The sequence below is a fragment of the Rhipicephalus sanguineus genome, chromosome 4 (assembly GCF_013339695.2).
Source record: "Rhipicephalus sanguineus isolate Rsan-2018 chromosome 4, BIME_Rsan_1.4, whole genome shotgun sequence".
NCBI lineage: Eukaryota > Metazoa > Arthropoda > Arachnida > Ixodida > Ixodidae > Rhipicephalus > Rhipicephalus sanguineus.
Window position 1 is genome coordinate 136125691 of NC_051179.1, and position 144179 is coordinate 136269869.

At 47.5% G+C, this 144179-nt stretch overlaps 1 protein-coding gene across 1 annotated transcript; it reads left to right on the forward strand.

The window, feature by feature from the left end:
* Window positions 1-44658: 44658 nt before the first annotated feature.
* LOC119390730 (monocarboxylate transporter 2) lies at window positions 44659-111484 on the forward strand. The gene is made up of 5 exons (XM_049415348.1): window positions 44659-44760; window positions 74683-74932; window positions 76449-76592; window positions 98790-99641; window positions 110961-111484. Exons 1-5 carry the CDS (start codon window positions 44659-44661, stop codon window positions 111449-111451), a joined length of 1839 nt encoding a protein of 612 aa, XP_049271305.1. The 3' UTR covers window positions 111452-111484.
* Window positions 111485-144179: the final 32695 nt, after the last annotated feature.

Consider the following 144179-nt stretch of genomic DNA (forward strand, 5'->3'; position numbering starts at 1 on the left):
ACAATGCCCATTTACAATCATCATTCATCGCCGCTATCATTGCTTTGTCACGAGTGCCTTGGCCACGTCGAGACGGTCAACACCACACGAATCATCTCCGTCCCCGATGAGGTGCCTTCGACGGCCGTCTGTGAACTGGGTGTCCTCTCCACGCCTGACCCAGCATCTACAGACGTATTCCGACCGTTCATCGCTGAAGATTTGACACCTGCGCAGCGATCAGAGCTCCTTACCATCCTTCAGCACTACCGCCCTTCTTTCGACGTTGCACGAACATCGCTAGGTCGTGCCTTAGCAGTCGAACACCACATCGACACGGGTTCTCACTCACCGCTGCGGCAACGTCCATATCGCGTGTCTGCTACAGAACGCCGTGTCATCGCCGACCAGGTGGACGACATGCTCCGCCGAGGTGTCACTCGACCTTCCCAGAGCCCATGGGCGTCTCCGGTGGTACTTGTCACAAAGAAAGACGGTTCCATCCGATTCTGTGTCGATTTCCGGCGATTGAACAAGATCACGCTGAAGGATGTCTATCCACTGCCGCGCATTGACGATGCTCTGGACTCTTTACAGGGCGCTGAGTTCTTTTCCTCGCTAGACTTGCGGTCAGGCTACTGGCAGGTGCCGATGGCGGAGGCCGATCGCCCCAAAACCGCTTTTGTCACGCCAGACGGCTTGTATGAATTCACCGTCATGCCTTTCGGACTTTGCAACGCACCTGCTACGTTCGAAAGAATGATGGACAATGTTCTCCGTGGCCTTAAATGGAAGATCTGCCTACGCTACCTCGATGACATCGTGGTCTTCGCCCCTGACTTCGCAACACACTTGCGCCGCCTTCAGCACGTCCTTAGTTGCTTGACCAACGCGTGTTTGCAATTAAACCTTAAAAAATGCCGATTTGCCATGCGTCAACTGACCATTCTAGGCCACGTTGTGTCCAAGGACGGCATCCTCCCGGATCCCGAGAAATTGCGCGCTGTTACTGCGTTTCCTAAACCTACTAGCATCAAAGAACTTCGCAGTTTCATTGGCCTATGTTCTTATTTCCGGCGATTTGTTCGAAACTTTGCGTCAAATATATCGCCTCTCACACAACTCCTTGGCGACACTAAAGATCTTTCATCGTGGTCTCCTGCCTGCGACGAGGCTTTCACCACCTTGCGACGGCTTCTCACGACGCCACCCATTCTTCGCCATTTTGACCCTCAAGCTCCAACTGAGGTCCATACCGACGCCAGCGGTGTAGGCCTGGGTGCTGTGCTTGCACAGCGCCAACCTGGCCACACAGAATACGTCGTGGCATACGCAAGTCGCACGCTCACCAAGGCAGAGAGTAACTACAGCGTCACAGAAAAGGAGTGTTTGGCCATTGTGTGGGCGCTTGGCAAGTTTCGCCCATATTTATATGGCCGTTCTTTTGACGTCGTGACTGACCACCACGCGCTGTGCAGGCTTTCGACGTTAAAAGACCCATCCGGCCGCCTTGCTCGCTGGGCGTTGAAAATTCAAGATTACGATATACGCGTGGTTTATCGCTCAGGACGGAAGCACGCTGACGCTGACGCGCTTTCCCGATCCCCTCTCTCTCTGGAAGCCACTGCTGATTCCACGTGTGAGAGCACATTATCATCTCTCGACTTTGACAGCATTGCTGCCGAACAGCGCAATGACCCGTGGACTGCGTCTCTGCTAGACCTCCTCTCCGACCCTTCTCAAGTGCCAGCGTCGCGAATGCTCCGGCGCCAAGTCCCGCACTTTGCGATTCGTGACAAGCTCCTCTATCGACGCAACTATGCACCAGAGGGACGCACGTGGTTGCTCGTCGTACCGCGAGCCTTGAGGTCGGAGATCTGTTCCTCTTTCCACGCTGACCCACAGTGTGGCCACGCAGGAGTTTTCAAAACGTACGAAAGACTTCGACACCGTTACTACTGGCGTGGCATGTATACTTTCGTCCGCAACTTCGTCCGCTCTTGCCGTGAATGTCAGCGCCGAAAATCTCCACCGCACATCTCCGCCGGTGAACTACTACCTTTGCCATGCCCTTCCCGACCCTTCGATAAGTTCGGTATAGATCTCTATGGGCCGCTTCCATTGACTCCTACCGGCAACAGGTGGATAATCGTTGCAGTCGACCACTTAACACGCTATACCGAGACTGCTGCTCTTCAAACTGCCACAGCACAAGAGGTCGCCTCTTTCATACTACACCGTTTTGTGCTGCGTCATGGAGGTCCTCAAGAACTTCTCAGCGACCGTGGCCGCGTCTTCTTATCAGAGGTCGTTGAAAAATTGCTCGCTGAATGTGCTATTGTACACCGCACATGTACTGCTTACCATCCGCAGACCAATGGCACTACAGAGCGCTTTAATCGCACTCTTGGTGACATGCTCGCTATGTACGTCACACCTGATCACTCGAATTGGGACCTAGTTCTTCCGTTCGTAACCTACGCCTACAATACCTCGACGCAAGCTACCACTGGTTTCTCTCCCTTTTACCTCGTTTATGGCCGTCACCCTTCCCACACCATTGACACCATTCTGCCCTATCGACCGGACGCGTCCGAGTGCCCGCCGATCTTGGAATCCGCCAGGCACGCAGAAGAATGTCGCCAGCTGGCCCGCCACTTTACCTCCGATGACCAGAACCGCCAAAAAGCCATCCACGATGCCCAGAACTCGACTCCCGTCTTTCTCCCGGGTGCCCTTGTGTGGCTGTCAGTGCCGCATCGCACACCAGGGCTCTCTTCTAAATTTCTCCCCAAGTACGATGGGCCATACCGCGTTCTCGAACAGACTTCTCCAGTCAACTACCTTATTGAACCTCTCACGCCACCGTCTGACCTGCGGCGTCGTAAACGCGAGGTTGTACACGTCCAGAGACTGAAACCCTATCATGATTCTACGGTACCAGCAGACGACTAAGTCGCCAGGATGGCTCCTTTTTTTCGCCGGGGCCATTGTAACGAAGACGAAGTACTCCGGCGCAGAAGCAGCAGCATCGAGGGTGCAGCAGAGCGTCGCGCTAGCGGACTCTGCTCGGTGCATTACGCGACCAACGATAAGCTCGACGCCCAATAAATCTCCTTTATAATATATATATATATATATATATATATATATATATATATATATATATATATATATATATAAAAGAAATATCAGAACGTAGATGTTTTTGTAAGCAATTAATATCCTAAGATGTCGATTTCCAGGTGAAAGAAATTAATGTGACTAATACGAAAAGGCAGATCGAAATAAATAGGCAGGGGAAGGGGGGTGGCGCAGGAAAATGTCTTGATACCTCAGTGCGTATAAACAAAGACTACACTCTAATAAAATGTGGAGTAGTAAGGGCGCCTTTTAGCCCCACAGCCACGTTCGTCGTCTGGCTTGCTTGCGTTTCCTTGCTTGAAAACACGTCGCTTGCCAATTCCTGTCAAGAATCCTGCGTCACGCTGATAACGCGCGTGCCGTTCATGACCCGGAAGTGCCAGGCGAGCGGCGATAATTCAATGAAAAACAGGCAGTAAGGATGATAATTATTGCTCTGGGACGAGAAGACATGACACCTTTTTAGGCATTCAGTTTTTCAGAGTTTCAACTCTCTGACATGTTTACTGAACGCAAGCTCCGTCACTAATGTACCTAAAATGATAAACAAGCATGTATAATATCGCATACCGCAAATGGTCAGCCGCTCGCTGTTCTGAGTTTGCTGTTGGTCACACCAGCGTGGCTCCGATATGGCAGGGATCACGCGCAAAATTTGTTTGCTTTGCTATGGGTTGCTATGCAAGATGGCCCGAGCTTCTCGGAAACACGAGTTTGCTCCGAGGTCGCAATACGGCGGTCGTGACAGGAAGACAATGCGGAGCATGCGAAATCAGCGCTGTTAGGAACGGCCACAAGACCCCGCATGGCGTCACATGCGTATTTGCGGCATTTGCGGCGGTTTTTAAAGAAACACCGCGTTGGAACGTGTAAGCGCCGCCATTTAGTCAACATTTCAGCAGTCCAGCGACATTAGCGTTATCCCTTTCAGTCACGAATTATGATGCACTGTCTGCAAATGCATCAAATTTGCATGGCATGCTTTCAGGGCACTCAGTATTACATTCCAAGAAATAAAATGAAGGAATGTGTTGTTTTGTGTGAGCTTCAGTAGTTAGTGTTAATTAGCGTGTAATTAAATATCTCATTATTCTGCAATATGTCAGCTTCAATCTTTGGAGAAAAGGAATCAACTATTAGGCCCAAAATGTATGCACAGTTTGTTTTTTGGTTGTATACTTCTCGAGCGAAGAAAAAATATACTCTTGATATTGGTCCTGGAACGTCGCACGTCCAACGATCGTCGAACATGGTAGTGTCTATAGCAAAGTGATCATCTACAGCAATAAGCAGCATAATGAAGTTAAGTAACCGCTAGTTGTCCACTCAGGAAGCCTGCACGAATGTGCAAGCTAAGTTTCAGGCCATTTGAAGAAACACACGGTGCGTGATGCGACTCCGAAGTTGATGTGTACAATTGTACACACCGTGACTGAAAGGGGTTATTTTCGAGCTCTTTGCCAAGAGAACTTCGCGCCTCCCACAGGCGTGTTCATCGGCGTTTCTCTCCTTTCGGGCAAGTTCTTTCGTTCCACACTCAAAATGGAAATTTCCAGATATGGAACTTTCCATATGTGCAAAATCCACACTAGAAGGCACAATGAGCGCGCATGCAGCACTCTCGCGCAGGTCGCTTCACTTATGTCGAATGTTACACGTAAATAAATTGACAGGTTACTTACATTACACGTCCGAAGATTTCTCCGCAGTAACGAATCGGTAGAAACAATGTCTCCACAAACAAGTATATAGTAACATTTCTCGCCGCGAATGTCACTGGAGGCGCTTGCTACATGGCAGCAACATGGCTGTAAGTGGTACGTCGTGAGCGCGGTGAAACTGAATGTGAGACATCGTAGCCGCGTGATGAAATAACCTTTAGTTCTTCGTGCGTGTGTACATGGTATGTGCGATCCAGCTCATTGCTGAATTGTGCCGCTCGCGGGCGTTGCGGTGTGAGCACTGCTCGTCGGCAAGAGCGAACTCGGTAGGCGGACCGGATCCTTGCCGTGGGCATCTGTCAACCAAACTGATCGACGCGAAAACTTGGATACAAAGTCGTACAATCCTGAGAAGTCGCCAGTTCAACTCTTTACTGTCATAGTGCCGGTGTGACTGTCAAGCGTTTCATGCAGTGGACGCTAGGTAGTAACTTCTTTGCATATAAAAGAGATTGGTCAGCTTGCACTAGTTGTGCAAGACTGCAGTCTGCAGCGGAGGTTGTGATTACCTACCTTCTTCAAGCTTTTCGCGTGGCTTATCATCTACCCAGTGTGCTCGTCTGCTCGGTCTGCTTTGGAGTGAAGACCGCGTCAGCTCGGTCTCAGTGTTGGTGGTAATAATGAGCTTTAGCTTAACTAGTGAGATTTAGTTGAAATAATATTATTTTTATCTTAATCGGCATGCTTTAACTGAACACGGCCTTAACTAACTCATGTTTATTTACTAAGGCCCTATGTAGCGTGAAGCTAATTAGCATAGTCTTAACCAGCATGGTCATCATAAACGTGATCTTCTTAGCGAGGATCTAATGAGATTGTGTTTAGCTAGTTTGCTCGTAATCAGCCTCGTTTCACTTAGCACGGTCTTAATGAGCCCGGTCTTAGCATGACCTGGGCTAGTTAACCTGCGCATATCGTGTCTTGACTTAATTAGTCAAGTTTACCACCCAACTAATTAGCTAATCAGCCTGGCACACGTTCTCGAGGAGCGAGCAGACAAAGACGAACAACGCGCTAGAAGGTTAGAATAACAGAGAGCTGAGCTAGTTGGTAGGTATTCAGTTTAAAAAGACAGGGCGTGCAAACACGGATACAAGAAAGAAGTCAGGACTCCGCAAACGCCGACTAACAACTGAAGATACGCACAACGGCTGAAAAGAAAGAAGGCGCGAAAACTTATCTGCGCATGCCCATGCAACAGGCGAACCTATCAATCCGGCACGCGTGGCGGTCTACGTGGAAGATAACTGTTAAGGCATTTGATTTCATCTTTATGCAAGTTAGTCGACGGTTGGCTCACGCATGCGCTACCACTATTCTCGATATGCCATGCTTCAATCATCAGGCGCGTTTCTTCATTTCTATGCCGGTACAACACTGCGCATTCATCGAATTGTGGCGTGCACTTACAATATCGACAATGTAACGAGAGATTAGAAGGTGATCCTCCTGTTAGCAATCTCTTATGTTCCAACAATCTCTGGTTGATGCATCGGACCGTCTGTCCTACGTAGAAGCGGCCGCAGCTGAAAGGGACCTTATAAACCACACTCGTACGGCAATCAGTGAAATTGTTGGTGTGTTTTACGAAACAAATATCGGTCCGCTTCTTGTCTTTTACTCGCTCATTCTTCATCTGCACAGCGGCACAAATCTTACTCAGCTTAATGGCAGCTGTGAAAACAACATTAACGCCGTACCTAGTTCCTACTTTCTTTAGCCTGTGAGATACGCGATGAATGTACGGTATACCTACGACACGTTTCTTCCTATCGCTTTCTGCAATCATGCTCGGACTTAACACAATAGACTTCTTTAAACGTTGCGCTAGAAGGTACAGTCAGACCACGATGGTTATACACATGGCTCCAGCGATTAGCTCCGGCCTCCAGCTCATGAAAGGCGCTCAGCCGGAGCTAGTCTTGGAGGCCACAGTAATAATTATTCTAATGAATTAATTAGGGCAGGCATTCAAAGCTTGAAAATGAATTTAAATAGCCCGTGCCTCTAAACAATAACATGTGCATGGGTATATCTTGCATGGGTGTACTTTTGCACTCAGTGGAACGACAAACATTTGAAAGAAGATGCCGCTGTTTTGACGACACCACCAAATTTTGTCGACCGTCCTTGACCTGACGCCACGCTCCATCGTAACCAATAGAACGCAGCGCGCGCTGTGGACTGGATTTGACCTTTTTGTACTGTTACTTTGTTAAGAAGGGGGTGTCGCCATAGCTGTAGAGGTTCCGAATTTTGCCAACCTCGGGCCGTCCTGCATTGCACCCATGTTATGGTGTTATTTTATATCACTCAGAAGTGGCTTACATTCAGTAGGGCACAAACGACCCGCGGTCGCTGTACCTGCCAGCACAGCGACATCGCAACGTATTTCATCAGAAGCTCCGAGGCCACCAAGTACTTTTCTTTTTCTTGGTCTGTGTACTTCGCAAAAAAAAAAAAGGCGCACCGCTCTTCGACTGCTTTTGTGAACCCGATTGGGCATTACTGTACTCGAGTTCGCTTCGTTCAAGCAGCAAACGAAAATGGCATGGACGCTAAATCCGGCTGCGATACCTTCGGTAGCACTCTGACGTCACCCCTCGCGGCGGGGTCTGAGGCGGAAGTGATCACGCGCCCAACTGACTGTCCTATTATTTTTATAACGAGGTCACCGCCTGTTCACCCGAATAAATGTCAAAGGCCTGTAACGTCCCGCAATGCGAATGCAATTATTGGCTGCTGGCCGACACAACAGCTCTGACAGTTCGACGATATTAGTCACAGCTTCTAAGATATGACTCTGTACTAGAGCTGTGCACGGGCCGTATTTCCGAGCCCGAGCCCGGCCCGGGCCCGCTCACTTTTTCGAAGGCCCGCCCGAGCCCGACGGTAAAGGGCTGCGAGCCCGCCCGGCCCGGCCCGACGTACGAAAACACAATCCCGGGCCCGGCCCGGCCCGGCCCGGCTTTTTAAACGACATTTGAACGAGGAGGTAATGCATTTCTATATCGAGCGATTTTTTCACAGAATGGAGGCAATTTTTTTATTGTCCTTTTTACCGGGCTTGGCTGGCAGAGGAAAAACGGAACGCGAGACAGCCGGCGAGTCACATCCACTCTTCTTGCGTGCTGCCAGAGTTCGCGTAGAGTAGTTACGAGTAAAGGCCAAACACCATATGCGCCAAAATGCACGCGACAGCGACGAGCGACGAAACGGGCCGTTCGCGCGATGTATCGCGTGGTCGAAATCGCGCGATCGCTCGGTTTTTTCACATTTGGAAACCATCGCTCATAACCCGGAAGTCACAAAACACCCGAACCGGATGTACATCAGCGTCGTACTAAGCACATCAGCTGTACACCAACAAGTAACGTAATAATTATGCACGTGCATATAAAAAATACTGCGAGACAACGGTAAACGTTCTACGTACCAACATGCAACAAATATTTTATTTGCATTGCGTACCTGCGACAACGCGGCACTTTTGCTATACAAGTAGACGGCCTCATGCCAGCTACAATGGAGTTCGCTCGCCAAAGCCGTCACGTGTACGGTGTATGCCCATGCAAGCGTCAGCTTGCACGAAGGCGATCTACATCGGGTCGCTCGTCGCTGTCGCGTGCATTTTCACTCATATCGGATTTGGCCTTAAATCAAACGCGAACAGTCGGGTGGCGCCGTCACTAGCTCAGGTGGTGTTAATTCTCTGTTCGTAGGAGTGCAACAGAGGCAGTGCTTTACCTGCTCCCCTTTTATTTAAAGTGGCGAATGGAAAGGAAAAGCGGTAATGGGCGGTCGCGGAAAAGGCGCTGTATGCGTGCTGGAAAACAATTCCCGCTCATTCTCTATATTTCGGGCTTGAGTCGGGCTTTGCGCCGGGCCCGAGCCCGGCCCGATAAAACTCCAAGTGGCCCGAGCCCGACCCGGGCCCGAGGCGAATATACGTCGGCCCGCCCAAGCCCGGCCCGCGGGCCGGGTCGGGCTCGGGCTTACGGGCTACCCGGAGCCCGTGCACACCTCTACTCTGTACACAGAGTGTCAGAAAAAGCGGTAGTGGCAACAGGGATATGAACAGTTTCAACACCTGGTAGCAACTACACTCGCTTCTAGCAGCCAATGCTTGTCCAATTCGTTGACAAAACAGTTGCGCCTGTTTCGCAGCTCCGAAGGTATGGTTCCATGACAAGAACGGACACAAAACGTCAGCTTCTGCCAGGTCTTCTGGTTCTTGCCTAATTAACAGCCAGGGGACGACTGCCTGGCTGGTTACTCAGGCTCGTTTGGTGTCTAAACACTGAGACACGGAAATAGAACACCGTTCGACTATCCCTGAAACGTGGCCAACGTCTTCTCCTATGCCGCACGCTTTCCTCTTGCACCAGTCCGCTTGGCGCTATTTTTTTTTTTCAGTCTTGCCTGTTTTTTTTTTGTTTTTTGGCCATTACTCTTTCCGCAGCTTGGTAGTGTTCTCGAATAGGTCGTTTTGGAATTTCGTAAAATACCTGGATTAGTAGATCGTTCTTTATGTGCTGTTTCTTCCCCACGGTCTCATGCCACTTTTGCTGTTGTGGAAGAAGAAACAGACGTTGCGAAGCCGAGCGACCTTCCTGCAGGAGACCTCCAATAAAGAAAGACTTCAGTAAGAATGCAGTAAGTTTCGAGAACGATTTTCCCCTCCCACCTGTAGAGCTATTGAGCGCGAAGCAATATTTTGATGTGCTTGTTTCCCGATGCATGTTGAAGAGCGTTGTGGATGAAAGCAACACGTACTACATTCGAAAACAGCGCTCAAGAATGTCCCTCACGACGGCAGAACAAAAAGCAAGAAACACTGGTCCATTTGTAATGTCCGGCGGCACCACTGCATGGCATGCCCAGCTAGCCCCACACAGGTCTTTTAGATGCGAAGCAGCTTTTGCGCTGGGCTTTGCCCGTAGTTCCATTGGCGACCGTCCGCTTTCTAAAACCTACCATAGCCATCTGTAACATATTGAGCGCGCGCTCGCGCCAACGAGAAGTCTTCGCCTGGTTCTTCGACCGCCTTGATGATGATACGTGCAGAGTGCGCGCTCGCCCCAAGGAGAAGTCTTCTTCGTCTTGTTCTTCGACCGCCTTGATGATGATACGTGCAGAGCGCGCGCTCGCGCCAAGGAGAGCTCTTCTTCGTCTTGTTCTTGGACCACCTTGATGATGATACGTGCAGAGCACTTTAGGGGCCCGGGCTGCGTATGCTGTCCAAGCTTGGCGTAACGCAGAAAAAACCACGTGTGCTGGCACGCGCTAGCACATTCGGGCCTGTGTAAGGGACTGCGTGGCCTCTCCCCCTTACACTCTCTCAGCAATCATGTGATGGCGTCGGCGAACGAGATTCTGCAGACGCGCGATGAACCAACGCGTTGTATCCCATACTCCGTTTCACAAGCTGCTGGCAGCGTTGCGGAAGGTACGGGCGCTCTCAGCCAATCATGACAGAGCGCACATCAGAAGTGTGTTCCTACGCGGATGTCGCGTCCGTTAATTAGACCGGTGGCCCCGTCTGTATGGAAGTAGGTGTAATATATTAACTATCTTTCAATTTTTGTATGATATGGCGCTTGGTACCTTTTTGAACTGTTTTGATCTGTTTTGCTTATTTATGGACGGGATGACCAGCGTTGTAATGCAAGTGGCCCGACCTTCTCTATTTATCGTCACCCGCTTCTTATGAGTTCTTGGGGCGTTAGCGTTTTTTAATTGTTTATGCACCGTGTATAAGAATATTTACTTCAGTGAATGAATCACTTAACGAACGAATGATTGAATCAATCAATATGAAGCTTTATTTTCACTTCTGAGTGAGACTTGCTTGATTGCTTGTCACAATAGCAGACAGTTCTGTGTTTTCATTGTGGCTACTCTCACTACAATAGTACTAAATGATCATGACCACTGCGCACACATGTAATGATAGACGTGAGCTTGTTACAAGAGCTCACATGTCATGGTCCTCATCACAACTTAAATCTGAACTGCTCATTGTTTCGTCCTCCAGGGAGATTACGATAGCTGCAATAGTGTCAACAACATCATCGATGAAGTGGTCCAGTTTTCTCATTACATCTTCCTGAGCGATAACGTGCTCCACATATCTCTTCCACTTCTCAGTGGTTACTTGCTCAATTCCTTGCCATAGTAGAGTGTGAACGTCTTGAAGCTTAAACGTATTGTTTGCCGCTGCTACGAAGCCCTTCTGCCACTCATAACAAGCTCTATGGGGTTAAGCTGACAGTGGTAGGGAGGCAGGCGCACAACGAGGTGCCCAGCAGCCTCAGCGATGCAGTACACACGGTATCGGTCCCCGCCTGCGTGTACGTTGTCGACAAGCTTCATGACCTCCGCCTTCACCACGCCGCTGCTCCACGGAACACCTTTTTCGGAAATCCAGGCCTGTATGTCCTTTTTTAGGCTAGTAATACGCGGCACTTTTCCTTCTTCACAGAATGATAAGGTGCTTTATCCATGACTATAACACTGCCAGGTGGTAGTAGTGGAAGCAGCTTCTGGGAGTACCACTTTTCGTAGTGCTCCCCGTTCATTTCCTCGTGGTAGTCGCCTGAGTTTTTTTTTAGCTTGGAAGACTTCCGCTGCGCCTTCAACGAAACCATGTTCGCTACCGCATACGTGACAATCAGTCTACCTCCTTTGCCACTGGGGTTTCGAAGACCAGTCGACAAACCAGATCGACGGGCTTCGTACGTAGACTGGACAGGTCCAGCTTTTTTTTTTCGATCACTGCCTTTCCCACAAGAATGCTTATTCGGTGGTAGGGCTTCTCCGGCGTCTTCCATCTCCCTTTCCCATCGATACAGCGTTCGCTCGCTCACCTGAGTAAGTTTCGCGGTCCTCTTGATAAGTGCATCCACACTTGCACTGTCCCCACACTCGACACGAAGCCCTTCAATAACATTTAAAGCTATCTGCTTCGCCAGCTTCGGAAAACCGCGCACATTCGAAGGATGGCTCACTGGTCGCACAGCTTGAGATGCATCTTGCACAGACAGAACCAAATCGGGCGACACCATGATTCCTAAAGGCGGCGCATCACCACTTCACAACAAGCCTCCGCAGAGATGCGTCCATGCGGGCTTTCTCATTTAATTCCACTAATGATAAAAACACTCTGCACGCTTTGAAAAAGTGAATCCTAACAGTATTTTCAATTTGTGTGGGTGTAGCTTGCGAAATAGAACTGGATTGATAAAATATTTCAGGTAATAATTCCTGTGCCTCTACAGCCCTGATTGGACGAGAGAGCTCTACCTTTAGCTGCACTGCCAACAGCTTGTGAAACAGAGTATAGTTCGAACGCGCTGGCACGTGCTAGCGCGTTCGCGCCTGTGTAAGGGGCTGGGTAAGACGCTTTGGCCTCTCCCCCTTACAATCTCTCAGAAATCACGCGATGGAGACGGGGAACAAGATTCTGCAGACGCGCGATGAACCTGCGTGGCGTCATCCGAGAGTTCGGGACAAGTAACGACAATAGCAACTACAAAGAATTCATGGCGTGTTCCACATGCCAGTTACTCCAAAGCAGCCATATATAATTTCGGAGCGGGCAGGGTGTCTAAGCCAGCCCTTACCCTGCTTTTGGCCCATCCCCTCGATCAAATTGTAGCACTAATCTGGACTCCCTCGCATGGGGGCCTTGCCGAAAACGAGGCGGCTCATGCCAGTGCCCGATGATTTACAGTCCGGGCAAAAGCATCCGACGTGTCGCAACTCGCTACGGAGTAGGCACCGTTTAAAGCGCGGGATCGGCTTATTTCATTCCACGACATGTGCAGACACTACCGATTAGAACGTTTACCCTTTCCGGCATTCATTCGCAAATCCCCGTGCAAGTATGAAATTCAGTGGCGAGAGCTACAGACTCGCACCTTTCCTTCCCCTTACCTCCTACACCGCATTTATCGCTCAAGTTACCCTTCTCCCTCTCGTAAATTCTGCGCCACTTCTACAGCAGACTTAAACCACATCCTGTGGCGCTGCCCTAAGAACCCTCTTCCCCCTTTCATGGCACGCCTAATTTCTAGTGAGGAGCAGTGGGAGGCTGCCTTGCGCAGCTCGAGGCCCGGTATTCAGGAGGCCATCATGGAGTGGGCTGAGAGTGTTGAGGAGGCCTCCTTCAAGTAGGTCCTCTCCCCACCCTCTGTCCGATTGCCCCTTCCCGTTAACTAGGGAAAAGTAAAGTTGTTCATTCACATGCCAGGACACGTTAACTTCGGGCAAGGTGCTCGTGATGAACGAAACTTCAAGTCGACGTACGCGCTCCTTCGCATTCCTACATAGTTCCCTTTAGCGGGAGATGGTGAAACTTTTTTTTTTGTAGCGCCAAGTTATGCTTTGTTTGAACAAGTATTTCAACTGTTTGTCGGTGAGCGCCAGTAGACCCCTAGCCTGCATATTTATTTTTCCACTAGTTTTCTTCTCATACATTTTCCAAAGGAGATGTCGCAAATAAAAAGGTTTGTTCGCTTGACTCGTCTATATTGCGCATTAGGGTCCAGTTTTGCATGCATGCCAAATTTCACAATTATTTCACACACGGTATCTTCGATTCTTTTATTTGATAGCGATGCTCCCAGTGACGATAACAACAAGAGGAAGAAAATATTTAAAAATTTGGATTGGTGCTTCATAGGTTGGGAACTAACGGCTCAAATCCATGCCCCAGCAAGATACTTTTTTAAAGGCCCATGAATATATATTTTGACCTGCTCTGCGATGCGCCTACATCGCTTGATGCCCACGCGAAGCAGTAGTTTTAGATCAAATTGAACAAATACAAAAGTGGGTTGCTGGACTTCTATCAAACAGCTTTGATTGTCAATGACCTTCAACCCCAATGTGCGAATTTATAAATTTTAAGTGATTCTCAGAGCATATATATAAAAGGATTCCTAGGTTAAAGTCTGTAAGTCTGTCGAGTTGCAAAATTCGTATGTTCATTGGATGAATCCTATAATGCGCTCCCCAACAACGCTGTTCCATCATGAAGGCGCTGTGATTGTTAAGCCGGTGTTCGCGCGAACAAACATGTGCAAATTGTAATTTTTTACTCAGTTTACAGCCGATTGCAATTCCTTGTCACACAATTCGCCATTAATCAGTCCTGCTCCTTAAGTTGGGTCGCCTAAGTTTATTCGTTTTATTGTGCATCACTTGGGATCCCTGAACCATTACATTTGTTTCATACGTCCCTCTCGCTGGATCTAATACGATGAATCGTTTCTATGTTATATTGTATTTCTGAATTCTGCAATGATTTGTATTTCCTCTCGGTCGGACCTTCGATGTTCGTAGAAATGAATGTATTGTTACTGATGCAATGGATTTGTTCACAATGAGAAGGAAACGCTAGAAAAGAGAGAAGGGATGGCCAGTAGCTCCACATCACTAATACCTCGTGCCCGTTCTTCCTCTTCCCTCTTTCGCGCAATTCCAGAGCCGCGTTACATTTTCCTCCGGGCAAGACGAAGCCCATCGAGCGAGTCAGAGTAATCGGCGGTTGTGGGGCTTCAATCGTGCAATGGGCGCAAATTTTATCTTTCTGGAACGGAGCTGAACAGACGTCATTGTTGCAACTACGTAAGTGACGTCACTCAAGGACTTCGTAACTGCGAATGGACCGGGGTACTTGGAAAGAAGTTTCTGGAAACATCTGTTGTTTCGAACAGGTGTTTGCAGCCAGAGAAAACCACCTCTGGCTCATGTGACTGGCAGCTGCTTTGCGTCGTAATGGTCCTTAGCACAAGCATGACACAAGAGAGCTTCAAGCCGAGCAAGTAGAGTGTTTTCTCGGCGCGACACCAGCGCTGTTGTTGGTGACAAAAGAAGTATGGTGTCAGTGAACATTTCAGGATATGGAGCACAGAGGAGAAAGAAAAGCGTGTAGCCAATGAGGTCGTGTTTAGCAGTGTTGAAGGCGTGAGTAACCGAAGGTAGTTCGACATCCCAGTTCTTGTGGTGCGCTGAGACGAAGACTAGAAGCATGTATATGATGGTTGTAATGCTGTACTGGAACAGCGCGAGAGAAGAAAGAAGAATGGGCTCGAGGTGCTCGGCAGATTCTAACCGTTATTTGTCTTTCGTCTACCGATTACTTCCAATTGCACATTAACAGCCTTGGTGTAGCTGCTGGGTACTCGACACCTTAGAAGGCCTTCGAAGAAGCAGGCGCGTTGCCGATCTACAACCGGTAAACATAAGCACGACCGAAGCTGAACCTGGCTCGTTGACGGGCAACAGCGCAGCATCAACCGGTACGACGGTCATGGGACGAGGTGGCCAAAGATCAAGTCAGTGCAGCTACTGGGCACCTGAGCCACGTATGTTGTGAGGTGAAACAGATGAACACTATGGATGATTGGTCAAGACGTTACGAAAGTGTGTGCCGCTTTCACGAATGGCGTCCATCGGCGAAGTTCGTGGCGGTCGTCTTCTTCCTTATCGGGACCACTCTGATTTGATTCGAGAATCATGAACACGATCTAACTACTTAGGGAATTTTCGATAAGGAATTGAAGATATGCTTTGGGGATACGAGTGCCAAGAACATGAAAGCTGAACGAATGCTCTCGCGTTGATGTCAGTTTCGAGGCGAAACGTGTGCTACATACAGTGAACAAATATTGAAGTTCTACGGGATTGTAAGCCCGAGCATGTCTGGCGAACGCAAAGTTGGATATCTGTTAAACTGCATGACCGCGGGAACTCATAATTTCCTCATTACGAAGGAAAACGTGGGTACTCCTATCGAATTCAGGCAGCGCTGTCACACATTCGAAGCCCTCATTCAAGACCCGATTAATTTTTCCGGAGTTCGGCCGCTTGGACAACATCCCCACTGTTGCAAGTATGGACGTATCCGCCTGCAAGGACATTACCTTGATCGTGCGTACAGTGGCTAGCACGGCTCCCGGGAATAGACGCTGACTACAAATGCGCATTCGGCGAGTGCCACGAACCACCACCATACTGGGTGCGAGAGCGTCGCATGGACAGCCGACCGTAATCTGACGAGGCATATTTGAGCCCGACCTTCCAGTCCCTCCGGACAGGTCACGGCCGCCGCCAATCGTCATCACCTCGAAATGTCGCTGCGGAATACCACCAAAAACAAAGGCGTATTCCTATCAGACGACATGACATCTTTCTACAGGACACCAGCATACTGCGAGTACGCCTGGGCTCACTAAAGCAAGCTTTTACTACACGTGCGGCCTCCGAGGGAATATTTCGCGCATTTGGCGCCGTCAGCCTCGATTGCCACGTTTTTCGTCATACCCGGCTCTTTTGCACCAAGCCGTGACTTCTCAATCTTCCCTCCACCTTCTACGATAGCAGCGCCCGAGTGGATTACGCTTTAAGTCTCGCCGCCACCGAGCGAAACGTTACGCCGCCTCAGACAAGAGCGCGCCGTTCGCCGTCACCTCGTCGCCGGTCACCTTAAAGGGGTACTGACACAAAATTTCGCGGCCGAGATAGCCTGCTGGATCGATTCCCGTGTACGTGCGTGTACCATCTGCAAAATATCGGCAGCGAATAAAGCTTGGAAGGTATTTTATATGAATTTTGAAGTTCGTGAGCACGATCCAGCATTATAGGCCGCACCTAGTGCATTGACACCCTCGGAGGTGACCCGAGGTGACCCCCCTACTTCCCCTACGTAACCGTTGTAGCCGGTGCAGGTTACGATGACGTCGTAGCCGCCATTTCTGTTTTGACGCGCTTCCCGACGAATCGCTCCTCGCCAGCGGGTCAAACATGAAATGATTCGCCACGTCGAAAATTCCTTCGACCCCGCCGCAAGAAAATCGTCGCCATCAGACGACGATGAGCCCGACGACGACAGACCGCGCGGAAATGCGTCACTGTTCTGTGTGCTCACGTGACCGAGCGTTTCACTCGCTAGGTGGTGATAGTTGCACCCGGCGGCTTGCCGTTTTTGGAGCTCTGTCAAACCGAAACTGTGGCTGTGTCGGTAATGAGGAGCTTGTAATTAATTATCTGTCGCGCGCTGCAGCAAACGATGTGCCGTGTTATGACTAAGAGGCCCCCAGCAACACATTGCAGCAAAAAAACGCGGGGCGAAAATTTTTGTGCCAGGACTCCTTTAAGCTGGGAAACCATCTGGTGAGACGGATGGAGTTGTGGTAGCGGGAAGGTCAGATTTGCGAATTCCTCCTTCTTTCGTGATGCAAAAAACGGAGTTAGTGTAGAGACGGCTCTTGCAGACACTGGAACCTCTATTTCTAGGCCATAAAGTTATGTTCGCGTGGGACCGCAAAGAAACTTTCCGTTGAGTTGAAGGAGAAACGTTGCGCCCTTTTGGTGCTGTTCTATTGCATATACTTGCGATTGGAGGACATTGTTCTAGAGCCAAATTGGCTGTATTTGCTCCTACGACTTAGGATGTCATTTTAGCTAAAAAATGCGGCGCTGCGCTTGACTGCGCAACTAGGGAAATTTTTCTACAAAGCCAGTTGCCAACCGCCGCAAATGAATACGTTAAGACTCGCCCAGCCAACGTGCTTTCGTCGTCTGAAGATTTGCTGATCCCTGATCGAACAGAAACATTTGTGCCTCTATGGTCTTTTCGCATTCTGTTGGCATCTTGCAGCGTCCTTGTCGACCCAAGTCACAATAACGCGATAAAGAAGAATGCGCTGTTCCCTCGGTCTGCTGTTCAAGGCATTGACGGACACTGTTTCTGATGGAAGTGAAACGCTTTGACAGAGTCTGTTGTTCTGCCAGCCAGACTTAACTTGGGAACATTTGAAGAGCAGACCACAAGTGACGTCCGAATGGCTGTACAATCCTTAGTCATCAATCGAACTACGCCTAGCTACTAGGCCGAATTGCGACGTACGATTGACGAGTCCCTGTCTCCTCAGCAGGATGTATTCCAAGAAGTACTTGCAGGCTACACGGCAGTCTTTCAATTTCCTGAAAGTGAGCTTTGTCCCACGTTGCCCAATTCTGTATGCACCACCTTATCAACGAGGAACATGCTACACCGATACGCCAAAAACCACCTCGTCGTTTCGCATCGGAAAGGAAGTGATCGTCGAGCAGGCCAATGACATACTGCTGCTGCTGCTGCTGCTGCTGCTGCTGCTGCTGGTTGTGAAAACATTTATTGGGCTATAGCAGGGAAAGGTGGTGTGCTAGAACCAACCCGTCATACTCCTGTCCCTCCTAGAGCCTAGTATCTAGCTTCACCCCAACCGTTAGCATGTGGTTGACCTGCTCGCCGATTACTTTCCTTTCCGAAGCGGACCTGCGATAGTGTTTTTGGCGTATCGGTGCAGCATCTTCTATGATAATAAACAACTGTGCGCGCGCAACGCGACCGAACCGCGCCTCCCGTCCCCTGGTTATGCAAAAATTAGTTTAAACAGCTGGCCTTGGGGTTTACTGACTGCGAACTCCAGTGTAAGCGTGCCAGTGCTAGAACGCAAGCGGCCTTGCTTCCGTTTTCTGAGTGCCATAGATGTCATCAATGCGGGACCAGATATGGAACAAGGATGTGCGTGAAAAACAGGAACATTAAAAACATTAAATATCTACACTTAACATCTCCCTCCTCCCGCCCCGCTCTCAGTATGTCACCCCTAAACTATTTCAGGGGAGAACATTGATAGATAGATAGATAGATAGATAGATAGATAGATAGATAGATAGATAGATAGATAGATAGATAGATAGATAGATAGATAGATAGACAGACAGACAGACAGACAGACAGACAGATAGATAGATAGATAGATAGATAGATAGATAGATAGATAGATAGATAGATAGATAGATAGACAGACAGACAGACAGACAGACAGACAGACAGACAGACAGACAGACAGATAGATAGATAGACAGATAGATAGATAGATAGATAGATAGATAGATAGATAGATAGATAGATAGATAGATAGATAGACAGACAGACAGACAGACAGATAGATAGATAGATAGATAGATAGATAGATAGATAGACAGACAGACAGACAGACAGACAGACAGACAGACAGACAGACAGACAGACAGACAGACAGACAGATAGACAGATAGATAGATAGATAGATAGATAGATAGATAGATAGATAGATAGATAGATAGATAGACAGACAGACAGACAGACAGACAGACAGACAGACAGACAGACAGAGAGACAGACAGATAGATAGATAGATAGATAGATAGATAGATAGATAGATAGATAGATAGATAGATAGATAGATAGATAGATAGGGAGATAGATAGATAGATAGATCAAAATTGTCTTTGGTTTCACAAGAACTCCTTCTGATTTAATAGTGCAATTATTTTCTTTATTCCTACAAGGTGATGAATCTATCGCGGACAAGTAAAGTTCAAAACGAAATTCAAGTTTTTGTGTGGACCTTGGACCACCGATGGACTATTTGTGAGCGCGACGAAAAAAAAACGTTAATAGGACAACTAAAAACAGCTTTTTCAACATAGATTTAACATCATGCCATGAGAGATATCTTTAAGAGAACTTGCGTTTGGCCTAGTTGGTGCTTACTGTTTGACATTTCTATCTATTTCAATCGGAAATGTCTTTCTTGGACAGGTGGCTGCCCCACTAGACTGATGAGCGGACGTAACTGTGTCTGCGCATGTTAAAACTCGCTATATTTTGCTACGTCTTTCACTGAATAAAATGAGTTGAAAGTTTACCGCCCGTGTCGTCGTACCTCCCTCTGTCCTCGTCTTTTTTGTGCGGTCAAAATGTCAAACAATGAGAGATATCGCTACATTGTGAGCAGTTTACTACTAAATAATTCAAACAGGCAATGTTAAGGAAAGGAATTCGTGAATAATGAGTTTCAACCCAGAATACGATGCCAACTTCCCATCGAGTTCGCACTTGGCAGTTCCATCGAAAAAATTATATTACCCTAATGTGATTTACCCGAAGGTCTGCGACTCACCTAGCGTTGCTCGCGTGTTCAGCAATCAGATGTTAATTTGCGATAAGAAACTGCGTACATTGCGTGGATTGTTTTCTGATGAACTACTGGGCAATTTCATCAGAGGTCGAAGATGCACGTCCATCTGATATTTTTGTTTTGTCTGCTTTGTTGTAAGTTAGCTAGGCATATCTGAAGTGCACGTAAACAAAAAAGTGAGTACCGGGAAGCGTTTCCTGCACGCCGATATATATTGCCACGGGGTCGTGACGGGGACGAAGGCAACAGTAGGCGTGTCCAAGAAGAAACTCTTTATTTGGCCTAACTTATGGCCAGGAAACGTAAAGTCAAACTAACCAAAAAACACACGGTACACAGATAGTGGGGTCGGCCTTAGAAAAAAAACTGATGATCGCTGGGACGAGTCGTCTTTTATACATCATGAATCGAACTTTCCAGCCTAATCACTGGTGGTCGTGCAAGCTCTGGAATTATCTTGACCATTCGGGTCATGTGTGCAGCATTAACAAAATGATCTACTACAATCGCGAAGATTCTCGAACACTGCGGCGTGGTCAGCGTCGAGCGTTGCTAACTATCCTTGGCGGTCAAACCCGAAGACAAAAAGTGTGCGTGGCAATATATATATATTGTGAGGAACAGAGACATAGACAACACCCGATCCTGGGCTAGCTGTTCTATTCTCCCCTCGTCTTTCTCTTCCTCCCGCATGCTGCCCTCGCGCCCGAAACCCAGCGTCGTTCTCGGTCATCACAATATATATATATATATATATATATATATATATATATATATATATATATATATATATATATATATATATATATATATATATATATATATATATATATATATACATGGCGGCAAGGACCAACTGGTTACCATAGGGGTCTCAACCATGCGGCCCGCGGACGTCTCGTTCGCGGCTTGACAAGGAATAAAATGTTTCTGACATTGATAAACGATGCTCGCATTTCTTAGCGAACCTTTGGCACTTTGAGCGTTTCTATCTATCTATCTATCTATCTATCTATCTATCTATCTATCTATCTATCTATCTATCTATCTATCTATCTATCTATCTATCTATCTATCTAGCCGCCTACGTCTGGGCGCTCTCATTACCACCTTCTTAACTTTAAGTAGACGACACTTTGCATGGGAGGGTAAGAGGATTTGACGAATATGACTGTCGGGTCACGAAATGAATAACGTGAAAATCCTGTCGCGTACGTCGTCAAATCCTTTCCACCAGACACGGGTGGCACATACCCGTTTACCACGGGCCGCTGTGCATGGGTATGCGCCACAGGTGATTGACAGTTTATGTCTACCCGGGAACAGCGAGAACAGACTTTTTATTTTTTTTATTTATTTGAAATACTGTCAACCCTCTCCTGAGGGTCATTACAGCGAGGTACAACACTTGGTACAAATAAGTAGGTACATAATTATACAACTTACAATAAAATTTTTAAACTGAGCTACATTTATACAACATTAGAAGTACTCTCTTACAACCAACAAAAAACAAAGACATTTCAAATCACAACAATAAAGATCAATTGGGATCATTTTTATGACAAATCACAAAAATGTAGATCAAGTGAGTGCATAAATTTGTGAACATCATTGTATGTACTACGTCACCCGGTAATACATTCCACGCCTCAATCGTTTCAGGGAAGAATGAATGCTGGTACATTTTCGTTCGTGCAAAGTATGGCTGCAGCACTCGCCCATGATTTGCCCTCTCGCTTCGTTTCCCAGGTAGCTGTATGTAGTCATTTCTGTTAATTTTAAAATCACCCTCCAATATTTGAAAAAGAAACTTTAATCTATGTTTAAGTCTGCGTTTTTCAAGTATCTCTAGATTACAAAATTTTATCATTTCTGTGACTGAATCAGTCTTCCTATATTTTGAGCTTATAAAGCGAGCCGCAAGGCGTTGTATTCTTTCTAGTTTATTTACCAAGACTTTCTGGTGGGGACTCCAGACAATACTAGCATATTCAAGTATTGGTCGTATAAATGTTTTAAAAGCAAGAAGTTTCACGTCCATACTAGCGCCCTGCGGTTTTTTTCTGAGAAAGTATAACTTCTGTGAAGCTTTAGAACAAACAGTATCAATATGTGTATGCCACTTTAAGTTTTGCGTAATTGTGAGACCGAGATACTTAAATGCGCCCACTCTCTACAAGCTGTGATTACCGATGTAATATTCGAATGGAATAGTCGCTTCCCTCCGAGAAATATGGGTAACGGTTGATTTGGTGTAATTTATTTCCATTCCCGAACTTTGACACCACAAGTGTAATTTCTGCAGGCATTGGGCAATGTTCAACTGGTCATTCCTACTAATCACTCGCGCGTATATTAAACAATCATCAGCAAACAGCTTGAGCTTTACAGGAGGTTGTACAATGTCTGCGATGTCGTTGACATATATCAAAAATAGCAAGGGCCCGAGGACCGAGCCCTGTGGTACACCAGAAAACACTTCCAATGGACTAGACACAGAGGCGTCAATTTTCACAATTTGATGCCTGCCATTTAAGTACGCTTTAATCCAGCTAAGTACAAGTTGACTGAGTCCCGCACAGCCGAGCCTATTTAGTAATCTATCGTGAGGCACTTTATCGAAGGCCTTAGCGAAATCTATGCAGATGACATCAATTTGTTCATGCAAGTCTAACGCTGTCGCAGTCTTGGATTGTTTCAATAAGCTGTGTTGTAGTTGAGACTTTACTCCTAAAGCCATGCTGATAAGGATAAAAGAAGTTTTTATTTTCCAGAAACGTGACGATATGCTTGACTATAACGTGTTCTAATATTTTGCAGCAAACTGACGTAAGTGAAACCGGGCGGTAATGATTAGCGGATAACCGATCGCCACCCTTAAACACAGGGACAACTACAGCTCTACGCCAGTCACATGGGACTGAACTAGTACTAAGGGACTTATGAAAAATAATTTGTAAGTAGTAAGACATGCATTCCGCATAACGCTGCAAGAAGGGAGTGGGTATTTCATCAGGTCCGCATGCTTTTACAGCGAAAGCTGTTATGAGATCATTTCACCGGCCGTTTTTGGCGCCGTAGTTGTCCGCCGCCGCCGCCGCCGCCGCCGCCGCCGCCGCCGCCGCCGGTGTCCGTAACCAGTATCGATCGAAATAAGAAAAAAAAAACGAAATAAGAAAAAAATTCCAGGTTGGAACGAGGCTCGAACCTGGGCCCTCTGAGTGGGAGCCCAGTATTCAACCTCTGAGCCATGCCGGTGCTTGAAACTGCTTTGGAAAAAGGTCCTATACAGGCTTCATGTCGGGAAGGAACCACATTAGCATATGCAATATAGCGTGGTAGAAGAGTAAAATAAGCACCAAGCGTCGCACAACGCGAATTCTGTAACGAGGCGTCACACAATGCGAATTGCGCAACGAGTAGGTTGTGAAATGCTTCCAACCCATTACAAAGATGTCTGCCATAATTCTTTGTCGTCGTCAGGCACAGCATCAACAAAGTGCGCATAATGACTTACATGCGTTTAGCAGGTACCACGGATATCCGTAAAATGAAAAGTGGCACAGTGCCGGCTGCCCTATATCTCAAAAATTAGAATGATTTAGAGCGTAGTGGGTTCCTCGCAAGTGCACTTGTATTGGTTGCCAAGGAAGCCTATAAGCGCAGATCCATTTCCTCGGGGTCTCAGTAAAATTACAATGCTTTATAGCGTAGTGGGTTCCTCGCAAGTGCACTTGGATTGGTTGGCAAGGAAGCCCATGAGCGCATGATCCATTTCCTCGGGGTCTCAGTAAAGTTATTCGCCCCCCCCCCCGTCTCTCTCCCACGTCAACGTATGTTATACAGCATGACGGGAGAGGGAAATAGCGAGCGGGCGTCACCCAATGCAAATTACATAACTGGTGGGCCGTTTAAAGCTTCCAACCCATTACAAATGGCTGAGCCATAATTCTTCATCGTCATCAGTCGTCGCGTCAACAAAGTGCACATAATGCCTTACAGACGTGTAGCTGGTGCCTCGCTTCTCCGCAGAATGACGAATAATGGCTTAGTAGGTGCTTCCCAACTTCACAAAAATTGTGATTTATGGCGTAGTGGGTACCTTTCTAGTCTAGTTGTATTGTAGCCCCAAGAGAGCTTACAACGGGCTCTAGAAACGCCGCTCTTCCAGCTTTCGCTGTGACTGTGCTGCGGTTTCAGCGCAGGCCTGGCGTTTTATTTTTTTAGAATCAAGAGACAATAAGCTTTTTTAATAATCCTTCTCGACAAATAATAATATCTCCCATCGGTCCAGAAAAGTGACATACTGCACCCTCGGTTTCAGTTCCGCATACGCGTCTTGTAAATACTGACTGAAAAAAAAGTATTGATACAATCTGCAATATCAGCATTCTGCGTCACAATTTCATTTCCCCGTTTCAGCTGCTCAATTTTATCGCGCCTATCAGACATATAAAGCCAAAACTTGCTGGGCGAATGTTTAATAAATGTACTCAGCTTGTGACTAAAAAAAGCCCGCTTAGATTCTATCAGGTCTTTCTTCAGCTCTCTTCGTACACGCGCTATTTCCTCGACGTCACGGTTTCTTCTTCTACACAGTGTTTTTAGCTTTCGCTTTTTATGAATAATGCCTCGCGTTATCCACAGACATTACATTACATTACATTACATTAAATGGGAGACGTTAAGAAAAACCGACATCAGCAGCGTTGACCCGACGAATGGAAAGAATGAAAACTAGGATCCCAACAGGAATCGAACCCAAGCATTCTGCGTGGCAATCAGGTATTTTACCACAGAGCCTATGCAGAGCCTGCATAGGCTGCAAAAAACAGCCTATGCAGGCGTAATGTCGGGGCACAGTCAATTGTGGTTGCTTTCCTTGCTATCTAATTTTGCAAGACAGCAATAAACACAACATGATACCCCTACGATGTGTATACTCCTACGATACAGGCGTCCTATCGGATTAACGTCTGTGGTTCCAGTGTTGGCTCCGCTTTTATAGCGGTCTAATAAACATTACATTTGTATTCCCATGATTCATAAAGCTACATTGAAACATTGCTAGACCCCGGAAAAATACATTAACAAAATTTGCGTATGATATTCACATCGCACCGTAAAGTGCACTTAGTCCGCCACAACGACGCAGTGTCCTCTTCATTTCTTACGAGGCTGGGCGATGGCCTCATGCCGACTGAGAATGATGCCACATTGATTGACAGCCACTTTGTAAACTAGGCTACGTAGGCCACATACGCCCAGGTAGTCTACGAATACGACAAGCGCCATCCACTGATGTTGGTCTACGTAGCACTATCCAGGCCTACCAGCCTCGACGGCCCACACCACACCAACGCGAAGGGTGACTTTAGATTCCGACATGTCGCCTGCTCTATGACAGGCAATTTGTCGACGAAATGACCGAGGCATCCACGATTTCCAACAGCTGTACTATACCGCATACTTCTCTACACATGGACCCCACGTCACCGCGATCACGACCTGATCCGATAACAAGGCATCACCAGCTGCTGGTGCTCACTGATCACGGGGATGATGACCTTGTTCAAGAACTGTCAAGAACGTCTACCATACATGCACACGGATTAGTGAAACGTGCGTGCGTTCTCCATCATAAGGGACACATATAAGCACTGCATATCAGCTTACCGCTTCTCGTGTTGGTATAATACCCACGTTGCCGTGGGCAACGTTACCCAACTGTAAACAACTGGTTATACAACATATATGCGGCTCTTCAACATATATGTGTGCGTATAAAATTTATACAGATCTTTAGCGTCATTTCGTAACGTTTCGCTCAGTAAAAAAAATATACGCCACAGTCACCTTACCGCTGCGCGCTTCGCATATTGTCACGTGGTCGTGACGTCGACGAAGACAGCAGTCAGCACGTCCGAGATGAAACGGAAGGTCAAACTACAGCAATACACTGATAGCGTCGAACAGAGCTTCGACCGTCGGTCAACTGACAAGCGGTCAAGCGCGTCGGCTTTTACACAAGCACTATGGAACTTTCCAGCAATATCGCTGGTGGTGGCGTTATCTCTCGACAAAGTTGGAACATTCGCGTACGGCGCGCAATCTTAACAAAACGATCTACTAAAATCGTGAAGCTTCTCGAACACTGCTTCGCGGCCAGCGTCGAGCGTTGATAACCGTCCTTGCTGGTCATACTCGAACACATCAAAATATAAGAAGGTAGCGGGCGTCGCATTGCCCCCCTCTGAAAAAGCATCGTCCCGATGCTTGCAACAGAACATGGAAAGGAAAAAAAACAAGTGCATACACAAATAAATTACAATGACAAAGGAAAGAGTAGAGTCCCCATGTTCGCTAACGCGCAAAAAACGCCTTAAGGCGCACGACATGGACGACTTCAGGTCGTGCGTGGCGTCGCTGGGTGTTCGTAATGCCGTCCGGGACGACCTCGTAGTCAAGAGCGCCGTGACGTCGAAGCACCTTGTATGGCCTGAAGTATCACCGAAGAAGTTTTTCACTGAGCCCACGTCGGCGTGTCGGCGTCCAGACCCACACACGGTCACCGGGTTGGTACTCCATGTGGCGTCGTCGAAGATTATAGTGACGGCTGTCGACCCTCTGCTGGTTCTTGATGCGCAGGCGGGCGAGCTGTCGAGCTTCTTCGGCGCGTTGCAAATAGGCGGCAACGTCGAGGTCGTCTTCGTCGGTGGCGATTTGTAGCATTGCGTCGAGCGTCGTTGCCGGGCTCCTTCCGTAGACCAGCTTGCACGGCGTCATTTGCGTCGTTTCTTGCATGGCCGTGTTGTATGCGAAGGTCACATACGGAAGGATGGCATCCCACGTCTTGTGTTCGACGTCGACATACATGGCCAGCATGTCGGCGATGTTCTTGTTTAACCTCTCGGTGAGGCCATTTGTCTGTGGGTGGTACGCTGTGGTCCGGCGGTGGCTTGTTTGGCTGTATCTGAGTATTGCCTGAGTTAGGTCGGCAGTAAACGCCGTACCTCTGTCAGTTATGAGGACCTCTGGGGCGCCATGACGCAGGACGACGTTCTCAACGAAGAACATCGCTACCTCGGCGGCACTGCCTCTGGGTAGGGCCCTTGTCTCGGCGTAGCGGGTGAGGTAGTCGATAGCTACGACGATTCATTTGTTTCTGCGAAAAGTACTACTGGCGCGGCCAGTAGTACTTTTCCTGTATTCTTGCGAGCGTGCGAGAGAAACACCTACGTGTCCAGACGTCGGGTCGTTATGCAGAGCCTGGAGGACCTCCTGTCGCAATGTCGAGGGCACTACGAGAAGGGAATCTGTTCGAAGCGGCGAGAAGTTCTTCTTAAGGAGAACACCGTTGCGCAGGAAAAACGACGTCACTCCTCGTGTGAATACCTTGGGAACAACGGTGGTCCTGCCCTCGAGGTGTACCACAAGGCCCCTGAGTTCTGGGTCCGCTCGCTATCGTTCGGCGAAGTCTTCGGCACTTATGGTTCCCAAGAAGCAGTCATCCTCCATGTCGTCCTGCGGCGGTGGGTCGACGGGGGCGCGGGACAGGCAGTCAGCGCCGTAGTGTTTTCTTCCGGACTTGTAAACGACGGTTATGTCAAATTCTTGAAGTCGTAGGCTCCACCGTGCGAGGCGACCTGAAGGCTCCTTCAAGTTAGCTAGCCGACACAAGGCGTGGTGGTCGATGACAACTTTGAAGGGCCGGCCGTAGAGGTAGGGGTGAAACTTCAGATGTAGCCCAGATGATGGCCAGGCACTCCTTTTCTGTTGTGGAGTAGTTGATTTTCGCCTTTGATAACGACCGGCTAGCATAACTGATGACCCTTTCGAATCTGTCAGTCTTCTGCACAAGGACGGCGCCGAGTCCTACGCTGCTTGCGTCGGTTTGGATTTCCGTATCGGCGTATTCGTCGAAATGCGCAAGTATCGGAGGCGTCTGCAAGCGTCGTTTCAATTCTTGAAATGCTTGAACTTGCGACGTTTCCCACCTGAATTCGACGTCAGCCTTCTTGAGTTGCGTCAGTGGCTCGGCGATCCGTGCAAATTCCTTGACGAAACGTCTGTAATAGGCGCACAGGCCGAGAAAACGGCGTACGACCTTCTTGTCGGTGGGCGGCGGGAAGGCAGCGATGGCAGCTGTTTTCCGCGGGTCCGCGGCGAACACCATCCTTCCTGATCACGCTGACCCAAGAACAAGAGCTCCTCGTACGCGAAGCGGCACTTTTCAGGCTTCAAGGTGAGTCCGGAGGTCTTGATTGCTTCAAGTACAACTTCACGGCGCCGAAGGTGTTCGTCGAAGTGTGAGGAAAACACAACGACGTCGTCCAAGTACACGAGGCACGTCTGCCACTTCAAGCCGGCCAGTACTGTATCCATAACCCGTTGAAAAGTCGCAGGTGCCGAGCAAAGACCAAAGGGCATGACCTTGAACTCGAACAGGCCGTCTGGTGTTATAAAAGCAGTCTTTTCTCGGTCTCTCTCGTCGACTTCTATTTGCCAGTAACCGGTCTTGAGGTCCGTTGACGAAAAGTACTTTGCGTTGTGTAATCGATCCAGGGTGTCGTCTATCCGGCGATGGGGATACACGTCCCCCTTCGTGACTTTGTTCAGGCGACGATAATCGACGCAAAAACGTAGAGTCCCATCCTTCTTCACTAGCACCACCGGGGATGCGCACGGACTCTTCGACGGCTGGATGATGTCGTCGCGTAGCATTTCGTCGACCTGTTTCTTCACGGCCTCGCGTTCTCGCGTCGAAACTCTGTACGGGCTCTGACGGAGTGGTCTGACGCTTTCCTCTGTTATGATGCGATGTTTTACCACGGGAGTCTGCCGAAATCTTGACGACGACGAAAAGCAGTCCTTGTATTGCAAGAGCAGGGTTTTGAGCTGTTCTTGTTTGTGCTTCTGAAGGCTGGGATTGGTGTCGAAAGCTGGTTGCGGCGCTTTATTCGTCGGAGTAGGCTCGGGAGAATAGGTGAGGCCGAAAGAATGGCTGGCTTCTACGATTTCTTCGATGTAGGCGACAGTCGCGCCTTTGCTCACGTGCTTGTACTCGTTGCTGAAATTCGTAAGCATAACTGTTGCTTTCCCTGGCCGCAGCTCTGCTACTCCTCTTGCGACGCAAATCTTGCGGTTAATCAAGTGGTGCTGGTCGCCTTCAACAACGCCTTCCAGGTCTGCTGATTTCTGAGTGCCGACAGAAATGATGACGCTGGAGCGAGGGGGAATGGTGACCTGGTCTTGTAGCACATTCAAGGCGTGCTTTCTTGGTGGAGAGTGCGGCGGTAGTGCCTTTTCCGTGGAAAGTGTTATCGACTTAGGCCTCAGGTCGATGACTGCACCATGAAGGCCTAAGAAGTCCATACGAAGGATGACATCTCTCGCGCAACGCTGCAGGACTACGAAGTTCGCGGGATTAATCCGGTTGTTAATGGCGAGTCTCGCTGTGCAGATTCCCTCCGGCGTTACGAGGTGACCTCCAGCTGTCCGGATTTCGGGGCCTTCCCAGGCTGTCCCAACTTTCTTCAGCTTCGTGGCGAACGGTCCACTGATGACAGAATAGTCGGCTCCGGTGTCGACGAGGTCTGTGACGCTGTGGCCGTCGATAAGAACGTCGAGGTCGCTAGTTGGTCGTCTTGCGTTGCAGTTAGGTCGTGGCGTCGGGTCACGGCTACGTCGGTTTGTTCCGCTGCTTCCACGTTGCGTCGTCAGGTCTACTTCGGTCCGCGAGGTTTCGTCGTCAGGGGTTCGCGTCGTGTCCTGAAGCATTCGTCGTGGCGGCGGCGTCGGCGGCGAAGGGTCTTCGGTATTTCGTCGTACAGCAACCGCACCTCCATTGGTTGCTGCCCTTAGTTTTCCGGATGCGGGCTAGGAGACCGGCCGCGGGTTGGGCCAGTGTATGGTCGGCGTTGGGGAGAGGCGTAGCGGCCTGGCAACGGCGATCGGGAAGGTCCTCGGGGGGTCCACTGCGTTTCTGCCAGATAGTCGGCGATGTCATGTGGTCGTTCACCCTGCTGTGGACGCGGCGCGTCGACGGCGAACCCACGCAATCCCATCTGTCGATAATGGCAGCGGCGGTAGGTGTGGCCGGCTTTTCCGCAGTGGTAGCAGAGTGGACGATAGTCGGGGGCGCGTCAAACGTCGGTCTTCCTCGGCGCGTATCGCTAACCGGCTGGCGGGCGGTATGACGTCGGTGGTGGCGGCGGTGGTGCCTGGCGGCGGAACTGTTGGGGCGGCGCGGCGTCTTGACGTGGGCGAGGAGGGGGGGCGTTGCGTCGGGCTGCAGCAGCATAGCTCATTGCTTGCAGCTGCGGCGGTGCCGGCTGAGGAACACCCAGTGACTGTTCGATTTCCTCGCGTACAATGTCCGCAATCGACGTCACTTCGGGCTGTGCAAAAGGTAGCTTTCGCAGCTCCTCTCGCAAGATGGCTCGGATCGTTTCGCGCAAGTCGTCGGAGCCGAGGGCATGAACTGCTGCGCTGCCTTGGAATGCGCGGCGATTGTACTGCCTAGTGCGCATATCGAGCGTCTTCTCGATGGTGGTCGCCTACGAGAGGAATTCTTGGACGGCTTGGGTGGGTTCCGCATCAATCCTGCAAAAAGGTCTTGTTTCACTCCCCGCATAAGGAAGCGGACCTTTTTTTCCTCAGGCATGGCAGCATCGGCCAGGCGGAAAAGTCGTGTCATCTCTTCCGTGTAGATAGTGACCGTCTCATTCGGTAGCTGTGCTCTTGTCTCCAGCAAAGCAGCGGCCTTTTCCTTGCGGACGATGCTCGCAAAGGTATTCAGGAACGTCGGCCGAAAGAGGTTCCAGGATTGAAGGCTCGATTCATGGTTTTCGAACCACGTCTTCGTGGCACCTTCTAAATAGAAGTAGACGTGGCGCAGCTTCTCTTCAGTGTCCCAGTGGTTGAAGGCGACGACTCGCTCGTACGTCTCCAGCCAGCTCTGCGGGTCTTGAAACGACGATCCACAGAAAGTTGGTGGCTCCCTTGGCTGTTGCATCACTACCGTTGTAGGTGGCAGCGGGTCTGTCATCGTCTCGGCGGTCGATGTGACGGTCTTCGGCTGCCTGGCGTTTTCGGGAAGGAGCCCGTACTCTGGTTGTAGTCCCTTCTGCCGGCGGATGGTTCGAGGATCCAGGTTGACCTTAGAGTCGTCTTCTTCGCGGCTTGGGCTTGGGTCAGCGCTCCGCGGTGGCGTCCGGATCATGAAGCAGCACCTCCACCAGATGTCACGTGGTCGTGACGTCGACGAAGACAGCAGTCAGCACGTCCGAGATGAAACTGTTTATTTGGCCGAGCTTGTGGCCGAGAAACTGAAGGTCGAACTACAGCAATACACTGATAGCGTCGAACAGAGCGTCGACCGTCGATCAACTGACAAGCGGTCAAGTGCGTCGGCTTTTATACAAGCGCTATGGAACTTTCCTGCAATATCGCCGGTGGTGGCGTTATCTCTCGACAAAGCTGGAACATTCGCGTGCGGCGCGTAATCTTAACAAAACGATCTACTAAAATCGTGAAGCTTCTCGAACACTGCTTCGCGGCCAGCGATGAGCGTTGATAACCGTCCTTGCTGGTCATACTCGAACACATCAAAATAAAAGAAGAAGCGGGCGTGGCTAAATCATCGACTCCCATGGTACGTGGGATCTGCCGAATTTTTTTTTACTCTGCTATTCTGATTAATAACGTTGTTTTCAGGTAAGCGACAGAGACGCGACGGGTCTGACGCATAATTTTTCGTGAGGCACCACACTCGGGCAACGTGTGTTGAAACATAAGCGCAAAACCAAAAATCTATATTTCACAATCGGCGTCCGCATTGGAGTCACTCTGGTGATCAGTATCGATACGTTACTCGAATCCTGACGCCAAACCAAATGCCCTTCAGAAATAATCAGTCAAATAAACGAAATCGATCAAGAGTTTGTTTCACCAGAAAAATTCTGGGTGGTATTCAGGACTAAAAGCTGCCTGGTGCCTGAAGGCCCTTGCATTTGCAGCATACGACGTTCACAGTACAAGTAGGCATACGGGATAATAATTATAACATACGTAATATTGTAAGGTTTTCAGAAGAAATTATATAAAACAATAAACGCAGTATAGAGAGAGTTATACTAGGAATGACATTGCAGATTTAGTACAGCATAAACAACTTGATAATATAAAAATAAAAAAATGCAATTGCAAAAGAAAACAAGAACAGCATTCTGTAAACGTTAAGTGATGTACAGTTCAACACAACCCCCTTATAGCTTCTTCACTGCCCCTCGGCTCTTGCGGGACTAAATGTCGTTACTGCTGCCCGCTAGCTAAGTCGAGTTTAATACCCCTGGCTTACCATGACATTTTTCGATTTGACGGCCAATTGTAAGATAAAGTGAAACAGTTCCTTACAAAGTGTTTGCTGCTGATGATCGCTATGAATCACTTCCATGCGCGTTTGTGCTGTTTACAATAAAACAAAACTACTAGAAAACTCCGAACACGACCTAAATCGGGACAGTTTGCTAACTTTGATGCGTCTGGAGCGTTTTCTGTTTCGCACCAAAGCATTTGAAAAATGCCACATATGGAAGAAAACCTTTGCGAAGTTCCTAAGCTTGTCTTCCTACCAGGAACACTAACCATGAAAACTATATTTAAAAACTATATATTTAAAGGTACATTTATTCACATATAAAACTATATTTAGAGTTAAAGGCTATACCTAAACAAAGGAAGCTTCTTCAAGAAAACTTATATCCAAACATAAGATAAAAACAGCGGTGACACTTTTAACGCTAATTTTGGATGGAAGTTCGCCTATTTCAGTCAAAACATTGGTGCGATTTTAAGTTGCTTGGTTTGATTACTGACAGTGCCATCATCATCATCATCAACAAGCTGACTACGCCCAATGCAAGGCCAAGGCCTTTCCCATATTTTTTTTAATAACCCGGTTCTGAGCTCGACGAGGCCAGATGAAATACAGAGGAAAATGCCTAGCTGAGACTGCGAGACTTCATCTATGAGCTACGCAGAAAACGCGTGATAGCGGGAAGCGCCATAAAGGGCTAGATAAATAACTGAGATGGAAGTAACTTACAGTGACGAATGGTAATCTCCGTAGATAACATTTTCGACACAATCATTTCAGTTCGCCTTAGATTCGGTCGTGAAATTGAAAAAAAATATTTCTGTAAGTATTAGGTGGCCGCCGGCGCCGAAACTTTGGAATATCTTCTGGCTCACTTGGTACGTTTGGTTGAAACGGTTGGTGCACTTAGAATATGCCTGCATGACCGATAAAAGAGACAAAACAAAAATATCGAGCGGACCTAAATGTTCTTTCCCCCCATAATTACAATTATACTTCGCTTTCATTTGCAGCAATATCAGTTATGATATTGTTTTAGGGATTTTGCTTATGGCTTTCGTATTTCCCCTATTTAGCACGTCTGAAATCTGGTTATTTGCATTTCAAGTAGAGCTAATTTTTCGTCTAATGCTTTGTTACAACTATGTACAACCAGATTTTTCTTCTTACGGATTCGTTCGCCTGAAATTTTTGGCGTTAGTTTGCAATGTTCCAGCTTAATAATTTGTCTACAACATTCTTAGCTCTGAACAACTTGATAATCCTAGTAAGACAGAGTTTGAAACAAAGGGTTACTGTTGTTACGTTGATGTCACACTAATTGTACAAAGACGGCAACGTCGTTTTCCCAACATAATCTTTAGAACGTCCTACCATATGCCGTTAAATTGGCCTCTACCTTGTAGTTATTTATCAACTAAACAATTAGTTACTTTCTCATAAAATTTCTAATGACGTCGCTAAGTTGCGTCTGTAACTTTGTCTGTGCCTGTAAAATTTCTCAGATTTTTTTCGGCGCCTTCTGGCTTAGTTGTAGTTATTGTTGTGTTTTTATGATAAATGCATTTTTGCTATCGATATGTAACAATTTATCAAATGTCCCGTTGCAGTCTCTGGCTATGCGACCCTTGCGTACATCATAATTGTCGTAATAATATGTACTGCCAACGAATCATAAAAAGACACTGCGTATACGTTTATTTTTCAATTTGCGATCTACGTAATGAATCACGCTGAAAATAATTGCAGCCGAATAGTTGTGGCTACTCAACGGAACATCATTAGACTGGTATGGATGTCATAAAATTTCTGTGGCCTCCTAGTTGTCAAGGGTTCGGAAAAAAAACTAACGTAAGCATGTGAAAGGTCGACGGGGAAGCTTGTCGAGACACAATAGTTTTATGGGCGAGAATCCCAGGCACATGGGAGCGGTTGTAATATATAATGCCGGAATATGAAAATGTATGTTGTGTATAAAAGCCACGGCTTCGCGTGATAAATTACATACTTAGTCAACTTGGGTTGTTTTGTTGAACTTCTTGTTATAAAGGATGTGCCAGCTGGAACGCAAAGTTTCACACACAGGCGCATTTTACATTGCTGGCGCAAATACATGCATTGCTTTTACATACATTGCATTCACACAGGCGCAAATACATACATTGCTGCTGTCTAGAAATAGCAGATGCCTTTTGGATCCCGAAACGAATAAATTCCCTAAAAGTAAATGACCAACTGCTATTTTTTATTCTATTTTTATTATGTCAATGTAGATGAAGTCGAAAGCCGTACGAGGCATCAATGAGAAATGTTTAAGCTAATTATACCAGGCGTTTTTGTGTGCGTGAGTTTTTGCTTCGGGAATGAAGCTGCCAAAAAAAAGAGTACCTGGAAAGTATGAATATATAGCCCAAAACGGGCATCTACACTTAGGAATAAAAGAGTAGATCAATCACTCCCAAAAGAAAGCTGTTAATTTAACATTTGGATGAACGACGACACATCACCTGTCGCACCGTCTGCTCCCGCCAATTAATATTGCGGAGAAATACAAAGCAAATGCACTCCCCTGAGCGACAGGCTGATAGGGATGCCATTCGGTGCATCCGGTCACACAACAAACCTGACTTTCTTCACATTTAGAGAGTTTAATTTTTTTCACATCATATGCGCGGTGCTGGAAAATACCTATCACGTCGTCTACATGTGCCTGTAAACCACAAATTCGATGTAGTGGCAATTGCGACAGCTTCAGTACTTAATTATATTCATTACTTAAATTGCAGGATTAAATAATTACTGCTGCCATCATAACATCAAATAATTTTACTTTAATGTCGTCTGACTTCAGTAGAAAAAAACATTTTCTTTAATTGCTGGCCACTCATTGGAAATCCTGTGTGTGCATTGCACTTTGCTACCATTTAAACTGGATAACGTTAAAGAGCTCTTTACACATAAATTCCGGTGTCGGCAAGTTGTCGGTGTCGTTTCTTGTGAGGGAAAAATCAGCGTTGTAGTGACCGAAATATCGAGAAGGATGTAACTAAAATAAATAATAAAAATATTTGGTTCGAGTGAGAATCACACTCAGGCCTGCAGCGTGGCAGGCAGGTGCATTTAGGCACAAGCCCCAATAATCGGCACTTATAGGCACTATAAAAAAACTACAAAATCCCTTCTTGACCTCTAATTATAGCTGCTACATCAAAGTGACGTGATAGGAACGCAAGGAACAAACTAGGCATTTGCCTAAAATCTGGTCTCTAATGATAATACTTCAGTTCATACATAACAGAGGCCTTACAGCAGACATATAGTACACGTGCACACGCCAAGCTTATAGCTTAAAGGGAAATCTTCATCGAAATGAAATCAAGTGTCACGAAATTTTATTTAGCCAGCCTGCCCAAAGTACGAAAGAAGAACTTGAAAATCGTAGTACCACACTGACATTCGGGTTCTGGAGTTTAGCGCAAGATTCAATATTGGAATTTTCAGCATCATAAGCTGTACTGGTATCGATCGCGGTATTAATGACAGCAGAGTTGCGAATGAATGATTTATTTGTGGAATTTTAGTAGGTGTCTCCCTTTAGTGCTCCTTCCGAGAAAGAAACAACATACTTTAGGTTATTCCTTTTTGATGGTCCTTAATGTGGCTGGGTCTCGTGTACAGCCGTGAGTCAAGATTTGGCCAGTAGCACTAGCACAAAATAAATTTCGGCGTATTTTTTTTTTTTTCTACAAGGGCGAAATCCAGAAACAGAAACTGGGCCAAATTTCATGGAAATGTAAAGCACGCCTAAGCGTCGTCCACCTTTAAAACATTTGTAATCAAAATGGTGCAACTCCTGATTGTAACGTGGAATCAAAAAAGCTGTTTCGGATCGAAAATGAGTCAAATCTTTACCTGCTTCAATCAAACAGAGACAGATCCATGAAACCTGCGCTGCGACAAGAATAGTGACCAAAACAACCAACGTGGCCGCATCCAATCTCTTTCATTTGTGACCTATAGTTGCTTTATCATTGCGCTTTGGCCTGGCAACTGCCTTTTTTTTGGGCGAGTTGGTCATAATATTGTTGAAGGTCATAATACTGACGGTCAAAATATCGTTGGAGAAAGCTCGACTGGAAAGAGTAAGATTATTACTCTTGCTTGTCTTTTAATGTTTTTCGGTACAATTATATCCTTCTTTTGCTCCAAGACAGTATATTTGAAATGAAAGACAACGGAAATCAAGTCATTGGTCACCGATCCATTCCTTGAAGATGAAGTGATCCTAAACGGCACGGCATAATACCACCTAAGAACTAAGTAGAAGAAGAAGAAGGGCTCACGCATTTGTGAATGCCTTCAATAGATACCGGAGGCAAGAAAACGCTGCTAATATTTCCGGGCAGAGCGCCTGTTTACAGGAAGGACCACTCGCTCTTTAAGTCTAGTCATCGCCATTACTGCCATGAAGCAATGAAGCACAAGTACAATGAAGCTACGAAAGCACAAGGTGGCGATAATTTTGCCGAAAAACATTGCTATATCGTTTATCCGCAGCCGTTTAAACTACTTTTGCATGCCCAATGCAAGCCCGTATGAAATGTGCTAATTTATAAGAGCCCAATTCAAATTTTACACTTGAATACCGACGATAGTGAGCTCCGTAGATTGTAGCCACAAAAAAAGTTTGAAGTATTTCTGGGACAGGGGCAAACCGGCAAATAATCGTTGGAGCAGGTCCGACCGTACTGTCAGTAGCAAACCACTACGTTTTTCTCAGTTTCACCTATTGCGTACTTGTCTCTTCTAGGCGAAAAAAATGCACAATTCTAGAACAGCGCCGTAGCGTAGAAATGATTCAGTGCACTGCGCTGGTCGAACATGCCTACTTAAAGCATGTCGTTCGATTTTAATCATCATTCTCGTACAGCAAAGGAAAATTTGTTTTTGCGGCACTAATACTGTCAGCCTTGAAGAGAGTGTTGACAGTAATAATAAATAAATAAATAAATAAATAATTGGTCTACGTGCTTTTGCTCGTGAATGTACTCATAGTTCGTGCCTTTTATCAGTCATGCAAGGCTGTTTTCCTCACTACCGCTGGTTACTCGGCGCGCTGAAAGTGCAGGCATTTTTATTTACTTCATCGTGCATAGATCCTTTCCAGCAGTACCGTTACTAAGGTAAGCGGCACAGCTGCTGCGCTTCTCTTTCCCACCATGCAGAGGTTCTGATCTACAAGGCTTATGGAGAATGAGGGAAGTTCTGTAGTTCTGCTTTAAAAAAGAAAGAGGGCCTACACCTGCACTGTGCGTGAATAGGAATGGAAAAAAACTAGTATAAAGATTGCAATAAACAAAGCAGTGTGCGCCTGTTGGCTTTTTCCCAGAATGCGAGGAAGAAATAAAATCGTGCTGGCTCACATACGATGAGTGCACTTTATGCGGGAGCCACGCCGCAGCTACCCTGCACAGTAGCAAAGTAGGAACGCCGTACCTCTGGTGCTGGGTCGCACTTGCCATGGAAGCTGTTACCGCAGCAGCGCATACGTTCAATGTGGAAGACTGTTGGAGCTGACAAAAGGTAGGATTCCTTCATTGCATACACCACTTAAAACGTGCAATAGTCATAGCTGCAGTAGTGATTGGTGCCCGAAAAAAAACAACAGATCTTAGTACGTTTGTGATCCCTCATATATCTCTCGCTGATGTTGTTACCCGCATCCGACTTTAACTGCTAATTCTAAAGAGATCATCATTTTGTCCTCCAGAAAACGCAGCTGAAGGAACAGACACTCGACTTATGCATCGGCCTCTTGAGTCTCCGATGACTCATTCGCAGCGATCAACGGGTGATGCCGTTGGGGCAACCGTATCTGATGGCGACTCAGTAAGTACTCAAGTACTTGTCTGCATATCCCCCGGTCTCCCGGAAGTTTCTATAGTTTTGACAGCGGAAAGAGTGATATAAAAAATTCTTTGAGGATTTTCCGCCTAAAATAACCTTACCCAGTGAAAATCATTATCGATATCTTCAATTAGCAATCTCTTGGTTCAATACGTTCCCATGGACTTGTTTTCTGCTATGCGCTCGTGGTTTGTTGTCATTTGGACAAAACCCAAGCTTCTATTTTAATTGTGTTTATGGACTATACATATAATAGACTTTTATAGGTCTACATGGTCACACTTTGGATTGTCCGCGTGTACAAGGCGTTATATGAAAGCGAATCTATATGAGCAAATCTATGGAAATATATATTGAAGAAAATCTGCAGAAGTTGCCGAATACACCTCGCGTTTGCTTACCTGCACTAAGGGAAGGTTATATAAAGGTGAACTGAGCAACAGGGAGAGCTTATTATGCATGAGCATCAGTTTCCATTGGTACCTTCATCGGGAAACTTGTTAGCAAATGGCAAATATTGATGAAATCTACTTACTAAACTTAGTCTATACTTTTATCACATCTTTTTTTGTTAATTTTCCTCATACCTGCCTGTTCGTTTTATGGGGTGTAACGTGTGAAAGCGACTTAGGCTGTGAGAGACGGGGTAATCGAGGGCCATGGGCAATTTGACCATCTGGGTTTTGTTAACGCGCCCCCGCATCGAACACTATTGGGGCCTCTAGCATTTCCCCTCCGCCTAAATGCGAACCGAGCGCCTTAACCACTGCGCAGGCGCGGCGGTCCAATGCTCCTCTCTACTGCGTTGGATACATCCGCTTCACAGCTTCAAAGAAAAAAATAGTCGTCCTCTTTTTCTACTTTAAATGACAACGACACTTTTAAAATACACAAAAATTGTACTTTTGAAGAAAAAAAAGAAAGAGGACACGTTTTTGACATTAAAGATGAAACTGGCGTTTCTTTTTTGTACGTGTTCTTACAGCGTAGCTGTATGTGTCCAGGCAAAACCAAAATTTGTCCGCCCGTATGTGCGCATAAACTCGGAGCGCGTGAGTACCGCAGAAAGTGAGCAACTGTCACTGCTCAAAGCTCGGCCGATAAAACTTAAAAAGTCATCCGCGGGCGAATAAAAAAGTACGTTCCACAGAAATTAGACAAATACAACAGCTTGCCACTAGTCTACAAGAAATGGCGAAGGGAACACACAGGCGGCAAACACCGATTGAGATTTCTGAGCAGACGTAAGCAATAATTGAAAAAGACTTCAATGAAGTATCCGGATTACCCCAGTGAAAAACAAGAGGGCTGGAAATTTCAGCTTCGCTGCTTAACGGAGTACTTGGGAGGCGAATGATTCTTAATATAGCGGGGGGTTAAACGTTCAGTATATTTTTCATAATACCTTTCACAGGAGCTTAATCAAAACCAGCAGATAATGAAGCCAATGAAGGTATAGGGGACGTTAAGTGTACCGTTTGTAGTGTATTGTTGCAATTGTGATATAGATGTGAAGGAAGTAAAGCGAACGAAAAAACAGCTTGCCGCTGGCAGGGACCGAACCTGTGACCTTCTGATGTCCATTATGTGCTGGTTTTCATTAAGGTTGTCTGAAACAAAGAAGCGACCCTCTAAAATGTCCTTACTTTGCGGAAGGCAACTCAGTACATCCATGGATGCATCAGACCGTTTTGTGTGTTGAGGAAAGAGCAAGAACAACTAGCCTGAACATTTGTCACTTTCGAGGTGGAGGATGCGGGTTTACTATTCAGGAACACACTGCCTGCTGTTCTCTTTGCCTTCTATGATTCTCTTATGTCGGCGGCAGCCAGAACAAAATGCGTTCGGGATAAGGGACCGAATTTATGATCATAGTCTCATTGGCTTCCGCGCTGCCGTATCCGAAGAAGTTGGGTTTCTGCGCCGGCGTACTCTTTTTTTCAGACCGCAGCCGCCGACGGTTATTGAGAAAACGCAGCGGTATGCGGTGGCTAGTGTGTCCGCCTCCGTTGCGGGAGGTAGTGATTTGATGTCTGGTGTCGTCGGATGGGCAGAGAAGGTACCCCCGGCCTGGCGCTCAGTATTCTGGGTATTCATTTCTCGGGAACGTGGCCTCTCTTTTTCTCTTTCTTCACTCACAATTGCGCTTGCCCCAAAGACGCCGAGGCATGCTCCCTTGTCGGGTGCACAAATATGCGCCTTTCTAATCATCAAACCATCCTCAAGCCGAAGACGCAGGTTTAGTCCCTGCCGGCCGCAAGATATCTTTTCGTCCACTTTACTTTCTTCACACTTTATCCTAACTACAACCAATAACATCCCCTATACTTTCTTTGGCATTATTGTCTGTCAGTTGTCATTAATATCGCACAGCGATGAGGGAGAATAGCTGATGGTAGTTGGTATATCTTGTATGAGAAACGGAGGGAAAACGAAGGACTGAATATGGAACTGGCATGTCGGCAGTGCCTCATAGACACAGCTAGTTATGAGACTGTTAATTGTATTTTTATTAACACCGCTGCGTATCATAGGTTCCGGTACATGCCTTGCCTAGCTGATGCACACTGGACGAAATGAGCGAATGAGTCAAACCATTCATTTGCATAGAATTTTGTTGAATTTTCAAAGCTTACCACTATATGGCACTGATATTTCGCTAACGCGCACACCAAAACACAGAAACGGGATTCCAGCTGTGGCGTTCTCGTAAAGCGTTGCCGCCTAACTGGCAATAAATAACACATGCCACTAGCACAGCGGCGTGCGCTCGGAAGCGGAAAAATATACGTTGATATTATGGCTCACGTTCGGCGAAAGTGACGTGGCATACATTGGCCCCACTATTCGCTTTATAGTCTGCGCAGAACTGAAGTGTCGTCGCTGTGAATTTAGTTGACGTCGCTGACGTTTGGTTGAATCGATACAGTAAAATTCAACGCGAGAAACAAATGCCAGGCATGCGTTATGCCGTCTTAAATGAATGACAGTTTGTCATATTTCATATCTGCCCTACACACCATTTTCTTGTGAAGGAGCCCATTTCTATTGCTCCGTATCGCTTACAGTAGCCGGCGTAACAGAGCTGTCCGATACAGCGGCGAGTTTTGGTGTCGCCATGTTCTGGTATATCCCAGGTGTTATAGTGTCAGAGAATGGAGCAGGTTTCGTGCCTCCCGCAGTGAACTTTTGCATCCCTAACGCAATTCAGCTTATAACCCTTTTACCGTATTTAGGGAGGCAATACGTACGCAGAACGAGAGGTAGCAGAGTCAAAATGACTTAGAATAAAAACTAACGCAAGTTTACGTGTAAGGACGGCTGTGAAGATTCCTTAAATCACGCATGACCGCTGGCCTCCTGCAGAGAAAAACACCGACAATGTTAATGGCTGGCAGAAATTTGCTTTCACACTTCAACGGTGTTTTTCATCAAGAGCGCGTCAACATGCAAGTTGAACACATAAAGAAGTGCAAAAAGAAAATAGGATACACTAGAGTGATATCCAGTATGGATTAACAATTTTATCAGCAATGCAATGCAAATCTCACGTGTGGTTAATGCAATATACGGAAAGCGGTGTACGGTTTCTCGACCTGTGATGGCATGATCATCACATACGTATGACCATATAAAAATGGACACGTAAGCACGAGAGGCGATAGCAACGAGGTCACACCCTCAAGCAGATTCACAGTGTACTTTAAGAGAAGCAAGTGTCGCAGGAACAAAGTCAACAGTACTCATGCCTAGGATAATGGCATGAGATGTGGAGAATTGCTCGTTCAATTACTGCTTAGTGAAGCCTATATTTGATCGGCCAAAAGGATGTGCGCTAACCGCTGCAGCAGTGTCGCTGGATAGAAAAAATGGAAACGAAACAGTGTACGGTGTAGTCGTTTCGGTCATTATTTTATACTGTGAGATATTATAGGAGTTATTTAAATAAAGAGAAATTACTGTACATATAGTTAGTACTAGACGTTTACCTTTCATAGAAGCACTGCGACAGGGGATCATAGAAGACTCGAAAAATGAAGAATAAGGCAGTTTGCCGTCCAACGGGGTCAGTGTTGCGGAGTTGCCACTCCGGAATTGGAATGATTCCGGAATCATTCCACATTTTTGTGACCCCGGAATGGAATGGAGACGACGCTTGGAGGAATGGAGTGGGAATGGAATTAAGTGCCTTTTGCATGGAATGGTATGAAAATGCAATTACGTCTCTTTCCGAAAGTACAGCACGTTTTCGTCTACGCGCTGTTTTTCAAACTTTAAACTTCTGTCAGAGCCTCGAATTTAACAATAATGCAGTATTTTTAAAATGACTTAGCTAATTACAAGCACGGTATATTTGTAAGCAACGCACCTACTACAATTATGTCCTTATTCCGTATTCGATGCAAATGCGCAAGGTGCCCGAGCGGTGCACTGTTCCAATGAACACCAGGAGATCTAGAGGGTTTTGTTCCCCATTAACCAAATTTTAGTGTTCTACATATTCACGACCGCTCCAGACGCGTGGCAAAACTGCTTATGTGCTTAGTATTCATGAACACTACTTTTGTCAGCATAAAAATACGCTATGTCGTCATTTTAGCATTGACACATTTAAGCTTAAACAATGATAAACATCACCATTCGTTCAAACATGCTCAACATGCAAATACTATAGGTAGCGGGAGAACTGCCCGTATGAGAATTAGTAGGGTGGTTGTACTACGCGAGATATGTCACCAAGCTACTATCCCTCGACCTTGGTAACGTGTTGTGCGTACTTTTGCAGTTCCTAATGCATCTGATGACATCACCTTTATGGTGCATTCATTCTTATCTCGACAAAACTATCAAGATGACTCTGCTACGATGAGCAATTACGGGAATGGAATAGAACTGCCCAGCCATTCCGGAGTGGGAATGGACTAAGTTTCTTTTCATTTCTAGGAATTGAAAGGAGTGGAATTGTGGCAAGTTCTAATTCCCCGGAATGAAATTGGAATGGATTGGATGCGCCCATTCCGCAACACTGATGGGGGTACAGAATACAGCAACATTATCAGTGTCTGAGAAAATTCAAGGCCCGAAAGCTACGCGCTTTTAGTAAAATTTTTATCGTCGAGGAGGCAAGCACATTAGGGTGGATAGAAAAGCATTGCAGAGCTGCATTGAAATATGTATACAGGACATATTGGAATGGAAGTAGCTCGTAATTTGGACAACGTGCTGCTCTAAATTCAATTTTCGGATCTTGCGTTCACCTCATAGATGGTTTCTTCATCATTCATAGCGCACTTGGGGCTCTAAAAAGATGTTTGGTTCTAGACACATTGACATGCAATGTGCGCGTACGCCTAGATAATTTCAGGCGTTTTTCTCAAAACAACATTTTTGGACTTTATGTGCCTTTTTTTCGACAAGTATTAGGCGTACAGGAGCAAACTTTTTTACATGTTTCAATTAGGGGCATATACATATCTGCAACTCAAATCAGTATCCTAGGTGCATTTGTGTTTTTTCAGTATAAAAAACATTCATCAGTGGCAATTTTCATACATCGACAAACGTAAAACACAAAACAAATCTAGTTTTTGATCAAAGAAGGGAAAACAGCGCTGAATTTTAGACGAACACAGAGAAATCCATACGACGGCAGCGCTTGTCATCCTCTGTCTTCCTTTGTGTTCGTCCGAAATTCAGCGCTGTTTTCCCTTCTTTGCACAATTAACCAACTTGCTCAAGCCTTAACCCTAGTTAGTTTTGATGTACGCTCACAAATTTAGTTCCACTTCTGTCAAGCCTTGGTCTCTACCTTTGTGGAAAATTGTACTGCTCTGCAGACACCAGATCTTAACAAAAAAGCACATATGTTAAAAAATTACAAATCTAGAATAAAAACAGCCAGTACACAACTTGAAACTACTTTCGGACTATATTGAAACCTACGTTTACCTTTCAAATACCTTACAAATGTTATAGCCATAGCTTTTATTACCACTGTTAAACAGCCAAATATTGAAACTCACATTAAATGTCCCACCCCACCTTAACAGCGATCTTCTTTCTCGAAGGGGTCTGCGTTGTGGTGAAAGATGATACTGAACGAACAATTCAGTGCGAATTACCTGCTTTGTAGGCAGCGCGCCAGTTTCGTTTCTTCGAAGGGTAGGTCAATTTCCTGGGCAGACCTGAATAATATTTAGGCCAGCATGACCTCCACATTTATTTCACTTCATTCAAAATATGTGCCTGACCAGACACCTATTGATGGCGGGATCGCTTTTTTAATGTTAGACCAAAGATCAGCAACTATGAGCTCTTGAATGTCAATAAGGTGTCTGCCCTAAGCGTCAATGACCCTGCATCCAAAGAAAGCTTACGCACCGTGGTTTACATGGTGTGCATATCACTTACAACCACTCTAGCTTGCAAAAATAATGAGTTCCAGATATTGGTCAAATAATTTTCACAGCGTAAGCAGTTGAGCTCCCAGCCAATTGTAGAGGCCATGTCTTCTGCGGCCGCCGCTGCCGCCGATGTCCATCGCATCTGTGGTGCGCAGTTAAGAACAACAACACGGCTTGAGCCGGAATCGAACATCTGCGTGAAGGTTAGGTGTTCTACTACACAGCTGTATCAGTGCTTGAAGCTTCTTTGGATGAAGGCCATATGCAGGCGCTTGTCGCTCTACGAGTCGCATTAACAAATGCAGTATTGCGTGGCAAAACGTACAAGCGCACCAGGTGTCACATTATGTGAACTGCGTAACGAACGAGTAGTGTAAAGCATCCCACTCATTACGAAGAGCTCAGCCTAGTTCATTATTATCATTATTATCATCATCCCAGCCGCACAATCATCAAAGCTTTCCGTTCTGTAAATGCACATGTTACAGACGCGTAGTCAGTTCCTCGCTAGATCGCAAAATGATAATGAATTATTGCGGAGTGGGTGCCTCGCAGCTGTACTTGCAGTGCCGCCATAAGAGAGTTTAAAGCTTGTTCTCAGGTTGCTCATACGGCTGCCACTGTTTCTGTGCGGCGTGTTGTACGCAGGCCTGGCGAATTATTGCAATAGCAATTCTATGAACACTCCAGGCGCATTTTCGCGATCTCAGTGAAACGTCATGCTCGTTAAAAGGACCACATGAAAAGGTTGCCGGGGAGTTGGACTGAGCGTCTCCGGCAGAAAATGCGTACTTTGACGAGCCGGGAGTGGTCGTCAGCGGCCATGCGTGACGTATCCTCAAGCATGATCAACCTACAAGTGATACCTGTGTACGTATTGTGTTCTCATCAAGAAGTTTGCGTTGAAGGCACAGGATGTACGAAGGTCGCTTCGCTCGCTGCAGCGACCGCGTTTATTCAGGCTAAAGCCTTAGATGCCTCGTCAAATGTGAAAATTGACCGGCGTCCCGCATCGACGTCTTCCGTGGCCGCCCACACAAGTGTTGCAAAAAAACCATCTTGTGATGACGTCACCGTATGAGGCCATAGTGATGTCGTATATAGCCAACATTTGTGACGTCACTGTGACGTCAACACATGCATCTCAGCTTGATCAACGGTGAGCCTATAGCGGAGGCAGTCCAAAACCAGGTGAGATGCGTCCGACCCTGGAGGCAATGCAAAACCACCTTAGTTGCACAAAGCTTTCGGAAGGTGGCAGCGCAGGAGCAATACATCGACTGAGTTAAAAGTGAAAATGGCTTTGGCCTTCCAGTTGTCTTAGGTGTACCCACAAGGGACCCTGTGAGTTTTTACGTCAGCTGTAATGGCGCAGGGAACGTCGTATACGCTCCTCTAAAGTGTTAACACCGCCTTTATGTAGACTTTCTTGCGTCATTACCGGCCATCACGCTCTCTGGTGGTTGCAGTTCAACGATCTATTGGGACACATAGGTCGGTTGAGCCCCTCGGCTAGAACGATGCGACTTTCAAGTGGCGCACAGGTATGGTGGCAAAAACTCCGACGTGAGTGCCTCATCTCGCTCTCCTCGACAACGCAATACTGCATTCCTCTCGGCACATTGTAACAACGTCAATACGTTCAGTGCGGACTCCATGCTATCAGAATAACACAAAAGATCTGTGTATTGTTGCACATTGTCTTCTGTCGAACTCCATCGTCGCCAATCCCTCCTGTGCCCCGCTGCGCCGTCAAGGCTGTCGTTTCACCGTGCGAGACATGCTGCTCTACAGTCGTAACCATACACCTCAAGGTCACACGTTGCTTCTCGTAATTTATCTTCACCTGCGCTCCAACATATGAGCGCCCACCTTCATGCCGACCCACAAAGCACTCACGCACGTGTGTTAAGTCTTATGCGAGGTTACGGCACCGATTTCACTGGAGTGCTATGTATAGCTTCTTACGCATATATATTTGTGGTCGTCCCACAGGCCGACAACCCAACGTTCTGCCGCAACGCCCCACCAGCGCTCTGCAGCCTCTACCATGCCCTGTTCGACCCTTCCATCATGTAGACATCGACCTCTACGCCCCACTTCCATGTAATGTAACAGGGAGCCGATGGATAATGGTTGGTGTCAACCACCTCACCAATTATGTCAAAACTGCAGCTCTTTCTGCCCCTACTGAAAGCCGAGTCGCTTTCCCCTTGTTGCGCAATTTCGTGCTTCGGCATGGTGCTCCACGGGAACTCTTTAGTTATATAGGGCATGAATTCATATTCCAAGTGTTCGAAGGCCTGCACAATGTCATGTCACCCATTGTAAGACTATCGCTTACCTTCCTGAAATTAATGGACTAACTGAGCGCTTTAAGTGCACCTATGGCCAGGTGTTCCCTACGAAAGTTGCGTCCGGCCACTCGAAAAGGGGCAAGGTTAAGTCAAAAGGAGACATGGTTCCGAAAAAGACATGGATACATGGCCTCTTGCATCCTAGGCCTACAGTACGGAGACCCAAGGTATGACTGGTTTTTCGCCATTCTCTTTATTGTATGGGTGAGAACCTTCATACACATTGGACACGGTACCCGCTTACCAATGCGATGATTCCGAGCAGCGGTCCTCATCAGGGGTGGCCATCTCTACGCAGAACGCTTCCAACTGGCTCGTACCTTTACGACGGAAGGCCGCGCCAACTGTCAAAATCGGCTTTATAAGCACTCACCTACAACTTTTCGTACCGACGCATTGGTGTGGTTGTGGATTTCACCCCACGTACCCTGCCTTTCACCTAAACTTCTCGCTCAATACCGCAGACCCTCCCTCCTCTTTCAACAAACCTCTCCGGCGAATTAGGCGGAAAGCCCCTGACTCGATCGCACGAACGATGTCGCGGTCGCAAGACTGTGCGCGCTAGCAGTCTTAAGCCATATTGCGACCCTATTGTTGTGTTCTGACCATGGGTCACCAGGATAGCTACTCCTTTCTCGTGGGGTGATTAAATTACTACGGGAACACAAGTGGCGCGGCGGCCGTTTGTCTACTGTAGTGAGGAAAAAAAATCACACCATATCCACGGAGTGAATGATGACGAGTGGGCGAAGCTGCGGAGGTTCATCGGTAAACCGTGAATCTTCCGTGAAATCTGCCCAGTACATCTTCACCCACGTGAGATCGGGCGCGTTTATACTAAAGGTTCGATGAGTTATGACGACTTGCAGCTCACTTTAATTTTACATGTACGCTGTGAATTTTCATTGTTTAGAAAACCGTTGCTTTAGAAAACATCTGGCGTCTTTCGTTAAGCAGCTGGCGTCCTTTCGTTTTGCTTTAGAAACATCTGGCGTTCTTTCGTTTTGCTTTTACAAAACATGTGGCGTCTTTCGTTGGTTTATTTCATCAATCAACGGCGTTTTGAACAAAATTTTTATTGTTTAATCACGCACAGGAGAAATCTCACCAGGCACTACCTTAGAGGTAAAGAATGGCTGCTAATGGGAATGAGAGACAGAAGAAGTCGGCTTTTAGCTAACGCTGCGTATTCTTTATTGTTCAACAACGCACAGGAAAGATCTCCCACCGGCACCACCTTGGAGGTCAAAGCGTAAGACTGGTTACGCACTACGACTACGACTACGAGGGACGAACGGGTGCCGCCTTAAGGAGCTTCGCCCCTAAAAAATTGGCCGTGTGTCTGCGTGCGCCGCTGCAAATGCCGTATAAAGACGATAGAGGAGGCGCTGCGTGAGATGTGGACGCCATCTCGCAATACGTTGGGAAACATGAGCTTGTGCAGAGGGTTTCCTTCCTCCGTGGCAGAGGGCGTTCGTCGGCGCGCATATGGCATTTTTAGCACAGCCGCACTTTCAGCGCTGCTTAACCGAGCCAAAGCTCGGTTAACCTCCCTGCCTTTCCTCTTCGTATCTCTCTCTCTCTTAAGAAACTACGGTCTTTAGAATTACGCATCTATGTATTTTCTGTTAAAGGAACACACCACCTAATGCTTACCTAGTGATGCTGCGCTTCAGATATGCGTAATATTTACTTTTTAATCGACAATGTTCACAAGTATGAACAGCAGTACCAGTTCAAGATGGGTGGGCGGTAAGCAAGTGGTTCAACTATGGCCGGGTCGTAGAATCGGGTGACAGACAAACAGAAAGACAGACAGACAGACAGACAGACAGACAGACAGACAGACAGACAGAAATCTTTGCGTTGAAGTTCCCCAAGAAAGACTATCGTGTTTAAAATTTAAGGCAACTTCGCATTAGGGCTGCCAAGTCTCACGGAAGCGCGGAGCCGGGCAGCCTTCTTTGTTTCTCTTTCTTTCCTCCTCTCTTTCTTTCTTGTTCTCTGTTCCAGTTTTTGGTGTTTTTTTCTCTCTTTATTTCGATTTATTTATATTTTTCTTCTGGTAGTTTTTCTTTTCTTTGTCTCTCGTTTTATATCTCGCGTGTTTCCACTTTTTTTCTATTTCTGTATGATTTTGTCTGCGTTACTCCAAGCTAGGCAGCATTCGACAACACACCACATTCCGGGCCCTAATGTGTTCCGCACATAAAACAGGACTCAATTCTCGGTGTGGCGACGCTAGGGCTGCTGAACTCGGTCCGCCTCTTGGTGAAAATATTGACCGTTATAAAGCGTTTTCCTTGAGTTACGCCAGGTCTCATGATATAAAAGTGAGCTGCTAGACCTGTTTCTTAACCCATTCCAGTTTGTTTCTATCCATTCACCCTTGATAGGACATTACGATTTTTTAGGGGTGCTAAAATGTCACATATTACAAGGCAAAAAAATGCTCTGACACGCTGCTGTTTCACGGCTGCTGATGTACACAAATGAGGTACCTTGGGCGTGTCATATGTTTGCGCTGGCGAAGCATTGTGATTTAGCATTGCTGCACACCGCACTGCTTTTTGGGCCAGAGTTACAAAAAAATAATAAGAAGAATAATAAGGCACCTTTGCAATAGGGGTGCCAAGCCTGAAGGAAGTGTGGACCTGGCAGCTTTCTTTGTTTCTCTTCGCTTTTCTCTTTCTTTCCTCCTCTCTTTCTTTCTTTTTCTATTTTTCCGTTTTTTCCAGCCTTTTTTCCAGTCTTTTTTTCTATTTATTCCTTCCTCTCTATTCAGCTATTCCTTTCTCTTGCTATTTCTATTTTTTCATTCTTTTTCTCTCTTTATATTTCTCGCTTGCTTCCTGATTTTTTTTTTATTACGTGGTTTCGCCTGCGTTACGCCAAGAGAGGACTGCATACGACAGCCCGGGACCCCAAAGTGCCCCGAACTTAACTTATCATCAAGGCACTCGAAGAACAAGAGGAAGACTTCTCCTTGGCGCGAGCGCACGCTCAAAGTGCTATGCTATTCGTGGTTTTGCTTGCGTTACGCTAAGATACGACAGCATACGATGAAAGCATACGGCAGCCCGGGCCTCCAAGCTGCTCTGCACTTAAAACGGAGGCGGAATACGGCTGCAGTGACTACCGCTTCCTCGGTCATTTGCCCCATTCAAGCTGACGTAAGCAGTATCGAGAGAGCGTGATCCCTCATTCGAAGTATAGGATTTGCTCTGCATGTATTGTTAAGAATCAAAAAACATCTACTGAGCTGCCTGAAATAGACAGACGAAACAATTATCTAGGTGTACAATGTCTAGGCCTGCAACATTGTAGGTATAGGCAACGGAAATGTTTCCAGCAGGGAAAATAATTTTGAATTGGAGAGGCGTGCGACTTATCTCCGAGAGAGTAAAACAGAAAGACCCTATTAGCTATGACGGTACAAAGCCGCCAACATTTGAGCATAAATCTCCTGTCCCGTAATACTGCCTCAAGGCACGTACGACGTGGCCTTTGGTTCAGCAGCGTAGTGCGATGAATAAAATTTCCACTGCTGAACATATTCTTGGGGCCTTATCGGCTGGTTTTGAAGGACAAAGCATACTGCCCGTACCACTAAACGACCAAGAGGGCAATAACGTTGAGTAGGCATGCACTAATAGCAACACTTGCTGGATCACAAGGCGTAGAATCCGGCGCCCACTCTGCAAGGACATTCATTCCGAAGCGCGTTTGGTCACTGAACAGCTGAATCTTCTCGAATGAACAGCTGTGGGGGCAAGTATATCTGTGAATGCAAGCCTTGTCCACGCAGAGAGTGGTATGTTCGAATTGTTTGAAAAATAAAATTTCAGTTCATCCGAATTCTGGAAATATTATTATTAGCGAATGCAATTGTCAGTGGCAAAGAACACGTATGGTAGAAATATCTTCTAAAAAATGGCTCCTGAAACTTCACAAGAAAGCAAATTTGAAGGCTCAGTAACGTTTACGTAGGAGCACCGAAATTCAAAGCATGATTGAAAATTGAAATGCGCGAAAGGAGGACGGCGTGGAGTAGAAGGGACTAACGTCTGGTCCGCCATTAGCGCCAGCTATATCAAAAAACTACCAATCTCAATCAACAGTGCGTATTTGTAGGAAATGACTCAAGTATTAGGTATATGAAGGCCATATAAAACAATTCTGAATTCAGTGAACATTCTCCGTTCTCATTTTAACATCACAAGGAATCAAACACATCAAAGCTGGGTCAGAATAGGCACATGCCGGAAATTCGACGTACATCCGTCGACTGCGTGGATTGACAACGCGAGATTGTCAGATCCCCTGTGAAGTAATGGCCCTGTGCTTGTTGAAACTCTTCGCGGCTCACCGCGAAAGCGCCTGTCTTCAGAAAATAAGAATCGTATCAGTAAGGCGCTCAAGTCACCTTAATTTGCTATCGGAAGAAAAACAAAACCGTGCTATCGAAGAAAAACAAAACGACAACGACAACAAAGCAACAGCTCTAAGCGCCTGTTTGAGGGCGTTGCACGACTCAGTGAAATATGGCGCCCTCTCTTGACGTATCAGGCCGCATAGTTATGTACAGCGCTTGTATAAGCGCGAGTCTGTCCTCGCAAGTCAAGTCGTCGCTAGCATGGCTACATTCGCAAGAGCGAGCCTGAAAATATATATCCTGGTTTCCTTAGCGTGGCAATTAGTCGTATGCATCTAAACTGTGAGGTCTCCAATCTTCCAAAAGTTTGTATTCTAGAGATCCGCATGAATTTTACGAGTGCGCAAATGATATAGTTGTTCAGTATCCCGATGCATATATCAGTCGCACCTGTGGCACACTCTGAGCCTGCTTCATTATTCTTTTCATTCCTCGTGCCTTGAGAGCTTTGGTGAAACGCGAGTGTTGGTTCTGCCATTGCTCTATCGAACGACGCCAAGGAAAGTTGCACAGCTGCAATGCACGCAGGAAGCATCACACGTGCGTCAGTTATCGGAAATAGGTCTTTCACTGTGGTTGCTGCCTAGAGAACAATAAAAAAACATAAATGTGTGCTCGTTTGCCATGCCACGGCCCCTTTTTGTCATATAAATAGCAGTAAACGCCATACTTCCGGCTTTTTCAGGTCTTCGACTCCGTCGCTGTTGTTAGAGACCCCCGAGACAACACAAGACGAGAGTTTATGTCGGGCCACAGTGCTGTTTAATCCATACCATCCGGTGCTCTTCGCTGATGTCCCGTCCAGCTCGCGGTCAATTTTCATGAATGAATTACTTCCTCAAGCCATGACACTGATGTTCAGCTGTATGCTTCAGTTGGCCAGACAAAATTTTGCTTTTCACACAATGTACCTATGTTGAGGGGCCACCCCTTTAGAAAAATCACCGGATGTTTTGGTACTGCATGGCGAACAGCATAAAATGCTCAAATGACATCGCACGTGCGACCGATATGGCGCTACGATATAAGCTAAATGCATAAAAAGCGGGGTTTACATTGGCTCTTGCGCCGGAAGAGGTACGGATGGGAAGGGGGGTGGTAGGAAGAGAAGGGGTAAGAGTTATGAACAACCAAGTGGGAAGGAGGGGCTTCAGTGCCACTCAATTTAACACATGCCCTGTGAAATCTATCCGAGCGTCCAAACACCCCTCGCCCAGGCAATGTCGCACCATATATAGCAACTAACAGCTTTGTAATGGACGCAAACAAACTGAAGCAAGACTGAAAGTTGGACGAGTTGGTGATATATTATAGGAAAAAACAGCGCGCAAACGGACGGGACGAAGAACAACCCAACACAGCGCGTGTGTTGTGTTACCCTTCTTCGTGCCGCGCGTTCGCGCGATGTTTTCTCGCATTGCGCAAATATACTTCACAGTTTAAACTTCAGAAGCTTCAACAGCATGTCTAGTCAGGCGCTGAATGTTTCTGTATTACGCATTCAGGAAAACTTCATTTCACCATATGCAGAACACAACTCGTACCAGTAATGCAGTTAGACGGTTCGCGAGAACGCATGCTATATGAAATGCGCCGGAAGTACGTTTCGTACGGCAGCGACAGTATTATCGTGAATAGGGGAATTGAGTCATGCGCTCACTCATCGACTTCTATCCGCTCTTTCTCAGCCGCCGCGGACGTACTGTAGCTACGGTGCTCGGCAGCTGACCTGAAGGTCGTGGGTTCGATCCCGACCCGCCATCGTGATGGCAGTCCCGTCGGTCGAATTTTCTATGGATGTTGAAATGCTAGAGGACCATGTACTTAGATTAAGGTAGACGTTAAAGAACCCCGTAATAAAAAATTCCGGAGCCCTCCACCGCGTCGTGCTTCATAATCTTGTCTTGGTTTTGGCACGTAAAACCCCAGCAAATATTGCACTCCTGTTTCTCATTTCATGCTCCACGACGCCTGTTTTCTTACCGGCCTCGGTGACCGCGTCTCCATGGGCTCAACATGCAAAAAAACCGGTGTATTGAGGTTGAGGTGGACGTCAATGAAGTCCAGGCGGTGACAGTTGATTCGCACTCGACGACCACGGCGTGCTTCACAATAATATCGTAACCGAATTGCTTTCTCCTAATAACCCAGTACGTCGTCCGTTTCCTCCTTTAAAGGCAGGAAAATTTTGACGGAGACATCCCATTAAGTTCGAACACACACACACAGACACACAGACACACACACACACACACACACACACACACACACACACACACACACACACACACACACACACACACACACACACACACACACACACACACACACAGAAATGAATAATAAAAGGTTGTGTTACGTAAGGATGTGGGCTTATTAAATGTTTTTTTTTTCAACAGCTATCACCACAAAGCCCTTTTGCAGGGGGTGGAGATGAATATTGAGAGGTTCTGGAGAAACGAAAGTTGCATATTTTTACATAATAAGCAGTCGCGCTCAGTGAAGCACTAAATTTTCACTTTCTTGAGATCGTAACCACAGGCTTTCAATGTTCCCTGTTGCTTTAGAAGGCGAATTACCTTTAAACATTTTGAAAGGAAGAAAGTTAGCTGCACCGGTGCAAAGATACCTTACATGGCATTTTCTACACGTGGAATGGGCGTTTTTTAGTCCAATAAAGATCCACGAACCATTCACACCACGATGATATGTTGCTGCCCTACATACACAAAATACGGGCACCCAGGAGTTTGAATGCCGTGCTTCGCATAGCGTTGATGGATGAGTCACACGTGGGCGTTTTTACGAAAGCAGTCATGTTGTTGTATTTCCTGTAACGCTCGGCTAGCTTTTCGTTGCCTACTATGAGCAGGGCAAAATATAAACCCACTCGAATGTGAGCCTCAATATCCTCGATCGCTTCCGGACAGGTGAGGATAGTAAAGTAATTATCCCTTCTCTAACACTGCATGCTTATGAAGGTGAAGGTTAAATGCTGTACATGGTTAGAAGGCATATGTGCGATACCGAACAAGCTGCGAAATTTGATGGCTCGTGTCTGTACCGGGTCATAAAGTCGAAGGAGAACAACCCCAATTGCTTAGAAGATCGAAGGTTCGACTGTCGGCTACCTTGACAGATCAATGATACATGTCTCCACAAGCTTAAAAGATCAACGATTCGACGCAGAGGAGGTCGATGCTCCGAAAACCCACTCGTAATGCAAGTCGAGGGTCCGAGTGCCATCATACCGCGCAGACAAGAGTTGGTCACCCTACACGATTGTATTGTCTATGGTTCGATAAATGAGAGCGAGAGAGAGAGTAACGAAGAGGAAAGGCAGGGAGGTTAACCAAGCTTTGGCTCGGTTGGCTACCCTACACTTGGGGTGGGGGAGAGGGGGAATAATAGAAAAGAAAGGGTAAAGAAGAAAGAAGAAGAGTAAGAAAGAGATGAATGAACAGCGTGAAACTGCACAACACGAACTCGCGCTGTTAGTTCACAGGCGCTCGTGAAGTCCGGTGGTCCTCAAGAAGCACAAGAGGGCTTTCGTGGCCTTGCGCATATGCGAGACCGTAGGCCAAGGTCCCAAGATCTTCTTTTCTGTCAGTGGTCTTGAGTCCAGGTGATAGAGCTTGACTTCCATACTACGTCGTTGAGCCTGATATGATGGGCAGTGGCATAGAATGTGTTCAAGCGTCTCCTCGCAGGCGCAAATGTTGCATGCCGCACTGCTGGCCATTCCAATGAGACACGAATACGCATTCGTAGATGCCACGCCCAACCACATGCGGGACAGTAAAGTTGCATCGCGTCTCGAGAGCCCGCATGGCAAACGAAGTTGCGAATTTGGGTCAATCGAATACTTGCTCATAAGGGCAAGGGTTGGATTAGTACAAGGCCAGAAAGGCGAGGTTTCGAGCTCCAACATTCACCATATGTTATCCACATGCTGTCAGAGGTTATCGTTATCCCCTATATACTATACATGAATCACCGTGTATTCTTATGGAAGCAGCATATGTTACCACAATTGCTTTGATATGACTCTAAGGTATTATTAGCTTATAAAATAAGCACGTACAATGATCGTTTTAGGTGCGACGCACCTTATGCGCTCGGGCTGTCAGCGTCTCCAGTCGTCGTAGCCCGTCATGGTGTCTCATGTCGTCGCCCGTCGTTCGCTCAGGAAAAGCTCGCGAGTACGCGCGCGCCCGCGGGAGACAACGTAAGACGGCGCGTTGGTTCACGAAAAGCTCTGTTTCTGCGATGGACTCTGTCTAGAATGAACGCTGGACGCTGTCGGCGACGCAGCCTGTAGCAATGAGAGCAGGCCGTCCTCTCATTGCTATTGACGCGCACTTATGGGAAACACCGGTGCTTCGCAGGTTTCGCGTTAAAAGAGCTGTCTTGTATTATAGCAAAATTTTTTTAGCGCTGCAAAGTTGAGGACGAAAAAACATGGACAACACAGACGAAGCGCGTCTAACAACTGAATTTATTGACACAAGAAGGTCAAAAAGGAGAGACAACGGTGCGCTTCGTCTGTGTTAGATGCGCCGTTAGATGCGCTTCGTCTGTGTTGTCCATGTTTTTTCGTCCTCAACTTTGCAGCGCTAAAAAAATTTTCTACAGTGTGTTCCAACTAGCCCCCATCGAAGCTCTTCTGTATTATAGCAAGATATGGGAAAGGGAAGTGAGGGTGAGGGAAGAGAGAAGGACAATGCCACAAGCTCCACCACTTCCTTAGTCTTCACACAACTAGTGCGTAGCTCGCCAAGTTTTCTTTTGTTTATAGTATATGTGTACCATGCAACCAAAATATCACCTTCATTGTCCCGCATCTTTTTCTCCACTTTTTACACCCTGTAACGGCTTGCTTTGTCAGCATCAAAACGTGAAATCGGTGAGGTGACAATACAGAGCTGTTACAGAGAAATAACTATGCAGAGCTGTCACGGGGACGACGGCTTGTGTGATGCTTCTAGATGGAAAAAATATAATCAAATCTTCAAGGTAGCTTCGCACTAGCGGTGTCAAGCCTCAAAGAAGTACGGAGCTGGGCGGCCTTCTTTGTTTTCGTTTTGTTTTCTTTTTGTTTATTCCTTTTTTTTTTCTTTTTATCTCTTCTCTCTGTTTTTCCCTGTCTTTTTTTCCTCTACTTGTTTATATTTATTATTTCAGTCTCTCTATCTATTTCTTTCGCTCTCAGCATTTTTTCTCTTTATTTCTCTCTTTCTCAATTCTTTTGATGTTATGCTTACTATCGCCCCTCCTCCTTTCCCTTCTTACCCTCATATCTCTCCTCCTAACTGTCACTTCCCTTTCCCACCCCCTCGCTAAACTCTACATTAAAATGCTATGCTATTCTGGGCAAGCTTCTCACTCCTGTCAGTTCCAGTCCCTTCCCTTTTCTAACATTGTGTAGCAGGTCAGAAAATTGATTCAGGCCGTCCTCTCAGCTTTTCTGTCACAATAAACCTCTCTCTCTCTCTGTTTTCCTGCAGGGATAGCCGAGTGATTAAGACGCTCGCCTTCGGATAATGGGTTCGAATCCCGCCTCGCCAAGAAACTTCGTTCGCCAAAAATTTTTCTGTTCCCCTTTCTTTCTATATCTTTGCTTCTCTCTCTCTCTCTCTCTGTGTACTCGTTCTCTCGCCCATCAAAGGTATTGCACCCCACGCTGGACAAATCGGCGCACGTGTTCTGGGAGTGAACCAGAAGAGGACGAAGAGAGCGCGTGCCGGTTCTCGATGATCATTTATCTTCACCCGCCAAGGACCAATGCTTGGCTTAAAGGGGCCCTGCGACACTTTTGCGACTGCCTTATTTAGCACCGCAAATGCGTGTAGTTATGAATGCCGAGACGAACGCAAAAAGAATTATGCAAATTGGTGCACGAAAAGTGAAGTTATTAGTCCTCAAAGTTCAAAACTCAAGCAGACGACGACGAGAAACGTTTTTTTCGGATTTCACTCTCCCGCTGACGTCAAAGACCGGTTCCAATCACTGCGCGCGTCTTATAAAGACATACCGGAAATGTCACCTCATGGTGGCCTTCACACAGTACATTGCTACACCTCTTTTTGACGGCCTTGTTACCATGCTTACGACAAACCACGTCCGTCAGCTAGCAGACGCTCCCATGATTTGTCGTGTAGTGCACAAAATGAGTCTGGAAGACCTAACAGACCTCGAGCGCGAGCTCTTGCGACGCAGCGATTGCTTGCATGTCGTGCACGCCATTGCAATTTGAAAGTGCGTCGCTGAGCCCCGCGCAACGCGAGGATGGCTCCATGGGCCCAGACGAAACGCTAACGCCCGATGACTTGGAAGGCGTCGGCCGGTAAGCGTTTAGAATTTTTTTTTTCGTTGACAGCATCGTGCCGAACTGAGCGTTGCGTGTTTCGCAGGTGCCGGTGTGGCCGGTGTCGCTCGATGCCGCAAAAGACAAAACGCGGAAGAGTATCGTTTGATTACCATTCCACAACGCACCTAGCGTCGTGTTCGTTGTTTTGAAAATATATCAGTTAGAAACAGGAATCATTTGTTTCTGAGAAAGCATAAAAAGGGGTTTTGCTCTTCTTAGACCTCCGTAGTATAGGCACCGTACAGTCGAGTTTTCCAGTGCGACTGCAGCGCCAGAACGCAAAACCCAGTGGACAAAAAACGCAATAATGAGACGGGGTTGCTCAAAATGGAACGCGATGTGCGCGTCTCCCTCTCTGAGTGAGTGGGCGGACTGCGGCCGGGATAGACGTCAGACTCTGCCCAGGCGGCGCTGCGAAAAACACCGCCACCAGCGCCCTCATCGTAGCCCTGGCACTAACTGGGTAGTGCAAGGAGAGCCGCCCGCAAGCGAATGTGCATATTTCCTGAAAATCAAGGACCTGGAAAGCTTCTTCCGCCAATCCACGCTTCAGAAACAAAGGAAGCTGATCAAAGCGAACCGCGAGTACAATGCAAAATAAGTTTTAGTTATTCCCGCGCGCTGCAACTCGCAAGTACAAGCGAGCATCACACGACACCGAGTTCGAGGCAAGCCCTCCGACATCCGTTCTCTAGAGCCTAAATGCGTTAAAATTGGGTATATACGTATGCCACAGCGATAAAGTACCTACATACACGATCAATTTACTTAGCTATGCATCTTACGATCAGTGGTAGAAAACTCGGTTCATCAAGGGCGAATGGCTCCGGCGATTTTCGCCTTTTCAGTTGTATTCTCCCTTAATTCATCTCTCGCTTCCTGTGCATTGGAGTGTTTTATTACGCATCCTCAAATGGTCTCTTGATGGTCGTCTTCCGTTTGTATGTACTGCAAATGGGGATACGTGCGTGTCCACTTTCGCGGGGTACAATCAAAGGCAAAACCGTGGCCTCCGAGATAGCTACGACAACCGCGGAGGACACGGGCGAAACAAACCTGAAGGGAGTCACGACCAACATTCTGCGATTTACTTGTATGACGCACGTGGTGTGAGCTAGTTAGAACCAGAACTCTGAGCCTTCAAAACGTACGTACGTCCGCGATGCTGTGTTGTGACGAACAAACTCGTCGCGGTGTGCGTATCACGCGTCTCCAGTCTGCCTCTAGCTGCTCACTTCGTGTTACACGACAAGCACCGCGGTCAGAGCCTCTGCTGATCTTCATAGTCAAGGTTACCACGGTTTTGCATCAGGGCTAAGCAAAACAACAGCAGAGCCACACATTCATGCCACCAGCTGTGGAGAACGCGGGTACTTCGCTTACCCAACACGCTCGCAACGGCCCGTATCAGCGCTCTCGCCTTTCTTCTTCGTACGACAACTATGGAAATCGGTAAAACTGAACGTTGTTATTCAGCCTTTTACGTCCGTGGCAATTCAAAACGCAACAGTGCGTCTTTTGCGGAGTTTCTTCGTAGCGTGCGGAGGGCTCTCGTCTGCTGCTGTTTTCGCCGTCGTTCAGGCGAGTGATCCAGCAAGCACTTCACGACGGTTCGGTGGCGCGTCCGACTAGCGGAGAGCAATTCACAGCTCTCGTTCTGAGTGCTAAATGCGCAAACACACGCGATATTAGGCTCAATAGTTGTTTCGCACTCGCTAGTTGCACCTCGTCCCATAACAAACTGTGCGAGAGAGTCGGTCTATGCACTACTCAATACTTCTCCGACAGGTGGCGCCACACATCTTGGAAACTCCAGAGTCTGACGTCTATACACGGGGGACGCGTTCGCGCGTCTGTTTTCTGCGTGCCCCTAACGGCCAATGCCAGCGAACATGGGACGGGCCAATGCGAGCAACGCAGCTCCCTCTGGTCAGTGTACGGTGCCTATGGCCTAGCTACCACCATATGAATATTGCACGTCACGTGTCGCGTCAAGCCAATCAAAAACGAACGGTCTTTGTCGTCACTGTCACATGACATCACGTCGCTTCCTGTAGCAGAAATAGCCGATGTGTGTCGCCATAGTGCGAAATCAAGGTAGTTTATCCCGTGAATTAAAATTATAACAGCTTCGATTTCGGCGTTGGCACTTGCGCAACAATATCGGTGCATTCCACAGTGCCAGAAGAACCGATGAAAAAGACATGCTCAGATTGTGTCGCAGGGCCCCTTTAAGCAGCTCCGCTGCTGAAAGCACGTTCGGTGATTTAGCGCGCATAATACAATAATACGATGATGAATCGCACCATAGGGAGCTTCATTTTTATCATGTGAAGCTCTTTACGGTCGAGCTTAATATAATGACTGTGCTCATGGCATTTCACACCAATCTTAATGCAGCCGCAGTAGCCTACAATCGAACCCACGACCTCAAACGTAGCACAGCTCAGCCTAATCGCAAAACTTGGACGTTAGCTAGTGTTGATTGCAGGGGTGTGTGCAGAAAAGTAAAGAGCATATCTTAAGATATTGACAATGAGGATTACATACCTTGTCCCTCGCAATGCCTTATGGCTGTTCTGGGGCACTTGCGAAACAAACAGGTTACATGCCTGTAGACACTGTCAGTGTAAGAGGAGAGGTCTGGAAACTAGCGCGAAGCCAACATTTTGTCCTGCCTTACTTGTTCTGGCTGACGCGACGTTGTTTGAGTGTGCTGCCATATTGTTGTGTGTGATGATTCGGAAATACCGAGCTGCCTCTCAGAAAAAGTTTACCATCTCAGTATATGGATGGATGTCGGCAAACCCCTTGTAAAGTATAGTGGCCAGAGTACAAGTGCAGTATGTGGAATTCATTTGGTTGTGCCAGTATGCGGCACGCATGGCCAGGCATGATGTTTCTGTTGCGATTTATCGGGATGAGTCGGTTTTCACTGAGTGAAGAGAGGCCGGTGTTCGCTAATTTAGAGTGCGAATCGGAAAATCTACTAATCGCGCCAAGTCTCCTCATTATTGTGCATTGTGCTCGCGTATAGATTGCCCACTGCAACCCCAACATAATATTTTCGTTTCTTTACTTGGAACGTTCGCGCCAGCTGCCTGGGTTGTTCCAGCCCCTTTCAATATAGTGTGCTCTCTCAACATTAGCCTCCAGTGCACAAGTAATCCTTTACGCTGGTGTGTTAGACAACTATGTTTAATATTCATGTGAAATAAACGTAACTATTGCTATAGATGTTGCCGCTACCTATAAAATAATGCGGTGTCCTACTTAAGTTAAAAAAAAGCATAAAGCTTCTCTTTCAAAGTATCCTAGAGTATTGCGTACATGATGATTCACTATGTTTTCAGCCCACCGCGTAAACTACAACATATTTCATATGGGCGTGCAATCTCAAAAACCTACTGGCACACCACATGTGCGGCACAGAGGTAGCGTTTTTATTATATCTTCAGCAAATGGGACAGAACAAGCTTGCTAGTAGCAAAACACGCGAGTGTGGTATGCGTATGCGATAGGTGTGTTGCAGCAGCTCTGTCAGGTGCTGTTGTTTGCTTTTCTGACGTGCGAGGCAAACGGCGTACTGCCTTAAACGTGAAACTTTTCTGTCAACGCAACTGTTGTCATGCATGAAGGTATTTTATGTAAGCGTAAACAGTGCAGGAGGGGGAAACAAGCAGACACAGCAGCGCAACCAGGGTTAGTTAAAATACATGTATTACACGCATCGTTAGCTCATCATGATAGCTCTCCTCTTGTATAGAGACTATGACCAATATTTGCTTTAGCTTTTACGCCGGCGACCCTCTCCTTGTTTGGTCGCTTTCGGAGTAATTTGCTGCAAAACTATAGGAAAAAAAACATGGTTCATCCCGCTGTCATAGGAATTGGAATAACAGGAAATTAAAACACCCTCTTTCAAAAGTAACTGAATGTTTACTGTACATTGATATAAGAGAGTTTGCCCGGTGTATATTGATGTCTGGTAGTTACAGCACCGCTCAACGTGGATGCACCCACTTTGATGCATGATTGTACATCTCCACTAACGACCATGTTGAATGATTAAACAAACCCTTGTGGTAGCTGTAGTAGTTAGCGGTGAAAGCGTAATCAGAGAACGAGGTGTGACAGCCAGAAGAGCGTCGCATACTGGACGCAGAACTTGGTCGCCATCCTGCGGCATGTTAAAATGTGATTGAACACCATGACCGGACTAGAGGGAAACGCAAAGTGCGTCGTGCCGCCCCGGTAGCCCGGCCGCGATTTTTCTCGGGGCGCGCGCGTAGGCAGGGAACGCGGTGTTACAGCCAGGTGAGGCAGGCGCGCGTCGCAGAGCTATTTTTGGTTTGGAATCGCGTGATGCTATGAGCGAGGCCGTCGCTTTTACGACGCTTGGGCTAAGGTCGCCACCTCGTGGTGTGTTAATATATTGACAAAATTGCACTTCTATCGAAAACGCGCCGAATGGGACGGACGTATAACGCGTTGCATGGGATAAACGCGGAGGCCTGAGTAATGATGAATTACTTTACATTACCTCTCCCAGAGGGCAACACGACCTTGCGGACCGGAAGAGCGGAAGATATAAAAGGCGCGTTTGTAAAGCCTCTATAGCCTGTGACCGTGGCGCAGTGGATAGCGTGCCCGGTAGTGTGCCTCGATGTGAACAAAACGCGCATCAAGGCACCCTACGTGCCCGGCATCTGTTGTTGTGGACCGAGCGGTCGTGGGCTCGATGCCCGTTGACAGAACTTTTAGGGGCGAAGCTCCTCTTACTCTAACCGTGTCAGTGTTGTCACGCGTGCGGCGTAAGGCGTAACCGGCAGTATCTCCCGAACAGTATCTCCCATCACCGATCCTTTGCAAACTGCCCACTACTTCGTCTTTGCAAACATCCCACTACGATCCATCACCGATCCATTACTTCACCGACAATAAAGCCGTTATAATGAAGGCGGAACGGAAGCCACCTTTGCAAACTGCCCACTACTTCGTCTTTGCAAACATCCCACTACGACCCATCACCGATCCATCTTTTCACCGACCATAAAGCCGATATAATGAAGGGGGAACGGAAGCCACGTCTAGCTACCACTTACGATTAATAAAATTTCTTGTATAAATATATGCAGTGTTTGTCACGTCTTTGAAGATGTACTTGGATATCGCTTTGATTACTGCTGGGCGAAACCACTGGAAATTTCACGGTGTAACCATGATTGCTTCAGGAGCTTCGCCCAAGCGTATCTATCTAGCCGCCTACGACTTTGTGCTCTCCTGGCGGTTTCGTTAATGGGACGTATACGAAAATTAGTATGGTACAAGATGGCTGCATGAAGAGCATAAATGATAGGTCATAACAAGAAAATCATGACATGCATGTCATGAACAGCATGATTTACATGGCACGGCCTTGGTGCTCTTGTGGCCGTTTCGTTAACTTGTTAATTTGCATGCCGTTAACTTGGCATGTAAATCATGTAGAACATGATTTGCATGCCAAGTTAAGCTATCTTGATATACATCAAAGTTGGTATTGCATGACGTGACCGTACGATGAACATATATGACAGGTGGTAACATGGCAATCATGATATGCATGTCGTGTAGGGCATGGTTTACATGCCCCGGCCATGGTGCGCTCGCGGCCGTTTCGCTAGCTTGATATAAACGAAAATTGGTATTACATGACATGACTGTATGACAAACGTAAATGACAGGTGGCAACATGAAAATCATGACATGCATGTCGTGCAGGGCATGATTTACGTGCCACGCTCGTGAGCTGCTAACGGCCGTTTTGCTAGCTTGACATACACCAAAACTGGTATTGCGTGATGTGACTGTATGACGAGCATAAAAAAATCGTGACATGCATGTCATGTAGAACATGATTTACGTGCCACGCTCATGGTGCGCTCGCGGCCGTTTAGCTAGCTTAATAAACACCAAAATTGGTATTGCGTGACGTGAATGCATGATGAGCATAAATGAGAGGTGGTAACATGAAAATCATGATATGCCTTTCATGTGCAGCATGATTGACATGCCACGCTCATGGTGCGCTCGCGGCAGGTTCGCTGGTTTGGTATAACCCAAAAGTGCTATTTGGTGACGTGGCTGTATGACGAATATAAATGACAGGTGGCAACATGAAAATCATGACATGCATGACGTGTAAGGCATGATTTACATGTCATGCTCATCGTGCGCTCGCGGCCGTTTCGCTGGCTTGATATGCACCAAAACTGGTATTACATGACGTGACTCTATGACGGACATAAATGACAGGTGGTGACATGACAATCATGACATGCATGTCGTGTAGGGCATGATTTACATGCCCTACGGGCTGCTCGCGGCCGTTTCGCCAGCGCCATATACCCCAACATTGGTATTGCGCAACGCGACTGTATCCAGAACACGAATGGCAGGTGGTAGCATGATAATCATAGCTTGCAGTTCATGTACAGCATGATTCACAGCCGAACTCATGGTGCGCTCGCGGCAGTTTCCTTAGCTGGATATACACCAAAACTGGTACTGCGCAACGCGACACTAATGGCAGGTGGTGAGATGACAATCGTTACATGCCTTTCATGTACAGCAGGATTTACACACCACGCTCACGGCCGTTTCCCTAGCTTGATATACGCCAAAACTGGTACTGCGTGACGCGACTGTAGGACAAACATAATTTGACATGTCCTAACATGCAAGTTGTAACATGCATGCCATGTACGGCATGATTTACATGACATTGTCTTGGTGCGCTTCCGGCCGTTTCGCTAACTGGATATACGCCAAAATTAGTATCAAATGACTTGAATGCGTGACAAACATAAACGACAGGTAATGCATTGCATATACCACCAGACTATACGTTTAATTGCAATAAAGATTGTACATGCATGAATGCATGACAAACAGGTTATATACAGTGAACTAGATGTCATGGCATAAATGACTTCATTTGCCTCAAAAGCAAACAAGGTGATGTATGCATCACTTTGCTGGTTGCTTCGCATGATACCGATTCCCACAGTGGGTGGGATCTGCCGGATGTTTTTCTTTGCGATCCGACCGTGTACATTGTTTCGACGTCATTTCCGCGGCGGAAATACGTCACTGAAATCTTGGTGGACCCCGGCATAAAACACTTTCGTGTTAAAAGAAAGACACATCGCACTCTCTACTCATCGCGAATACATTACTTCAACGTATTTGTCTGACTTATCAAACAGATACATCACTTGCGAAAAAGGTTTGCGTGAAGCATATTCCAGATACATTATTTTCTTGTAGTAAGATCTTCTAATGACCATCGTGGCTTCACAACAGCAGTTAACTATCACCGCAAGAATACGCGGGTCGTTCAAGCGAAATTTCGAGTTGGTGCGCTATCTGTTGTGTAACTGACTGGGGAAATGCCCTTACCAGGGTGATGCAAACGGTGTCACTTCCTGAATAATACAAGTTGACATGATGGATAATTTGACATAATACTAAAGTTCACATAATTTCAGCGCATTATGATCCCTGAGATGTACACATTAGCAGGTAACTGGTCAGTATGCAGACACTTGTACGCGCTTATTGTCGAGAAAACGTCTTAGGAATCAAATTTCTTAGTCCTAGGAGTGAAACGTGTCCCGTAGTACATATTTACCGCAGTCTACCTTAAAACTGCTCCCACCAGAATATGTCCAATGCACACTCGATGCCACCCGTAGGCTCTTTTACAAATGAGATACCGGTATTCTGTTGCCTCTCGAAAAGCGGAAATAGTGAAGTTCGTAGGCCCACCATGAGGTCCAGATATATACTTCTATATTTCTGCGTGACAACGTTTCTAGAGATTGGTTCTGCTTACGGTGTCGACGTATTGTCACGTGGTCGTGACGTCAACGAAGGCAGCAGTCAGCAAGTCCAAGATGAAACTCCTTATTAGGGCGAACTTGTGGCCGGGAAATTGAAATCAAGCTACAGCAATAAATTAGATATCGGTGAACAGAGCGTCGACCGTCGACCAACTGACAAGCGGTGAAGTGCGTCGGTATTTTTACATGTGCCGTCGAACATTCCAGCGTTATCGCTGGTTGTCGCGCAAGTTCTAGAATAAGCTGGAGTGTTCGCGTCTAGCGCGCAATCTTAACAAAACGATCTACAATAATCGCGGTTTGCGCTGAGCGATGCTGACAGTTATTGTGGGAGAACAACGAATACAACAAAAGTGATAATAAGAACCGCCCGTGGCAGTATTAACGCCATAGCGTTAAAGAGCTCGTTCGCAGTAGTTCTGGTGTTGGCGTCGGTGACGGCGTCATTGGTTGTGAGCGAAAACTCATCTTATTCATGACCCAAAAATCGAGAAAGATGAAAATAAAATAAACAATAGTGATCTTCAGGTTAAACTATGAACCGAACCGAGGCCATCTGCGTGGCAAGCAGGTGTTCTACTCCTATCACAGAGCCACGATATTGCTTGAAGCTGCTTTGGGAAAAAAAATCTATATGAATGCCATGTAGTAGAAGGAGTGTCCTTGACGCTGTAATATTGCGTGGCAGAAGCGCACACGCAAGCCAGGCATCAAAACATGCGAATTGTGCAACGATTGGGTGCTTTAAAGGCCCACTCATTACAAAGCGCTAACACCTACTTAATCATCATGATCATTAGCAGCATAAGCATCAACAAAGTGAACAGCTGCGTAGGTTCGTGTGTTGCCTCGGACGCGTAGTGGGCTCTTCGCTGATTCACAAAAGGAATTATTATGGCGTAGTGAGTAGACAAAAGTACTTGCAGTAGACATTCGAGGATGCTTTGAAACGGCCAATGTTACGCGCACAGTGGTTCGTTTCCTTACGGCGCGGTTGAGCATACACCAAAAACCGAAGCTAGGCTAGCAATTGAGAAGCCGATGCGCACGGGTCCCGATTACGCTATCGCTTTCTACTCTTGAAAGCGAGCTCAAGCGTCCTCCAAGTTTTCCCCCTTGAAATACAATGCATTAACTTGGGTAACTCACCTGATCATCTTTTTATCAAGGTCATAAAATATTATTCAAAGGCAATCTCCTGATCATTGCAATTCACCCATATCTTGTCAGTTGTTTGCTGAAGCAACCTTAAATATCAAAGGTACGAAATTTTATGCCGGTAATAATAGGAGAGCGAGGTTGTAGATTTTATGGGTGGATAGCCAAACGGCGCGTCGTCTGCTACAGCACTTCCGGTGCTAGGAACCGTCAAGGCTCAGCTTGTCGCTGCTTCAAGTTGTGTGCGGTTCAGTGTAATCGGGGAGGAGGCAAGATAACTGGTAACAACCGCGTCGCAGAAAGTACACGTTTTCTCCCCGATTACACTGAACGGCACACACCGTGAAACAGCGAAGAGCTACGCATCGAACCGGAAGACGTCATTTTGCTATCCACCTATTGGAAGCTGTTCCTTCTTCGCTGTATAGTCTTATGTTTCCTAGTGAACGCCGGTATGCACTGAGTGGGCGAGTCTTGCATCTGTTTCAGTAACACTTGTTTTTTCGTCTCTGGTCATGTTACGTCGAGTAGTGTTCTCGATAAAATAAATTTTTCTCTCTGTAATCTTTCTAAAGCATATTACTATATATCTCGCCCACGGACGCGTGTATGCTCCATGAATGCCTAAACAGTCCTGCCTCTGCCTCTGTGGCGCAGCTCATATTCCTGTCGTAGTTCAAGGAAGTAAAAGCCTAGAAATTACATAATGTTATTAGCGAGCTTTAGTAATGCGCACGCTGAGCTCGTAATGGCGTTGCTTAATTAAGATTGTCGCGTTTTTCATATGGCACGTGCGAAGAAATTGTGCACATTCGTATTACGCTTATATTGCTGCCAGAAGCATCCACAGCCTAAAATACGTGAAAAATTGCGCAAATTTTCTTTTGCAAGGGGGGAGGTAGGAAATGGCCTTTTTTTATTCAGCAGCACATGCAATTGTTGCGGACACGCGCATTAATCTAATAAAGATGTACTGATGTGAGTCATCATCGTAAGCTGACCGTTGGGCTATATGCGAATTATTTTTAATATATTTGTTGGAATATTCATGCTTTTCACTGTAAATGCCCTTTTATGTGTATACACTCCACTGCGCGCGTACTTGATACTCTGCCGTAATCGGCCTAAATTTTGATGACTGCATAATGGCATAACACTCGTGTACACTTTTATTTAGGCGCGCGTTAGAGAACCCCGTGTCATCAAAATAAATTTGTAGTCCTCCGCGAGCTAAGGCGTGCTTCTAAATTTTATTGTTGCTCGGACACGTCCACCCCCCGAGAGTAACTTTCTGTAAAACTTCAGGTCAACTTATGTTACCTAGAAGAGTGTGGGTGGAGGAGAGTTGGTTATTTATGACTGGGAAAGGTTACGGTAGAGAACAGTCTAGCAAAAAAAAGAGGGTTTCTTCCGCTACCGGGCTCCATCGGCGAGCCATCGAAGCCGGTAAGGGCAAGGGCTGCGTAAGATGGCGTCCTGTTGTTCCAATAGAGAACTTGGAGATGGAATTTACAGCGGGGTTAAACTGACAAGCCCGTGTTTCGTGGTATTCTTCCGTGAACTCTCTTCAGTGACGCAATTGCAGAGGAGGGCAGATAACACATGAGAAAAACATGCCGCACTACCAAACTTCGCTTTTCAATGGTCCCATGGTGCAGCACCAGTCGAACGTTTACGTGCTTCCTGAGGAATGTGGTTATATTGTGGCTCAAAACTGGCGGTTTCCTGTTTTTGTTCCTTATTGCCATTTCATCCTTTCAACGGAAATCATTGCAAAACACATTCGCTGTTCTGTGATTTTTCATGAGATTTCAAAAACCTTGGAGTTACGGGGACTGTCGGGGACCCGAGAGCCGAGGTGAATGAAACAAGAATACATATTAAAAATGTGCGTAGGATTGGGTAAAATGAGGGTAGAAATACAGCTCAAAACGTCAACAGAATGCGGTAATGGTGCAGTATGCCATATAAAGGATCGCATTATTTAAACTTGGATTTCGGAACAGATCCCGCGCACACAGCAGGCACACAGGAAGTGTTGTAATAACGCCGCACTGTAGCACCACATGCCGCTAGGCTTGCGAAGCAACCGCGTGCGTGGGCGTCCGAAGGTAACCGAAGGGATGAGCTAAAACATGTTTAAGTTCCTCTTTTTTCTCTCGCTGCCATAGCCTTGACCTCCACAGACAGCGTGCCATACGGCAGGCCTACAGGGTGTGTCAGTGGTAATAGAACAAGAACGTGCGCACTGCCAGAGTAACCGACTGAAGTGCCTCTAGACCTCTCCGAGTTCAAAGACGAGAGTGCGGCTTATTTTTCGCCTTCACGAACGTTACTACAGGAGGGTGATAATTTCTCTTCACCACTTGATTTTTTGGGAAGAGTCGTGGACAATGACGTCACTGAGCGTTCAGCCTATAAGGATATCGCGCTGTTCAAGTTCATGCTGTTATCTCTGCTTGCGCAGTCGAAACGCACAATACGAAGTGAAATCAGTTGATCACCCACGGCATTGAAGCGAGACAAGGCAGAACGGCTATGCGACTGCATGACAAAGCAGTGTCGGATACAGTTCACCACTCATGTGCCTCGTATAATGACCGATAGAGAGCTTGCAGCCTATAATGACCTCACGTGAATCACCCTGCTCGTGAAACAAAATGCGCCGAGAAGAGAGAAAATTCCGGGAGAGAATAACGCACTCGATTTTTTTTTGTGTGTTTTAGAGGTTATTTAGGGTGCGTTTAACTTTATGGTGAATATATGTGTATGGGCTAAAGTAGAGTGGCGTATTATTTAAGAGTCCACAAAATGGACTGCTCGATTCGGCTTGCACGGATTGAGTGCAGACTGCAGCCAGTGGTTATTATTCGCGCCGGTCTACTGGCTCTCAGCATAGAGCATATCAACGAATGTTGAAATGCAAGCAGCCAGCATTAGAGTTCTACACGGACTCCGGGTAGCCCGAAAGGACCCGAGCCCGGCCCGGCCCGCGGGCCGGGCTCGGGTAGGACCACGTCTCATTTCGGGCCCGGGCCGGGATGAGCTTACTTTGTTCTTTGTGGGGCGGGCCAGGCCAGGTGTAAAGCCAAAATAAAGCCCAAGATATAGATGATGTGTCGGAATTCCAAGCTTGCTATAGGCTTCGAAAGCAACACCGAGCGGTGCCACTGCTCTCATCGTAACTGGGAATATCCGTGGCGCGTCTCCTTTCGCCACAACACTGCCGCCCCGCTTCCGCGCAAGCGCAGAGCTCTCAGATTGCATCTCCGGTGCGTCACAATGTAATTATTGCTGACTAGCAGTGCTCCGGGCCGAATGAGGAACGCATGCGATCACGTGTCCTAGCGGCCACCGCTGCTAAATTTGGCGACAAACCGCCTTCGCCGGCAGCGTCTATCCCCAGTAAAGGCGCGTTCACACTGAGACATTCGGCGGCGAGAACACGCGGAATCCGCTTCGGCGGCAGCGAGATCCGCCGGAAAAGCCCATTCCGCGTCGATCGGTCCTGGACCAATTTTTGCGGCTGCGGCCGCCGGATTCCCTCACCGCGAACCAATCGGAACGTGAGTCGAACATTCGAAAAATGGCGGCGCGCTTGTGATATCGCAGTCGTCGAAGCCCGCAGCAACAGCGAAGTCTTTCCTAATGATCCTGTAGCTCTCGACAACTGCCAAGTGTTGTCGCGATTAGCATCTTTGCAATACATCATCGCGATCTCGCAAAACGGGTAGCATTACCTCGGCTCGACCAAGCTTCTCGCGTCTTGCAAATCAGGACGAACCAACCACAAGTGCTTGCGTCGTTTCTTTTGTTCGGCGAATGCATGTTTATCCTCGTCAACATCGCCAGAAAGTTGCTTTGCAGCAGGCCCAGCAGTTCGACGACCCTGCTCCTGTTTATGCGCTTCACCATAACGAAACGCGTAGACAACGCCGAGCGCGTCGATGTCAGCGTTCCTTCGCGCGAAGGGACGATGACAACTAGACGCCCTAGTTTCGGCGGTGCGGTTGCTAAGTGGTGTGAACAATGTGAAATTTCGGCGGCGCGTGAATTCCGGTCGCTGTGGCGGGCGGATTCCCCAGTGTGAATGAGCCATAACGCGAAGCTCGGCCGGGCGAGAATCGCGCCCCAACATGAGCTTAGGTTCCCTATGCTTGCGAAAGCGACATGGGCAATTCCAGCTAGCAGTGCAAGCAGCGACCGGAACTTCGGTACAGCGGGATGGATGAATGGGTGGATGGATGGTATGAGCGTCCCTAACGGGGCGATGACAAATGTGCAACCAGGCTCGATTTAAAAAAAAAAGGTTTCCCTTTTTTCTTCTTTTTCCTTATGTTGGCCTGTCTGTAGTTTAATTCAATCTATCTTACTACAGGGAAATAGAAAACGTACATTCTCAGCGCACTTCTCTGCCCTTTACGGCAGAAAGTCTTTACTTTTGGCACCGGCGGCGGGAAATGTGATGCAGGAGCGCCGCACTTCACTCAAGCCCGAATGATTGGACAGCTTGCTCTTTTACACGACAACTTGTATTATGTGTATGTAGTGACTGTCATATGTCGTGTGCTTATATTTCACTTTGATATGTTGAATAAAATGCCACAATATCGGAAAACGATATCTTGTCTCCACCGCAATCAGGCCGGACCAGGCCGGGCCCGTTTATCTTCGCTTGAGGGACGTCAAACGATTTCTTTATTTAGCCGAACTGGATTATCAGGAATAATTATTCAACTTCTGAAATAGTGCTATCCGAGTGGGATTAGGTGTATTGCGCCTCTCTCATTGGCATTTCTTTTCGCTTGTAGTACCTTATTTCAAGATGAACACCTTTGCCAAAAAATAAGTATTGATGAAGCGCCATTACAAATATCGGAGATCTTGAATGACACCCTATGAAGCTTTCCGTTGCTCTTTATCTGCTACACGAATGTTTATTTATTTATTTATTTATTTTTATTATTTATTATTTATTTTTATTTATTTATTTATTTATTTATTTATTTATTTATTTATTTTCATGCTTTCATGGCCCCAGCGCACTACAACGAGAGCAATGGTCTAACAATATTTTATGATTTGCAGCTTTCAAGGCGTCAGTGTCTTCGATTGCAGTAACGGTGGCCGGATAGTGGTTTTAGTCACTGCTCGTTTGCGTTAAATAAGAAGCATCACAATTGTTAGTGTGGTGTATAAGAGATTATTAAACGGGTACCGGCACAAAATTTTGCAGCCAAGATAGCCTGCGGGGTCCAGTCCCGTGAGCCTGCGTATATGATCTGCAACATATCAACAGCGAATATAGCTTGGAAGGTATTTAAAAAAATATTGAAGTTTCCGTGAGCGATCGACACCGTCGCGCTATTGACACCCTCAGAGGTGACCCTCGGTGACCCCCTTACTTCCTTCAAGTGACCACGGTGCAACACGTTATGATGACGTTATAGCCGCCATTTTTTTTCACGTTCGCTCCAGCAGCCTGCTTTTCGGCGGCTCCTCGCGAACCGCACGGAAGTACGTCACAGTTCTGTGTGCTGACGTGACAGAGCGCTGCACCCGCTAGGTGGCGATAGTTGCACCCGGAGGTTTGTCGTTTTTCAAACCGAAACTGACAGTTGTCTGTAATGAGCAGACTGTAAAAATCACACCATCTCCCGCTAAAGGGGACCATGAGGCGATGCGAAGCAGCGTTTCGGCATGTAGAGCCCGCGTTTCAGAGGGGAGTGGAGAGGGGGAAAGGGGGAGAGGGATGTGGAGAGGGAAAAAGGAGAGGGGAAAGGGGATAGAAAGTGGAGAGGGAGAAAGGGGGAGAGGGAAGGTTGAGAGGGGGAGGGGGAGTGGAGAGGGAATGCGGATAGGGGAAGGGAGGGAAATGGGAGAGGTAAAAGGGAGAGGGAAAGTAGAGAAGGAAAATGGGAGAGGAAGTCTGAGAGGGGGAGGGGGAAGTGGAGAGGGGAGGGAAGTCGAGAGGGAGAGGAGGTGTGTGGAGAGGGCTTGCGCATGCGCAGTAAGGGTGGTCACGCCGCACACCACCACCACCACCACCGGATTGAACTCCGCTATAAGATGCTTCACATCTAATAATTATCTGTCGCGCGCTGCAGCAAAGGCCCCCAGCATCACATTGCAGGAAAAGAACGCGTGGCCAAAATTTCTGTATCTGTACCCCTTTAACTTTAAGATTATGATTAGTTTGACGGGAAGCACTTAATGTTTGACGGGAACAATGTTTGACGGGAAGCACTTAATGACGCGACTTAAGTGTTCAAAAAAACGGCAGGAAGTGGAAGATGTAATCTTGCGCTGAAAAAATCCGTAAACAGGGGGTGGGTGCTCGAGCTTACGTTTCGACAAGTGGACTTGTCTTCTCGTTAACATAAAGAACAGACTACTGTTCTTAATTTTGATGACGTGCTGGCGTGCCAACACTACTAGTTTTGGCACACCTAAATTCGCCTTCATAGAAGAAGCACTGGCGTAGCGTGGATACGTAGGAGGTGCATAACGGGCAGTACGGCTCCGAACGTATTCAAAGGCTACGATTAAAGCGAAACTAGATGGATGGCAAATAGAGCAAGGATATTGTAATTACACGTAACTAAAGTTATCCGTATCTATATTTTTGAATCGCAGAGAACGGACGAAAGATTATTGCGTAGGAATGTAAGCATGTGATTTGTGTTATTCATTGCATGTTCAATATGCATATTCCAATAGCACCCGTGACTTGTATGTGCGCCAAAATAGCGTTAACTAGTAACGGGGTTTGGAGCGGAGCTTTTAAGGGTATGGGAAAATTTCTCGTTACCCGCGTTGTGATGCATCAGCCTCATAACCTTACATTAAGAAGTTTTTCGTTTCATGACCCACTTTTCGCACCAATTTGAAATAGCGTCATTGTCGGATTGGAAACCGGCAACGCGCTGGAGGTGAATAATCGCGCGATATAACAAGCAGTCATTCAGACTACAGGGTAATGCTGCAGTTAATGCAAAGAGGGAAGTCATTACTCTAAATAGTAAAAGGTAGTGGGCCCCGAAAAAATTCCTGTAGCATGCCTGAAGTAGTGATAAACATCGTGGCTGCTGCGCACTAGTGTTGTGAAGACTGAGGAAACCGCGGTGCTGGTGGCCTTTCCTTCCCCTTGCTGTACTATAATATACAAGGCTAAGTTACTAATAATAATAATAATAATAATAATAATAATAATAATAATAATAATAATAATAATAATAATAATAATAATAATAACGACGCAAAAAGGCGAAAGTGACTATGCTTCCGAATATGAATCCTTTGATCAACGTTGGAGACTTCGCAGTGAATATTTTATTACAACACAAGCATCGGTTCACCCATAAGAGACAGGTGAAATCAGTAAACTGGCAGTCATGACAATATTGGCACATTTTTGGTGCAAAATGCTTTGAAATGTGATATGTAACTAGCAAACCTGACGTCTAAATTTTACACGTCAGTCGTGGTGTTCTCACTTGTACAGCTTCTGAGTTTCTGGCCTAGAAAGGAGGTGGAAATAAGACATACCTTCGGTGCCAGCAGTAAAACTTGCAACCAAAGGCCAGAGGTAAAAATCTTCCTGAAGGCACTGCAAATATTTTCACCTGTACGTTGCCCATGAAAGTTTCTTGCAGGTCCGTAAAAGCACACTGTGAATTGCTGGCGGCACTATTATGATCAGGATAACATACGTCACATGACAAATGCATCGAAGTGAAGTGCTGAAGGACATCACTGTCTGCGGGTAGAATGTTTTCTGTACGAGTTCGACAAACGTATAAGACAAATGTTTTTTGTACTTCAGGGAAAGTACGCACAAACGGTTCGCAGACAAGGTGTTTTATCCACCCACTGTTTTACGCCATTGTGATTACCTGTTTTTTTGCCTCAACATACAGGCTCCAGGAGATGGCGAACGAGGAGGAGGCACGGCTGATGTGGGCGCTGACGCCGCTGACGACGGCGAGCCGACGGAACTTCGGTTACATTGGAACGTGATCCTAATAGCTGTCCTCATGGACTTTGGTCAGTCGGCGGCCTTCCGGTCATCGGGATTCATCTACGTCGCGCTCCAAGACCACTTCCAAGTCGACCACGAGGCTGCATCGTGGCCCGTCAGCGTTCTAGGCACAGTCGTCGATGCTGGTGGTACATGCTTAGAATGACTACCGCACACCAAATGTGTGCTAAACCAACATTTAGTGCTATGTATGTCAGTCTGACTACGAAGATTAAGCATATGCAATGTTAGGTTAGAGTTAAGCGCATCATGGAAGAGTATACTTCAGTGCACATAACATTCAATTGCGGCGCCCAGCGTAAAAAGTAGACGACAATGAAGTGCACGCAAACAGAAGCGTACTTACCTCAGTCTCACAGACAACGAATGAGCCAGCTCTATCATTAAACACAACTAGTATGGTGGGCTCTAATCAAGTGGTCATAATTGACCTAACACCGTGCGCGATGCGAGCGCCGCGGAGCGGGAAAGAAGTCAGCCCTTCCCTCACCCTTCTCTAAGGTGTACACGATTAGTCAGCTATCAGTAAACTGATGAGTCAATCGTTGGAGATCTGCTACGACCCCAAATGCCGTCGTCCTAACGCTATTGCGAGGGTAACCGTGCGCTTTCTAGAGTCTAATTAGGGCGTTATGTAGCGGTAAATACATATTATGCACGCTTTATGTCGATGTATGCTTAGACAATACGCATCCACTAAATGTATATTTCACACCAATGTGTGAAAGGCGCTTATGAAATGAATTCGTGACGTTTCCTAAGTACTGGGAGGCTTTCATAAGCACTGTGTTTCCCTTGTACAATTAGGCAATGATATCGGTGTTATGAAGGCGGAGTAGTCATAGGAGGGTAAATGCGTATTAGTAAACTGCAAGTGAACCGGTTCTAGCAAATACAACTTCCATAATTGAAGCTTTTTTTATGTTAATGCTCTCCTCTTTCAGTGACAGTTCAAAACTTCAATACATTTGTTTTTACCCTAATATAGTCTTTTGAAGGAAAACCTTTCGAACAAAAACTAAAGAGATTCGAGTGTGTAGTCGTGGTTCGTTCACTGGTGAAGCGTGGGCTCCGCGATTAGCTCCGGCAATGGCGCGCAGCCGGAGCTAATCACGGAGGCAAAGGTGGAAGATACTAGACACGCTTGTTTACATCTCCCTCGGCTGTTTGTCGTTATGGCGTATATTGCAATCCAGCTGCAGAACTTTGTGTATCGCTATACTTGCTTGAGCCTCCGCTACATAAACGGATCTCTCGCAGTCACTTGAGATCAGGGAGTGGCGGAAACTCTCCATCGGAGTGAAGCGCGGCTCCGCCATCAGAACCGAAGATGACACTGATCCGGTTAGTTTTTTTTTACACTCCAATACTTTGGGCGCACTGACGTGGGCATAGAAAGACAAACTTTTATTTCGTGTATTCCGAAGCTCCGGCTTTAACAACCGCGGAGAATATTACCACATCGTCCACAATCGCCCACATCATCCAAACACAACAATGTCGGACCGTGTTCACAACAAAGTTTTACCGAATTCTAAAGCCATTTCAGTTTTCCTTCAGAGTGCTTTATAGATACCGTCTTCTAAAGTATTTATTAAAATGTACCTTACCTGCGGCGTTTATTTTTCCTTCCGTTTCTTGCAGGTATCCTAGCCGGACCACTGTGCCAGTGGTTCGGTGCGGCGGTTACACTGAGAGCCGGAGCCTTGGTGACTGCCCTGGGAGTCATGGCTTCTGCCTTTGTGCCAGATATACCGTGGATGACAGTTACACTTGGCGTCATTCACGGTGAGCCATATTATAAAGTGAATTAAATGTGCGCGAACAAGCAGTGAATTACGCGCGGTGACAATGACGAAGAAACGAACACCCAAAGTTTACGCTTGCAGTTGGTCTTAATACATTTCCGTCGCAACATACGCGCAGGTGAAACGAACTGGCATTAAGGGCTACTCGCCTAATCGGTTCGCACGTCGGCGTAACCGTTGTTTGTTTGAAAAGATGGTGCTGTTAACGTTGGTCAGTCATTGCGATTGCCGTCCTCGCAACCCCTGTTACTCAATTACAAAACCATTGCACGTAGCTGCAACCTAGTTCTACCGCAGCATGCCGAGTTTTATGATACTTGGGAACAGCGGCTCTAAGCGTAAGAAGGACAGAGTTTGCGACATTATAATTTACGAAGTTGTCGTTGATACACTCCTCTTGTTAAGTATGCGCGCGAAAAGCCATTTTTATCACGGAGTACAAGAGGACGATGAGCTGCGAAAATAAAGTGTTTATGCCTTAAAACTTCCAGTGCACTAAAATAGAACGAATGCATCGTGAGCGCCCAAACGAGAGTGGTTTCTCGTTCGTATAAATGTTTGTAACAAGGCATGAAGTCAAAACATATAGGGATTCCGCGAGCTTGTGATGTTCGCACTTCTTACACCATGCCGATTCCCTTCGCCAATCCTGTAATCTTATGATTCAATGAAAACGTAATCCAAAAATGGGTCTCTATAAACGGGCACAAATCGCATCTGACATAATGATGCACTGTCTCAAACCGTCGCACCATGCTCTCCTTAGGTGAAATGTTCTGCGTCTATATTTCAATGTTATTATAGCAAAAATCATGAATCACTACAATGTCGTTGTTGGTAGCCTAATACGGATAACCCTTTTGCTTGAAATCGTTCAAGTCATTACAAAATTATTATTACAGAACAGGATTACATCGTTATGTTCTGGTGATCAGCTGTAGTGAGTTCGGCCTGCGCATCTTTCTCTGATCATTCGCTAGCGATGCGTACAGGGCGCAGAGGCCGAACGGTGTTGTGAACAGCAATATTTATTTATTTATTTATTTATTTGGATTACCCTCAGGGCGCATAAAGGCGCAACAGTATGGTGGGTAATATTAACAAAAAATGCAGTAAAAATGGAACATAAAAATCTAACGAATTAATGAGAATGTGTGTGCAAACAATATTAAGTTATTAGAGCTTCAAGATTTAATCGGTTAGTGCAGTCTCGAAAGATGACGCGTCCTCAATGCAGGCGACGGAGGAGGGAAGGCGTTTCCATTCGGCACTTGCCTTTGGCAGAAAGGAGTCTAGAAAAAACGTTAGTGTGGCAGTAAGGAATGAAAATTTTATACTCATGGTGATTGCAAAAAAAAAAAAACATTGCATAGCATGCGGGCAGCTGAAAACTTACAGGACAAAGTCCCTTATCAATTCGCCTAACATGGTCCGAAGGCAAAAGCCATCCGCTACGTCAGAAGTCATCATCGTTTTCCGATGTAGAGAAGTGCACCCTACTCGTCTGTAAGGCAATGTGTGCACCTACGAAGCTGATCACTGTCCTGGGACTGTGGCTGATGATGATGTTGAATTGTAGCTGAGCCTTTTAAAAAAACCGCCATATCCACGAAGTGAACCATGATAAGTGGACGAAGTTCCGGAGGTAAATCTGCTAAACCGTGAAGCCTTCCTTAACATTTTGAGGTCGGTGGCGCCCGCTTCAGGCGCTTGGGTGCAGCTTCCCACGCACTCGCCGCCTCAAGATCCGCTTGTCGCCGCTTCCGTCTCGCTTCGTCTTCGCAGTCCCTCAGATCCGGGTCGCCTTCAACGACGCACCCGTGCCGCTTCAGCTGCGAGAGCCTTCGCCGCCTCCGGATCGGTGGCTTGTTGTTGCCGGCGCTGGCGTCTCGCTTCGGCTTCTCGAGCTCACCTCAGGCTCTTGACGGCGAGTCCGCGCTGCAGCCGCTTTGCGAGCCCTCCTCTCCGCCGCCTTGTCTTCTTCGTTCATGTTATTAGTATCGAAGCGCAATGACGGACGACTGTCGAAATAGAGGAAGTGCGCAGTTGTGGCCCTCTAGCGATCTCCTATCAAACTAGGCCCCATCCTCATCGTGCTCTATTTCGCTTGTCATTATGTTCAGCTGCCCGGTCTCACACACACACACACACACACACACACACACACACACACACACACACACACACACACACACACACACACACACACACACACACACACACACACACACACACACACACTCGACATATCTAAAGTAAAGGTAAAGGTTTCTGCCCTCTTAAACAGCACTTTTATGACAACAGTGTACCCACTACATGTGTGTAAGAGAAAGCGCACTAATGTGTATGCCCTTTGCAATGGGTGGCATGCTTTAAACCAGCAGCAATTACGCGCCTGTTACTGCACCTATTACTGCACCTATTACGTGTTCCTAAGGGAATACGCGCAGTAAGTGTGTGCCTTTTGCAATGGGTGGCCGGCTTTAAACCACGAACTCCTTATGCAGTTCACATTGTGTTACGTCCGATGGCAATATACGTGTGTACCAGGTTTTACTGCGATATTACATCTCGTACTGTGACACCTTTACACAGGGCGCGTATGCTTGTAAAGCATTAAAGGTAATTTCAGTGCAGATCCAAGCAATGAAGTGGCTGTGTCGTAAAACACATGCTTGCCACGCAGACTCCCTGGGTTTGATTCTCACTCGTACCTAATATTTGTTTATTATTTATTTTGTTTATTTGGTACAAGATGATTATACCAGCGGGTGGCTTCGGCGCAACGGCGTACAAGCCTCGACCTCAAGAGGCTTCGCCCCTAGTAGGTGGGGCAGCTTTCAATGACCCACCCGTTACGCAGTTCACATGGTTTGACGGCTGATGTCTCATGGTTCGGCGCTACTGCCACGCAACATTAGATCTGTTAACGACATTCCTCATCCGACACCACATCTGTAGTGGATTCATTTCTAAAGATATATCACGCGCTGTCGAGGCTATGTGGTGGAACGATTGACTGCCACGCGGTGTGCCTGGATTCGATTGCGCCTCGAACCCAGGTTTTTAGACGCGTAGTATCTTAAGACGGAGCTCAGTCCGGTGGTGGTGGTGGTGGTGGTGTGCGGCGTGACCACCCTACTGCGCCTGCGCATACCCTCTCCACACACCTCCCCCCCACTCACCATCTCCCCCTCCACTTTCACTCTCCGCTTCCCCTCTCCCCTGCCCCTTTCCACTCTTCCTCTGAAACGCGGGCTAGACATGCCGAAATTCTCTCCTGCGCAACGCCGCGATGAGCTCGAGCGCATGCGCGTCCCCTTCCCTTCTCTCTCCTCTCCTACGCTGCCCCCCTCTTGCCCGCCTGTCGACCGCGTTCCCCGCTCGCCCTCTGAGAATTAACGGCCGGGCTAGATGGAAGATACAACGCGTGTAGCGTCCCTCTTCGCGTTCCACGACGCGAGGTCGGTAGTATGCCCAACGAACGCCAACAGAACGCGATCGTGCAAGTGCTCCGGCTTCGTATCGCCTCATGGTCCCCTTTAGCGGGAGATGGTGTAATTTTTATTCCAAATTGTGCGAGATATCACGTGTGTTTTGGTATCGCACGCCTCAATATTCAAGTGCAGCGTCTAATGAGACACTTGAGATTGTCGCCTTAATTAATGCGTTGAGCCTTTCTGGCGGATAGCTGCTCGCCAAGACGAATGCTACTTCGGTATTACAATATTCAAACAATCACCGTTGCGGTGGTGTCCAAAATTCATAAAAAGATGGTTGATCCTTCCGTCATAGGAATCGGAATAACACGAAAGTAATGCGTGCCCTTACAGAAGTAACTGAATGTTTACTGTACGTTGATATAAGAGAGTTTGCACCATGTATATTTTTGTGCGGCAACTATAGCACCGTTTAGCACGGATACACCCGCTTTGATGATTGGTGGTACATCTCCATCCCGGCGACTAACTTTCATGTTAAATGATTAAACAAACCCTTCTGGTAGCCGTAGTGAACGGTGAAAGCCTAATCAGAGAACGAGGTGTGATAGCCAGAAGAGCGTCGCATATTGGACGCAGAATTTGGTCGCCATCCTGCGGCATATAAAATGTGATTGAACACATTTAGCCAGACTAGAGGGGAACGCAAAGCGCGTCGTGCTGCCCCAGTAGCCCTGCAGCGATTTTTCTCGGGGCGAGCGCGTAAGCGGGGAACGCGGTGTTACAGCCAGGTGAGCTAGGGACGCGTCGCAGAGCTACTTTTGGTTTGGATTAGCGTCATGCTATAAGCGAGGCCGACGCTTCACGACACTTAGGCTAAGGTGACCACCTCGCGGTGTGTTAAGGCATTGGCAAAATTGAACTGTTATTGAAAACGCGCCGAATGAGACGGACGTGTAAAGCGTTGCAGGTGCTAATCGCGGAGGCGACAGTAATGACGAATTACTTTGCTTTACCGCTCCCAGAGGGCAACACCACCCCGCTGACCGGGAGAGTGGTAGATATAAAAGGCGCATTTGCAATGCCTTTAGGGTCTGACCATGGCGCAGTGGATAGCGTGCCCGGAATCTCTTGCTGCGGACCGAGCGGTCGTGGGTATGATGCCCGTTGACGGAACCTTTTTTCTTTGCCATCTGATCGTGTAAATTTTTTCTACGTCATTTCCGTGACGGAAATACGTCACTGAAGTCTTGGTGGACCCCGGCATAACACACTTTCGTGCTAACAACCACGTTTTCGCAACAAGAAGTCGTCTTTGTTCAATAATGTAACGTCGTTTCAGAGCAGGGAAATATACTACACTGTGCACAAATTCAAAGTGGGAGAAGTCGAAAACGACCATGATGTGTTATTTAATTGCCAAATAATATCTGCTTGCAAGCATAGACTAGGTAATGCTATATGCATCCTAAATTGCTCCACTTTGCTTCATATGTACTGCGGAGTATAATTGCATAAAGAAGATCCATATATAGGCACTCTTAGCAGATGTGATCTTTACTGTTCCAAGAATATCTTTACTGTCGTTTGCTCGCACTGTAACGTTTCGTTTAGTTTTATTTTATTTTATTATAAAGCATCTTCCATGGGCATTGTGGTTAATTTAGATGATGATGAAAACATTCCTTTATTAAAATTTAAAGAAAACGGGGAGGGTCCCTATTTCGGGACTCCTATGGCAACCTCTGCGATAGCCCCCCTTATGAAAATGGTGATGTCCTGGAAGTGTACTGTATGGTTCCCCGAGGCAGCATGAGGACACAACCTGTATGTCTCCCAGATGTCGCGATTTGGCCGCTTACTTTCTGTGTCCTCCAAGTGTCCGTCCTGTATGTGACCCATCTGTGACCGTCCTGTATGTATCCGATATGTAAACGTCCTTTATGTCTCCCAGATGTCGCGATTTGGCCGCTGACTTTCTGTCTCCTCAAAGTGTCCGTCCTGTATGTGTCCTATAAGTAGCCACCTTTTACGCAGACCAGAAATTAGGCCATTGCATTGCCTGTATGATGCAGCATATTACGGCTGCTATAATTTGGATGTACACGCATACAAAACTCTGCAATATTACTCATTATTATCATTTACACTGTACAGTTTAGAGCACTTCATAAACACTATTCAAACTGGCAACGTACATATGTCGGCGGTTGAAGAAAAATAAGTTTAACAGATCAGGCTTAACCCTATAACGCCTCAACACATCATTAACATTCTAAAAGGTTTAACTTGTTCTGCATCTTTTTTGGTAATGAAGAGTACATTCATTTCTGAAAAACGCAAAAACAAATGTTTTAAGAAACTCATCATGACAGCAATTTATGACCAAGAGGCACTTTCCAAGGCATTATAAACACTATGGGCTTCTTAGATAAGCTTTGCACACCTAAGTGTATCAGAGTGACTTGTTGGGCTTCATGGGTTAATTACAAATGTATGCAACCTTCTAGAGTGGAAGAAGTGGAACAATCATAACTTCACAACAAACTCAGAACAAATACACAAATAAAAAATACTGCAATAAATGAGGAATGTGACAAACGTCAGTGTGCTACCCAGAGCTGCTCACAATAAATGCATACTAAAATTAAATACTGCAATACATTAGGAATGTGGCAAACACAACATCAGTGCACTACCAGAGATGTGTGGTTGGCACCAAAATGCCATACTTAGCATGCATAATTTAAAGCAAACTATAGCCCACACAAAAGTAGTACACTGTAAGTCACCCTTGACTGCTGAACAGAAGGTCACGCGAATAAATCCCGGCCGCAGTGGCCACATTTTCGATCGAGGAAGAAATGCTTGAGGCCCATCTACTAGATTTAGGTGCACCTTATAGAACCCAGGAGGTCGAAATTTCAGGAGCTCTCCGCTACGACGTCCATCATAATCATATTGTGGTTAAATCCAAACACTTATTATTACTATACTTCACACAACTAAAGCAAGCAGACAAAACAGTGTAGTTTAAAAAATGTCGCCACCATTCATCTCCCAATGCCGAGACTTACATTTCAATATTTCAGAATGCCTTCTGTAAGTTATCATTAACAAAGTTAATATGATTAGGCATCATAGCAGGACATCACATGATTGCACTTAGGAAATGAATTTCCGGAAGATAATGGAATATGTATGATTAGAAAAGCATTTGTGCAGTTCCCCCTGCAATAATGCCCTCGTGGCGCTGCAGGTACTTGTATAAATAAAATAAAAAAATGACCCTGATGAAAAAAAAATATTACAAAATGTACGGTGAATATTAAGGTGAAAATAAAATAGTGAATTGATGCAGTACTGCCTTATCACAAAATTGAAAGTTCACTTCTAAAAATGATAACTGCACATAAGATATGAATTAAAACGTGACACACGAGTCGGGAGAGCCGCTCACTCAATAGATTTTGAAGACAAAATACAAAGCTAAGGAAGCAACATTGACACATTGAGGATTGTGCTTTATGGTTTCATTAAAATTAAGCCCTGGGAAAAACATGAAAACCAACTTTGCAGGTAAGTTATGTGTGCATGGGGACACAAAGTAAGGCATTACTGCTGTCAGCCGCCCAATTAACTAAGATTAAATAATGAAATTTTTAGTGACTACAGCAAGCGGGCATCTTTGTATTGAAAAGTTGGATGCAGTCGTGTTTCTACACAGTTCCACTTGGAAGAATTCTTCTAGCATGTCTGTGCTGCGAGATATCCCGCTGCAAAGTTTAATTGTGGTTTGCATGATGCAAGGCGGTGAGGATCAGCAAAATATTACTCCCTGGTGTGACGAGCAGTCACTGCTTGCTATCACCAGCCCGCAGGAAAAGGGTAACCGTTATCATGTTTGCCTATGCCTTCGACCCGTTGTAACATTAAACCTGGCATATCAGGGAGGAGCTTTGTGCCAGTGCTCAAGGTCCTGCATGTGCAATGATGCAAGCCACAATTAAACTTTGCAGCAGGATATCTGAGCTCAGACATGCTAGAAGAATTCTTTGAAGTGGAATCGTGTAGAAATGCAGCTGGCTCAAACTTCTTAATACATACATGCCCGCTTGCTACAGTCACTAAAGAAGTTCATTATTAAATCTCAGTTAATTGCACGGCTGACAGCGATAATTATTGTCCCACTTTGTGTCCCCCTGGATAATAACTTATCTGCAAAGGTGGCTTTGACGTGACTTACAGTGCGGACTTTTTTATAAGAAAAACAAACAGCTTAATTTTGAACACCCTCTACATGCGAGCTACTTGAATACAGCAAACAGGTGGTTGAAGTGCCCACTCCGCTGTTCTCAGTGCAGTTCCCCTTGTACAGGAAACAGAAGCCATGCGTAGCTGCTGTACATCAGCAACGAACTTGTCCATGAGCCACCATTGATGACAGGCTTGTCCGGATTTCTTTCACACTCACTTTGCACAAGGAGCACGTATATGCTGCAATGGAAACAACAAAATAACAATTTAGTGACACTAGTGTCTGTCAGCAAAGCTGAATTCCTCACACGTTCTTTTTTAACTGATCTGGAACATTATGTTTTAGATAAGTTTAAAACAAGCAGGACGTACAGAAACTAGAGAAGTTACAAGAAAAACTTGTTTGATGCATTCTTGGTGAACACAGTCGCAACCTTATGAAAGAATATGGAATTTCCTCATCGCAGATGTGTAAGAAATATGCTTGAATATTGCTCCTGCATAATGCAGGGTACGCTAGGGTGTGCTTTCTCTACAGTACATTCGTACCCTGAAGCCTAAAACACAGAAGAAGTAGTCACGAAATGTTTCACAAGAGCTTAACGTACAGTATGTTCCCATCATGCTGGAATTGTGTTCTTAGTTCTGTGTGGGTATAGATGCAGTGCACGGCCACCATATTCAGTGGCACCTGACTCCACTCAGGTGATACTTATACGCTGTGTTCCTTAAAGGGAATGCAATGCAATATGCACCATAAGAATATTTTATTTATTGCACAAAAGCACAATAGCACTGCACATACATGACGTTATGCACATTCATCATGTATCCATTGCACGTAACATGTAAAATTAAATTATGTCTGCTTGCAAACACAAGTAACGTAGCTTTCTTCAGGCTGCTCACATTGGGATGATTATATAATGTCAGAAATTGGTTTCACTCTACTATTGTGTGCTGCTAAATTGCGGTCATTAGGTTCAATGATTCTGGTTGGCTAAAAAAGCAATACTCCTCACTGATGCATCACAGGCTGTCTAATGGCCATGTGGAGAAAAAGGTGGAAATGCTAAGATTTACAAGGCACCAATCTTGAACCACATGCCATCCCAATAAAGCATGCAGGCTTCTGCAACAATCTCTGGCAACCAGAATCCTGGAAGCTATTAACCACAATTTAGCAAATACACAATAAACATTCGATGAACCTTATTTCTGAAGTTGTATAATTGTTTCAATGCCAACAGCGTAAAAAAACACAGTCTAGATTTGGTGTGTTCTCAGATACAATACATTGTCTAATTTTACATTTGAACAGCAACACATGCATGACTTATGCATGCATACCGTGAAGTATGTATAACATTATTGCGAGTTATGAGCAATAAATAAGAGGTTCATATGTTGCACATACTACGGATCCTTTTTAACATCTGTAGCGCATGCCTAGAGAATTTACTTTATCCGATAGACCGTTAAGCTTTTCATCTACCAGAAAATGTCACTGGAGGTGGGGGTACAAGCTGTTTATAATGTTCGTACCCGTACAAGTAAGTGTTTAGTGAAGTTTTAACGCCAAGGTGGGGCGAGGTGTATACAATTCTTAATAACCAGAACAAAATAACAAAAGCCAAACATGACAGAAACAAGCAGAATAAAAAAGTTGTGCTCGAACGCGTGGACTGATGCTCGAATTAGCGCTTGCACTGTTTAGGTGCGACAATTCTGCCCCAAATAGACATGAAGGATTCGCTGGAGTACAGTTCAAGTTTAACGTACGGCTTAACACGCACGGGTGCCGGCCGCATCAGGCAACCTATGTTGCGGGTGAAAACATCGGCCGAATTTGACGAAACAGGCTGTATGAACACCTAAGCGTCAGTTCAAGCTTCGCGAGCCGTACCTAAGACGAAGCAACATGCTATTTCAAGATCACGCACACGCATCAACCCGAGTATCACGGCAGTTAAAGATACGTGCCAGCGCGGATGCATACACATGCACACGTTTGACCACCCGCAAGGAGGAAAACACATCTGATAGTAGTCAAAACATTGCTATTATAACGATCCTGTAGCTATTGAAAAGAGTACGCGCAGCATATGGAACTGCCGTAGAAGAGTTCAGTGCGCTAAAAAAGTGAGCATGAATTACTAACAGGTCCAAGCATACGCGCCTTAGGCACGATCGACGCTTACAGCTAACAAACGCCGTCTTCGCCCATCTATTAAGCCAAAATAGTAGTTTACCGCGAGCGGGGCCACCCTCCAACACCACTGCCGAGAGAGGAGGGCACCGCCACAACTCTGTTCAAATCCCCCGCCGAATCACAGCCGCGCATGCGCACTCTCCTTTACGCGTCAAACAAAAGAAAAAGCTCGCCCGCGCTTAAAATCACACAAACGTGCCTTGATCCTGGTGAAATGATAGACACAAACAAGCTCGCTATGTTAATAAAAGCTCATTTATCGTCTACTGGTTAAGAAAAACTTTGTTAACGGCGTTATTATCGCGCTCTCGGTGTTAACCAAGCGCTGACAGCAGCAACGTGGTACATATCTGGTGAGTGCTCCACGATATGAAGCAGCCGGTCTTCGCTTGAGTATAGCGCATCCTCGTAATAAGCAGCACCGGTAGAGCACACAGGACGAGCACAAGGCGCAAGCACACTTCAAACAAGGGAAAAATTCACTCAAACTCGGCCTGCTCGGCCCTTCGCGACGCGGCGTGCGACGTGCAGCAACCGCAAAACAAGAAAAAGTGATACCACGTGGTGTCAGCCCCGCAGACGTATACCGCATTTGCGCATCGCGCTTTCTAACTAAAAACATGAATTTACGCTTTCAAATATTTCAAAAAAAAAATTAGGTAAACATAATGTACATAAATAGTTGAGGTGTACAATGTCTTGACCTCGGAAAAAAAAAATCAAAATCTAAGCGCGCGAAATTTGAAAAAATTTTGAACACATGAACAACGATGCTATTAATCGCCACAAAACGTTCGTGTGTCGTGAATTAACGTTATACAATTAGTGCAGATGTCTACACGCGAGATTGTTATGCAATGATTGCGCTTATGTCAAACTAAAAAAGTATCAAATCCAACTTTTATCCAGTGCGACGACAATATATATATATATATATATATATATATGAGAGGTGGCACTTCAAGAAGACTTCATTTATTACGTCGACGTTTCGGTGAGAGCCTGACCTTTCTCAAGACGAAATATTCGTGCATATTTCCGTGTTTATATGGACATCAAATGAGAGGGGAAGGAGGTGACAGAGAGAGAGAAGGAGCGGGAGGGAGAAAAAGTTTGCTTAGGGCCCATCAGGAGCGAGGAGTAACACGCCACCGCCGAACAGCGGAGTGCTTAGCGACAGAGCTTGTACTTATGCGTCGGCTATTACTCATCGTTAAAATTCGTCGCTCTATTCTGTCCCGTAGGGCTGGACGAAGAGCCGGCTCGAGTTAAAAACAGCCGGTGTGCGATTCAAACAGGCTGACCGGAGAAAAAGAAAAAAAAAAGGGGGGGGGGGGGTTAAGTGGGTGTCGGTGAGCACTGTTGACGCCGCGTATTGTACTTTTGGGCCATGCCAAAGGAGTCTTGTATACCATCTGACTTGTTGCCGAGCCTGCTCATTTGTCTGATAAACGCCGCCCGCTTCCAAAGCGAGAACGAACACGTTGAGTGACATTAGCGACTTCCGGTCAAGGACCTACAGAAGGGAAAAAAAAAGAAAGAGGTAGGGGCAAGAAGGAAGAGGGAGGGCGGGCTTCCACTTAGATTGATCGATTGCTGCTCTTTCCAAGCGCTGTACAATACAAAGCAGGGGAAGGTAAAAGACGGCACACATGAAAGGGTGAAAAACACTGCAGGTACGATCACCGAAGGCATTGGCTTACACATGCATCTTTGCTGCGTATTTTGTTGGGTTGATGTTAGTTTCATTTAAAGTACTATTTGCGCTTTAAGGCACGTAAAACAGGAAGAGCACCGGGATGTTCATTTATTCCATGTTCAACGGTGTTGAATTTGTGTATTAAGTATGCTTCACGCTGTTCACGTTCTCTCTGAGAGCGGAAAGTTCCTTGGGGCAGTGTTACTTTAATGGAATCGAAACTGTGACCTTCTGACTTAATATGTTTGGAAAGGGGAAGGTTCGGTAGTGCGTTCACATGCGAGCGGTGGTTGTTTAATCTGATTCGGAAAGGTGTATCAGTTTGTCCAACGTATTGTTTAGCGCAGATTCCACATTCCAACAGGTAGACAACGTTTGGGGAGTCACAATTAAGGTCACCATGTATGGTGTGTGTAAAATTACCATGCGTACTTTCAGCTATCGTCGTTGTTTGCATGTGCTTGCACACCTGACATCTACTTTTCCCGCAGGGATGGCAGCCAACTTGTCCTGTTCTTTTTGTTTTAGAGTGTACTACATAGTCTCTCACATTTTTCGGGCGTCTGTATACCACCCGCGGCGGGACAGTGAAGAGCTTTTTGAGGCGGTCGCTTTGTTCAATGATATTGAAATGCTTTTTGAGAATTTTGTTAACATTCGGCGCGTTACTAGTGAATGTAAGAATTAGGTTGCTTCGTTCCCCTTTACTTTCTTTGTTCTGATTGTGTAGGATTTGGTGACGGTTCAGATTCGCTGCTTTTTGTATTGCGTCGTCGATGATTGGAGGTGGATAATGCTGCTTTATAAGGACGTTACGTAGACGGTCCGTGTTCTCTTTGAAGTCCTTTGTCTCAGAGCATATTCTCCTAAATCGGTGTGCCTGGGAGTATGGGATGCTGGTTTTGCAATGCCGCGGATGACAGCTCTTGAAGTGGAGGTATTGTTGCGCGTCTGTAGGCTTCCTGTAAACACTAGTTACCAGTTTACCCCCTTCCACCCTTACGTTAACATCAAGAAAGTTAATTTCAGTTCTAGAATAAGTATGCGTGAAAGAAATGTTTTTATGAACGTTGTTAAATGCATCAATAAATTTAATTAGGTGTTCTTCAGTGCCCGTCCAAATAAGAAAGATGTCATCGAGGTACCGCTTATAAAAGGCGGGGCTCGTGGGATATGTTGACAGAAAACTGGATTCGATCTCGTGCATAAATATATTGGCATAGTTCGGCGCCATTCTTGTTCCCATCGCCGTTCCATTTATTTGAAAAAAATATTGGTTGTCAAATTCGAAGCTGTTTAATTCGAGGACGATCTTGGCTAGAGTTTCAAGGACAATCGGGCGTGGAGAAGAGGCCGGTGCATTTTCCCTGTAGGATTTCACAAGAGCCTGAATGCCATCATCATGTGGTATGTTTGTGTATAGTGACGTGACGTCTAGTGTGACGAGAAAAGCACCTTCCATTATTGTAAGATTTTCAATTTCTCTCAAGAAGTGGTTTGTGTCAAGCAGGTACGATGGATGCCGAGGCGGAAAGTCCCTAATCAAGAAATCAATGTAGCTAGATATTGGTTCAGTAAGTGTCCGCGTTCCTGATATTATAGGTCTTCCAGGGATGCTTTTTTTGTGTATTTTGGTAGCATGTAGAAACGTCCAGGTGTGGCGCGAGCGGGAATGAGTGATTGGCAGAGCTTGATGTCTATTGCACCCTGTTTTACGAGGTCCTGGAGGGTCGCAGTAATGAATTCTTTGTGCTGTTTTGTTGGGTCATAATCAAGGGGTTTATAGAATTTCCTGTCCTGCAATTGCCGTACGCCTTCTTTGATGTAGTCCTCCTTGTTGAGAACGACTATTCCACCGCCCTTATCAGCTGGTTTTATAACAATATCCTCACGATTGCCTAGCGCTAAAAGTGATTCCTGCTCCTTTCTAGACAAGTTAGAGGTACCGGGTTTACTAGCCTTATAGGCTTCTATAATATCCCTTTGTACCGCTTCAATGTATATATCTAAGTGTTTGTCTCTCTGGGCGTCCGGAGTCCACTGTCTCCCTGTGGCGTGATGGAATTCTGCTTCTCTATTCTGTGATTGGTTGGAGAAGAATTCTGCTAAGCGTAAATTTCGTGCAAAATTATCAAGGTTCCTTAATAGTGCAAATTCTGCGTATCTTCCATTATTTGGACAGAATGTAAGTCCGCGAGACAATACTGAGCGCTCATCCGTGGTGAGTTCGGTGTCGGATAAGTTGATGATGTTTTCGCCCGCATTCTTATAATCTTTTCGATGTCTGGGTGAGTTTGGTTTTTTATTGTGGCAGCCTAATGCTGGTACAGGTGGCGTGTCTGTGTGAGTTGATGCCCTGTGTGATGTAATGCCATCGCGAGTTAGTTTTTTAGATTTCATAGCAGCTATTTTATCAGTTAGATTTCTTTCGAAAATAACTAGTTCACTGGCCTGTGATGCGGAAAGGGTACCCATATCCCTAGCCCGACGTTCCTCGACCCTCAGCGACAGCAGCGTTTTCTCACAATGTTCAACTAATAATTTGGTTAGATCCAGTGAGGCCGAATTCAGAATGTTTTTCCATGTTATGATTTCAGTCGGGGATAGATTATGCATAGCTGGAGTCAGCGACACGCGCAAGCCTCTCGGTGGAACACCAGCTTCTATATATGTTTTGAGCGTCTTGACATGAAGGTCATGCCGTACGCGCTTATCTACCAATTTTCTAATTTTGAGAAAGCTTAACGAATTTTCATGTGAAGAAGTCGCTGTACAGTCTGAGGGCGAGGGTATCGGGTGGATTGCACGGCCATTATATCAATCCGCGGGAACGCGACGAGCAGAGCCACAATGCCTCCGGAGATCATACCTGTTAGTAATTGGAGTTGTGCAGGCGTTAATCTTCGGTCCCTGCATCGATGAGGTGCAGACGTTGGTCCTGGGTCCCTGCACCGATGGGGTGGTCTCGAGGTGTTCCGCAGTCTGTGGGCGGCCGGTAGCATTCAGCTCGGTAGTGTCGTCTGGCGTGCACCGGTATTTGGATGTTGGTTCCTCGGTCAATGGTTGAGGTTCCGGGGAGGCCTCACTGCTTCCCTCGTTGCGGTGATGGGAAGCAGGCGCTGCTGGGAGTCAAGCTGTTGTTCTCGGGTGGCGTTGTTCTCGGGTGGCATTGCTAGGTGTCGCCGATAGGTCGCCGGGAGTTGCCCTGATGGAATCCGACTTTGCCTCGGGGGAGTGTGTCGCAGGCGGTTTTGCGGGAGGTGTTGCTGCAGTTTCTGCTCGAATTTTAGGCCTTGCGGCAGTCGATCGGTAGCCTTCGGATCGGTAGCCTTCGGTCCTGATGGGCCCTAAGCAAACTTTTTCTCCCTCCCGCTCCTTCTCTCTCTCTGTCACCTCCTTCCCCTCTCATTTGATGTCCATATAAACACGGAAATATGCACGAATATTTCGTCTTGAGAAAGGTCAGGCTCTGACCGAAACGTCGACGTAATAAATGAAGTTTTCTTGAAGTGCCACCTCTCATACTTATACGGCAACCAAAGGCAACCACTCCTTCAACATATATATATATATATATATATATATATATATATATATATATATATATATATATAATCAGGTCCATAGCCAGGGGCGTGGGGCCCGTGGGGCCCAGGCCCCCCCCCCCCTCCCCGAAATTTTGGTGAAGTAGGTGTCTTTCTGAAAAAACGTCAAGGTTTTCATCAAGTGCCCCCCCCCCCCGCGAAAAAAATTCCTGGCTACGGGCCTGATATATATATATATATATATATATATATATATATATATATATATATATATTGTTAAGCTGTTTATTGGACAGCACTCGGCGACAATGAGCTATGGCGACAGTCAAGGCAAAGGCACGGGCTCCGAGCGCGAGCGGCCTTTAGAAGAGGACGACCCACTAGGAGCCGCTGGAGAGCGCAACCGTTAAACAGTACCAATTGCTTCGCCACAATTACCCCGGGTACGAAAAGGGAGCCGTCCGGCGACCTAACAGCTCGTCACTATGAGTGGGTCATAGTAGGCTTTGAGGCGCTCCACGTTGACTATGTCGCGCCCTCGACGGCGCATGTCCGAAGCTGGTTCGATGGGTTCGATCAGGTAGTTGACCGGGGATGTTCGCTCGACGACCCGGTAGGGGCCTTCGTATTTCGGCAGTAGTTTTGACGAGAGACCAGTTGCAGTGGTAGGGACCGAGAGCCATACGAGCGCTCCGGGGAGGAACGTGGACTCAGAAGTGGTGGTGCCACCGCGAAGGCTCTTCTGCCGCTCTTGTTCGTGCATTGTAAACGACTTTGCAAGCTCGCGACACTCTTCAGCAAGCCTGGCTGTGTCAGAAATAGGCGCACACTCAGATGGATCCGGCTTGTAGGGTAGTATCGTGTCAATGGTGTGCGACGGGTGCCTTCCGTACAACAGGAAAAAGGGTGAAAAACCAGTAGTGCTTTGAGGGGCGGTATTATAGGCGTAGGTGACGAAGGGCAGAATGGCATCCCAATTTGTGTGATCGGCGGCGACGTACATTGAGAGCATGTCGCCGAGCGTGCGGTTAAAGCGTTCGGTTAGGCCATTCGTCTGCGGGTGGTAAGCAGTAGTTTTGCGGTGAACAGCATGGCACTCTTTGAGAATGGCTTCGACGACCTCCGACAAGAAGACACGGCCTCGATCGCTGAGAAGCTCCTGGGGTGGACCGTGACGCAGCATGAATCGGTGTAGCAGGAAGGAGGCAACATCGCGCGCTGTAGCCGCTGGGAGGGCTGCGGTTTCGGCGTATCGCGTTAGATGGTCGACGGCGACGATGGCCCAACGGTTACCAGCCGACGTCAGAGGAAGTGGTCCATATAAATCGATGCCCACACGCGCAAACGGACGGTTAGGGCAAGGTAATGGTTGTAGACCGACTGGTGACACGTGCGTTGAAGGTTTTCTGCGTTGGCAATCGAGGCAGGAGCGGACAAATTTCTGCACGTAGCGGTACATCCCTCGCCAGAAGTATCGTTGTCGAATGCGCTGGTAAGTTTTGGATACCCCAGAGTGCGCGCATTGCGGATCAGAGTGGAAGGACTCGCATATTTCAGCACGCAGACTTCGGGGTATCACAAGTAGCCACTGGCGGCCGTCGGCGTTGTAATTGCGTCGGTGCAGTAGGTCGTCACGAATGGCGAAATTGTGGGCTTGACGACGCAACGTGCGAGTGGTTGGTGTTGCCGACGGATCAGTGAGCAAGTCTATCAGCGAGGCGATCCACTTATCCTTGCGCTGCTCGGTAGCGATGGTGTGAACATCGATAGAAGAAACAGCAATACTGTGAGATACTGAGCAGGAGGCATTGTCGTCAGGCAAGGGGGAGCGCGAGAGGGCGTCGGCGTCAGCATGCTGGCGTCCGTTGCGGTACAGCACGCGGATGTCGTAGTCTTGCAGGCGAAGTGCCCAGCGGGCGAGACGGCCCGAGGGATCCTTCAATGACGACAGCCAGCATAGTGCATGATGATCGGTGACGACATCAAATGGGCGACCATACAAATAAGGTCGGAATTTTGTAAGAGCCCAGATGATCGCCAGGCACTCTTTTCCCGTGACGGTGTAATTGGTCTCGGCTCTAGTAAGCGTACGACTTGCGTATGCTACGACATATTCGGAACCCTGGTTTGCGCTGCGCAAGAACAGCGCCGAGGCCTACACCGCTCGCGTCCGTGTGCACCTCCGTTGGGGCCGTAGGGTCGTAGTGACGTAGTATGGGAGGAGACGTCAACAAACGACGGAGCTTGGCGAACGCGTCGTCGCATTCGGATGACCACGAATGTAGGGGCCCGTTACTCCCAAGGAGCTTCGTCAGCGGCGATATGATGGTGGCAAAGTTGCGTATGAAACGTCGAAAATATGAGCACAGTCCGACGAAACTGCGCAGTTCCTTGACGGACGTGGGTATGGGAAATTCGGCCACGGCCCGAAGCTTGGCCGGATCGGGAAGGATTCCGTCCTTGGACACGACGTAGCCTAGGATTGTCAGCTGCCGTGCTGCAAATCGGCACTTCTTCAGATTCAGTTGGAGGCCGGCGTTGCTCAAACGCGTCAGAACATGCCGCAGACGTTGAAGATGCGTGGAGAAGTCCGGAGCAAAAACGACGACGTCGTCCAGGTAACACAAGCACGTGTGCCATTTCAAGTTGCGCAGAACGGTGTCCATCATGCGCTCGAAGGTCGCGGGCGCATTGCACAGACCAAACGGCATGACGTTGAACTCGTACAAGCCGTCGGGCGTGACAAAGGCAGTCTTCGGTCGAGCATCATCAGCCATGGGTACTTGCCAGTACCCCGAGCGCAAATCGAGAGATGAAAAGTATTCTGCTCCTTGGAGGCTGTCAATCGCGTCGTCGATGCGCGGCAGCGGATAGACATCCTTCCGAGTGATCTTGTTGAGCCTTCGATAGTCCACACAGAACCGCACAGAACCGTCCTTCTTGGCAACGAGAACAACAGGAGACGCCCATGGGCTGTCCGAGGGTCGAATAACGTCGCGTCGAAGCATATCGTCGACTTGCTCATTAATTACCCGTCGTTCTGTGGGAGACACGCGATATGGACGTTACCGCAGTGGCGGTTGGGCGCCGGTGTCGATGCGATGCGTAACAGCGGACGTGCGGCCGAGAGAAGTTTGCCCGACATCGAAAGAAGAACGAAATTCTTCCAACAGGCACAGAAGCTGGGACCGCTGGACCGACGTAAGGTTGTCAGCAATGGCGGGACCAAATACATCCGCGGGTGATGAATCAGACGTGGAAACTGCACTGATGGTACGGGAACTGGTGCAGTGCGAGTCATCGGGTGCGTCCAGAACTTGTGCGTCTTCCAGGGGCTCCACTCTGCCGAGACATTCCCCTCGCACCAACGTAACAATGTGCGGGGATGGGTTGCTAACAAAAATAGCGGTGCTACCCTGAGTGACTTTCACGGTCGCGAAAGGTACCAGCAACCCTTTCCTAGTGCGAACGCGGTCAGATGGCGAAAGGAGTGCAATGGTGTCGCAGAGACCGGCGCAGTAAACTGGCACGGCCGTCGACGAGCTTGGGGAAACTTTGGTATCGTCTTTGACGAGGATCTTGGTGCATGCCGATGCACTGTCTGCCGGCGTCAAATGTGAGAACGGTGAGAGTTCGAGGGCGGCTGGTGCGCAGTGAATTATGGCGTCGTGGCGGGAGAGAAAATCCCATCCCAGGATGACGTCGTGGGAGCATGCAGCAATTATGATGAACTCGACGTTGTACAGAACGTCCTGGATGACGACGCGAGAAGTGCATACTGCTGTAGGCCTAATACTCTGGGAGCTGGCGGTACGGAGGGACATCCCAGAAAGTGGCGTCGTCACTTTTCGGAGTAAGCGGCTAAATTTTGCGTCCATAACGGATACGGCGGCTCCAGTGTCGATAAGGGCAGATGCGCGCACACCGTCCACAAACACGTCTATGACATTCGATGGACTTCGCTGAGGGCTTTTACAGTTCGATAGCGTCGCAGCCCTTGCCTCGTGGACTGCGACGACTAGTTTTCCTGCTCTCGTGCGACAGAACGTGGCCGCATTGGTGAGAGTGAGCGACGCCGTGGAGACGGACGCCGTGGAGACGGTTGTTGTACCACAAGCTTGCTACTCCCGCGAGGTAGAAGACCAAGTTGCTCAACTTGCCTGCTTCGTCCCATTTGTTGGGTACGCTCACGCGCTCGTAAATGGCGAGCCAGTCCTCCACGTCGGTGCCATCGGCGCCAGTGAAGATAGGTGGATCGCGGATGCGTGGGACACCGGGACATGTGGTCGGTGTGGGAGGCGGCGTTTGCTGAGCGGCGTCTTGGGGCATGGTAGATGGCAGGGTACGGGAACGAAGCTCCAGGGGCATCGAATGGGAGCACAGCACTCTCCACCAATTTGTTAAGCTGTTTATTGGACAGCACTCGGCGACAATGAGCTATGGCGACAGTCAAGGCAAAGGCACGGGCTCCGAGCGCGAGCGGCCTTTAGAAGAGGACGACCCACTAGGAGCCGCTGGAGAGCGCAACCGTTAAACAGTACCAATTGCTTCGCCACAATATATATATTAGTTTTTTCCACAGCCAGGACTTTTTTCGGGGGGGGGGGGGGCTAGGCCGCCCCCCCCCCCGAAATTTTGATGGAGGGGGTGTTTATTATATATACCCCCGAAATCATCGAAACCATCAAAATTTCGGGGGGGCTAGCCCCCCCCCCAAAAAAATATATCTATATATTTATGTGTGTGTGCGTTATAATGCAAAAATTTTGGGGGTGGGCTTCGGCACCCCCAAACCCCCCTCTGGCCACGGCACTGACAAAAAAATGTGTTTGTACTACCACATGTTACCCACTTATGAGCTAGGGTGCTCCCTGCCGGTAACATATAGTTCGCTGCCAGGTAACATCCTGCCGTAAACATAAAGGACACATCCTACAGGAGACAAGAAGGAATCCTTCGATAGGCCGAGGAAGGGTTTCGTAAACATAAAGTAGCGTCCTGCAGGTCACAAAAAGGAAGAGGAACCATAAAGGTCATGTAGGACGTCAATGGGAAACAGAAAGGACATTTCCCGGACATCACCATTTTCATACGGGCCGGGCCCGCTGGACGAGCGCCCGACATACCTCGGGGGCGCCTTCGCGAAGGAAGCCTTCCCACTGCTCTGGGGTACGGGTGGACAGAGTTCCCTCGTAAATGCGCCTTTGCCTACCACGTCCGTACAGGAGGGATGGAAAACAACGCGAACAGCACGGCGCGCCGTTTTCACCATGCTCTGACCTTGGTGGCAATGAAACGATTCTAGATGGTTCTCGATTGTATGATGATTGACTCTAGTGGCTTTTAATCTCTATCCAGGCTACAACCACTTGAAAATAACTGCGGAACAGCAGACAATGTAGATGGCACATGTTCGCGTTTTTTTACCATCACCAATGCACATGAGAAGTCTTGAGCTACTAATTCGTTCAATCTTTACGGCGCTTTCTTCTAGATAAATTTTCGGGGCCCTCATAGTGTAATTTCTCAAGATACATCAGTATAAGAAATGTAATTCTAATAATATATGTAGTGCTTGAAAGAAATTTCTTGTTAGGGACACCTAATAGTTTTGAGCTTTATTCAGAATTCGGTCTTTGAGAACTTTAAGTAAAATAGTAATTTTATGTGGAATTCACAATTTAAATAATGATTGGAAACATAATTTTCTCAACATTGCATAAAAAAGAGTAGCTCTTTATTTACCGAAGGCATTCTTGCGTGTGCACATACGACCTCTCACGTGTTATTTCCCGTAATACCATTGCTATAAATGTGAGTGGTCGCCGCGTTTCACTTCTTGCACAAAAATGCACGTACTAACGAAAGTCTCGCGTGCGCGGCGCGCTCTTTTAAATGCGTAAGCGTTTCTATGCCGAGTCAACGAGAACACTGTCCGTCCGTCTGTCTGTCACATAAGATGATCGCCGCTGTAAATAAGTAAATTAATTAAAGGATATGAGTTTTCTGTCCGCTGCCTGGGCTTTAACCAGGGCCCTCACGATCAAATAGTGACCATCTTAACACGTACGCTGCGCATTCGTGCTTGTAAAATAGAAACACATGCGAGCTACATGAATGCGTTGCACCGGAGGTGCAAACAAATGCAGCAGGATGAAAGATTAATTTATTTTGTGGAAGTGGAATAAAGCCCCTCCGCAGGTCATGGTGTAAAGCCGACAGGGAGGACTGTATGCACCAGGAAAATTCAAACTTTTGTGAAATGAGGATGCGAAACACGCGTTTCAGAGGTTGCGGCGTGCGCGTGCCATGGCGCGCGCATGCCGCACCACTCAGAGGCGGCTACGGTGGCATAGTTCGCTAAAAACCCGGCGCCGGTGCCATTTGTGTGGGGTATATCCACAGAAATGTTAGTACGTGTACAATAATGGGGCCCTCGAAAATGTGGCGGTGACATGCGTACTCGTACGCGGCATTTTCCAATAACTGATTCTCTCTGGAGCGTAAGTTTGCCGACGATCAGCCGTTTCTGATATGGTATTCTGATCTTGTATTGTCACTTGCCATTTCATTGTTGCATTTGATTCTTACATTTCATATATTCACGCATGATGGTCGCTGTTATCTGTAGTAACAGAAGCGTTGAGCCGCTAAGAACGTCGGTGAAGGACTAATTCCTGGCGTGGAGGAATGAAAACGTTAACAGTAAGCGTTGCGCAATGCGATAAAACGAAACAAGAAAAACAGTAAGTCAGGCACGCACACGTCATGTATCGCTTTCCCTCATTTTCGCGATAGGGAAAGGATCCTACTTTGTTTTTTTTTGTTTTTTTTTTCACGCACTCGCACTTAAGGTGCTTGAAATATAGCCACATAACTCTCGCCTAAAAAAAGCACACTGCACATATCGGTTATTGTGGCGAGCACAGAAAAATGTGATCATGCACTTATGGCAGTACTACTGCTTCATCTCGCGTATTCGTACGCATTTAAAATATACGCAAAACTTTTATACATTTCGCAGGAGCCGGGGCCGGAACCGTGAGCATGATGCTGCAAGTGTTCTTGAGCATGACTTTCGTCAAGTACCGAGGCACGGCGCACGGGATAATGTTCATGGGATCAATATTAGCGTCCCTTACCATCCCACAGGCCTTGTTCTTCCTCGAAAACACCTACGGATTCAGTGGCTGTTTGCTGGTATTCGGTGCCCTGTTGTTGCACCTGGTCCCCATCAGCTTCCTCCTTCGGTCTAGCTCGTCTAGGAGCAGCTCACTTCAGCCCGACACAGGACCAACAGCACTCGTGGAGACGCGCGACGTTAACTTGAACATCAAGGAGGATCTGGAATCGGAGAGCAAGTCCTGCTCAAGTTCGTCGAGTGCTAAAGGCAAACCGGGCGTTCTCCAGAGCGCGGCTGAAGTGCTACGACTCCCGATGTTCTACGTCATCCTCGTGACGTGGACAGTGATGTGTTACAACGAGGACATTTTCTTGACGACAATAGTCGACTTCGCCGTCGACAAAGGCATCGCGAAGAACATGGCTGTGCCGCTGCTTTCGTATCTCTCTTTCACCGACGCCATAGGACGCATAGGGCTTCCACTGCTCGCCGATCGAAACATCATTCGGCGAAGTACGTTGGTTTGCTGCAACGCGGCTCTCACAGCGGCATCCGTCGCCATCCTACCAGAGGCCAACGCATACGCTTTCCTCGTGGTGGCTACGCTTTTTGCGGCCTGTTTTAACGGATGCGGCATGACAATGCATGGTGTTCTTATGGCCGATTACATTGGTATGGACAACCTTCCCGTTGGATACGGCGTAGCTGGAATTCTCGTCGTACCACTGCTGCTGGTAAAGCCAGTGCTAATAGGTAAGTATAAACTGCTTTCTTATGAAAAGGAGATCGGTATAACGAAGCGTGTGACACATTGTTGTTGACTTGGTGCAATGACGAATGCAAGCCATCAACGATTGCCCAAACATTAGTGAAGTAGTAGGCTCGAAATGAAGTACCGAACACGACGGTCCTCGTCCACAAAAGTTCTTTCTCTTTGCTACTAGGGAGCCACTTTTGCTAACCGTGTGTACGTCATTATGCTTGCTGGAATAGAATGATACGCACAGTTACGGCTCTAAAACACCTTTTTTTTTATAACTAAAGGTCCATAACTCTTATCTACCGAAGAGCCTTTACAGGTATTCGTGGCCGCGGTACAAAAAATACTTTACGTGAGCGAACGACAAGACTATCCCTTGCGCGACAATGTCCTGCCTCGCAAGAAGGCCGAGAGATGGCGCTACCAACTTCTACCCGGTAAAGCCCCTATACCTTCGGAAAAGTACAGCTTTCTCTTGACCTACGCCGCTTCCTCCTCTCCACGCCTCTTATAGGGCGGTTGCAGTCACGTGGTAGCGCGCGCGCCCTCTTTCTCGGTATTTTGTTTCCTTCGCCTTTCGGCGCCATGTTGAACGCTCCAACGTGCCATGTGCTGTGTGTTCGCCCCATGTGAAGTGCACGAAGTGTAAAGTGCACGTGTGCGCCTCGCTCGTTTTGTCGCGATGCCGGGTTGCTGTGCGTTTGGCTGCCATAACCGTGACACTCAAGGGAAAAAGTTTTCTGCCATTCCTCGCGGAAAAGAGAATGCAGGTCGTCGCAAAGTCTGGCTCCACAGAATAGGTCGAGCAAACTTCGACCCGAGATCGGCGCGGCTTTGTTAGGTATGTGCTCGTGCGTTTTAACTCTTGACAAGCGTCTTGCTTTGCCGTGTGACATATGTGGTGTATTACTTACTTAATGTCACGCGAAATTTTGAGTAATTTGTCATGCACCAAGACAGTCAGTTGCTCGAGTAAGTGACTGTCTTGAACACCAGATGCTCGAAATTTCCGGAGCCTTCAACTACAGCGTGCCTCATAATCATACCGCGGTTTTGGCACGTAAAACCTCACATATTATTAACCCTGAAAGAACGAGTGTCGTGCACTACAACGCTAGGTTGTGTTCCACACATTCTACTAACCTTTAACTGTGAAGTGCGGATGGAAGGGCGAAGACGGAGCGAGCATCGTAATGAAAGTGCGATAGCAAAAAAAAAAAAAAGAACCTAGCGCGCAGAATTTATCGAAAGCCGTGCATTTACGTGCAGCTCCTTCATCATATCGTCTAATTTGGCGAACCACTTCTGGGTGACAGTCAGAACTTTCTGCAAATTCGGAATATGAGCGGGGCTTTAGTTCAGCGAACCGCGGCTCATTAGCCGGCGTGTCATCATGAATTATCGCGTCACACATTTAGCGCATAAGTTTCAAAATGCTACAAATCGCATATATCACCTGTGCTGTACTTTCGCAAAATATCTCGCCTTGCATAAAAGTAGGGCAATAAAAACATGTTTCAGAAAGGTATGCTCGTTGAGTGGGATCTTTAATCGAGCTGCGGCCGCTGAAGATGTTCGTTTGAAATTCGACACTTCAATAGAATGAGTGGGTTAATGTCGTTGAATTTAGCATACTGGTTTTAAATCATCATTTATTGGTTTAATAACTCCATTTATTATCAGTTAACATGCAAGCGTCATGCATACGACAATGGGCGCAAGCTGCTTCGCACAGGCCAAACGTCCGAGAACCGCGTACTGAGACCACATGTCGTTGGGCAGGCAAAGGAGATAATAACGATACATGTGGTTTTACGAGCCAAAACCACGATATGTTTACGAGGCACGCCGCAGTGTAGGGCTCCGGAAATTTTGACCATCTGGTGTTCTTCAACGTGCACTGACATCGCACAGTACGCGGGGCCTCTAGCATCGAATTCCGACCGCCGCGGCCGGGACCGAACACGCGACCTTCGGATCAGCAGGCGAGCGCCGAAACCACTACATCACCGCGGCGGGCAAGCCGAGGAGAAGTAACATATGTGAAATGTCGTGAAGTTTTGATCGGGCACCTTCATGGGAATTGCAGGCATTGCTGCAGTTATATATGATAGAGATAGTTTATACGCACGGGCACTATTCCTTCCCAAACGGCGTGGCTTGACATCACAGCTGCCATGTAAATATTTCTTACCGATGCAATAAATAGCGCGTCGTGTTTACAAAATTTTATTTCAACCTTTTTTAAGTAAACTCAGTTACCGATATCTGCGCCAAATACGCAAGGAAACGCTACGCTCCGAAAAGAACCGTAAACGACATGCAATTTGCTACAAATTGTACATAGCTTGCAGCAGCTCTTCTGGCGCGCTATAAGGGAATTAGATGGTGCGCACACCCACACCAACTGAGAAAATGAACGCAGAAATAAAGAGAATCATTACACACAGCCGTGTGCGAGACATCGCACGCGGCCACGGCTGGTCTAAAAAGGCTGTGGCTAAAGTGGCAGCGCCAGCGCGCAACCGGCCTGAAAGCTTGACGCGTCCACGTGAGCGTTCGAGGGGGCGCCGCCGTCGCACGCGAAAGACGCGCAGGAGAGGAGGCGGTAGAGGGGAGAGCAGATGGCGGTACTTTTACGAAGTACAGGGGCTTTAATACCCGGTAAGGTCCCTGGATATTTTTGGTAAAGTATCGTCTTTCTTTTAACCGAGCCACCACGCCGAGCACCCTCCTCTCCCGCCTCCCACCTCCCCGCTTCACGGGTCGTCGGCCGGGAAACGCGCGCGTTATCAGCGTGACATAGCATTCTTGATAGGAAAGTGGCGCGAGCTGAGTTATAGGGCCGGTGCCCGCACGGTGCCGTTTGGGAGGGAATATAGATAAGGTTTGGGCACTTGGGAAAGGATATGAAGGAGAATGTCGCTACTTTCTATATATTAAGGGACTTTACTACCCGGTAGGCTTCCTTGACAACCGCGTGCATCGAGGCACTCTACGACCCGTGCACGGTGGTAGAATAATAGGTGGCCCGACGCGTCGCTTCGCCAATGCGCCGCGCGTGTCACGGAGGTGCTCGAGTTGCCACCGCCTTTCAGCAAGGTGGCAGCGGGGGTGCTCTGGGCCGACATCTCCGCTCAGGTGCATTTGAATGCATGTGGCCAGCGTGCGTCGCGAGCATTTAAACTGCTATTTTACATCTTTACCTTTTGAGAAAGAGATTCGCGGTGTATTTATTACACCAGAGAGGCCCTGAACAACACTAAAGAGTTGCCGTCGCTTAGAACGGGCACGCCACTAAAGAAAGCATGCAACGCAACTAGAGTTGCAGCGGCGTCTCTTCGTTTCTGTTTGGTCATCTTCGATAAATGCGGAGGCGTCCGTGGGTGCAAGCGTGCGAAAAGCAAGAGCGTCCCTGCGACGCAACCAGCGCCGCAAAGACGCAATCAGCCTTCGAGTCATGATCACGGCCAGATCACGGTGGTCGTTATTAGGTAATCCCACGGCTTGAGATCCGCTCTGATGCGTCGCGTTTGTTGCGCTCTGTCAAACCAACGCCCGCGACCGCATCGGTGTTTCCGCTCACTAGCCTCACTTTGTAAGCTGAACCACGGCTGAAACCACGGTGGCTCGAACTGTGCCGCGCTGATGCGGCGGACACCATGGGACTAAAATGATTCGCTCCAAATTTAAAATCTGGCTACAATACGTGCAAAAGGAAAGCTGCTTCTTTTCTCCGCACCGAAAGACGAAAAGCGACTGCAGTTGTGGAGAAATGCAATTCCACGGAAAGACCGCCGGCTACAGTCCTCTGACATACATACCATAACGTGAAAACCAAATGCTTTTTTTTTACTCTGTACACTTGCCGGTAGGAATTTTCGCGCTCTTGAAAAAAAAAATACACGCGCGTCTCTTGCAATCAGCACCCTGTGACAGCCATATCAGGATTACCCGCGCCGATCAGAAACTTTTAAGCTTCATAGTGCCTGGCGCTCTTACTTTCGCGGTCGAAGCTGGCAGACAGCGACTACAAGCTAGTAAAAACACAAACAACGTTTTAAAGCCACAAAATTAGGTAGAGAAACCGGTTTTTACAGCCCTGCGAGAGCTTGCGGTGCGCGTCTTTCGGCCCAAAATCTCGTCGCGAACCTAGCGGCGGCCACGAGCAACTCGAGCAGTACGGCGACACGCTCGCTGCGCTCGATGGGCCACCTGTTGTATTCTACCACCGTGAACCAGTGCAAGCGGACGCAACGTCACCGAAGTTAACGGTCCCTGAAGTATTCATTATGTAGTGGAGCAGATGCACGACCGAGTATGCGCCTGTGAAGGAGGACGAGAAACGACCCGCGTTCTGATTGCGCGAGAGCCTGTGCCGCCTTTTGCCAGCCTTGCACTGTGTTCGCGTACGGTCCCTTTTCGTCGCGACCTCATTACACCAATAAACCTCATCACATTGTAGTGGACCAGATGCAAGACCGAGTATGCGCCTGTGAAGGAGGACGAGAAACGACCCGCGTTCTGATGGCGCGAGAGCCTGTGCCGCCTTTTGCCAGCCTTGCACTGTGTTCGCGTACGGTCCCTTTTCGTCGCGACCTCATTACACCACTAAACCTCATCACATTGTAGTGGACCAGATTCACGACCGAGTATGCGCCTGTGAAGGAGGACGAGAAACGACCCGCGTTCTGATTGCGCGAGAGCCTGTGCCGCCTTTTGCCAGCCTTGCACTGTGTTCGCGTACGGTCCCTTTTCGTCGCGACCTCATTACACCAATAAACCTCATCACATTGTAGTGGACCAGATGCAAGACCGAGTATGCGCCTGTGAAGGAGGACGAGAAAACGACCCGCGTTCTGATTGCGCGAGAGCCTGTGCCGCCTTTTGCCAGCCTTGCACTGTGTTCGCGTACGGTCCCTTTTCGTCGCGACCTCATTACACCAATAAACCTCATCACATTGTAGTGGACCAGATGCAAGACCGAGTATGCGCCTGTGAAGGAGGACGAGAAACGACCCGCGTTCTGATTGCGCGAGATCCTGTGCCGCCTTTTGCCAGCCTTGCACTGTGTTCGCGTACGGTCCCTTTTCGTCGCGACCTCATTACACCAATAAACCTCATCACATTGTAGTGGACCAGATGCAAGACCGAGTATGCGCCTGTGAAGGAGGACGAGAAACGACCCGCGTTCTGATTGCGCGAGAGCCTGTGCCGCCTTTTGCCAGCCTTGCACTGTGTTCGCGTACGGTCCCTTTTCGTCGCGACCTCATTACACCAATAAACCTCATCACATTGTAGTGGACCAGATGCAAGACCGAGTATGCGCCTGTGAAGGAGGACGAGAAACGACCCGCGTTCTGATTGCGCGAGAGCCTGTGCCGCCTTTTGCCAGCCTTGCACTGTGTTCGCGTACGGTCCCTTTTCGTCGCGACCTCATTACACCACTAAACCTAATCACATTTGGTGAAGGTTGCTGAGATTCCCAACCAGACCTGGAGCTCCCCTCTCGCAAGTTGGCCGAGCGACCACCGGACAACATGACTGACGCAGTCACAACCCAGCACCTCTGGGTGCTGGGTTGTGAAAAAAAGCCCGTATGAGAAAAAAGCCCGTTGTGAAAAAGCCCGTATTTTTCTTTGCAAGATTAGTAGCCACTCTTGCAAAAAGGCACAAACCACTTGCCCATTCTTCCGCAGCACAAGAACACTTGACCACTATGACATTTTCAAAAACGAGCTCAAAAAGCAACCGCAGCAACTAGAAAAAGTACGTGCACTGCACGGCTAATGTAGCACGTGGACAGAGAAGGCCAAACCCCATATGCGCGAAAATGCACAGCGACGAGCGACGCTATGAGCGACGAAACGGGTCATCCGCGTGACGTGTCGGGTGGTCGATATCGCGCGATAACTCGGTTTTTCAGATTTGGAAACCGTCGCCCACATGCCGGAGATGCTTTGCGGAATTTGCCAGCAGCCCGCCGCGGTCCTCAGTCCGGCGCGCCACCTCTCGGCACGCGGAAAACGAGAACGTTAACCGTCTCTCCCCAACAAGGCGCTCCCTTCGCGTCGTTCGCTCACCTAAGCATTTCTTGCACCGTGTTCGTGACGTTCGCATTCAAGAGAGCTTGCATTGCTCTTTGTATGTAAGTTTCAATAGTGTAATGCAGTAAAAGATACGGTAGAGCATGAACGAATGCGAGGCCGTGTGACACAAACATAGCTTTATTGGCCTTTCACCACACATTTCTGTCCTGGTATATTGCCGTTGTCTCGAGTTTCAGCTGGGCGTGGGTGACGATTACGAAACAAGTACCAGAATCACTCAGTGGACATCGTCACCATATATTATTAGGGTGGCTTGTTGGGCAAGTTGGTACATAGTTCTTCGTAAGGAAATGCCAGCAGCACTAAAGAAAAGAGAAGAAACTGAGCCAGGAAAAAGAGACAGGAACAGGTAGGATGCTGGACTAACAACTGACTTTATTTCGATGAAGACGTGAACAACAAACCGAAATGAGCATGCGCAGCAACAACCGTGAATCAAAAACAGGCAACCTATAACCTATCACTGTCGAGAAATCGGACCTCCTTGTCATTCAAAAACACAGATGGCGCACTCACACACTTATCAGGACCAAGTTTGTGAATCTGAAACGCTTCAATAATTTCACGTTCTTTCTGTGTTTTAGCTCTCCCAGTCACCGAAACGTTGCTGAATAGAGGGGCGCAACCGCACACTTTGCAGTGAATAGGTAGATTTCCACCCGTGCCCGTAGGAAGTAAATTTGCGTGCTCACGCATTCTGTCATTCACACACCTACCCGATTGCCCAATATATTCTTTGCCACAGGTCAGGGGAATACTGTAGACAATGCTAGTATCACACCTGCTGAATCTGTTGACATGCGCCGTATTACAACTGGACCTACTAATCCCATGCCGCGCAACTCGCTTACATATGCTGGACAAAATGCAGGGCGCAGAAAACACAAGCTTGACGCCGTTTCTCCCTGCCACCTTCTTAAGATTGTGCGATACGCCATGTAAGTATGGCATAACCACTACTTGCTTCTTCTCTTCACATGCCTTACGCTGTCTAGAAGGCTGTTTCTTTTTCATGTGCAGAGATTCCGCTACCGCCTCAATCATAACCTGAGAGTAGCCTGCATTCACCAGCCTCTCAACCTGCTGATGAAAACCGGTTTGCATTTGATGCGTACAACTTTTTTCCAATGCATTGGAAATGCAAAGGTTGGCAATTGCTCGCTTTACGAGCTTCGAATGGGATGACTCAAACGGAAGGAGCATCTTTTTAGTCCTAGGACTGTACATCCAGCAGATATGATGATGGGAAAAAATTAGTGACAAATCTAAAAACCTAATAGAATTATCAAATGGTTCTTCATGGGTGAAACATAGGTTAGTGGAGCAGGACTTAAACACCTGCAAGATGTCACTGATGGTACTAGTGAGGCAGTCACTTGGTCCAATATTTAAAAGAATAAGAAAGTCATCTACGTATCTGAATATATGGGAGACTCGTCCATCATTTAAAATTGTACACACAGAGTTGTCGAATTTTGCAAGGTATATGTTACATAGAATAGGCGCCACGCAGGAACCAATGTACACACCATTTTTCTGCAAGAATAACTTGCCTTCGAAATTCACAAAAGTAGCCCGAAGATAAAACATTAAAAGTTCCATGAAGTTGCCCGTCGACAAGCCGCAACTACTTTGAAGAAGCAAGTAGTGGTTATGCCATACTTACATGGCGTATCGCACAATCTTAAGAAGGTGGCAGGGAGAAACGGCGTCAAGCTTGTGTTTTCTGCGCCCTGCATTTTGTCCAGCATATGTAAGCGAGTTGCGCGGCATGGGATTAGTAGGTCCAGTTGTAATACGGCGCATGTCAACAGATTCAGCAGGTGTGATACTAGCATTGTCTACAGTATTCCCCTGACCTGTGGCAAAGAATATATTGGGCAATCGGGTAGGTGTGTGAATGACAGAATGCGTGAGCACGCAAATTTACTTCCTACGGGCACGGGTGGAAATCTACCTATTCACTGCAAAGTGTGCGGTTGCGCCCCTCTATTCAGCAACGTTTCGGTGACTGGGAGAGCTAAAACACAGAAAGAACGTGAAATTATTGAAGCGTTTCAGATTCACAAACTTGGTCCTGATAAGTGTGTGAGTGCGCCATCTGTGTTTTTGAATGACAAGGAGGTCCGATTTCTCGACAGTGATAGGTGATAGGTTGCCTGTTTTTGATTCACGGTTGTTGCTGCGCATGCTCATTTCGGTTTGTTGTTCACGTCTTCATCGAAATAAAGTCAGTTGTTAGTCCAGCATCCTACCTGTTCCTGTCTCTTTTTCCTGGCTCAGTTTCTTCTCTTTTCTTTAGTGCTGCTGGCGTCACCATATATATTGGCCCCGAAGTAAGCTTTATAATTTTCTAATGTCATTTTACGAAAGTCTGTGCTGCAGCAAATAAGTCATGACAGAAAAAGTGGGACTTTCTATTGTAACTGAGGATCGTGACCCGTGAAGACAAGAACATTTTACACAGCACTCACTCGAACTAAAATATTTTAAACAGCCATAAGTCTTGGCGTTACATAAGCACGGGCGGCCAGCGAATTGCAGCTTGTTGGCGATTTGCAAGGAGAGCAAGAGGTTTTATTGGTTTGGTATTAGATTTTCTTTGAACTACTTAGCCAACCCAAGATGAACAAAGCGTTTTAGAGAAATACTTCTATGGTACGGGGATATATTTTAGGAATGTTGAGAACAACCGTCCGGTTATTCGCAAGGAACACGTTTTTCGGCGAAGTTAATGTGAAGACGCATTTGCGGGGCGCTTTGTGAAATAACTGTTCGAATAGAAAGCTGTTTTAGAGGTTGAGATTTACGCAAGTAGGGGAACAAGAATGACTGCGTACATTTCGCTAGACAAATATTATGGACACTTTCCTTACCAATACACCAAGTGCGTGTTTGTGAGAGTTGTTACCTGAGTAAATGAAGAAACAAACAAGCAAACTGTGGTGTGAATGCTTCAGCTGGACTTGGACAGCACTTCATAAATTTTCCGGCCACTTATTACTTCGCGCATGACTCGCATTTAGGGTGTTGTGACATGACGCTGAAGAAGTGCATTGGTTATCACGAGCTCCTTAGAACGCTGATTCTTATTCATCAAGTGAGCCCTGCGCTTGTATTCAGTAAAGAAATTTTTATGCACAATGTTTTACAACGACGAATGGTAGCAAAGCGAATGCTATTTTTGTTAAAAGCATTCCCCTGGAGCCCCTTCGCTGCGAATGAATGTCCGTATTTTTGTGTCAATATGGCAAAGACGGGCATTATACGGGAAATAGTTCGTCATTCTGTTTGCTTATGCTTTTTTTTCACTCGGTATGTTATTGCATTTTAAGTACGGTAACAATCTGGGTGTGGCCATGGCAACGTAAACGCCCCAAGACTTCTCAATTGTGTGATAAAAAAGGGGTGGCGCCATTGAAAATCGGTCCTATTTCAAGTACGCACATTTTAATGTATTTATGTAGCAGGGTTTCTAGGCAAGGGCGCTTCTCTCAATTTCGCTGCTGTACGTGAATTTCTTAAGATTAGCGGGCAGTAAATTATGTTAAGTGGGACTTCACAGCTTCGCCCGATTGAAAGTAGAAAAGTTTGCGGACATATTTAAGTGGCACGGTAGCATGAGGCTTCGAGTGGGCGGGGGGGGGGGGGGCAGTGGGTCTTGTATTAAAATGAATAGCCCCGCAAAACTGTCTCTAGCAAAGTAGCACACCTCAGCGGTGGTTCACAAGGGAAGGGATAAGCAGGCATTAAGGTAGGTCACCAACTTCAAGAAAAAGTTTTAGAGTTTCAGTCCAAAATTATAATGATGGTTTTGGCTTGTAGGGATTAGGTAAATTTAAACTTTAGAATGATGAAACTGCTAAAATTGTAAAAAAAAAACAAAATTTACAAAAATCAAGATCTGCCAAAGTATGCTTGTTGTGCCAACAGTCATAACTACAAAATGGTTGGTGCGATTGAAATGAGACTTGACAGGTGAGGACACTATCCTGTGCATCTAACCTCCACGATCACCCCATCTCTAATCTAAGGCGCGTTATCGTAAAAAGAATAAAAAAGTTTATATTTCACATGTTTGCTTTGCACATAATTGGCCATAGTACCAAAAATTACAGCTCATTTTTAATAATTCTGCTTGAATGCACAAATCAACCTATAAAAAATAGTATGCAAAATTTTATGTAAAAATGTTTATTAGAAGGAAAGTTATAACTGTTCGCGTAAGTGTAGGATGCGAAAAATCATGTTTTCAGAAAAATGGCTTTAAATATTTCAGTCGAATGTACATATAACAAAGAAGCATGCAACATGTCTGAAATTCTCCAGGATCATAGCTTGGGCCTTCCTCTGAAGCGGCGCATTCTCGTTTTGAGCGAGCTGCAGCACTTTTTTCTAGCTCATTTTGCGTCTCCAGCTGACTGTCATCTATGAGTGCCACAGCGGGTCCACTCTTGGTATATTGATTCGATAACTTGCGTTGATGCTTCTTTTTAGTCCTATACTTTGCCATATTTCATGGAGTACTATAACCTTCTCCTTGAAAGAACTAAGTAAAAGAGCTCGAAGTGGTGTACGAAAAAGCACAAACAGCCGAGCGAAAACGCGTACAACTTAAACAACAGAGTGCCGCAGCCGTGTAGTGAAAATTTTCAAATAAATCAAAAACATCATGCCCCACAAGCTTTAGAATGTATTTAGACACTTATCATTATATAATATGTATGAGAAAAACATTTATGATGACATGGCAGGTGTTGTGAAATTGGAAACCTACAGTTTCGGTTTCGAATGCGCCTTAGAGGTGTTGGAAAAATGGTCATAACTTTCGAACGGCTCAAGGTAACTACATAATTTTTTTTGCTACATATTCTTGGATAGACAACGACCTCGAAAATACCGAATTTAAAAAAGAAGTCATTCAAAAAAATTTGTTTCTGAAGGTGGTGACCTACCTTAAAAGAAATACATAGGAATGTTGGGGAGCGGTTAGGGCAGATCGCGGATGAGGCCCAGATCGGTGAGCGGTCTCGGGCGAGCGGACATCGCGGTAGAGACAACAGTCGAGCGTGAAATCCTCCGAGCGCCTCAATTCATGCAATATTCGTGTTTGCGGTGTTAGCGGGCACTGACTGTTTTTTTGTATTCGATGATGCTGTATTACATAGAATGATTGTGCTTGCTATTCCGTATCACGCACAGGTCATTTCCGGGACACACTCGGCTCTTACGACGACCTCTACAGAATGCTGGGAGGAATGCAGCTCGTCCTTTTCATTCTATGGCTCTTCATATCATACCACGAGCGCCGCCGGGGGTCTCCTAAACGCAAGCCATCCGATGAGAAAACTGATGCATCAAAATCTGAAGAAATGCGTCGCGTGTCGTGCATCAGAGATCGCAACCACCAATACACAAACCCATGCTTCTGCACCGGGGCGGAAAAGTGCCACGCCTCAGGGGCTTTTCGAGACTGCGTGATGTATGATGGTCGGTGGATCACGAATTCGTGTCAGAAACGCTCGTCTTATCCAGGAGCCACAAAAGTAGGCCTCCGGCGGACAGCAGAGAACTGTTGTAATCCTGCAAGTCGGAGTGTTGTGAACAAGGAACTATCTGTGAGTGCACTGCGCATTTTGAACTATGGCAGTGTAACCGATCATAAGAATAAACGTAATAGTGTCTCTCATTGAAATCACAACCCATGAAAGCTTATATTCAGTAACGCCATTAAGCTGTGTTCCTTCAATGCCGCAAACGTAGCATCTAAAAGCCGTGAGGCGTTTTACTGAACGGGCAAAGAAAACGAGCACATATGTAATTTTCAGCGAGTCGCCTTCCATACTACGATGTGATCAACACTCTTAAAAAGCCCCTCACCGGCCTTGTCATTACCCACGTGCAGGAGCGATGCGCAGATCACGCAGTGATTATAGTTTCTGCGAATTGTGGAATTATAGCCTGTACCGCAGGCTTGTCTGAGTGCTCGATCGAAAGAGCACGCTTCTTTCCTGCACTGCGAAAGGGTTTAAGCCTTTCAAGGAGTTGCGGGCTAGACGCTTAACGTACATCCTAAAGGTCCTACGCAAAACCCCCTTCAAGAGGAGGTTTTATTTACATCCTTTGAAAAGGGAGTGACAATGTGGAGTGACAATATGGAAGAAGGTAAACTTGGTGTTTTTATTTACCTCATTTTGGGGGCTTGAACGGAGCTCAATGGGAGGTTTCCTGCTTCTTTTGAGAGCTTTTAAAGCCTCCTTTTATACGCGGCCCTAGAGCGATTGCGAAATGAAATATATATATATATTATATATATATATATATATATATATATATATATATATATATATATATATATATATATATATATATATATATATATAAATTTCAGGCACTATATTAGGGTTTCACGGACAAGTTCTGCCACTGTTCATCACTAGGACATAAAAAACATGCATCAATGTATTTACACACATGCGTACCATTTGCATACAGTAAGCACGACACAGGAATCAACTCGCGACCACACGCATCGAAAGCAAACACTATAGCCCTTACACTACAGAGCCACAACTCGCTTGCGTGCTTGTTTCGTGGGCTTATATACGTACCAATGTATAAACAAAGCGCCTGGTAACCCGCCGGCAGAACTCCGAACTTCTGTTCTTGTGCCATCGGCGTGTGTTTGCGCTTGCGTAAGCCAAACACATAATTTGTGGCGCTTGATGCAGTACGAAGTAAACACCTTCGGCTCCGAGTTCTTCGGTTGATCGTGTCGTGCCGCTAGAAAAATTATAAACCTGTGCCCTCTTGGGTTTTCCATATATCGGCAATGGTTCTCTCGCCCGAAATGCGTGAATACCAGCATGACAAATGTATCTTCAGATGACCGAACGTACGTGCATTCAATGAGCGTGAATGTGCATTCAATGATCGTATGCTGTGGAGCAATTTTCGTTATATCTGCAGCCGCGAACCGTACGCGTCCAGAGGCGGCAGCGTGTTCTGAGCGGTTCGAAGACCGCCTGCGTTCTCACATGAAAGTTACACACGAAGATACCCGAGTTGCAAGGACATTGTAAATTGCAACGCGCCTACATTAAGTGCATTTAATGCCCGCGTACTGTCGCGAGCTGCACGCAGGGGCAGAAGCGCGCTCTATGGAGCTGAATGATCACCTAATTCCGCAATTAGCGCTTATTCTCAATGCACGCTTTAGCGCGGCATATATGGGTTCCCTAAAACTGATATTCAATATTTAGTTGATTTCATACTCCAAGACTACCTACTATCTTACTCATCAACGTTTTTGTTAAGCATCACGCCTCTCGAATGCCTAATGCGTACCCCAAGGTCAAGCACAACCTCCCCAAATTTACCAGCGACAGGTCTCCTGGAAAATAAAAAAAGTTAATGTGCTTGCACTTCTCTCCTGTGAACGCCCATGTGTACTTGGCCCTCCTCTTGCACAGATGGTGCAGTACGAAATAAAAAATAGGCATCAGCGTCTTCCTCAATGAAACAGCGGTTGTTCAGAAAATAATAGTTCTTTTAAATTACTAGTATGATATGTTCACAGCAGCAGACAGGTTGGCTTGTTCGCAATTCAGAAGTTCACACTCGTAACACAAAAACATGAGTTCGTCCGCCTGCACATTATGTTAAACTTCACTTATACAACAGGCACCTCCAATTATGCTACTATTGACGAAGATCACCCAACCCACGTTAGAACACGGTGATTTCTGCCTAACTTTCCGTTGCCTATCTCTCCTGTACAATGTGGCACGATGCGTAAACCTTCAGTTTGTTTGGTAATAAAACACAAGCAGTTACAATGAGCAGACAGTGGTTCAGCAATTTGTTTTGCATGCACACGTCCATTTCTTTCATTTCTGCGCATGACAAGTAGTCATACCTCAATTGATGCAAAAACCAGTGGTTGCAATTTTTTATTAGAATAAAAAAGTACCATTTCTCATGTTAATGTAAGGATATATAATATATATATATATATATATATATATATATATATATATATATTTCCATCATGCCGCACACAACCTATTTCCAATGCTGAACACGTGGAACAGCATATACAGTAGAACCTGAGCACTATACATAATTCTCAGCAGTAAAGCAACACGAAAGTAGGGTGCAAAATCTCTAATTACAAGTTTTATAGCGTGGGACTTCTACACAAGGGACAGAGAAACACTATAAGGACAAGCGCTACAAGTACAAGCACAAGAACTAGCACTTCTGCTTGTACTGTTTCTCTGTCCCTTGGGTAGAAGTTCCGCGCTATAAAACTTGTAATTATGGATTACCAAACTAGCCCGAAGCAACGCCTTGCGGTGTAAAATCTCATCATAATGCACACTGATGTGTGCACTTCACCGTGCCAACACGTAAGTATAATTCAAAGAAATGGGATAACCAAGAAGCTTGGTGTCAGCCTACAGATGAAGGCAAATAAATTAGTACAAGAAAACTGGCATCACTTTTGTGAAATATGCGACCGCGTAGACAGGCTGGTTGTAAAGTTTTTTATTGCATTAGTTTGCCATGAGGTATCAAAACATATCACACATGATTGGGCGGTTCAGTTTCCTGCAGAAAAGTCCGAAATAGGCCTATGGTGCTGACTGTAGGTCCAGTTACCAAGATTCGCAAACGCATTCAGCAATGCCCACAAAATGACAAGGTAGTCTTCATATGTTGCTGTACAGATTTACTCACAGATACTTGGACGCCATTTTTATTGCATTAGTTTGCCATAAGTTTCCATTGGTTCACCATAACAGTTGCGCAACAGCGTCGCCATGTGTAATTACACCTATGAAACAATGAAGACTAAGCAGGAAAGCCTGGTCAAAGAAAATAGAGAGCTGTCTCGAACAAATGTGCAGCTAACAAAATAGGTTGCTGAATTGCAGCAATACTCGCGCATGAGCAATGTTGAAATCAAAGGTATTCCGGAAATAAAAGGCGAAAGCTGTGAAGCAATTGTACAACACATCGCAGAAAAGATCGGTTGTCCTGTGAGCCCTGCCGAGATTGATGTTGTGCACAGGGTCCCCGCTAAAGGTGGTAGGAACATTATTACGCGCTTTTGTTCACGACAAAAGAAGGCTCAATTTGCTTCAAAGGCCAGAAAACCGCGTCTGACAACCCGGCCTATCGCCATGATGAATCAATATAAGCCCATATTTGTCAACGATCACCTAACACCAGAGAACAAGCGGCTGTTTGCTCAGGCATTGGCATTGGCAAAGAAAAGCAGTGGCATTTCCTATGGTGATGTAGCCGTTTTTTTCCTAATAGCATTTATGCATCTATGATGACAGGGGGGTAGCGAGAATTTTTTTTTCGGGGGCGGGGGGTTCAACCATACTTTATGTATGTTCGTGTGTGCGTTTGTATGTGTGCGTGTATATATCCGCAAGTAAAAATTGAAAAATTTCGGGGGGGTTTCAACTCCCCAACCCCCCCCCCCTCTTGGCTACGCCCCTGTATGATGATTATGAACCTTCATGGCGACACACTCTGTCCTCGAGCTGAAGCAACTTCTTAGTTGATCTGCTTCTCATACTTCCACCATACACTCTAACACCCGAAGCGCACCGAAAAACTTTGATGATATGGTTAGTTTCCTTACTTTAACCGATCATCACTTTTCGCTCATATGTCTATCAGAAACATGGCTATCTTTTTCATTTCGGGCAATCGTGCTGAATTTTTTTCATCGCCTGGGTGACTGTCATGGTGGGTCAGCCATATTCATTTCTAGCGCGTTATCATGTAGATGACGTACTGATATCGCATTTTCTGTATTGAAATGTGAATCAGTGTGGCTCGAATTTGACGGCGATTTCCTTCCGCCTAACAAAAGAACTATCATTGGTTCAATTTATCGGTCCCCATCATCGTCTTACGGGGACTTTTGCGTTGAGCTTGATAATATGCTAAGCTCGTTTATTTCCTAAAATTATGTGGCCATTTTAGGCGACCTTAACGTTGACATTACAAGTATTAACGACAGTGCTTGTGTTCAATACTCTAACTGCTTCATGGGTCATGGTTTGGAATCTCTGCTGGATTCTCCACCAAGGTGTGCTCCTTCTGGTCAGAACACGCTTATTGACCCTATACTCAGTAACGTTATGTCGGTTCAGAAGGCCGGTGTGGTCAATTTTAATCTGACAGACCATTATGCAATTTTTCTATTATTAACAACACAAACTAATATAAAAATAATATGGTCAATAGGTGTTGTTTCTATTGTGCGAAATTCATCGATTTGGTATCCCGCGCTGACTGGGGGAAACTATCGCAAGAACCTTATGTTCACAAAGCGTTCAATAGCTTGAGTGAGAAACTAACAGGTATCATAAACTCGTGTACATCTGTATTCAACACAGCGCGTTGATACTCAACCCCTAGAAACCCGTGGATTACTAAAGGACTGCTGCGCAGCAAAAATAAAGAAGATAACCTTTACAAAAAAGTAAAACTTCAGCCGTTCAACCTGTCCCTCAGGGCCCGATTTAAACTGTATTCAGAAAATCTTACTGTTCTACTAAAAAATGCCAAACGAACCTACTATCAAAATAAAGTGCTAGGAAAATGGGAATGACACTAGGAAAAATTGGAACGTAATTAAGGAATTCTTACATCTTCATCAGCCAGATGCACTCGAGAGAGAATTTTCGGATGGCACCTGCGTTCTAACTTGCACTATCGCTATCTTCAATTCATTCAATAAATCATTTTCAACAACTCAGTACCGACTGTCACTAACTTGCCTTCGTTATCTCGCTTGCCTCACTCTTTTGTCTTAAAACCCACGTTACTTCCTCATGTTCTTCGCACTATGACAAGTTTAAAGACGACAGGCTGTGGCCTTGATTCAATTTATGCATCTAAAATCAAACTTGTTGCTCATTACTTATCTTCTGTGCTTTCAGACCTTATTAACACCGCATTTCGTTCAGGCATTTTTCCTACAATCCTCAAACAAGGAAAAGTAACACCGGCATTCAAAATGGGAGACCGAGAAATTTTTTATAATGATCGCCCTATAACAATTCTCCCATTCTTTAGTAAAGTAATTGAGAACCTCATTGTGAATCGCCTAATGGACTACCTAACAAGGAATAACCTTTTGTCACGTAAGCAGTTTGGTTTTCGCGCTAAGTTATCTACCGAATTAGCACTGATTAAACTGACAGATAGCATAAAACAGTTCATTGATAATGGGTTATGGGCAGGGACGGTATTTATTGACTTAACTAAAGCTTTCGACACTATTAACCACTGTATTTTGTGGGGCTCTTTAGCCCTTTTACAAAGCTACCTCGCTAACAGAACCCAGGTTGTCAACTACGGTGGTGTTTTATCCTCTCCAATAACAACTAACCAGGGAGTTCCACAAGGCTCAATTCTGGGACCTCTCTTGTTTGTTATCTACATTAACGACTTACCATCATCGCTTAAACCTTCCGACTGCGTCCTTTATGCTGACGATACCACGATATTTTCTAGTGACAAAGATCTTAACAATCTACTACCAAAATTAAACACTGATGTCGCGAATCTAGTATCATGGTGCAAAAATAACTTAATAAAAATCAGCTCTGTTAAAAGAACTTTTATGTTATTTCGCTCGTCCCAAAAAAAAACGTTACAATGTCACCCGAAATATACATAGATAACTGCGTCATTACCCCATCAAAGTTCATTACTTTTCTAGGTGTCACGTTAGACCCTCAACTCAAATATAACATTCACGTAAATTCTGTCATCAAGAAGACTGCTTTTGGTATCCGCGTGCTCATTCGCACGAGGCGTTGTTTTGAGCAACACATTCTCAAATCACTTTACTATGATTTCATTAACAGTCACCATACTTACTGCATCTCATCCTGGGCCAAAACCTACACCACTCACCCGACATCCCTCATTCACCTTCACAAAAAAGCAGTCTGAATTATCACACATAGTTCTTACACAGCATAAGCAGCACCCCTCTTTAGCACTCTCGAAATTCTACCGTTCATTTCCATCTTTCAACTCAAAACTTGGAATTTTATTACTCAGAATTTGAATAGGAGACATTCCCACTGACATACTTCCCCAAACACATCTCCACAGTACTAATAACACACGGTTTTCTGAAAATAGTAACCTTCTGCTTCCAGAAGTAAGCACTACGGCAAAATGACAGCCTTGTTTTCTGCAATTTCTCCCTGGAACTTACTACCATCAATTATTAAATCAAGCTCTTCATTACATTGTTTCCGGCGGCATGTAAAGCAGTTCTTACTAACAACATGCGACACCTAAACATAAATATATGTATGTGTATCTGTTTAAATATAAATACATGCATTTATGTGTATGCGTATGTATGTGTATGCATATGTGTATATGTATACATATATATGCACATATAAGTTATGACGTGACAAACTGTGTTAGTGATAAGTATGTGTTATGTTATACTCATCTAACCCAATTTGTTATCTGTTTTATCACTTGAATGTAAATATTTTGAACAACAATAAGTGTGAATAATAATTTCCATTATGTTCATTTGGTTTATTCCCTTGCTGTTTTTTCCTGAGATGCCAACCTTTGTTTTACATTTTTATACATGTATTCACATAAGGTTCCCAGAAAATTTTTTACTTTGGGACCTCCTTCTATATTATATCAATTTTCTACTTCCACTGTCTTGTAGTATTGAATGTATTGGATAAAAAGAGATAGTTAACAAAAATTTCCTATACAGAGTGACTGGTGGCTTTGCACATTGGATCCTAGGGCTTCATATGCCATGACGTTGAATAAAAATAACCGCATGTATAGAGTCAGGACTTAAGTTCATAAATAAAGAAGACGCGAATACAAAACTACAACACATAGAAACAACGGGCACAGGACGACACACAACTGACAACTGAAGTTTAACACGTGCTTGGCTTGTTGAGTCATGCTCGTGGTCTTTCTGTGGATGTGTGGTTATTTAATCTTGTAATTTTTCGTACTGTGTGTTTATATCTTTCTGTGGTGTTGATTAAACTTCAGTCGCTAGTAGCGCGTCGTCCTGTCGCCTTCATTTCTCTGTGTTCTGATTTTTACAGCGAAAGCTGTTATGAGATCATTTCACCGGCCGTTTTTGGTGCCGTAGTTGTCCGCCGCCGCCGCCGCTGCCGCCGCCGCCGCCAGTGTCCGTAACCAGTATCGCTCGAAATGAGAAAAAAAACTAAATAAGAAAAAAATTCCAGGATGGGACGAGGTTCGAACCTGGGCCCTCTGCGTGGGAGCCCAGTATTCAACCTCTGAGCCATGCCGGTGCTTGAAAGTGCTTTGCAAAAAGGTCCTATACAGGCTTCATGTCGGGAAGGAACCACATTAGCATATGCAATATAGCGTGGTAAAAGAGTAGAATAAGCACCAAGCGTCGCACAACGCGAATTCTGTAACCAGGCGTCACACAATGCGAATTGCGCAACGAGTAGGTTGTTGAATGCTTCCAACCCATTACAAAGAGCTCTTCCATAATTCTTCATCGTCATCACGCACAGCATCAACAAAGTGCGCATAATGCCTTACATGCGTTTAGCAGGTACCACGGCTGTCTGTAGAATGAAGAAAAATGGCACAGTGCCTACTGCCCTACTTCTCAAAATTACAATGATTTATAGCGTAGTGGGTTCCTCGCACTTGTATTGGTTACCAAGGAAGCCCATAAGCGCATGATCCATTTCCTCGGGGTCTCAGTAAAATTACAATGATTTAGAGCGTAGTGGGTTCCTCGCAAGTGCACTTGTATTGGTTGCCAAGGGAGCCTGTAAAGCTCCCTTGATCCATTTCCTCAGGGTCTCAATAAAGTTAATTCCCCCGCCCCCCCTCTCTCTTTTTCTCGCGTTAACACATGTTAAAAAGCGTGGTGGGACAGTTAAATAACGACCGGGCGTCACACAATATGCATTACGTAACTAGTGGGTCGTTTAAAGCTTCCAACCCATTACAAAGGGCGCAACCATAATTATTCATCGTCATCAACCGCCGCATCAACAAACTGCATATAATCGCTCATATATGGCACCTCGCTTCTCCGCAGAACAACGAATAATGTCGTGCTGGGTGCTTCCCAACTTCCCAAAAATTACGCTTTGTTGTGTAGTGGGTACGTTTCTAATGTTCTTGTATTAGTAGCCACAGGAGAGATTATAACAGGCTCTAGACATGCCGCTCTTCCAGCTTTCGCTGTGACTGTGCTGCGCTTTCCGCGCAGGCCTGGCGTTTTTTCGCACCCTGTTTAACAATGAATATAAACAAACTCGCCCAACTGTCCCATTAGGTCTTAAGTTTGCTGAATAACGCTGGCTCTCCTCAGCCTCTTTTGAACACACTGCTAAATTTTAAAATTCACATGTTATCGCAAAGGTTGCACACAGTATTGCGCATAACACTCAGCCTCAATCCTTGTGTTTGCTCAAATGTAGTAAGATGTACGAGATGTTTGACATAGAGCATAGGGAGGCACAGTAGAGTGTTCCCCCAATCGTGGGCGTCGGCAAGGAGGTCCGAAAGAGGCACTTGCCCCCCCCCACCCTAACGACACATCAGCACTTGGTCTCACCCAGGCTACACCAGCGCTCTCCCGCTTACCCGGCCGCTATGTTACACAAGCTTGCACCCCCCAAGGCAAAATCCTGCTGACACTCATGCCCACTATAGACTGTCTTGAGCACAAACAGGTGGGCGAGCAAGAATTGATGCTTTGCCAGAAGTGTATATCTGAAAATGACAAAAAAAGAAATCCATAAAGTGTTCTACATCGATAAAAATGAATTTCTTAATTAACCAAAGACTCGCTTGACTATGCTTATTGCAGACTTTTTCACAAAGCACGAAGCAAAAACAGAATTGAGAAGATGATAATATGCCCTTGTGAGCTTTTCACTTAGGCTACGCAGGGCTAAAGATAAACACAGGTAAAAAAATAAGAAACAACACCAGAAGTGTACCCTTGTCATAATCACCATTATTCGGGTAGTTTTTCTTGTAAGTAAAGTAATCGTTATAAGTGCACCTTAAAACGAGTGTGAATGTTAGCAATGTCTTCTTCATCAACTGCAGCTACTCCGTGTAGGAGTGATGATTGGGCAACTTGGTAATGATAGATGGCAAGAAAAATAAATATACAGTACACTTCTAACGAGGATAAATTAAGGCCTGGACACAAGAACAGCACTTTCACCTCGTCAAAGTGTGTCAACAGTCATAATACTGTGTATTGATCATAAAAACTATCGCAACATAATGCAAAACAACAAATTAACGAGAGGGAATAAGCAAGGTGATCTAACAACGTGGTTGAAAACAGATTCAACTAACTTGTGTCAATTCGATTGAATTAGCCTCACACATCTTCTAATGGCTAAGAATATGCACATGTAACCTTGGAATGTTCCGCTGCTGATATCTTACTAATGAAATTCCATTCCTTTCTTGCCGTTCAATGACCGTTCATTGTTTTAGATGCGAAGTATCTTAAGGCGGAGCTCAATCCGGTGGTGGTGGTGGTGGTGGTGTGCGGCGTGACCACCCTTACTGCGCATGCGCAACCCTCTCCACACACCTCCTCTCCACTCCCCCTCTCCCCTCCCCCTCTCCACATTCTCTCTCCACTTCCCCTCTCCCCTCCCCCTTTCCACTCTTCCTCTGAAAAGCGGGCTAGACATGCTGAAATACTCTCCTGCGCAACGCCGCGATGAGCTCGAGCGCATGCGCGTCCCCTCCCCTTCTCTCTCCTCTCCTACGCTGCCCCCCTCTCGCCTGCCAGTCGACCGCGTCCCCCGCTCGCCCTGTGAGAATTAACGGCCAGGCTAGATGGAAGATACGACGCGCGTAGCGTCCCTCTTCGCATTCCACGACGCGAGGTCGGTAGCATGCCCAACGAACGCCAACTGAACGCGATCGTGCAAGTGCTCCGGCTTCGCATCGCCTCATGGTCCCCTTTAGTGGGAGATGGTGTAAATTTTTTTCTGTTTCCACTGTTTTTTGGTTTTCGTTGTTTTTACTAGCGCAAATGTTCACAATTTTTTATTGTGTCGCTTTGCAATTTTCGGATGTGTTTTACCTTTGTATGTGCACATGTTTTGTTGATGATGATGATGCAAACTTTATTTGGGTCCAGAGATGACGCAGTGGAGACCTCGCGCCACCCTCCTAGTCCCACGTAGGGACCGCCAAGCGGAGCTTGGTGGCCCGTTCGCGGGCACTCTGGCCAGCCAGGGTTTGGTCATGGAGTTGGGGGCCTGCGCAAGAGCGCTGCTCACCTGTGCTCGCTGAAGGCGGAGCCGATGGCTTCACATTCTGTTGCTCTGTTTTTTTTTTTTTTTCGCTCTACAGTGCCTCGTGCACTTCTCATGCTACCATTGTAGCTTGTATTTTGCTGGGATAAACGTTCATTCATGCATAGCATCATGCATGCGCGTCACAGCTGTCGCTTAGCAAATGTGTGTCACATAATATGACCTTCATTAAATCGCTTTAACATGATCTATTCTTTCTAGCTAAATGAATCCAGATAATGGTGTTTATGTACTTAGATATTCTATTTTACTGTACCCTGATACATATGTATCATGGTATAGTGCATATGTACCTTAATATGGTATTTCAGGAGACGGGAAGAGTGCGCAATCCAAATTGTTGTCGCAAAGTCTTCTCACTTGCTGATAATCTGTCCGTCGGTGGGTTCTCAGAGTTGCATGGCGGCAGAAGGACGTCCAGAGTAGTCAACTGCATGAAAACGAGAGCGCACGGTAGTCCACTGCACTGAAAACAAGAGCGCACGGATATGTCACATGTCAATGCGCACAAACCCAATGGACAACGAATATCCTGACGACGTCCGAAGAAGAGCCTAACGTCCGCGTCCCAGAACGGCGGTTCACGGGGCGTGCAGCGGACGTCGCGTATTGGATGTCCAAAAAAGGTCTTCCGACAGACGTCCAAGAATTATAGCACGTGGACGTTTTCAATAATCCAGGCGTGGATATCAAGAGGACGTCGACAGGAGATGGCCGTGAGGACATTTCAAAGCTGTTTGGATGCAAACCGCTACACGCTAGTTCATCTGACAATGCGTGAAACTGATTTTGCAACATATGGAAACAGCCACTAATTTTTATCTTTCGGAAAATATGTGATTGAGCAAATAATTCATGGATAATTGTGCGAGCTTGTATGCATTGCATTCGTGGCATTTCGCGCGATTATTTACGTGCTTAGGAGAAAGGTGAATGGGTGACGCACATACGTAAACGTGACTGCAGTTTCTTCCCACGAAACACAAAACCTCTAAAAAAACGTCAGTTAAATTTGGGTCGATGGAGGTGATCCCGATGGTTCGGATGATCGTGGCGACACGTTGAAGGACTGGACAGGCCCGGTTGTTCAGATCCTGGCAAACTTGAGTTTATTTACACACTTTACACTGTATGACAAAACAAAGGCCGGGGCGGCCACTGAACAGCTCTCGCGACAACAACTGGGCTGGGCCCGCACCAAGCGTTCAAGCCCTTAAGAGAATATCTCTAAGTCCTTCGTCCCTGGATCAGAGTCGGCGCCAAGCACGACCTCTGTCCCCTCCGCAATCTCTCCGTCGAGCACCAAGCTCTCCCTCTCCTCTCCTATTTCTTCCTTTAAATCCACCCTGTCTCGTCTGAGACCGCCTTACGGGACCAACCCTTTTCGATACTCCACCAATGAAGCAGAGAACTTTGTTTCTCTCAGAGACGTGTCTCCGCTTCCGCGTTCCCACGCTTTGCTGCCCTCACTATGCGGCAAGCCAACTAAAACGCCATCAATCACATACACAGTCAACGTACACTGAAATGCACCACACCAACGTGCCCAGTTTACTATGCCGTCTCGAACCTTGTCTGCGACAAGATGCCGCCGCCTGTTGCAATTACTGCAAAACCACATCGGTGCTCCTTCAGTGAGGACCGTCGCGACGGCGACACATTGTTTACGTTGTCAGTCTCCGTGAGATCGCTTCCGCCGTACGGGTGACTCCGCCGCGAAAGGAGCGGTCGACAAAAGGTCGCGGGGTTCGGCTACAAAGGCGCGGGTAGAGGCGAACGGCCTAATGGCCCTTCCGAGCGCCCCTTTTCCGTCACGCGCCGTCTGCGATTAGTCACCGTTGATCCGTACTGGGGAAATCGTCCCCCGAACATAACTCCTTCCAACCCAAGAATGTTGTATGTACGCTTGTTGTACATTCAACTTCAAAATTCCATGCGGGGGGGGGGGGGTATTCACATTGGAAGGCACCGACAACGCTTCATCTCACTTAGGCAAGTAAGCAAATAACATCGCACAAAGACAAACACGAAACACGTTATAGAAGATTCCCCAACATCACTACCGAGCGTCATGCCGGATGGCCCCTTCCCTATTGTTTGTGGTCAGTCAAACGCATGAAGTCACGCATAATAGCACGAGGGGGGTTACTACACACGACACACACACCGAAATGCACTCAAGCAGGCACACCCGCGCACTGTTTGGAACGTCACTCGCAGGTTGGACCCTGTACTGTACATTCCTCGAAGCACCATGGCAATTAGTCAACATATAGGCACAATGCTCTCGCTGTCTGGCTAATCTAAAAAAAAAAACAAGAAAAAACTGACAAAGCGCGACAAGGCATCGGCACACTTATTAAGTGATTGGCACTCGATCGGCCACCTTTCTATTCGCGAATTTCTGGCAGGTAAGGCAAGGTTCACAAGGCTTTTTAATGTCCGCCGCCATTGTTGGCCAAGAGAATGCACTACGAACGCGTTCTTTCGCTTTCCTTCCTGAAAAATGCCCACCGGAAGGTACATCATGAGCGAGCACCAGCACTTCATTGCGACGTGTTTCAGGTAAGACAAGTTGGTAACACTGCCTCCCGTTCAAGAGTTCCCGGTGGAACAATAACTCACCCTCTGTGAACATTCCGTGTGTACCCTCACGCGCCTGCACCCATGGCAATCGCAGGGAGCTGTCCTCCCGTTGCTCTTTTACGAAGATCTCATTACCCGCCTCATTCGCCGTTACCCGTCCTGTTCGCGACCCCATTGAATCTTGCCGGTGCTCCGGCGTCTCCTGAGCACTCTTTTCATCCTCGTGATCAACTTCCTCAGCGGAATTCCGCTCCGCCCTCACAATATGAATCGCCAGTTCCCGCGAGTTTCTTTGAAGCTGTTCAAGCTTCTTTAGCGTGTCCGGCGTTAAGAGAGCGTCTACTCCTTCCGCGAGTTTCTCAGTAACCGCGCACAGTTCCATCAGCTCCGGAGTAATACCTCCCCCTGGAATGTGCAGTGCCAAAGGGACGTACATCAACTCAGCGGGGACAGCCCGCCCGAATGCCTCTCTCAAGCGCACTTTGCCTACTCCCTGTAGTTTTGCCCCTTCCGGAACTAACGCTTTCCTGATCACTGTTATCTCTGATCCTGAATCTAAGCACGCGTTGAGCTTGCGCCCCGCACTTATCAACTCGATCCATGTTAATCTTGACACACCGGCATAGCACCTTTCGGGGATTAAGCTCTCCACCGCCGGTTCACATGCTACCCTCGCGGCGAGTCTCTCCGGAGGGAAACGGTCTTGTCCCTGTTCCGCGGGTGGAGGTGTCGTTTGCGAGCATTGCCACTGATAGTGCCCGTTCTCGCCGCATGCATAGCATCGGACACCCGTTCTCTCATTTCCCTGCAATGACCTCTCTGTCGTGCGGCGATTGAACACTTCGCCATTCTTCGAACTACCAGTGGCTGTTTTACCTGACTTTCTATTACTCGTGCTCTCGTCATATTTCTGCGCCAGTTTCGCGAGGTCATGAGGTCTAAGCCATTCCGCCGTCTCGTGCTGTAGCACATATGTGCGCATGTCTTCGCGCATCAGCTGCTTGACCCGGTCTGAAATTAGCAATGCCCGCAGCTCCTGAACATTACTGACCTCTCTACTGCGGAGATAATAATCGAGCAAAATCTCGAGCCTAGTGACGAACTGTCCCCACGTCTCATCTCCCTTCCGGCAGGCATAGAGGCGGCGCTTGTACTCCTCAGGGGTGAGCTTTAATTCATGCAGGATTAGGTCGCGAACCTCCGGGTACGAAAGTACTCGGTCATCAGCCCGATTTGCCACCAATGTGCGGCTATTTTCGTTCAAGAACGGCACAATGATAGCGCCTTGTACCTCGTTAGGGATCTTGCAGCTTCTCAGCATATTTTCAGCGCTCCGGAACCACGCCGGCACCAGCTCATCGGAAACCGGCATTGGCGGAAGAACTGCTCGCAACTGATCCGCATACCGCGCCAAACTGCACCTGTCACTCCGCCCCACTTCATTGCTCGTGTGCGATTGAAGCTTCAATTTTTGCAGCTCGATTTGGAGCTTTAGCGCTTCTATTTCCAGCTCCTTTACACGAACTTGTACGGCTGGATCGGCGCTTTCTACAGCACGCATATCTGCGCTATCAGTATTTACCGATGCTTCATCACGATCTAGCTCGTGGTCCTCACTAGTCCCATCTGCCCTCTGACTTCTGGTCACCCTAGTCGCCATGGTGCTCCCGGAGAAAACAGAACAGGGTTTCACCTGTGATTTCTGTCGGTAGCTGCGTCGCCACGCTGGCTCCTCGTCGAGGCCTCAGTCAGCAGATCATGGGAGCCGCTTTCCGATGTACTTCGATGTGTTCGCACCGTCCAGTCTCTGCCTTTTTGGTTGGGACGACGGCCGGTCGTGCAATGCCTCTCGCGGTCCTCGTCGCTCCAGCAGTCGCCAGCCGCTCCGGGTGAGGTGCCAATGTCCGGAAAGAGGACGCTGCCGATCTTGATTGCAGCTCAGTTGATTGCCGCACTTGGTGTTGTCTCACGTTCAGCCTTCTCGAACTGCATACTTGCATGCACCGTTCCGAGGTACCCTTTTTTTTTGCTTCTTCGCCCCGCCTTTCTTTGCTTTGGTTTATGTGTGTATACACAGGACTGCAGGATGTCTCATTGTCCTCCAGGAAGCCGCCACGTCATCCTGTCGACTGCGCCAGTTAAATTTGGGTCGATGGAGGTGATCCCGATGGTTCGGATGATCGTGGCGACACGTTGAAGGACTGGACAGGCCCGGTTGTTCAGATCCTGGCAAACTTGAGTTTATTTACACACTTGATGACAAAACAAAGGCCGGGGCGGCCACTGAACAGCTCTCGCGACAACAACTGGGCTGGGCCCGCACCAAGCGTTCAAGCCCTTAAGAGAATATCTCTAAGTCCTTCGTCCCTGGATCAGAGTCGGCGCCAAGCACGACCTCTATCCCCTCCGCAATCTCTCCGTCGAGCACCAAGCTCTCCCCCTCCTCTCCTATTTCTTCCTTTAAATCCACCCTGTCTCGTCTGAGACCGCCTTACGGGACCAACCCATTTCGGTACTCCACCAATGAAGCAGAGAACTTTGTTTCTCTCAGAGACGTGTCTCCGCTTCCGCGTTCCCACGCTTTGCTGCCCTCACTATGCGGCAAGCCAACTAAAACGCCATCAATCACATACACAGTCAACGTACACTGAAATGCACCACACCAACGTGCCCAGTTTACTATGCCGTCTCGAACCTTGTCTGCAACAAGATGCCGCCGCCTGTTGTAATTACTGCAAAACCACATCGGTTCTCCTTCAGTGAGGACCGTCGCGACGGCGACACATTGTTTACGTTGTCAGTCTCCGTGAGATCGCTTCCGCCGTACGGGTGACTCCGCCGCGAAAGGAGCGGTCGACAAAAGGTCGTGGGGTTCGGCTACAAAGGCGCGGGTAGAGGCGAACGGCCTAATGGCCCTTCCGAGCGCCCCTTTTCCGTCACGCGCCGTCTGCGATTAGTCACCGTTGATCCGTACTGGGGAAATCGTCCCCCGAACATAACTACGTCTTAGTTTACGAGAAGACCAAAAATATATTCATTTTTTAAATATAGCATTAATTCGCCCCTCAAATGTACTTGCATACTCTTTATTAGCATTTTCAACAGCTACGGCATACGCAGAGTCTCGTTCGAGACATTTTTCAGACATTTTGTCTGAAAGTACGAGTGCACAACGACTATCTCGACGATTCTCCCAATGTTTTCTCGAGAAGGGCCAATATACAAAAACGGCATGTCAAAAGAGCGGTTACCGTCGGTTTTACTCAGACAAATGACGCAGACAACCATACCCCCAAAATAATTTGTTTCACAACGATGCCTCTAACAGCACGCTCGCACAGCAGCGACTGACAACAGTAGTAAAACCGGCAAAACTAGCAAAACGCAGGCACGCATGCAGCGCACCCGGCGCACCATGCGGCGCACCGTGCAATCAGCTTCGGCGGCACTCATGTTGAAACGTGTCCTTCGCGATCGTGCTGTGCACCGGCGACTGCGGAGACGCCGTTGGCGTCGTCGCGTCGTTTTGCGTTGGCAGCAGCTCGGCTGTCATCGTTTCGCATTTTGTGTAGCGTGCCAGCTTTTTTGTACGGTTCACTGGCTGTTATCTGGCATGAAGTAACTGTGCTCATGCCATTTGCCGCATATTTTCCATAGTGATTCGTGAAACAAGCTCTATTGTGTGTTTTCGCCGACGGTCCGTTACAACAATGGCCTGATCTGCTCGCCACCTTCGTTGCAGCTAGCAAGCAGCCATTCGGATAGCCTTCTTCTTTCGGTAAGTGAAATTAAGTGTGCCTGACTTTTCGTCATTACTGTTAGAACTTTTGACAGTTCTTTGCTGGTGGTTGAATCTTTGTCGAAAGCGAAACTATGTACGGAGGACGCGCCGTTGCGAATCGTAAGCCAGACTTACTCGCCCTATTCCAGGTCGGTCATCTTGTTCTTCTGCGGGTTACAGCTCGTGTGTGGGTGGGTGTATGCGTGCGAGCGAGTGTTTGCTTGCTTGCTTGCTTGCTTGCTTGCTTGCTTGCTTACAACCATGCCGGCCTGTCGCTGACAAATATTGCAACGATTCTACAACAGGTGCCTCGCTTTGTGAGTAGTTATGATTGTCGTTAATAAATACATGACAGCATTTGTGCACATCTGTGATTGGAAATCTGTCTTTAGAATGACATGATGCTCAATTATTTGTTGTAAATTATACCTAGCTTACTTGCTTCTTCTTGTATGCAGCTTTTCTTCACCGCTGTTTGTACAAGACATGAGGCCTGAGACCACGCCAGCTTGTGTGAAAGCCAGCGCAGTTTCTTTGACGGGACCTGGAGTGCATTCATGCAGAACTTCAATTTATGTTGCTGCTGCGTCAATCAGCTTCACCTTGTGCGGTCACCTTCTGTCGTATTTTGTGCCACATTCGGTGCGCTTTATTCATTAATAAAGCCGCTTTTACAAGATCATTGGATAATTTATTGTTTCTTATAAGCATGATTATTTGTGCGCCATACACTAAACGTCATTTATGAAGTACGTGTTCATCCTTTGCATGTTCAGATTTATTATTTGTTCAGTAGTAAACCGATGTGAATTCTACATGGAAATTGGATATAAGTGGTGTGTAGAAGAAAAGTAAAGACACAAAGAAGCGCTTGTTTGTGTCCTTACTTTTATTGTCTGCGTCTCGATTTTTGAGCTGTATTTACAATGAGCCCGTTGGTGCGCCGCTGGATATAGAGTGAGGCTTTTGGTCATTATCACGTCCAGAGCTGTACTTTCTGTGGATTTTTGGGCACCTTCAGGATATGATATCCTGAAGGTGCCAAAAATACACAGAAAGTCCACCTCTGCACGTGATAATGACCAAAAGCCTCACTGTGTCCAGCAAATGGGTCATTCCACGGACGTTTTCTGGACGTCGGGTAAGATTTTTACTGAATTTGCATACGTCCAAGCACGTCCGAATATCCGATTTTGACGCCCGGTGGGATTAACTCGGGATGTTCAATTCCTTTGCGCATATAGTCCTGCGGACGTCCCGTTGAACGTCCCACGGTATTTGTCGTGCATGCGCCGGATGTACGTAATGTCCAGTAAAGTGGTCCGATAGACGTCCCAAAGTTATTGGTTGCCCATTGGGAATCGACACCGAAATGAAGGATCAAGAGAAAAAAATGAAGTTTAGGAATCGAATACATAAAAAAACTAAGTTGGTCTTTATGAACATTTCATCACATGGCAACGGGACAACCGCGGCCTTCTTTTTGCTATAGTCTGTATTCCCGGAAAGCGTTCTGCTTCATTCATACTTTATCGCATGCAAGAAAATTATATCGTGCAAACGACTTTTTCAGGACGCACTCGTGCGCCGATTGACTGGTCGTGCGAAGAATGAGCTACATTCCCAGGAGTTTGAAACCACGCGTCACACATCGTCCCTATGTGAGCTTAATCCTTTTTTTTTCCATCTTTACGCAGCGCACAAAATTGACAAGGCACACAAGAGAAGAGGACGGGACAAGCGCTGATCTTCAACTGAAAGATTTTATTTGAGAAAAAAAAAACAAATATATATACGTGTGGCACGTGTGGAACGTGTGTTTCTGTATATATATTTGTTTTTGTTTTCAAATAAAATCTTTCAGTTGAAGATCAGCGCTTGTCCCGTCCTCTTCTCTTGTGTGCCTTGTCAATTTTCTGCGCGGCGTAAAGATGGATAAGTTCCAACTCGCCCGCATATCAATCCTACTACCTTTTTTTTGCTTTTCGTTGCATTTTCACGCGACGAACTGTGTTCAACGACGCCTACAGGTGCCTGAGCGACGATAAGACACGGAAACCGAGAGAACACAAGTATTACTTACAATCTTTGTTCCTGACTGTGCCTACCACGTAGGGTGCCCATCATCTGCTCGTTAACATATGGCGGCACTCTCGCTTGAGTGGACGGGCCGTCGGGACATTATCGCATTGGCAGTGCGGCACGTTGTATTGTCGTCAAACCACGAATTTCACATCCAGCAGCGAGAACACAGTGAGGCTGCAGGCAAAAAACTCGCACACACGGCCGACGCCACTAAGCAGTTGAGAAGTGGCGTTCAGAAGGCGAATGCACGATATGGCGAATATCACGACGGCTTCGTGATATTCCGAATTGCCCGCCGCCGCGGGCAATTCGGAACTTCAACGACTCTCTCCTGGCGTTTCCTTTTTCTATTTCTTTCTTCGCGCGCGCATGCGTGGCGAAGCTTCCTCCCATTTCACTTCTGCAGCGCCTCGTCTGTCTTGCTTGCGCTTGAGCTGGCCGCCTGCAGTGGGCCGCAGCCGGCAAGGTCAAAGGGCGCTTTCTCGCTCCATCTCAAACGCATACAGCGACCGTTCAGGGCGGCCGTTCGGAGAGTCACATATATCTCTTTCTTTGGGCTATCTCTACAGGAGATTTTATTTAGAGCGCTGAAGCACGCCGCCTCTAGTCAATTCGTGATACACAAGCGTACATGAGCGTGCGGTGCCGATCGGCGGCATCGAGGGTTCGCAAGCTTTTCTTTTTATTTTCGTTCTTATGTCTTTCTTTTACCCCCCCCCCCCCCCCCCCCCCCCCCGACAGGTGAATACGTGCCCGCCGGCACTGAAGGCATTACAGAAAGCTTCGGCAAAAATAAAGCAAACACATGCCCCAGGAAGTGAACTGGGAGCTCTTGGATCTTGAGCGCCATTTGACGAATGGCGTCAAACAGTGAACTTACCTCCTTTCTCAAACATAATTTCATAACGAAGTAATTTTGAGGACGCATGAACCTCATAACACCCACCTCATTACACACAAAGGGAGTACTGTCCAAATGCAGGTAGTATTAAGAGGGACTGTAGTCCTTAAAACACCCAATTAGGCTAGTTTGCGTTTGCAATGTGTAGAAGGAGCGGAACTTCAGCCGACACACATTTAAATGGGCTGCTGCAGCACGCACTCTCTCGAAGGGCACCGATCATGGCTCACGAAGTGTTGCTGAAGAAGGCATTTAGTATTTGTTTCGCATGTCTCAAAAACGCTTCGCAAACTACTGAAGATAGATTAGTGAAATACCTCTTCCTTTCAGAATATGCGTTTTATGAACTGGCATTCTACGAGCGCAGTGTTTAGCTTTCCCATTCCTCCTCAGAGTGTTACCTTGCGAAGAAATTTGTCAACGCCGGTGTTGCCTACGGCGTTGAGTTTCAATTTCTAAGTGTGGGTGCGGCCGAGCGTGAACACACGACAGGCACTTTCATTTTGGAAGCGAATAATTGCGCCGATTGTTGCATAGGAAGGCGCTCTTTGGTCCAAACATTCTGCCTGCTTCATGTCAATTGCATGTTAGTGAAAGTTACGAAAATCTTCCCGATGTCGTCAAGGAATTGCCACCGGTGGCTGGCAATTTGCCGGAAATCTGTGTTCCGAAAGAGTGGGTGTAGTGGTACGGACATGACAGCTGCGGTATCAAACACGGTCTAGCGCAACAGCCACGTTATGCTGCCTTAAGCTAGATGGATGAAATAAGCAAGTCGTTTACACGGTAATTTGATTGGCGAATGATATGCGCGCTCTCCTGGAAAAGACGCCGGCGACGATATTGCCACGCCCACTTCTTGTCTTGTTTTGATGTATTCGGGTTTGACCGGCAGGCACGGTTATCAACGCTCGACGCTGTCCGCGAAGCATTGTTCGAGAAGCTTCACGTCTATAGTAGATCGTTCTGTTAAGATTGCGCCCCGCACGCGAATGTTCCAGCTTTGTCTAGAGATAACGCCGCCACCAGCGATATTGCTGGAAAGTTCGATACCGCCTGTATAAAAGCCGACGCGATTGACCGCTTGTCAGTTGATCGACGGACGACGCCCTGTTCGCCGCTATCATTGTACAGCGTGTATTGCTGTAGCTCTAGTTCTCATTTTCCGGCCACAAGTTCGGCCAAATAAGCAGTTTCATCCTGCAAACGCCGACTGCTGTCTTCGTCGACGTCACGACCACGTGACATCTGGTGGCGGTGCTGCTTCTTCCATGATCCGGACGCCCCCGCGAAGCGCTGACCCAAGCCCAAGCCGCGAGGAGGACGACGGCAAAGAAAACCCGGATCGTCGAGCAAGCCGCAGGCACCAAGGTCTACCGCCAGAGCACGGGCTCCTTCCCGAACAAACCAGGCAGCCCAAGGTCCCAACACCCACCGCAGCGGCGATTACCGACCCCGTGCAGCCTGCGCCGATCCTACTCCGGCAGCCCAAGGAGCCGCCAACCTTCCGCGGGTCGTCATTCGAAGACCCGGACACCTGGCTCGAGACTTTCGAAAGGGTCTCAACATTCAACAACTGGGACTCCGAGGACAAGCTGCGTCACGTTTACTTTTACCTCGAAGACGCAGCAAGGACCTGGTTCGAGAATCGAGAGTCCACTCTTCGAACTTGGGACGCCTTTCGCAGCGCTTTTCTGCAGACGTTTGCAAGCGTCGTCAGAAAAGAAAGGGCCGCAGCCTTGCTAGAGACGCGGGTCCAGCTTCCAAATGAAAGTGTTGCCATCTTTGGAGAGGAAATGACCAGACTGTTCCGCCACGCTGACCCAGCCATGCCCGAGGACAAGAAAGTCAGGTTGCTCATGCGAGGGGTAAAGCAAGAGCTCTTCGCTGGGCTGATGCGGAACCCACCCTCGACAGTCCAAGAATTCATCTCAGAGGCGACGACGATTGAGAAGACCATGGAAATGCGCAACCGCCAGTACAATCGCCGATCGATTCAAGACAGCCCAGCTGTTCATGCCGTCGGCTCCGACGACCTGCGTGAAACGATCCAAGCGATCGTGCGGGAAGAACTGCGCAAGCTTTTACCCTTACCACAGCCTGAAGTTCCCTCGATCGCTGATATCGTCCGAGAGGAAATACAGCAGTCCCTGGGCACCGCCGAGTCAGCGCAGCCACAGCCGCAAGCAGTGAGCTATGCCGCTGCAGCCCGACGCAACGCCCCCCCTCCTCGCCCACGTCAAGACGCCGCGCCACCCCAGCAGTTCCGCCGCCAGGCGCCACCGCCGCCGCCACCGACGTCATACCGCCCGCCAGCCGGCCAGCTATACACGCCGAGAAAGACCGACGTTTGGCGCACCCCCGACCACCGCCCACTCTGCTACCATTGCGGGGAAGCTGGCCACACTTACCGCCGCTGCCAGTACCGACAGATGGGACTGCGTGGGTTCGCCATCGACGCGCCGCGTCCACAGCGAGGGGAAAGACCACACGACATCGCGGACTACCTCGCGGGAACGCAATGGACGCCCCGACAACCTTCCCGTTCGCCGTCGCCAGGCCGCTACGTCTCCCCCCAACGCCGACCATACACTGGCCCAACGCGAGGCCGGTCACCCAGCCCGTATCCGGAAAACTAAGGGCAGCAACCGATGGAGGTGCGGTTGCTGTACGACGAAATACCGAAGATCCTCCGCCGACGACGACAACGCCGCAACGACATCTAAAGAACACGCCGCAAGCCGAACGAAGCCCTGACGTCGAAACTTCACGGCCCGAAGAAGACCTGACGACACAACGACGAAGCAGCGGGACAAACCGACGTAGCCGTGATCCGACGCCGCGACCAAATCGAAACGGTAGGCGACGAACGAGTGACCTCGACGTTCTCATCGACGGCCACAACGTCACCGCTCTCGTCGATACTGGAGCCGACTATTCTGTCATCAGTGGACCGTTCGCGACGAAGCTGAAGAAAGTCAAGACCGCCTGGGAAGGCCCCGAAATCCGCACAGCGGGAGGTCACCTAGTAACGCCGGCAGGAATCTGCACAGCGAGGGTCTCCATTTGGTTGGTAACAACTTTATTGATGGTCCGGCAGAGCTTTCGCCGACTGGGCTTTAGGTCTCCCACGTGGGGACGTCGAGGCCTTGCCTCACCGCCGCCTCGCGGGCCTGCTGGACAGCCCAAAGTTGGTCGCCGAGGCTGGGGCTGCGCAAGGCAGCCGCCCACCGCGGCGGAAGGGTTCCGGAGTTAGCACCTTCCGGATTTTTGTCACAGTCCCAGAGCATGTGATTTAATGTGGCGACCTCAGTGTGGCAGACCTTGCATATATTTGTCGGATATGTACTCGGGTAGAGCCTGTTACACTGCGCGGGGTTGGGGTACGTGTACGTCTGCAGTTGTCTGAGGGCCGCCGCCTGCGTCCTGTTCAGCTTGTCGCTGGGCGGAGGAAAGGTTCGGCGGGCCAGGCAGAAGGCCTTGGTAATTTCATTATAGCTGGTCAAGCGGTCTTTGGTGTTGCCCCATAGACGACGGTCGCCGGTGCGGTTTGTGAGCTCGCGCGCCTTGGCGTGTGCCGTCTCGTTTAGGTTGCGTTGAGTCTCTGATACCTCTCCCATGTGAGCCGGAAACCAGATGAGCCTGGTTTGACATTCTACCGCTCGATGGACTTGGCTATTGCGTAGGATTCGGGCCGCTCGTCGCGAGATCCATCCTTTGGCGAAGTTTCTGATTGCTTGTCTCGAGTCGCAGATGACCGTCGTGCACGTCGTATCCGTGAGTGCGAGCGCCACCGCCACTTCCTCCGCTTCTTGTGCGTGCTCGCACAGTATACTTGCCGATATTCTCGTTTGGCCTTTCCAATCGACGACCGCGACCGCGAATTGTGAGCGTTCTGCGTATTCAGCGGCGTCAACGAACCGCGCCCCCATTTCGTCTCCGTAAGTGTGGAGGAGAACTCTGGCCCTGGCCACTCTTCTGCCTTGGTTGTGCTCCGGGTGAACGTTCCGTGGAATTGGGTCAACCCTTAGCGTTTGCCTGATCGTGTCTGGAACGGCGGCTTTCTCGCCTTGCTGTGTGTGGTAACGAATGTCGAGACTTTCCATGATCTGGCGTCCCGCTCTCGTGCTCGATAGTCTTTCTAGTTGTGAAGTGCGCTGCGCCTCGGCGATTTCGCTGAGCGTGTTGTGAAGCCCAAGTTGAAGCAACAGGTGCGTGCTGGTAGACTCGGGTAGCCCCAGAGCTATCTTGTACACCCTGCGGATGAGGACGTCGATCTTGGCTTCTTCTGCCTTGTACCAGTTGTGGAATGCCGCGACGTACGCAATGTGGCACATGACGAAAGAGTGTATAAGTCGTATGAGACCTTCTTCTCTCATTCCGCTTCTTCTGCTAGTAACCCTCTTGAGGAGTCTCATGGCGTTAGTCGTCTTGTGCTTTAGCTTAGCAATCGTTTCGCCGTTGGCCTCAATTATCATGCCAAGGACCCTTATGCTCTTTACTATCGGGATAGTTGCTCCGGTGCTCGTGTGCAGCCTGATCTCTTCATATTCTTGCCTAATTGTCGCCGCCCTCCCAGCGCCCCCGAGTGGTCTACCCCTTTGCGTGGGACGGTAGAGTAGGAGTTCAGACTTTTTCGGGGAGCATCGTAGCCCTGTTCCCACGAGATGGTTCTCTATAGTGTCGATTGCTAGTTGTAGCGCCGTTTCGATGTGGCCGTCGCTGCCTTGGTGCACCCAGATGGTAATATCGTCAGCGTATATTGTGTGCCGGACGTCTTCCAGTTTTTGCAGTTTTTCCGCGAGCCCGATCATGACCAGGTTAAAGAGCGTGGGCGAGATGACCGATCCTTGCGGGGTGCCGGTGCTTCCCAACGTCTGCTCTGCTAGCTCGAGGTCTCCCGCCACTAGAACGGCTCGTCTGTCCGTCAAGAAATCTCTAACGTAGTTGTACGCGCGTAAACCGTGGTTTAGCCGTGATACCTGGTGTAATATCGCCGAGTGCGCGATCTTATCGAACGCGCTCTCGAGGTCGAGGCCAAGAATTGCTCTGGTCCCCCTCGTCTTGCCATCGAGCACGTGGTGTTTCAGCTGTATCATTGCGTCTTGTGTGGATAGCTGTGGGCGGAATCCTATGATCGACGGTGGATATGCCTCTTTCTGCTCTAGATGGGCTTGCCAGCGGTTAAGCAGAGCGTGCTCCATGGTCTTGCCGACACACGACGTTAGTGATATGGGGCGAAGGTTGTCGAGGCTCGGCGCTTTACCCGGTTTTGGGATAAGGATCATTCTCGCAGTTTTCCACTGTTGCGGGAGGCTACCGCGCTGCCAGCAGTCGTTGATGTATTCCGTCAACTGTTCCACGGATCGGTCGTCGAGATTCTTCAGGGCGCGATTTGACACCCGGTCGGGGCCCGGCGCCGATCTGCTGTTGAGATTGTGCAGTGCCGTCCTGATCTCTTCTACGCTAAAGTCCTTATCCAATTCCTCGTTCGCGTCACCCTCATACGGGCGGTGTTGCACGGACGAAGTGTGCGGCACGTACTTCGCCCGTAAACGCGCTGCCACCGCATTTTTACCATGCTTGACGAGCTCCTTATGTAAGAGACGTGCAAGACAGTCCCTCTGGTGGGACTTAGTCTTCGTTTCGTCCAGCAGGCACTTGAGCAGGTTCCACGCTTTCCCGTTGTGTAGCTGCCCGTCCACTGCATTACATAACTCGTCCCATTGCTGGCGGGTGAGCGTGCGGCAGTGTTCCTCGATGTTGCGGTTGATCTCCGCTATTTTCTTTCTGAGTCTCCGATTGAATCTCTGTCCCTTCCACCTGGCCAGGATTGAGTTCTTCGCCTCGATGAGATGCACCAGGCGGCTGTCCATCCTGTCTGTTTCGACCTCAGTTTCGATTGTCTTGGTTGACGCTTTTGTGTCCGCGACCAGTGAGCGGGTCCATGCTTCGATGTCCGTGATCTTATCTTCTGTAGGCACTTGTTGCCCCCGTTTCTTTCTAAAATCTTCCCAGTCGGTCCAATCAAATTTGCGTTTACTGCCCTGCGCTTTGTCCGGCGTCGGGACATGGATTTCTATTATCATGTGGTCACTCCCAAGGTCGGCGGACGTGTTTTCCACGTGATGGCTGCCACCCCGGCATTTCTGACGAACGTCAGGTCCGGAGTCGTGTCCCTGGTGGTGGAGTTGCCTATTCTCGTCGGGTGCGCTGGATCCGTAATTAACGTGAAGTCTAGTTCCTGCGCGTCTTGCCCGAGTTGTCTTCCCTTGGCCGTGCTGTATCCGTAACCCCACGCCGTGTCTGCCGCATTGAAATCACCTCCTGCAATAAGCGTCCGGGACCCCGCAGTCTTGAGCGTCTTCTGAAGCAACGCCCGAAATCGTTGGCGCTGTTTCGACGGGCTGCTATATACGTTCAGTAGGAATATGCTTTCTTTCCTCCGCTTAGTCGGCACTAATTCGATGAGAGCGTGTTCCATCTGGACGCCGCTTAGTTCGTGGTCAACGAATGTGAGACGCTTCCTTACGAGCGTGCATAGACCCCTTCCCTCAATTTTGCCGCTGTGCGCTTTGTAGCCTGTTAAAGTAACCGCGTTTGTAAGCGTTTCTTGGAGTAATATTACGTCTGGTTTTCGTGTTGAATGCCTGATGTGTTGCTGTAGAACTGCCTTTTTGCCGGCGAAGCCGCGGCAATTCCACTGCCATAATACTATCCCTTGATTAGCGTTGGCCATGATGCGGGTTTAAGGTACCCGGCTGCCCTTGATGGGTGCTCGGTCCCGCATCGCTGCTCGCCGTAACGTTTCCGTGTTGCGTAAATACGGGGTGATTCATTGTCATCTGCATGTTTCCCTCGAGGTTAGTGGTCCTGTTTGCGAGCCCGAGGACTGTTGCGTGTAGTGTCTCAATGGTGCTTTGCATGGTGCGTAGCATTTTCTCGATGTCTATAATTTCCACTTGTACCTGGCTCTCGGAGCCTCCCGCGTAGGCTTCTGGTTGCATCGCCCGTTTTTTTCGGAGCCGGTGCGCCCGCGTCTGGAATGCTCGCCGGCACCGGGTGTTTTTCGTTAGGTTTGCTCTGTTCCGGCGCGGCGCGCTCGCGTCTGAGTTCTCGCACCTCTTGCATTAGCTTTTGGAGTAAATCGCGCATTACCGCGTTCTCTTTTCTGAGCTCCTCCACAATACCGGTATTGGTCGCTTGATTTTGCTCTGGAACTGTAGGTGCTTTACCGACCCCCTCTCGCGCAGTGCCCCGGACCTTGTCAGCCCAGCTCACCTTGTCTACGGGAGCCGGCGTCGTGGATCTGGATCTTGTCGGAGCGCGGCTGCGCCTTGTCCTGCTACGAGACCGGGACCGGCTACGGGATCGCGACTTGGATCTGGGTTTGGTCATCTCGGTGGGCAGGTGCTCTTGCTGCGTCAGTTGGTCAACAACCGGATTTATCCCGCAAGCTTCGTAGTCCTTCAGCATTGCTCCCGAGATGTCATCCTTGGTATGGACTTCTTAGGCCTTCATGGTGCAGTCATCGACCTCAGATCGAAGTCGATAACACTATCTACAGAAAAAGCATTACCGCGGTACGCGCCGCCAGGGAAGCATGCCTTGAATGTGCTGGAAGACCAAGTCACCATTCCCCCTCGCTCCAGCGTCATCATTTCCGTCGGCTCTCAGAAAGTAGCAGACTTGGAAGGCGTCATTGAAGGCGACCAGCACCAGTTGATTAACCGCGAGATTTGCGTCGCAAGAGGAATAGCAGAGTTGCGGGGAGGCAAAGCAACAGTGATGCTCACAAATTTTAGCAACGAGTATAAGCACGTAAACAAAGGCACGACAGTCGCCTACATCGAAGAAATCACGGCTACGTCGATGGCTTTCGCCATCGCCGATTCTTCCGAGCCAACACACACGAACCAAGCTTCTCAACCAGTTTTCGACGTTAATCCTAGCCTTCCGAAGCATAAACAAGAACAGCTCAAAACCCTGCTCTTGAAATACAGGGACTGCTTTTCGTCATCGTCAAGAATCCGGCAGACCCCAGTCGCAAAAAATCGCATCATAACAGAGGAAAATGCCAGGCCACTCCGGCAGAGCCCGTACAGAGTTTCAACGGGAGAACGTGAATCCATAAAGAAACAAGTCGACGAAATGCTACGCGACGACATCATCCAGCCGTCGAAGAGTCCATGGGCGTCACCCGTGGTGTTAGTGAAGAAGAAAGACGGAACCCTACGCTTCTGCGTCGATTATCGCCGCCTGAACAAAATCACGAAGAAGGACGTCTACCCTCTCCCACGGATAGACGACACCCTGGATCGACTCTACAACGCGAGGTACTTTTCGTCGATGGACCTCAAGACCGGCTATTGGCAAATCGAAGTCGACGAGAGAGACCGAGAGAAGACTGCCTTTATAACACCAGACGGTCTCTTCGAGTTCAAGGTTATGCCCTTTGGTCTTTGCTCGGCACCTGCGACGTTCCAGCGCGTTATGGACACCGTGCTGGCTGGATTGAAGTGGCAGACTTGCCTTGTGTACTTGGACGACGTCATTGTGTTTGCCCCAAACTTCGACGAACATCTCCGACTCCTTGACACTGTACTACAAGCAATCAAGACTTCTGGCCTCACCTTGAAGCCTCAAAAGTGCCGCTTTGCATACGAGGAGCTGCTGTTTTTGGGTCACGTGATCAGCAAGGGTGGTGTTCGCCCAGACACGCGGAAAACAGCTGCCATCGCTGCCTTCCCGCCCCCCACCGACACGAAAGCCGTGCGCCGTTTTCTCGGCTTTTGCGCCTACTACAGGCGCTTTGTCAAGGAATTTTCACGAATCGCCGAACCGCTAACTCACCTCACGAAGACCGACGTGCCATTCAAGTGGGAAACGGCGCAAATCGAAGCATTTGAAGAACTGAAACGACGCCTTCAGATGCCTCCGATACTAGCACATTTCGACGAATACGCCGATACGGAAATCCACACCGACGCAAGCAGCGTAGGACTCGGCGCCGTCCTTGTGCAGAAGACTGACGGGCAGGAAAGGGTCATCAGTTATGCTAGCCGGTCGCTATCAAAGGCAGAAACGAACTATTCCACAACAGAAAAGGAGTGCCTAGCGATCATCTGGGCTGCATCCAAGTTTCGCCCCTACCTCTACGGCAGGCCCTTCAAAGTTGTGAGCGACCACCACGCATTGTGTTGGCTAGCTAACTTGAAGGACCCTTCAGGTCGCCTCGCACGGTGGAGCCTACGACTTCAAGAATTCGACATTACCGTCGTTTACAAGTCCGGAAGGAAACACTCCGACGCTGACTGCCTGTCTCGCGCCCCCGTCGACCCACCGCCGCAGGACGACAAGGAGGACGACTCCTTCTTGGGAATCATAAGTGCCGACGACTTCGCCGAACGACATCGAACGGATCCAGAACTCAGGGGCCTTGTGGAATACCTCGAGGGCAGGACCACCGTTGTTCCGAAGGTATTCACGCGGAGACTGGCGTCATTTTTCTTGCGCAACGGTGTTCTCCTAAAGAAGAACTTCTCACCGCTTCGAGCCGATTGCCTTCTCGTGGTACCCTCGACATTGCGGCCAGAGGTCCTCCAGGCTCTGCACGACGACCCGACGCTGGACACCTGGGTGTTTCTCGCACGCTAGCAAGAATACAGGAGAAGTACTACTGGCCGCGCCTTTCCGCCGACGTCACTCATTACGTGAAGACCTGCCGGGACTGTCAGCGACGCAAGACACCGCCCACTAGGCCAGCCGGACTTCTGCAGCCTATCGAGCCACCTCGACGGCCGTTCCAGCAAATCGGGATGGACTTACTGGGGCCGTTCCCGACGTCCAATACCGGAAACAAATGGATCGTCGTAGCTACAGACTACCTCACCCGCTACGCCGAGACACGGGCCCTGCCTAGAGGCAGTGCCGCCGAGGTAGCGAAGTTCTTCGTTGAGAACATCGTCTTGCGTCATGGCGCCCCAGAAGTTCTCATCACCGACAGAGGTACGGCGCTTACTGCTGACCTAACTCAGGCAATACTGAGATACAGCCAAACAAGCCACCGCCGGACCACAGCGTACCACCCACAGACAAATGGCCTGACCGAGCGGCTAAACAAGACCATCGCCGACATGTTGGCCATGTATGTCGACGTCGAACACAAGACGTGGCATGCCATCCTTCCGTACGTGACCTTCGCGTACAACACGGCCGTACAGGAAACGACGCAGATGACGCCATACAAGTTGGTCTACGGACGGAGCCCGGCAACGACGCTTGACGCCATGCTACCAAACGTGACCGACGAGGAAAACATCGACGTGACCACCTACCTACAGCGCGCCGAAGAAGCACGACAGCTCGCCCGCCTACGGATCAAGAAACAGCGGACGACTGACAGCCGCCGCTACAACCTTCGACGACGCCACATGGAATACCAACCCGGTGACCGTGTATGGGTATGGACGCCAATACGCCGACGAGGACTTAGTGAGAAGCTTCTTCGACGATACTTCGGACCAACAGGGTACTCCGACGCCTCGGCGCACTCGACTATGAGGTTGTCCCTGACGGCATTACGAACTCTCAGCGGCGCCGTGCGCGACCTGAAGTCGTCCATGTCGTGCGCCTTAAACCGTTTTGTGCGCGTTAGCGAACCTGGGGACTCTATTTTTCTTCCTTTGTTATTGTAATTTAGTTTTGTATGCACTTGTTCTTTTTTTTTCTCTTCTATGTTCTTTCACAAGCATCGGGACGATGCTTTTTCAGAGGGGGGGCAATGCCACGCCCACTTCTTGTCTTGTTTTGATGTATTCGGGTTTGACCGGCAGGGACGGTTATCAACGCTCGACGCTGTCCGCGAAGCATTGTTCGAGAAGCTTCACGTCTATAGTAGATCGTTCTGTTAAGATTGCGCCCCGCACGCGAATGTTCCAGCTTTGTCTAGAGATAAGGCCGCCACCAGCGATATTGCTGGAAAGTTCGATACCGCCTGTATAAAAGCCGACGCGATTGATCACTTGTCAGTTGATCGACGGACGACGCCCTGTTCGCCGCTATCATTGTACAGCGTGTATTGCTGTAGCTCTAGTTCTCATTTTCCGGCCACAAGTTCGGCCAAATAAACAGTTTCATCCTGCAAACGCCGACTGCTGTCTCGTCGACGTCACGACCACGTGACAATATCTCTAAGTACGCTGTAAGTAATGCATGTCATCAGTCCAGTGCCACCAGCCTTCAGAAATTTATTGCTTCAGCACTCAAGCAACGGCACCATGATTCGTCCACAGTGACAGGAATCCTTCTGGGAGAATATGAGACGCATTTCATACCTGCGTCATTTCTTCATCGAAACCGCTTGCTTATAGTGTTAACCTCTGAGCCCAACTTGGCAACGACTATATTAATATCAGAGTATCAAGCTTCCCTTTGAATTACGTGTGCCTGGAGTGCCGTGATTGTAGACGCATTCGCAAGTACCTCTCTTATTTCGTTCACCCCGTACTGTCACACGACAATAATGTATAGGTGAGGTACGTATATTTCAGCGAAAACGAGGAGGTTACCTATAACGCTTGTTGTCGACAACATTTCCTCTACAAGTGAATTCGACTGTAAGACAGTAGCATATATTATGTTAGTGGTAGCAAGTGATTAGATTGCAGCTGGTGACTTGAACGCGTGGGAGCGCCTGTGGAAACTACAAGAAAAATTCACACAGCCGCTTGCTCATATCGTTTGTATCAAACCTAAACCTGCGCTTTCCGTCAAACAGAGAGAACTAAAGGACATCAATGCACAAAAGATGGACGTAGGCTGATATACGTTCTCCAGTTGTTTCTTCAATATCAAAATAAGCGCAATACAATCATGAACGTCCACCAGTTCGGCCATTTCATTGCTTTACTATATGTACGTACAGCTGCGTGGCGAAAGTATCACTACACTACGTTTGCGAATCACTGTGTATTATCCTGTGGAAATAAGTTTCCGGAACCCCTCAGATTTATTTAGGCCGTCCATCAGCCGTTTCTGCATAGTATTCCAGTGTGGGGCGCATTCACAGTACTCGTCGAGTGTCTCCCATAATCGCAGGAACTGGACGGTTAAGATACTTTCCAGAAAAATTCGCCCATGTGACAAGTTTGAAGGCATGGAAGTGGTATAATAAAGAAACCTTGCAACACTTTTCAACGCGGTCAGAAAATGATGCCGATTTGCAGCCGACGCTCCTGTGAGCCTGTGGTCCAAATTTTATAGCGCTGCACGCGGCAGGGAATTTACAACTACATTTCAAAATCAGCTAGAAATCGCTCGCTCTTCTCTTGATAGATGATACCATAGACCCACATCAATTGCGTCACATACCCAAAAGCCATGGCCTTTCGCTGACTGGAAGATCGTTAGCTGCATAGAAACCGCGACTGCCGCGATGTGATGCCGCGATTTGCCTGCGCCGAAAGCAAGTGAGCCGCACGCAACGTTTATACGTTCACCGCGCATGCGTAAAAAAAACAGAAAAAGAAGGCGCTCCCTTTAATCCTCCCCTTTGTAGCTTTTAGCGCGCTTGCTGGGACGACAGGAGAGGGAAAGCTCTCAGAGCGTGCGACAAACGCCTGCAACTTCGCTCGTACTTGACGCTGTCTAAAATTTTTTTGCCGCAGTTGAATCCA

Coding starts and splice junctions, on each gene's coding strand:
- LOC119390730 (XM_049415348.1), top strand. CDS start 44,659: ATGTCTTCTGCGGCCGCCGCTGCCGCCGATGTCCATCGCATCTGTGGT. Junction 76,593..98,789: donor TACACTTGGCGTCATTCACG/GTGAGCCATATT, acceptor TACATTTCGCAG/GAGCCGGGGCCGGAACCGTG. Junction 99,642..110,960: donor GGTAAAGCCAGTGCTAATAG/GTAAGTATAAAC, acceptor TATCACGCACAG/GTCATTTCCGGGACACACTC.